General features: G+C 53.3%; 4 protein-coding genes across 4 annotated transcripts in view; 2 read left to right on the top strand and 2 right to left on the bottom strand.

Moving 5' to 3' along the window:
- Positions 1 to 19,768: 19,768 nt before the first annotated feature.
- On the bottom strand, positions 19,769 to 61,798 carry Slc37a1 (solute carrier family 37 member 1). Its single transcript, XM_090349698.1, has 21 exons — positions 61,607 to 61,798; positions 56,920 to 57,112; positions 50,899 to 50,980; positions 47,980 to 48,112; positions 47,607 to 47,685; positions 45,486 to 45,621; positions 43,720 to 43,796; positions 42,813 to 42,979; positions 39,808 to 39,845; positions 36,700 to 36,708; positions 36,519 to 36,590; positions 33,647 to 33,778; positions 30,740 to 30,830; positions 29,286 to 29,348; positions 28,863 to 28,948; positions 27,552 to 27,600; positions 26,994 to 27,067; positions 26,316 to 26,394; positions 22,591 to 22,688; positions 21,032 to 21,096; positions 19,769 to 20,668 (listed from the first exon to the last, which is right to left on the bottom strand). Exons 2-21 carry the CDS (start codon positions 56,973 to 56,975, stop codon positions 20,653 to 20,655), a joined length of 1,602 nt encoding a protein of 533 aa, XP_090205824.1. The 5' UTR covers positions 56,976 to 57,112; positions 61,607 to 61,798; the 3' UTR covers positions 19,769 to 20,652.
- A 12,547-nt stretch (positions 61,799 to 74,345) lies between these two features.
- Rsph1 (radial spoke head component 1) lies at positions 74,346 to 92,142 on the top strand. Its single transcript, XM_090349683.1, has 9 exons — positions 74,346 to 74,453; positions 78,121 to 78,234; positions 78,313 to 78,418; positions 80,805 to 80,895; positions 81,652 to 81,787; positions 85,877 to 85,948; positions 88,922 to 89,081; positions 89,894 to 90,028; positions 91,959 to 92,142. The coding sequence occupies exons 1-9, from the start codon at positions 74,400 to 74,402 to the stop codon at positions 92,006 to 92,008; spliced, it is 918 nt and encodes a 305-aa protein (XP_090205809.1). The 5' UTR covers positions 74,346 to 74,399; the 3' UTR covers positions 92,009 to 92,142.
- A 612-nt stretch (positions 92,143 to 92,754) lies between these two features.
- Ubash3a (ubiquitin associated and SH3 domain containing A) lies at positions 92,755 to 115,113 on the bottom strand. Its single transcript, XM_090349671.1, has 14 exons — positions 114,945 to 115,113; positions 113,007 to 113,060; positions 112,118 to 112,304; positions 110,960 to 111,158; positions 108,869 to 109,038; positions 107,821 to 108,029; positions 104,014 to 104,134; positions 102,409 to 102,508; positions 101,214 to 101,336; positions 99,563 to 99,655; positions 96,380 to 96,524; positions 94,945 to 95,051; positions 94,116 to 94,225; positions 92,755 to 93,363 (listed from the first exon to the last, which is right to left on the bottom strand). The coding sequence occupies exons 1-14, from the start codon at positions 115,055 to 115,057 to the stop codon at positions 93,226 to 93,228; spliced, it is 1,869 nt and encodes a 622-aa protein (XP_090205797.1). The 5' UTR covers positions 115,058 to 115,113; the 3' UTR covers positions 92,755 to 93,225.
- A 3,733-nt stretch (positions 115,114 to 118,846) lies between these two features.
- Positions 118,847 to 120,514, top strand: part of Tmprss3 (transmembrane serine protease 3) — a 15,296-nt gene continuing 13,628 nt past the window's right edge. The window contains exon 1 of the mRNA XM_090333804.1: positions 118,847 to 118,940. Within this exon, the coding sequence (XP_090189930.1) occupies positions 118,847 to 118,940 (94 nt within the window). The remainder of the gene's footprint in view (positions 118,941 to 120,514) is intronic.

The raw sequence follows: 120,514 nt of genomic DNA, 5'->3' as shown, positions 1-120,514 counted from the left end.
AGGCTTCCTCCGGTCTCTCCCTCCCCGTCCCTCCCCCCCCCTCCCTCTCGGGGCTTTCTGTTCCGTCTTCCCCCTCCTCCCCTTCGCCTCCCCTCCTTCCCTCCGAGGCCTCGCCTTCACAGCGGGAGGTGGGCCGCCTGTCTCTGCTGCCCTCCGCACAGACGTCTGCTGCGCCCCTGCAGCCTGGACTCCCAGCTGCCATGTGGTCGGACCCTGGTCAGCACCCTGGGGCCGAGGCCTCCCGTCCTCCCCGTCCCGGGAGCCTGGAGCTCGGTCCAGGCGGCCCCCGCCCCCGCCGGGAACCGGAAGCGCGGAAAGTTTCTCCTCTTGCGGGCCTCGGGCCCCAGGGCTGTGGGCCTGCCTCCTCCCGGCACCTGCAGCCCCAGTCTGCCCGGCGTGGAAGCTGTCTGCTGGGCTGGCGGGCAGGGCTGCTGGGAAAGCAGGAGGCGGTGGAGAGGGGGCTGGTGAGGGCTGTGCTGGCTTGTCCAGCGTGTGGCTTTTGGAAGCCGGTGTCTGACAGGCTGAGGATGCATTTCTGTGTGTTCTCAGGGATTCCCAGCCATGCTTTCCATCTGCTGAGTGTCTGGGCTGTGTTGGTGGAGTGCCCCCCTGGGGCTCCCCGGGCTGCCCTCCTCGCTGCCCTCTGTGCCTGCTGGGAGCCATGGATGCAACAGCTGTCATTTCCTCTGCCTTGCCTCCTGGCCTCTCCACCCAACCCGCAGTCTCTGGCCTCCTGGGCAGCTTCAGGGCTCTGTGGCTGCTGGCTGGGTGATGGCGTTAGGTGAAGGAAGTGGTGACCCCCAGCCCCAGATGTCCCAGCCTCCCTGTTAGGGCTGGATGGCTCTGCATCCCCTGTCCACGCCCCCGGGGCAGGGCAGGGGCCCTCGGAGGGAGCAGCCTAGAGGCATCTGAAGCTGGGAGTGACCTGACTGGATGGTTACAGGATATTGTCTGTCTCCCAATCTGGGCTGATCCACAGGCTGCCGTTGGGGCGTCTGTGCTGCCTGGCACAGTGGGGCGGCCACCTGGCAAGGGGGTGCCAGCCGACAGGCGGCTCATTAGCTTGCTGTTATTCTCAGTGCCTCACTGGCATCCGATCATGTCCTCCCTAGAGTCCTCTCTAGCTGTGCGCTTCCAAACCCCAGGAGCGAGTGTGCAGAGCTGGTGTGGGGCTCTGCAAGGCAGCTGCCCAGCAGCTTGGAGAGTGTGTCTATCGCTGACAGGCTGGCCCTTACCTGGCCTGGCTGGTGGGGTGCTCAGTAACAATTGCTCCTGTACTTAGGCTGCGTTTCGTATGTCTCAAGAGATAGACCAGCCTGCAGTAACTGTGGAAGAGCCTTTTCCTGTTCGCAGTTCCCCCATGAAGCCATGGCCTGTCATTCACCAAGAACTTCATGACTGTATATGTAAACTAAGCCAACAGAAGTCACTGGCTGCTGGGGCTGGCACATGGGGTGGAGGAGGTAAGTAATACGGCAGCTAGCATGTTGAGTAGAAGTTAGTGCCAAGGTGAAAACCATGTGGGGGAGGGGGAGGGGTGGAGTTTGGTGGCACAGCCAGACTTAAAGTCACAGGAAAAGCCCAGGTAGACCCTGGGGAAGAAGCTTTAGCCAGGGGAGCAGTTTCACACCAGGGCCCCACACAGGAGGAGACTGGAGGGGCCAGCAGAGGTCAGAAAGGAGGAGGGAGGCAGCCCCAGCAATGTGTGTGTGGGGGGGAGGGGGCAGGTGACTTGAGCCTGCAATGTAGGAAGTGGTCATTGAAGGAAGGTGTGCACGGGAGGGGTGGGGTCTGCTCCTGGTTTACCTGGGGCCCATGCTCAGGGCAGGGCCGGCCCACACAGGGAGGGAAGCACTAGAGGACCCCATCTCTGAAGGGTGACTGGCTGTTTGGAGCTGGGAGCCAGGCAAGGCTGCCCCCCATTCTCAGCCTCTGCTCCTTCTGACTCCTTCCTGGTTCATACCGATTTCACTCTCTATACAGGGCTCACTCTGTTTGCCAAAATGATGGAGCAAAGGTTTATTTCACTTTGAACCATCAGCAAACAGGTGTACAGAGGAGCTGAGCCTGGGGCAGGGCTCTGGACTCTGGCTCCCCTGCCCTATACCAGACAGAGCTCCAGCCAGAGCACCAGGCCCTTGGCAGGGATAACAGAGAGAGAGAGCTTGTCTTCACAGCGTGGGGCTGAGAGGGTGGGAAGGAAGGGCCAAGCATTCTGGAAGGTTCTCTAGGCGGGAGATGGCAATCGCTCCTTGTGGATGAATGGGGCTGGGCAGAGCATCTTCCCCCAGGCCCTCAGGCTCTCAACTCCTGCTCTAGGCTGCCATCCTGGCTGCCAAGACAGTGGGCAGCTTTCTGTCTGTCCTCCCATATTTCTCCTGATGATTCTGAGGAGAATCCAACTGTTTTGATACCACCTCTTCTACACCTGGGGATGGGGTTAGGGGAAACAACAGACTGTGTGCTGCCCCTGTTTCATGGGGACACGTCCTCTGTGAAGCCTTGGGAAGGGACAGGATCCCCTGGACACAGAAACACTGGAGGGGGTGGGGCACGCTGAGTGCTCAGCTCTAACTGTCCTCTGGCTTGCACACTTGCACTTGAACACTAGACCCAGGATGCACAGAAACAGAGGAGAGCTGTGCTCTTTGGCCCAGTCCGCCCTGCACAGGCTGAAGAGGGAAGAGCCGGTCATAGAAGCACACTGGCATTTGATTCACACTCCATCATCCGGCTTTTACAGCTTCCGGAACTACAAATCATTCTCAGCTATAAATTTTCAACAGAAAGGCAGTGTCCTATCCAGGTCAGAGGATGACCCAGCCATGCCTGTCACTGTCTGTGGTGGTACCTGACCCTTGGGCTCCTGACTCCTCTGTCCTGAGCCAGGAGGGGCTAGGCATTTAGCTTGCTGTAAACAGCGCTCACACCCCCATTTATAGTCGGCTGTGGCTGTGTTGCTTGATACAGGTTGGCCTCAGACGCCCCACCCTCCTGCATCAACCTCCTGAGTGGGGAGACAACAGAGTTGTACCACCACACCCAGCTGGGTCACTCACTATTCTGTTTGGATTATTTGTGTGTGGTTGTTTGGTGGTGATACTGATTGTTGAACTCAGGGCTTTGACTTGATAGGGAGGAGCTCTAGCATTTGAACCACAGCCTCAGCCTTTCTTTCCATGGTTATCTTTGAGGTAGGATCTCATGTTTTTACCTGGGCTAACCTGGACCTTGATCCTCCTATTTATGTTTCCCAGAAATCTGGGGCCATAGTTTCATACTACCATACTTAGTTGAGATCAGGTCTCCCTAACTTTTTTTGCCCAGGCGCTCAATCCTACTGATACTTTCAACTTCAGAAAGGGAAAGCCTTGTTTTGGTTTTTGATCTCCATCCACAAATGAGAAAGTATTTGCCTCCTGTTTCTTGGCCATTCGTGTCTGTGCAGTGGATTTATGAACTTGGCCAGTGATTCTATTTGAAAATCTTTTTCTTATTGATTTTTACAAAGGTTTTTTTTTCATAGAAAAGCTAGCAACCTTTTGACTTTTATGTGCTTTGCACATATTTCCTGGCTGTTGTCTTTTAACTCTTTGCCTGTTTTGCTCCCAAAGTGGCTTTGCAAGTTTAACTCATCCAAACTGCCCCACTTTTCCTGTAGCTGGACTGGATTTCTTGTCAGCTTAGAAAGGAGCTGTCACTTATAATAGAAAATTAACATAAAAGAAGCGACCTACATTTTCAAAGACCAAGCTTGGCTAGTGACCCTGGCACCTATGCTAAAGGGAAGGTCAAGATCAAGGATGGCAATTAGATTGAGGAGAAGCAGAGGGAGAGGTGGGTGCAGTCTGTGACACAGCTTCACCACAGGTATGTACCCTCTGGCCGCCCATTCTCACTCTGCCCACTCGGCAGGGTGACCTCTGTCAGGCTGCTCTCATGGACAGAGCCAGCCCCTGCTCCCCAGTCCTCGCTGAGCCTGATGGAGTGGAACTGATGGGATGGGAGTACAAAATGGTGGCTCTTACGGAGGCAGGCTTCTACATTACGTTTGTCCCCCAGGTTGTCATAAGAAAGAATATGGTGGGGGGGGGTGAGTGAGAAGTAGCTTGGACAGACAACGTGATCTTCCTCAGGAGTGACGGATGGAACAGACAGATTGGTGCTGATGCAGGGCTGGGTGCCCTGTGGGGATGAAGATTCCGTCATGTGCTGGCGTCATGTGGAGTTAGCATGCTTGTGGGGTCATCCTAAGATAGACACGCTTCCTGTAGACAGTGCCAGGCACAGCCAGGTCGGGAGCTCTTCCCTCCCTCTCTCCCTCCCTCCCTCCCGTCCTCCCTCCCTTTGGAAGCTTCCCTTCCAAGCAGTCCACCTTAGTGCCACCTCTGAAGACTTGCCCTGCCCCATCTCTGCTTGTTGCCACTAGGGTGACACAGCTAAACTCTGTCCTTCTCCCCGTTAACCCCAGCATGGCACATTACTTCCAGCCACCTCCCATGGTGGTGCCTGGCCTCCACTGCTCGATCTCCTTGCCTTGTGGAAACATCAGATTTCTGTGGTCGGTTCCCTCACTTATTATCATTATTTATCCATCAGCGCCCCCCCCCCACTCCGCATCCGACTCTTCCCTAAGATGCACTGGTGTCATTTACATGCTTAGATATCCCCTGAGTCTCTGGAGGGTGTTGAGGAACTCCCACCCCCCAAGCCCCCGGCACTCCTGTGTTGTATGGCGCTTGCACTGTGGCCCTGGGCACCCACGCTTGTATCAGGTCCCTGGGTTTTGCCTGCTGGAGGGGTGATGAGCAATCCTGAGTGTGGTGGTGCTGGGGAGGTAGGTGAGCCCAGGCGGGCATCACAGGCCCAGGACCCTGGGCCTGGATCCATGACTAACAAAGAGCTCAAACTCCTGACTGGCAAAGTGACCCTAACTCTACCTAAGCACTGAACCTATGGCTGTGTTCTGCCATGTGGCATGGTTGCCACTGTGAAGGGAAGGACAAGGAGGGGGAGAACGGGAGGTTCTAAATGTGCGCATGTAGGAGAGAGAGAGGGCTTGGATCTTGGCGTGGAATCAGCTGGAGAATGACAGACCTGCCTGCCAAAAACTCAGCTTACCAGCAGCCACCTCTGCGACGGTCTCCATCTCATCTCCTCAGGGTCCCGTCAGAAACCCAGCCGCCAGCTGTGGTCCCTCGGTGTGGGCTTCTCAATGTGTGGGCCTCTCGTGTGGGAGCCGGGGAGTGGGAGTGCCTGTCGGATGCTGCGTTCTCAGTGTCCCCTGCATCCCATTCTGGCAGACGACTGCCGGAGGAGCTGCTGGATTCTGAGTCAGTGTTGAAGCTGACCCAAGATGCAAATGTCCCCTTGCCTGATGTCCTCAGCGTTGGGCCTGCCATCACCACGCGCGGATGAGTGCACAGAGTGAGCTCATTTCCTGAAGGAGCCTCGAGTCCTAATTCTTATGCAGATGCACACCACACTGCACAGACAGATCTCTGGTCCCGTCATTCAACCCAGCTGCAAGCGCCTCCGCTTATCTTGGGTGACTTCCCTACTTTAAAAATGTTCTGAATGCAATCCAGTGCTGGTGGCTCACACCTGGAATCCTAGCTAGAGGCTTAGATCCAAGGACTGAGATTCCAAAGAAATCCAGCCAGAAATGCCTACAAGATTCTATCTCCAGTTGACCAGCAAAAGGCTGGACTGGAGGCATGTCTTAAGTGGTAGAGCACTAGCCATGAGCAAGAAAGCTGAGCAAGACCATGAGGCCATGAGTTCAAGCCCTGATGTGAGAGCTGGTGGCTAGTTTTAGGGCCACGGGTTGTGTGTTTCTGAGTGGAAGAAGTTCTGAGCATGCTTCTCGTAGTTTGGGATTCTACCCAAGTGGGAAGCCCCAGTGACCTCAGCCAGGACTAAGCTTTTGAGCTCATTGCTTCATTCTAGGCAGGTGCTGTGTCACCTGAGCCACATTTTCATGTGGTCAGGGAGGTGACTTCCTGTGGAAAAGGGGATGGAAAGTGGCAGGGAAGGAGCTGAGGAATGAGGCAGCCAGCAGCCAGGGGGCAGCGGGGCGGGCTTGCAGCATTTGGGGTTCTGTGCTGAGGGTAAGGAAGCCACCACAGATGGTAAGCTGGATGGGGCCTGACCGACGTGGAGGTAGGGGGCACGTGCACAGGCTGAGATCCGCTGGGATCTGGCCTGCTGAGCACTGAATCCAGTGCCCACGGGCCGGGGAAGCTGAGTGAATGGCTTCACCTTCCTGCGCCGTGGTTTTCTCCTCTGTAAACTGGGGCCTACGGCTGGCAGCGCAGGTGTGCCCACGGTGATGGTTTTGTGCACACGCCGCCTCTTCCTCTGCCTGTCCTCTGCTTGAACACAACCCTAGACCGGAGTGGAAGTCAGAGCTGTGTGTGGCAGCCCCGGTGCCGTGCTGTGCCAGGATCCAGTGTGCGCCCATCTCCGTTGCCACGGCACCCGCACATGTGCCCCTTGGGAGCGTAGGCTTGAGGGTTGCTGAAGAGGCCCCTTGAGAGCAAGTGAGCTGGCAAAGAAAATGTCTGCTCCCGGGTCGGGAGTGTTGTAATGGTTTTCTCCCTTCAGAGAGAATTCCTAGAAATGGTCTCCAGCTGCGGGGGGAGGGGAGGGCTGCCCTGGGCAGCTTTGCTGGTCAAGGAGATTGCCCAGGCACAAGCACCGGGTCCCCCCCCCCCGCACCCCCCATCCAGAGGGGAGGGGCCTCTGTTAACCACAGGCAAAGTCCTTTCAAGAGCCGTCTCCCTGGTGACCAGCGCCCACACTTCCTTGACATTTGTACGCGAGTGGCTCAGCCACTATGCTTATGCAACATATGGGGGGCATCCCTGTTGCTTTTTTAAAATGTAAGCGACCCGCCCCTTGAGCACATGGTAGGAGCACATCTGTGACCAGCCAAGGGGATTTGAGATGACCGTCTTAGGGCTCCCCTGCTCTCAGCCACATAATGAACGGGGTATACAGAATCAGGACACGTGGCTGCTGCTGGTAGGAGAGTTTGGCTTTTTGGAGGAAAACAGATTTCAGCTATTCTTCTCTCAGGGCAAATTTCAACTAGTTATCAATGATTCCATAAAAGAAATCCCCCAAGATTATTTGGCATATTATACTGCCTTCCATTGCCGGTGGAAGAATCTCAGCTCTGATAAATTCAAGCAAGGCGATGTTTGAACTTATGAATTAGCTCAGAGGTTAATCTGGCTTTAGATGCAAAAAGGTTCAGGGGCCGGGAGTTTGGCCTAGCGGTTAAAGTGCTTGCCTAGCATGCATGAAGACCTGGGTTCGATTCCTCGATACCACATACATAGAAAAAAGCCGGAAGTGGTGCTGAGGCTCAAGTGGTAGAGCTCTAGCCTTAAGAAAGTCCAAGGACAGTGCTCAGGCCCTGAGCTCAAGCCCAGGACTGGCAAAAAAAAAAAAGGTTCAGGGATTCAAGTATGTCTGTCTGTCGTGTGTCTATCCTTCCCCATCTCCTTCACAAATTTACCCCATGTGGCAGCATCTTGGTTAGCTAACTGCCCAGACACAGGTCCTAACAGCCTCTTCAGAAGAAAGGAACTTCCTGAGAATTTAGGGAGAAATGTTTGGGGGAGCTCCGCTGGAGGAGCCCCACGTTGGCTCCCACGTGGGGCATGTCAGCAAGGCAGGGGTACAGACGGTCAGGATGAATCAGCTCCTAATCCAGCATCATCTCCCTGAGCCAGGCTTCCTTGCTAATTATATATTTTATCAAAAACGTTATTTTAAGAACTGTTTTTGCTAAGATAGGGCCCATCCCAGATATCTCCCACCATTTTCCCCTGTGATTCAGTCTTCCAATGGAGGGCTCACTTGTTCTGTTAATGAGCCCATGGCTACGTTATTATTAGCCAGAGTCCTTGTGTTATTCACAGTCCTCGGTGTTCCTGGTCCTTTTCCTGACTGGGACCCCAGGCGACGTTTCTCCTCGTTTCTCCTGTGGCTCTTCTCCACTGTTACAATTTCCCTGCCTTATCTCCTTTTGGATGACCTTGCTGGATTTTAGGGGAAGGGCTAGCTGTGTCCCGGAGTGTCCCTTACTTGGGATTTGCTGGCTGTTTTACTCCTCCGTGGGCCTCTAAGAGTCATGGAGGAAGAGTGGGGGTGAAGGGCCCACCGAAGGTGTGTACCTCAGAGAGGTCCACCACGGAGGACTTGCCCTTGGCCTGAGGCCCAGGTGGTCTGTGTTGGATTTCTCCAGGGCAGAATGGCTCTTTTCCTCCCTCTTGGCATTCTGTCCTCCCTGGAAGGCAGGGACTGCTCGGCCCACAAGAAGGCGGGGCACAGCCACGCTCTGCTTCAAGGCAGTAGGCCTGGGAGGGCGGCTCAGACCTCTGTGTGGGACATTGATCTCTGTCTCGCACATTATCCACTCAACCATTTCCTTTGTCAGCAGACTGCTGGGGATGGATTTTGTGCATCGGTTTTAATCCAGCACCACGTTATTTGTGGCTGAATCCCTTCCACTGTTGGCTCTCAGCTGGGCGTTCTCGCAGCTGGGCTCCCGTGCCTCTCTGATGTGGCTTCATAGTGTGGTTCCTTCTTTCTTCCCTTCTCCTCTTTTCCTTCCTCTCCTCCCTTTTTCTGTTCTCTCCTATTTCCTCCTCTCCCATCCTCTCTGTTTTGAGCATTTATGTTTTGGTACAACAAGATATTCCAGATTGATCATTTAGATTGCTTGCAAACTCTAAAACTTGTCATTTCTCCAAAGACCCCAAGTTCCTTTTATTGCAGAAGGGCAAGAGAACCCTCTGGGGTTGGTGGGCGTGCTGTTGCCCTCTCAGCTGGCAGACAAAAACAAACAACAACAGGCTTCACTTCTAGGCAGGCTCTCACCCCATCCCTGCTCACCCCATCCTGCGGTGACAGCGGCTTGCTGTCTGCCCAGGGCCGGGCTGCATCTGAACCCTGGAACGTGTCACTCCACCCCCCCCCCCACTTTGGTTGTTCCAGACTACAAGGGATGGTTGTGGCCTGAAGCATCGTTGCAGTGCTCTGAGTATTTGTCTTAGAAGTAGCCCAGGCCCAATCATCCACAGACATGAAAGTTCCTGTCCCTGAGTGTCCAGAGCTGGAAGAAACCCGTTGGCCATTTGTGGTCCCGTCCTTCTCTGGAGGTGACTGGAACACTGCACTGCCTCAGCTGGTGGCCCTTCCCCGGGCAAGAGGTGTTGCTTCCGATCAGAATTCAGGAGGAAGAGCAGAGCTCAGTGCTGTGCTGGTTCTGTGAGGGAGGTGTGGGCCACCAGAGACGGCTTCCTTCGTGTGTGTGTGTATGTGTGTGTGTGTGCACATGTGCATGCACTCAAGCTGCAAAATCCCGTTCCTAAGCCTCTTTCACACCTAGGAGAGCTGGAGGGAATCTCTTTTCTGGTGCTGCCCAGTAATCCTCCTACAGAGCACACAGCCTGCGAGGCTTCCTTCAAGGCAATCTGGCAGTGAGCTAGGAAAATCTGCAGTCCTTCCGTGTTGAGAGGGACTCATTTCTCTTCATGTGCACATCATGGGCTCCGCATGATGTGCCAGTCCACGCATGCCTTGTGCGTTATCTCCCCAGGGTGGGGGGTTACCCGTTGTCCCAAACCCATCTTGCTTCTCTGGGTAAGAGCATCTGAAACTCTCGCTCTGGCGGTTCTGTTTATGCCGTCTGTCCTAATCATAAACATGAGTGTAATGTCATTATGTGCACAGTAAAAAATAACATTCGCCACACTCGCAGCAAATGTAATTACTTGTCCTGCCTGCCCGCCTGGCTTGATCTCTAGCCTCCCATTTCCTTTCCAGCTTTAAGAACGAAAGATAAGGATGCAGGAAATGGCATTGTAGTGGGAAATCAGGCAAAGCTTCCTTAGGAAACCCGGTAACTGGTCTTGGTGTGGTGGAGTGAGTGGCTGATTGTGTCAGTGTCACAGAACAGAGACTGTTGGCTTCTGGCGGGTTGCTGGGCTGATCTAGGAATCTGGCTGTGTTTAAACCGACAGACGCATGGTTCTGCGGGCAGAGCGTTATCGAATCATTGTGAAATCTACTTAGGAAAGGAAAGAGCTGTTCAGCCCTTAAATAAACAATATGAAAATCAGGGGGTATGTTCCAAGCTCTCCACAGTCTAATGTTTGCTCTGAGGGGAACTAAGCAATTGGCTCCCGTCACTGCAGACCTCCCTGCCTGACCCACCCTGTGGGTGTAAAAATGTCCTCCATGCTCTCTGTTATTTTGCCTCAGGGACGAGCTGGCTCATGCAATCCCCTGTGAGAGACTGGCATTTTCCTCTCAGCATGGTGCAGTGTGATTCTGCATGCCAGCTCTGAAGAAGCCAGGCAGGGGCTGACGATACAGCTAATGACAGAAGCTAATGACAGGCCAGAGTGTGCCCAAGGCTGGCTTCCAGGCCTCCTCGCTGCTCCCAGTCCTGGGGTCACACACGCCCACATACACAAAAGCTTCCTGCAGCTGGGGTCTGGGTCAGCCAATGGGGGCCCTGGCTGGAGCTGGGCTTCCAGAGGCTGCCTCTAGCTGTGGTCTCCCTGGACTGAAGGCCATCCTTCCACCCCTCGTTCAAGGGCGCCTCTCCCATGGGGCCAGTGGTTTTCATGCCGTAGAAAATTCTCAGCGCTTGAACCCTCGGGTTTCGGTGGCTCCAGCTGCACGATGCATGGCTCTAGCTTGCCATCTCATTTTGGGGACTCTGCTCTAACCCTGCCCACATCTGAGAAGTGTCCTAGCTGCCTGGCACAGCCGTTGGTGTACAAGGGCCCGGAGCTGTCCTCAGCTGGTCCTCTCTGACCAGTGCAGGAGTGACTGCTCTGTTGAATATGGCGCTGGGTGTCCACGGGCACAGTGCATCTCAATGCCGCAGACCCTCCCTGGTGCCAGCAGGGAAGGAGGGACAGGAGGGAGGAGCCCAAGGAGAGGCTGGCCAGCGTTGCCATGGTGACAGGTGATTGACAGGCGATTGTATGCATGGGAAAAGAAAAAATTAAAACCACTGGTGAGCTCCTGAGAGGAAGAGGAGCAGAGGAGCAGGCGGAGGAGCCGCTTAGTTCCCAGGAAGATGCTGCTGAGACCAAGGCTGCGACCATGGATGGCTAAAGGTGAAGCCCTGTGCCAGGGTGCCTGGTGCAGGGGTGGCTTCCTGGCTAGAGTCATGTCAACCAAAGCAGACATGGCAGCTGCTGAAGGACCCAGGGGGTCCTCCAGGTTGTCACAGCTGGAGGGCAGTGCTGGAGCTGGTGGGTAGAGCCAGTCGTTCCGCTCATGTCACACAGGGTGAGGACAGCTCCCCTGCAGAGAACAAGCCAGCTCAATGTCACGGGGGCAGGGAGGGGTCGTTTCCCATGCATAGGTGTTGGGGTGTTGCAGGGAGGAGCTGCAGTGGGCATCCTCCAGCATCCTCTGGGGCTGTGCCCAGGCTCTGTCTATCCACATGTAGTTCACCCTTTCTTAGAGCCCAAAGCTTGGAAGCCATGGGCTTCAAGTCTTCAGTGTCTGGTTACGTGCTGTCTGCCCTGGCATCTGCCCTGCTTTCAACCAGAGGAGCAAACTAAATCCCAATGCTTAGCCCCAGAGTGGGTACGATGAAGAGGAGAGAAGGTGCCAAGTGTTGGCAAGGCACAGGACACACAAGCTCCGGGCAGGCAGGTAGACTGCCAGACCAAACTGGCAAAGCTATGTAGCAGCTTACACTGGGCAGCTGACCATGCTGCAGTCCAGTCATTCTCCTGGCTATGCACTCAACCGGGATACATGTGATACAGTCACTACAGCATCATTTATTTACTTCTGGGCTGCTACTAGGACTTGAACTCAGTCTTGTGAGTTTGCTTGCTCACGACTGGTGCTCTAGTCTTTGAGCCATGCCTCCAGTCTGGCATTATGCTAACTAAGTAGAGATGGAGCCTTGAGGACTTTTTCTGCTGTGGGGCTGGCTATTCCCTTCCTTGGTGTGTTCTCAGACTGAAAATTCATCAAACTGCTGAGCACTGGTGGCTCACAACTGTAATCCTAGCTACTCAGGAGACAGATCTGAGGACTGCAGTTCGAAAGCCAGCCTGGGCAGAAAAGCCTGGGCGACTCTTATCTCCAATTAATCACTGGAGAAGCCAGAAAAGGTACTGTAGCTCAAGTGGTAGAGCACTAGCTTTGAGTGAAAGGAGCTTAGGGACAGTGCCCAGGCCTACATTTCAAGGCCCAGGACCAGCAAATAATAAATAAATAAATAAAAATCATTGAACTGGGTACTTTTGACTTCTCCATTTTAAACTCAATGAAAAATTATAATAGATTCCGGGGAGCTTGGAGTCTGGGAGAGTGGGGCGGCTCAAGCAGCCCGACTGCCACAGCGTCACTGCAAGGTATGGAGAGAGGAGGGCGGGCTTCCTGCACTGCAGGGACTCAGAATCTCTGCACTAATGGTCATGAAATGCCACCTCCTTGAGCTCCTGCCTGCTTCCTTCGCTGAGCCCTGCGATATTTGGATTCCTTCTATCCTCTGAATTCTGCCCCCAGGCTCAACTTCTCCAATCAGTCGTAGGATTGTTTAATACAATCTGAAGCCGTTCAGGATCTGAAGAAGAATCGTGTTGTGTCTGCAGTAGGTAGAGCTTCACTGGAAGGCAGGTCCTGATGGCGCCGTGGCCTAGCCAAAGTGCTGGAGCAGAGTGCATTCCTCCTGTGTGGAACCCCCTCCCCCTCCCCCAAACTTTCAGGACCAGCTTGAGGCCTGTGTGTGCCTGCTCCATGAGGGGCAGAGCGAAGAGAATTAAGATCCTTGGCTACTCCACTCTTGCTCCTCTCAGTTAAGTGGGAGAGTTTGGGCAGATGCATAAAAAGCATAGGTTTACTTTTGGTGGTAAAAAAATCATCTTTATTTTATCAGAGTTGAACATTTGAATAACCAGTTCCTTCTTGTATTTAAGTTCAAAATTAGAAAATTATAGAAATTTCCTTTGCCAGGCTCTTGGTTCCTATAGGTAAATGTTATCCACCTTTAAATATTTTAAGCTGCTTATGCAAATTCAGCAGAGTTGATTTTCTTGCAAAGTATTTCAGGGATTGATTAACAGGCCGAAGCTCCTCCAATATCTAGTTATCTAATTATCTTTACAAACACAGCAGTCTTCAAGTTCACTTAAGCTTCACTTCCAATACCGAAAATGAGTTTAGCAAATGTCTATGTGACATTCAACATCTAAATCAATTACTTAATTTTAGTCAATCAGATGAGAAAAAAAAGCCTAACAAATCAGACAGGCCATTTAATGCTGCAATTATGGACATATACAATATAATAAATATAATGATATGGTATGTGATAAAATATATAAAATAATACAACATATAGTGACATAGATATGTATACTTGAAGATACGAAGACTGTAGGTTTGGTTTCTTTAAAATTTCTGTATTTGATTACAAATATCTTTAGGGTTATGAAGATTGAGGAAAGAAACCCTAAAAGACAGCTAAGGAGACAGTGACATATCCCCAAACTGGGGGTGGAGTAAAGGGTGGAGCTTCGTGCAGCTGCAACTGTATTAGGCAGGGTGCTGAAGAAATTATTTTAGATGCACATTTGGACAGAATTAGCTCTATTTCTAGTTGGTGAAGCTCTCTTTCTGGTCTCTACTTCAAAACAAAAGTCATTCAATGGTTTTCAAGTACTGCCTTAGCTGGGCAAGATGAATTACAGCTAGAGTCCTGGCTACTCAGGAGACAGAGGCCTGGAGCATCATACTTCCAAGCCAGCATAGAGAAGAAGTTCACCAAACTCTATAAATCAGGCGTCTCAACCAAGAAAAAAGCTGAGTGTGGTGACAGGCTCCTGTCATCATGTCTTCGCAGGAAGATTGTGGTCCAGGCTGGTCCAGGCTTAAATTCAAGATCCTATTTGAAAACATAATGAATGCAGAAAGGAGGTGAGTCCAGTGGCAGACTGCTTTCCCACGTCACCTGCAGCAGGCCCGATTGGCTGGTACAGCTACATTCAGGCTGGGCCTTTCCTGTACTTGCTGTCCCACCTTCAGTTCTCTCTGGAAACACCTGCACAGATAGCCCAGGAGCATGCTTCACTAGTCCCAGGCCTCCCTCAATCCAGTCAGTTGATAAGAAAATTCACCATCACACGGCTACCGTGGGGTTAGGAATCTGGGGCGCCCTTCAGCCTCAGAAGGGTGCCATTTCTGACATTTGGAAAGCTTCTGTCACCAAAGCTGAGTTGGAGCTTTGCTTCAGCTTGAGGCCACGTGCATCTCCTGGTAGACACAGGGGGACCAACCCTAGAGCAGGCTTTCTTAGGGCTTCTGGGCGCTTTGATGGTTGATGTTCAGACAGGCTTCTTAGACTCAAGCCACGACCATCCCGGGGCCCCCTATCTGTGGCAAGGTGCTGCATGACATCACCTCAGACATGGGGCCCAGCACCAGTTACAGAAGGACACAGCCGTAAAATGTGGCTGGTTGGAGCATCCATTTTATTGAGAATTTCACTTTGTAACTTGCTGAGCATGGAACACAGCCACTCTACTCTCTCCCTCCTCTTTTTCTTTCTTTTTTTTTTTTTTGGAAAAATAATATCATTCTCATGTGAAGAACTATTTTAAGAACTTCAGGAAAAGTCAGGATTATAATTCAAGCCAAAATGCTTTTATGGATGTACTCCAGACCTGGGTAAGAGCAGAGTCTGTGACAAGAATATTCAGTAGCTCTGCTCCTTCATTTTAGAGTTGTTTTTCCAGTTCAGCATGAGTTCTTATTCTAGAGGCCTCGGGCATTTGCCAGGGAACTTTAAAAATGCTGGGGCCGGGAGTTTGGCCTAGTGGTTTAACTCCTTGGTACTACATACATAGAAAAGCCAGAAATGGTGCTATGGCTCAAGTGGTAGAGCACTAGTCTTGAGGAAAGCCCAAGGACAGTGCCCAGGCCCTGAGTTCAAGCCCCAGGACTGGAACAAAAATGCTGATGCCTGAGCCCAGCCTTGATCAGGGAAGCCTGCCTCTCTCAGAGCAGCTGGGCTCGGCACTTTCAAGGCCATGCCTGGGCCACTGAATGGGTACTGTACATCCTCACTGTTTTGCAGTGAAGAGTTTGTGGCTGGGGGTAGGAGTGGGGACTTGTTGCTGAGGGCTGTAGCTCCCTGGGAGTGGGGGGATCCCAGCCCCCTCAGCAAGCTCTAGGGGGCTCTAATCGCCCTTGCCTCTTGGGCAGGGTCATCCAAGCTGCTGCTGACCCCATGGCCGGCGTGGGTAGCTGCTGTGAGGGGCATTGACCACTCTCAAAGCGACAGCTCATCAGTTGCCCATCAGGACTGACCAGTAGCCCCTACGTTAGCCAGTGCAGAGCCACAGGCGCGTCAGGGAAGTGACCCTGACAGGGGCGGGTTGGGCTGCAGAAGTGGGGTGCAGTGTGGCTACGTGGCTGGGCTCACTCTGTCTCCTCCAGAACAGCAATCTGGGCAACCTGGACTTGTGAACCGCGGGAGCTCAGGGACCGCCTTTCCCCACCCAGGGCCTACCACGAGGCCTCGGTCCGGCCTGTCGGGGAGCCTCATCTCCAGCTAACTACCAACATGCCAAGGTGACCAATGGAGGCCAGCAGAGCAGGCCTTGAGCGCAAAGTCCTGAGTTCAAACCCCAGTGCCAGTGTACACACACACACACACACACACACACACGTGACTCTGTGTTCATGGTGTAGAATCAAACAGCTGCCTGTTGTAGACACCCCCCAGGAGACCCCCCGGTCCCAAGCGTTGGCTCACAGGAGGAGCAGGCTTGCCTGGGCTGTGGTTGAGGACTGGATGGGCATTTTGCAGTCGTCATTGATGCTCGCTACGTCATCTCTTCTTCTGACAAGAGCTCAGCCGATGGCTGACCATGGGCAGTGCTCGCACCCCCCCGCCCCCGTCGTTGTAAGGGCGTCTGCGTCTTCGTGGTGAAGGTTTTCTTTTTTTAGCATGGAGGTAGTTGCCTCGGTCAGCACCACGGCACAAAGGCAGGCCGGCCGGCCAGCGCCGCTCATGCTGCTCTTGCAGATGGAGGGTGCTGTGGCCGGAAGCAGATGTTTACATTGCCTTCTGCAATCTGCTCTTTCTGCAGCTGGAGCCAGGGCTTTAATAGCATCCTGAAGCAACAACAAAGGCCAGCTTCTCATTTTAAAGAGACAAAGAGCCGGGTGCCTTGTCTCATGCCTGTCATCCTGGCTACTCAGATGAGGCTGAGATCTGAGATTGTGGTTCAAAGCCAGCCCGGGCAGGAAAGGCCACAAGACTCCTATCTCCAATTAACCACCTAAAACTGAAGAGGTGCTGTGCCTCCAAAAGGCAGAGTGCCAGCCTTGAGCAAAAGAGCTCAGGGATCACTGTCCAAGCCCTGAGCTCAAGTCCCACGATCAAAATAAATAAATAAAAGATTCTAAAGAAAGAAAGAAAAAGAAAAACGAATCTGACTCGCAGGGCTGGGCTGCACAGAGAGCTGTGTATGGGGAGCGTGGCGGGCCTGTTATTGAGAGCCCTGGCCCAACCCAGGTGTGCCCTGGCTGCTCCCGGAGAGGGGAGCAGTCTAGGGGCTCCCCTGGGAGTGCCTCATTCCCAGTGGGCGTGCAGGAGGCCGGCGTGGAGGGACATCAGCCCGTGGGTTTGGGATGACTGAGGGGCTTGCTCTTCCCACTGCTGTGGAACAGATCCCCCTGTCCCAGAAGAGCCCAAGAGAGTAAAGAAGCCGCTGGAGATGTCGCTTACATACGTTCTCATGCAATCACGGCAAGGTCCTGTCTGGTTAGAGGCCATGTTGATTTGAAGACCGCAACTTAGAACTCTGAGTCTGCTTGCCTGAGTACCCTGCAGAGTGAGTGTGCAGGCTCCCCGAGGGAGGGGCTGAAGCCCTTGGAGTTCGTTCAAATAGACCCAGGGAGTCTATAGAACGCAACGCTCACTCTACACGGCCACTTAAGTCTTCAGTCTGCTTTGCAAAAGTTTTTCAGTAGCTAATGCTTTGTGGAAACAATGCAGGCATTGCACTCAGCCCTGCTGAGCCCTTCTGGATCTTTGGTGCATGGGGTATGAATCCCTGCAGGGGAGAATGACAAGTGGAGGCCCCTGGGTGAGACAGGAAGTGACATCAATACTTCGTGTGCAGGTGGGGCCCCCCAATTCTAACAGGTGGATCTTTCTTCCCTAAACTCTTAAAGACAGACTTATTTCAAGTACTATTAAAAGTTTACACAGGCAGCATCTTGCTGCTAAGCTACTCTGGTAAGAAAAGTAGCTTTGACTTACAGCTTACATCAGGCATTTCTCCCAATAGCTCAGAAAGGAAACAATCCCCTGATACAAGTAAGCCAGGCTGGTGTGTGGAAAGCTTGACTGCCAGCTGCTGGTGGGCCTTTCCTGAGCCATTCCTGGGTCTTGGGTCCTCTTCTGACCTGGGGCTTCAGCCTGAGGCCTGCTCTGCCTCTTCTACTATGGCTTGCAGCAGTTTGAACACACGGATGCCTAGACAGATTGTTGAAAGGTTAGCAATGGAAAATTCAGATTCTCTTCCACTACCTCTCCACTTACCCAGGATCGCTTCTGGACACATCTGGTGCAGCATTAAATGAGACAAGGGAAGCCCCTGGGCCTGTGACACAGACCTAAGGCCTCTCCAGGAGGGCCCGTGGTATGAAGTGGGCTTCTAGGCCAGGCAGTTCTTGCAGCCCTGCAGCTTGGCCAGGACAGGGCAGGTGGCGCCAGGCTGTTGCAGGAGCAGGTCCTCGGTCGCCCCCTGGTGCATCTCGGTGTGTACTGCTTTCAAGGGGCAGCTGGCAAGCTACCTGAGCCGCTGGCCCCCAGGTGGGGAGCTCCGACGTGGTGCTTCCAGGAAGCCTGCACTGCCATCTGTGATCAGACACTGTGCCCACAGTCCACAGTCCTCCCTCTGGTCTGCAGAGACAGCTGTGCTCCATCCTAGAACGGGGATGGCACCAGGGGCTGGCCCACCAGCCCTGCGTGCCGGGGGAAGTGTGGGAAGAGCCCTGTCCTGGGCCCCTGGTGGGCAGAGCCAGGGTCAGCACATGCTGAGTTCAAGCCACAGCTGTCTCTGGGGCTCGAACACAGGGTCTGCGTGCTGTTCCTCAGCTATTTCACTCAAGGCTGGCACTCCTGTACTTGAGCCTCAGTTGCACTTCCAGCTTTTATGGTGTTTAATTGGAGATAAGAGTCTCACAGCTTCAAACTCTGGTCCTCAGACACCAGCTTCCTGAGTAGCTAGGATTATAGGCATGAGCGACGGTGCCCGGCTGCTGGCAAACGCTAATGAGAATGTCTTGGGGACATACACCCATTTCCCTACGGATGCAGCCTGGACCTCCAGTGATGTCAGCTGGATGAAAGGAAGGCCTATTTTTATACCAAAGTCATATACTTTTCTTTTTCTCTTAAAAGTCATGATGACTCTTCATTCGTGAACTGTATTTCTGTTAACTGCTTTTAAAAATAGCTGCATGTACAGCTCCTTTTCAAAAAGCATCAATGATCCCTTTCCGAAGGCATTCGTTTAGGGTTCCGCCGGAAGCTGCAGGAATTGGAAATGGATCTTTCTCTGTGGGCGTTAAGATCCCCCTACTAGGTTGTTCATGTGGTTGGGGAGACACAGCTGTCACCTCTCACAGCTTCCTCTGCTGAGCAGGTTGGTGGAAGCAGCTGGCAGGGGCAGCCTGGGCCCTCCGTGCCCACCCGAGGCCTCCTTCTGTGAAGGAAGGCCCCGAGGGGTGGAAAGATTCCATCGGTGTTTCTCTGTCATTGCTAAATGGCCTCTTCCTTGGTTCACCCAATTTAAGATCAAAGCTGGACATCTGGAAGGACAGGGCATGTCTGTCTCCAAGGTGCCCTGTGCCTGCTAGGGAGGTGTGGGAATCTCAGCCCGGAGGCAGGAAGAGAACCCAGGAGGGAGCAGGGAGCCCGGACTGCGGGGTGACGGGTGTGTGGAGGAGACTGACCATTTAGCTTGTTTATGCAAGTTTCCCTTTCAGTAAAAAAAAAAAAAATTGTAACTGTAAATAAGGCACCAGAAGCAAGGAGAAGTAGAACTGTGCCATGAGGGCACATGGCTTGCAGAAGGACTAAGGTCTGGGCCTCCTGTCAGCATCTGAAGACCTCAGGGAAGCCCTTTCCGCAGTGACTCTGCAGCCTACTGCTTGGGGGGGGGGGCACAAATCTGCCCTTCAGCAGACAGCACCGTCTGTGAAGATGACACAGAACTTGCTCCAACTCGGTTCCCACGGTTGGAGAGCCTGACCCCTTCCTGCCACCCCCAAGTTCACCCTCGCGTGCATGCCATCTCACAGGCAAGGACAGATGCTGGGGTGCCCTGTGACTGCCTGATTTACCAGAGAGCCAGCCACCACGCTTGCTGGGGCTTCAGCTTGGCCCTGCGTGTAGGGCAGGGACTTCAGCAGGTGTCCCTCTGCTTTTCTTTTTTCTTTTTCTGGAGTTGGGTCTCTCTTCATGGTTCAAGGCTGTTCTCAAACTCTTGCTCCTCTCACCTCTGCCTCCTGAGCACTGGATTACAGGTGTCAGTAAGGGAGAATTTGGGGAGAAACGTCTCAGTTTCCAGCTCACCTGCGAGGTCAGCTAGGCTTCCAGTCCTAAGAAAACCCACACACACCAGGTCTGTTCGGAAGCCGTTTGCTCAGAGCAATGAGCATGAGCAGAAGTGAGGTTCAGAGCATTCTGCTTGAATTTTCTTAAAAATTCATTTTATTTCAAAGGACAAATAAAGTATGTTGCCAGATAGAACCCAGAAAACAAATGGCCAGAGAACTGCAGTTTGTCTTAATAAATAACAAAATGCCATTTCTGTCTCTTACATATATATTTTAAATAAATAATCTCCTGCTGCTACGGATCTAGAAATAGGCCGGTGTAGAGTTAATCAAGCAGTCAGGTGAGACCACCGCCCACCTGGACCTCCATCCCAGCTCTTCTCCACTCCCAGAGCCCCACAGCCTGCCCAGCGCAGGGGTCCAGGCGCTCTGGGCTCCTCCTGCCCAGGGCGTAGAAGCTGGGGCAGGCCGCAGATGCTTCTTCTGGGGACTGTGGGTCTTGGCTCTGTCCCGGTTTCTCATGTCACACAAAGGCTGGAGTGTGGCTCTGGGAAGCCCTGGAGGGTTCCATCGCCTCTCCTTTCACTGGGCACATTCGGGGTGTTGGGGAATGACAGCAGGAAGTAGCCTGAGCTCCGGCCACCGTGGGGCTCTCACACGATAACATTCTACTACGTGGGGATACCTGAGAGGGAAGGGCTGCTGGGCGCCACAGGCCAGACCCCACGCTGTCTCTGTGACACATGCACACAGCCACGCACACAGGATTCAAATGTGTGCTGCCAGAGCCAGCTGTGCGGCTGGCCTCTGGCTCAGCTAGGGCGGTGGACAGCAGCCACGCCGACGTCCAGGCTGTCCCGAGCCCCCCCGTCGCAGCTGTTGTAGGAGGCCTCAGTGTCCTGCTTCATTTCCAGGAGTGTGTAAAAGGCAAGGGCAGGGCACTCTTTCCCCACAGGATCCTTTATTTCAGCTTCTTCTTGAACGTGGACGGTGGCTTGGCTCCTCCACAGAACTCGGTGGTCAGTGCTCCTTCAGCCTGAAAGAAAAGGGTTGAGACCGTGGGGGCCCAGATGCTGAACACACAAATGGACCGAGCCCAGCAGGGCTTTGCCTCCCTGGGGGAGCCTTGCTGCAGGGATCTGGGGGGGAGGGTGCCGCCTGCACATCCTCCTGAGGCCTGGGAGGGAGGGCCCAGGGCGGCTGAGGAGAGGACAGCGGCAGGAGGGCCCTCCTGGCTGGGAGGCTGCAGCTTGTCAAGCTCCCCACAGAAGGCCATGCCCCACGGACTGTGAGGAGTGATGCCACGACCCTATCACCACGAGGCATGTAGTAGATGCACAGGGAGGAGGGGAGGCAAGGGCAGAGGTGGCAGCCCAAGCTGGGGGCGCCGCGCACTTACATAGCTTGGTCCCCTGCCGCTGGGCCGGGGCAGCTCAGCTCCTTGTGGATCAGGCGAAGCAGGAACTGGGTCCAAAACAAAGGACATGGCACTGTGAAGCCTGCGCAGAGGCGGCGGAGCCTCCCCACACCACCCGGGCTTGGTCCTGCGCACCAGCTGGCCTCCCTCCCTCCGTCCCCGGCAGAACCCGGTGCCTCCTGAAAACAAGGCCTCCGTGAGAGACTTCGGCCTCAATGGCCTCTGGGTTCAAGTCATGTTTAAAACCCAGGTAGTAGCTGGTGCTGGTGGCTCACGCCTGTAATCCTACCGACTCAGGAGGCTGAGATCTAAGGATGACAGCTCAAAGCCATTGATGGACAGAAAAGTCCAAGAGACTCTTGTCTCCAATTAATCAGCAAAAGCCCAAGTAGAGGCGTGTAAAAAGTAAGTGAGGGCTGGGGCTCTGGGTTCAAGGCCCTAGTGCTGCACACACAAACACGCAGACACACAGACACACACAACACATGCTTTGCTGGAGGCAGAGAGAGGCTTAGTAACTACCCAGTCACAAACAGTCTAGCGGGATCTAAAGGCTCAGAGCTCACCACTCTGACTCTTATGCATCCTACTAAAACCATAGAACAAGACTCCCTGGATTCTGTTGTTGATCCCTACTGAGAGAGAGAGAGAGAGAGAGAGAGAGAGAGAGAGAGAGAGAGAGAGAGAGAGAGAGAGAGAGAGAGAGAGAGAGAGAGAGAGAGAGAACATGCCTCAGCTCCCATGTATTCTGTAGTGGTGAGGGCTGGGGGAGGCCACAGGGGGGAGTTTTCATGTCGGCCTCCAGCCATAGGGAAGCTTCCATGGATGAAAGCAAGACAACTATCATAGAGACACCTGCACATCCATGTTCACTGCTGCACTATTCCCAAGAGCCAAGTGATAGAAACAGCCCAGGAGCCCTGTAACAGATGAGTGGATCCAAAACACGTGGTACCACACACAGCTATTAGAAAGAACACGATGTCATGTGCAGGGAAATGCGGGACCTAGTACAAGCCACGCTCCGTGAGGTAAGCCAGGCTCAGAGAGACCAACAGCACATGTTTTCTCTCATGTATGGAAGCCAGATCTAAAATACAGCAGGACACGGTAAATTACACAGGACTCGAGGCATTCATACACAGTGGCTCTTATGAGGGGAACACAAAGGCCGCTGTGCCTCTGATCATATAAATAATATTTGATGAGAGGAACTCTGGAAATGAAAACTAAAATTTTTTTTTCCCTTTTCATCTCATTTGCCCTTTATCTGTCTTTGGGGGGTGTAAGGAGGGCACAGAAATGAAGGGACAAAGGGTAAACGATTATAGCTGGGGTCTTGCTACCCACTCTGTTAACAATGAGCTATATGACTTGTGGGTGGGGAATGGAAGGGAAAACTGGGAGAGGGCGAGGGAAGGGGGTGACGCTACTCAGAAAGGAATGTACTCTTTGCCTGACTTATGCAGTGGTCACCCCTCTGCAATCACCTCTATAACAGCAACAAAAGGATGGCAGAAAAACAAACGGAGAAGACTCACCAGTAAGGCACAGGCGTCGGCAAACATCAGCATGTAGAACACGTTACTCCATCCCGACGGGGAGATGAGCCCGGCCAGCAGGGGGCCCAGCGCCGCTCCTGGAGAAGGACACAGGCCACACCGGCTGACCTAGGAAGAGGCCCTGCCCACGGCCGTCCGAGGGGATCTGCTCCTCTCACGGGAGCAGAGCAGAACCACGCTCTCCCCTGCAGCCCGAGGCGATCGGCTCTAAAATTCTTCCAGGGCCAGTTCGGGAAGTGTGCCATGGCGTTTGATACCTGATACCGTGATCACTGTTGAATTTGTGTGATGAACTCCGAATCCAGTGGAGACTCTAGATTTCCTCATGCTATGTGTGTGTGTGTGTGTACAAGTGGCACATCTGTAGGAGCATGTGCATGTGTGTACATGGGTGTGTGTGCATGTGTGCAAACAGGAGGGATCAGGGTAACACAAATGTACCGTGATGTCTGTGAACTCTTTCCACGAAAGGTAAATCTTCAACGACATGGACGACAGAAGGCAAGCACCACTCCCAATGCCTGAACCCACGGTCCCCTGCGGCCATGTGCCCCCCTCCCGTCACACTCGGTCAGTTCTGGTGCATGAGTCGCTTGTTTTGGTTGGAAGTATAAAGGACTCTCCGCAAGTTCTTGGCTGAGATGAATTATTTCCCGGAAGAGACCAGTGCCTTATTTAGAGTTTATATGCACTGATTTTGTTCTAAGTGTTTACAAAACATACTACTCTCTAATTTGAGAAGTGGTTATGAGAAATCACAGAACTTCAGATAAACATGGCTGGCTGCTTCTGGACGTTTCTCTCTACACTGCCCAGATACCATGCAGTGGAGTGGTGGGCAGATGAGGGGAGGCCTGCATTCCTGGGGCTGGCCGGGGAGTTGTGTCCCTTGCTTCCTGGAGGCTCGTGGCCTAGGACTCCTCACCAATGAGCAATGTCAGGCTCATCAAAGCACAGGGTGCAGGGAGAAAGCACCCCGCCAGACCCTCCCACAGAAGGGGAACCCTAACCTTGGGGGCAGTGGCAGGACACTGACTGAGAACAGGGGTCCAGGCACAGTCTGCTCTGACGTGAATGCCAGCACCGAGCCCCCAGAGTGGACCTGTGAGTGAAGACCCCGTGCAACAGGCTTTGCACACAAAAGCTGCTGGTGGCTCAGTCTTAAATAGGAAGACACAAGGAGGGCCAGGACTCGCCCCAAGGTGGAGGAAGCCCTGAGCCACTGGAAGAGAAAGCAAAGGGAATTCAGAAGAAACCACAAGGAGAAGAAAATTCCCAGAAACAATAAGGCCCCAGATAGCTATCAGGAAGCTAAACCCAACACATGACCTCATGTTAGTAGTTGAAGGTCAGTTAATTACAGCAATTTCACCTGATTCCGTCTAATATGCCCACTGCCTCTGTGAAATACACGGAAAGGCAGAAAGACTTCAACAAATACTGAAACGTAATAGGTGCTAAAAGCAGAAAGACGATATTGGCTGTAAATCCCAGCTACTCCAGAAGTGGAGACAGGGAAGCTCAAAGCTGAGGCCAGTCCAGGCAAAGGGTTCTTGTGACTTATCTCAGACAATCAAAGCTGAGTGGTGGCAGTGTGTACCTGTCATCCTAGTTACAGAAGCCATAGGAGGATTAGAACTGGCAGGAGCATAGATGCCATATTAAAAAAACAAAAACAAAAACAAAAAAACTACAGCCAAAAGGTCTGGAGATAAGACTCACAGAAGAGTGCCTGCTCAGCAAGTGCAAACTGTTGAATTCAAACCCAAGTATTACAAACAAAAACAAAAACAAAAACCACCAAAAAACCTGAAAAAAGAGCATGAAGAAGAACAAGGAGATAGGCAGGAAGGGAAAAGTAGAAAGTAGAAACAAGGATTCATTCAGGAAGTCTAACATTTCACTAATAGGTGACAGAAAGAAAGAAAAAACTGGCAAAGAAAAAATAATAAATAATAAAAAAATAATAGTAGAGCCTAATTTGTGGGAACAAAGGTGAGGCTGGACCAGCAGGCCAGCAGAGGGTACAAGGGGCTCTGGGACTGGGGGGGGGTCCCCAATGGTTGCAGGAGGGACCAGGCCTATGGGAAGGGCCCCAAGGGAAGTTGGAAGAATTTAGGGTTCCTGGGGACAGGGTGCTGTGAGCCTGGAAGCCTGGCACCACTGCTGGGCCAGCCCTCAGTGTTTTCCTCCAGAGCCCAGGGAGGGACCAGAAGCCATCTGGAACAGATGCAGGGACAGGGGCCGAGAAAACAGGGCTCTACCCAAGGGGGTGCAAGGATGGGGAGGAAGGACAGCCCTTCTGCTCCGGGAGGCAGCTCTCTCCTGAAGAGCTGGAGGATGCCTGCAGCATAGCTAGAGCTGGCGGGGTGCTGGGCGAGCTGGTGGGGTACGGGCCAGCTGGTGGGTTAAGGAGCAGGAGTACTGTAAGCTCCTTAGGTTGTCTGGCTGCTATGGGTGCGTGGTTTCCCTGCATTGTTTCAATGCTTTGTTCTGCGCTGAGCTTAGGGAAATGACAGCCTTGCCTGTGTCCCACGGGACTGTAGTTCTAAAACTCCTGTGGCTGGAGCAGTACCTGTGCCCTGCATCCACCTGCACCTGTGCCCACCAGGCACCCTAACACAACACCAGTGCCCTGGGCGAGCTCTGAGAGGGGCATTCTGCCGGAATAGTGTCACCTCCAACGCCCAGTACTCGAGTCTGTCTCCAGGACCACCGCTACTGAGGGGAGGACAAGTCTGTGTGCCGTTGCCATGGTGACCAGTTACCCAGTCCCTGAGCTGGCAGAGCAGCTCAGAGGCCCCACCACACCCTCCTCGTTGCTGCAGAACCCCGCGAGGTGTGTGGCCTGTGCAAGGCAGAACCTAGGTCAGCTTGACCAGACTCCGTCCCCAGCCCCTTCTGCTGAGCAAAGGCCGGCCTGGAGCGCAGGGGTGGCTGCTGCTCCCCCCCCCCACTTCCTTCCACTTCCCCTCATTTACAGAAGAGTACAAATTACAATGTGCTTTTCAACCTAATTTGCAAGTTCCCCGGTCCTCTAGTGCCAGCAGAGGACCCCTGAAGGGCTACCCCAGGGGGACCCTAAGATCATCTAATAAATCAGTCATTTCTGGATCCAACAAAATCTCAGAAAAGACGCTGAGGACAGGGATGGGTGTCTGGAGACGAGCCAGCACCAAAGCCTGGCCTGCCGAGGGGCTTAGAACAGGCCGGACGCTTGGGAATGGCGCCCAGGGCACGGCAGGGGCTCTGTGACCTGGGCCCTTGGAGAGCTGACCCACATGGAGAAGGCCATGCCTGTTTCCACCTTTTGTGACGAACATGCCGCCAGGACCTCAAGCTCCTTCCTCATCAGGGGGCCATGGTCAGAAGCATGTGTGTGTGAGGGTTGGCTAGATCTCTAGAAACGTAACGAGAATTAAGATTCTGTGCTTCTGGAGGATGCTCATAGAGAGTCAGTGAAGGAGACAAAGCCTGTTTGCAGCTGCTGGCTCACATGAGAACCTGAAGGCATGCGCGCCCACCCTCAGCTACGCCAGCGCGGCCAGGCGCTTGTCTATCTGCCTCCAATCTGCCAGCCTCCGCCCATGCCGCCACCCCACCCTGCTCTCGCAGCACAGCCATTGTGGGCACTGGCGTTAGGAGCTCGCAGCTGCTAATTAGGACAAGAACCACCGCCCCGCTCCCCGCCATTCTCCACGCACCTACAGAGCCCGTGCCGTCGATGATGGCCGTAACAGTGGACAGGGCGTGGGCGTTTCCTTTCAGACTTTTATGAGTCCCCTGAGGAGAAGGGAGACAGCAGGTGTGGAGCTCCGGCTCCTAGGTGGCACACACAGAGCCAGGAAAGGGGATGCACGCTGGGGCCAGCAGATGGCAAGCCCAGGACCAGAGACCTATAGCTAGAGAATAAACCAGGGCCCAGAAGGCCCAGAAGCAAATACTGCAGGGGGGAGGAGGGGAGGAGGAGCATGGACCATGCAAAAGTCTAGTGAAAGTAGCTGACCGTCTTTCCTCTGCCCCTACCCACACAAACTGACTGTTGTTTGTGGTCTGTTGGGATCCTTCTAGAACTTTCCATGGCACATGGCTGTGTGCCTGCACACATGTTCAGACCCAAGGGCAGGCTCCCTAGGGCAGCTTCAGGAGCACAGGGCATCCAGTGGACAGGGCTGGCCATAGGCTTGGGTGGTGGCACAGGGCGATGAGAAAGGCCCACCCTCTTCCCTGGGCCGGGACCCCCTCTCCCCAGGATGGGTCTGTTGGGCTCTGTCTCCCACCTGGGCTGGAAGGATCTCCTGCATTACTACAGACAGCATGAACCATAGTGACTCTGCCATGATGGATGTGGGGTGCTGGGGGTCATGCCCAGGGTGACTCACCAGGTCTGCGGAGACAGCGGTGGTGATGAGCGCATAGGGCCCGCTGACCAGTGCGCCACTCAGGACCAGCATGGCTGTGGGGAGCAGAGGGGGAGTCAGACCACAGCTTGGAGGAGGCCAGCCTGGAGGCCAGCCTGGAGAGGTCAGCCTGAAGGAGGTCAGCCTGGAGGAGGCCAGACTGGAGGAGGTCAGCCTGGAGAAGGCGCACTGGGTTTGCTTGTCTGGCCTTGCTCAGGTCACAGCGCTGGGTTCCAGGCCCAGGCTGGCTGTCCCTGCAGAGTAGGTCCTAGCTGCAGCAGCCCACCAGCTCCTGGGGCCATGGGCAGGTTGTGGGCTCCTCCCCAGAGCACCACCCACCAGAGGCTGTGCCTCCCTCACCTGCACACATCCAGGAATGTGCCAGGGTCCTGCCAGAGGGGACCAGGGCTTATTTTACCAACCGGAGCCTCCAGTCACCAAGGCATGCTTCTGGGTTACTTTTACTTTTATCCTTCAGGCCACCAAGTAGTTAGGCCAAACCATGCACCACGAGTGGCAGCAGTAAAGTCAGGCACTCACCTATGGTGGCTTCCAGGCCCATTTTGCTGACGGAGGAGAAGACGTAGAGCTGTGGATGAGAGCATTGTGGAGACTGGGACTTACCATGAGCAGACCAGTGTGGCACTGCCTGAGCATGGCACTACCTGGAAAGCCAGGCAGGGGGTTCTCAGGCAGCAGGGGAGGAAGCCTTAGGAGTGAAGGCCACGCGCCAGCCTGTAGGGGGCACCCCTAAGCCTGGCACTTCCAGAGCTTGAGTCTGATGACAACTCTCAAGACAACTACCAAGACAGCACCAGAAAACAGAGATCTGTACAAGGGGTCACCATTTCCTAAAGGCTCAGTGTGCATTCACGGCACTGGGTGGGAGGGCAGAGCCAGGCAGGGTTCTGGAGACCTCCTCAGATGGGTTGGAAATAGGTGAGTGGGCCTGTCACAGTCAGGTGTGGGGTCCACAAAACACATGAGCGGTGCCACTGTCACTTCCATTTTTCACATGAGGAAACTGAGGCATGGAGAGGAGAAAGTCATCTGCTCAAGGTTATGAGCTACAGATGCTTGAAAGTAGTATGACCATGTCTTACAGGGACCAATGAGCCTGGGAGGTGGGGAAGGTGTAGGAAGATCCATCCATCTATCTGTCTATCTATCCATCCATATATCCATCCACCCATCTATCCATCTATCCATTCATCCATCTATATATCCGTCCATCCATTCATCCATCCATCCATCCATCCATCCATGCATCCATCCATCCATGCATCCATCCATCCATGCATCCATCCATCCATCTATATATCCATCTACCCATCTATCTATCTATCTATCTGTCTGTCTGTCTGTCTGTCTGTCCGTCCCTCCCTCCGTCCCTCCTTTCCTCCCTCCCTCCATCTATCAAACTAATTTGGTGTGCTCAGGGCCTGGACTGTTTTTGTTTTTAGCTCTTTTGCTCAAGACTGGCACTCTATCGCTTGAGCCACAGCTCTACTTCCGGTTTTGCTGCTCAATTGGAGCTGGGTCTCATGGGCTTTTCTATGTTGGTGTTAAACTGCGATCCTTAGATCTCAGCGTCCTGAGTAACTAGGATGACAGGTATGAGCTTCCAGTGTCCAGCTGGGCCTGAGGGTCTTAAGGATGGGCAAGACTGTGTTCTGGGAAAGGGGGCCTGGAACAGAGCCCCAGAGGTACCCCAAAGAAAGGAGCAGCCTGTGGAAAAACACTGGGGGAAGTCGTGGCTGGGCAGGGGAGCTGGGACGCAGCCTGGCCCTGCGTGGGAGCTGGGCATGGGCCCTGGGAGGGGGACGGCAGGAAGGGGGAGCAATGACTGACCGAGGGGGCTGCAAGGAGCAGCATGAGGCCACAGGTGGAGGCCCGCTTCCCCAGGCGGTCGGAGATCACGCCTGCCAGGATTCCACCTGCAACAGAGGGGCTGGCTTCAGGACTGATGCCCGCATGCGCTCTCCAGAGCGTCAGTCACGGCAGCGGGGCCTGGCTCCTCCCGTGCCCGTCCACCCCCGCCTGGGGGCCTGCTCCCAGGGAGCCTCACCTGTGGGGGTCCATGTGAGACCCCGAGGGGACCCCATAAAACCATGGGTGGTCAGGTTTTATGCCAGCACCTGCCCCGAGATGGCAGCTTCTGAGGTGAGAGGAGGGATACTCCCTCCCCATCCCCACCCGTGGCAAGAGCACCCAGGTGGGCAGTCAGTCCCGCCCAGCAGCAAACCAGCTCTGACCAACCGGCTGTGAACTCACCAAAGATCCCGCCCACATCGAACAGGGTGGAGAGCTCGCCTGCCTTTTTGGCATCGAGGTGATCTGTGGAGTGACACAGTGGCAGATGAGGATGCATGCCTCGGGGCAGCCTGGGGCACTCACACCTCGGACTCCATTCCCGGGTGGTTTGCAGGGAAAGAAATGACGGGTCCACTCAGATTTAGGCAGAACAACACAGCCGTGCAGAATGGCAGACGACACTCTTAACTCAAGCCCGGCCTCAGGCTATCCTGACATGGCTGCGCCCAGGGCACAGTGCAGGAGCCACGTAGCTGCCCAGGCTCGTGGGAGTGCCGTGATTCCTGCCATCGGACCCCGGGAGAGCAGACTTGTGTGCCCCAGCGGGGCCAACCAAGGGTCCCAACACACCTAGACTTACTTACTACCGCCCAGTGCAGCCCTGAGCTTCCGGGTCCGGGGAGAACTTGGGAATATCGGCCAGACCCGCTTCCCAGTCCCGAAGGCATATGCGCCCTGGCTCTACCTGAATCATACACTCCCACTCGACAGTACAGTGGCCTCTGAGCAGCCACGGGGTAAAGGAGGTGGAACAGGGCCTCCCACTCAGGACCCATGGTGTTGCTGGACAGAGAAGGAGCCCAAGGAGCGCTCTGCAGACTTCTCGCCTGCCCACTCTCCCACTCCCAGCTCTGTCCTTGCTCGGGTGCCCAGGGCAGCCCTCACCACCTCCTTAGCCTCCCTGGCCCTGGCACCAGTCTCCATCCAGGGCCTTGTCCCTTCTGCATGCTCCACGACACCACCTGGGATCTGGCCTGTTCTGAAATGCCCCATCCCCAGTGTCCCGTGGTCGCTAAGTTGCCATGTCCCCTGGGGACCTGCTGCTCCTCTTTGGCTCCTCCTGGCCTGGCAGCAGAGGCAATGGTGCCCCACAAGCTGCCCACTGACCCCCACGTGTGATGGGAATGCCTCTGTAGCCCCCCCTCCTCCTGAGCTCTGGTTACCTCGGGTCACACCCGGCACCTGAACCTGGGTATTTTACTGGAACATTTTGTCATAATCCACAGCTTCAGCCTCTGCTAGACTCCAGAAACTTCAGACAAACTGTCAGCTGTCCTTCAGATCAGATCACAGCAATCTCCCAGAACAATCTCTGGCTGAGATGGTTAAGGGTTTATTATCGTGATCCCCCGCGGCCATACCTGTGTTCCAAGGTCTAAAATGGCTCCAATTTAAATGCGGATTGTTGTCCAGAACAGGAAGGAGTAAGGGGAGTGGGGGAGACGCGTCACCCTTCCACCCCCAGGAAGGTCATTATCTAGGCCACTCGTGCGCATTCCCCAGGGCTCTCCTGCCTGTGGGGAGCCACGCTGCCCACCTCCTCAAGCCTGCGCTTTCCCAGCTCTCTGGGCCCAGCAGGGGCAAGAGTTTAAGCCCAGAGTGCACCGCAGAGCGCGTGCGTCAGCAGCACTCACCCACGCTGGTGATGTACAGCGGCAGCCAGAAGAGGAAGGTGTAGCTGACCAGCTTGGCGAACAGCAAGCACAGCGAGAACTCGATCACGCCCTGGGGAGAGAGCAGGCTGTGCCACCCGCGGGTACAGGCCAGGCCACTGCACAGGAGCACAGCCCCCAGGCCTGGGGGCCTGGCTGTTCTGACGGGAGCTTTGCCCACGTCGCTGCCTTTTCGTTGGAAACCCAGTGTCCTTCCTGAGACTGGAGTGGTGAAGACTGGCACTGCTGGGAAAACCTGAGTGGGGGAGACCTCACACAGCACAGGCAGAGTGATCCCGGTCCCGTCCCCTTGTCACCAGCTCGTCCTTCTTCCTGAGACAGAAGCCACTGTGGACTCACAGACTCATCAGCCTGGCACGCGTGTCTGAATAGCGCAGACCCAAACCCAGCCAACAACCTGGAGACAAAGGTAGGCAAAACCCAGGAAATCCCGAGAGGAGATTCCGGCTTGGGAGAACCTGTGTGCTGATGGGGCACCGCTGAGTCAGAAATCCAGGACCATTCGGGAAGTGCCAGGGAGAACCACAGTACTGGGGCCCGAGCTCCTTCCCCATCTCCACGCTGTCTGTACCCGTGACAAGGCGCCCATGAAAGCAGGGTGAGAGGCTCAGTCTCCTGTCATTTTACTAGACAGCTGGGCTGGAGGCACAGATTGCTGGTGGAGTGCAGGTCTAGCCCCAGTATCACAAAACAGTAACAACCAGACGCTCCACAGTGGTGCGTCCACAACTGCTGGGCTGGACCAGGTCAGGGTGTCTGGCTTTCTGCATCCCTGCCACGAGCCCACTGTGCCTATCGCATGCTGCAATGAGACCTCTCCCTTCATCTCAGAAGCATGGCACCCCACTCGGAGTTCTCTGCAGTGTAGGGAGCTGTGCTGAGTCCTCCACCCCCGTGGGGTGCTGTGCTGAGTCCTCCACTGTGGGGAGCGGGAGCCTTCAGGCAGTTCTCTGCCCTCAATGACTCCATGACGTAAACAGCAGAGTCTCCATCTATCGGCAGAATGACCTGCACGTTGTTTGTGCAAGCCATTACCCGCTCAGTCCAGCCACCGAACAGACCGGTAAATAACTTATTTAAGCAAATAAAACATTACCTCCTATGACCATATCACATCAGGAATGCACGGACACATGGGCATATCAAAAGTATATCTGGTACCAGGTGCTGGTGGCTCACGCCCAGAATCCTAGCTACTTAGGATGCTGAGATCGGAGGATCTCAGCGCAAAGCCAGCCTGAGTAGAAAAGTCAGTGAGGCCTTTTTTTTGTGTGCCAGTCCTTGGCCTTGAACTCAGGGCCTAGTCATTGTCCTTGGGCTTTTCCTCAAGACTAGAGCTCTACCACTTGAGCCTCAGCACCACTTCTAGCTTTTTTCTATGTATGTGATACCGAGGAATCGATCCTGGGTCTTCGTGCATGCCAGGCAAGCACTCTACCACTAAGCCAAACTCCCAGCCCGGAGTGAGACTTTTATCTCCAAATATCCACTAAAAAGCTGGAAATAGAGCTGTGGCTCACTTGGTACAGTGCTAGCCTTGAGCAGAGGAAATAAAAAAAATCCCTAAAAATCTTATCAAGAAACCCTGGTCCACAAGCATCTAGCCACAACAAACACAGGAATAATGCATCCCCCACTCAAATCACACCAAGGTCTCTGACACTGGACGGGGAGGGGCAGGGCACAAACAAACCCGCCAGGCACGAGCTCCCGTTAGGGGTGGCTCAGAGACCCACTGGAGCTGTCTCCAGTCACCGCTGCACCTTAACGCTCAGTGCTTGCTTGCTTGCTTGCTTCCTTCCTTCTTTTTTTGGGGGGTCATGGGGCTTGAACTGGGCCTGGGTGCTATCCTGAGCTCTTCAGCTCAAGGCTACCACCCTGCCCTTGAGCCAAGCCCCACTTCCCATTTTCTAGAAGTTAACTGGAGATAAGAGTCTCCCGGTCTTTAGTGCCTGGGCTGGCTGTGAACCTTGATCCTCCCATCTCGGCCTCCAGAGCAGCTAGAATTACAGGTGTGAGCCACTGCACCCGGCTTCCAAATATTTCTTTAGGATGCTGGTGGCACTGCTCTGATGTCGCCCTTACCTGCTCAGGGTCCGGGGTGCAGGTGCCCTTCTCTCCCGTGAGTGAGGGTGTGCAGAGCGCACGGTGAGCTGCAGGCTCACCCCTGCCATGGCTGGGCAAGGCTCCCTCCTTTGTGCTGGCCTCTCTGCCTTGGCCCCCTCGAGGCCCGGGGGACACGGCTTGTGTAGATTTGAGAGTCCCTCTCCACTCTGACCGGTGGGCTGGTGGGGCTCACAGCGCCCCCTCCCCTGCCCGGCCTCCTCCTCAAATCTCCTTCCTGTGCCCATTCACACCTTGGCCTGAATGTGCCGGCTGACGGTGAGGACCCAGGCGAGGCACATGGGGACAGAGGCCGGTGTCATGGGGGGCTGTGCCCCTCATGCGGCTACACTGCCCTGATTCAACTGCCCGCTTTGCTCCTGGCCTCCCTGCCGCCCCTGCCTGCAGGGCATGCAGCCTCAGGGCTGCGCTGCTGATGGCGCCTCTGGGAAGAAGAAACAGAGAGGCTCATGGGGGCCACAGAACAGGATGCAGGGCCACTGAGCTGGACGGGGGTTCTCGGGGTGCAGTTAGACTTTGTTTTCTGAGTAGGAAGTCTGAAGGTATTAGTTTTATGACTTGTCTATGAAGTTTCTGAACTAGACAGAGGAAACAATGTCACAAAGTCTGCAACAGTTGCTGTGTGATCAGGGTCACCTCCGCTACATGGGACCTGGAAAGCACAACCACTCTGCCTGGCTCATAGCTTGCAGTTCTGAGTCCACCACCCAGACCCTGACCCCTCCTGGGGCCGAGGGCACTCACCGGGATCCGCAGAGCCCCCGTGAAGCTGATGGCCGCCATGCCACTCCCGCTGTCACCGGGGAGGACAACTACATGGCTGGGGTGGAGGGGGATCTTCCCATCCGACAGCAGCAAACGCTGCATCTCCGGGTCCTGGACAGCAGTCCCACGGAAAGAGAGAAGGAACAGCATTAGCAGGCAGGGCAAGGGGACATTTTCCCGACGTCTTCCAAGTGTCTTGGTGGCCGTTTCTTATGAGGGGAAAGTCTCAGAGACAACCAGGCAGCCCTGCAGCCCTCCCCACCCGCCCCCCCCCCCCGACAGTGCCAGCACTGCCTGGCGCCGATGAGACACGATGGACACGTCAAGTCCCTGGGCTGGACACTCGGGTGAACTCCAGTGAAAAGTAATTTGAAAAGTAAAAAAATAAAAACAAAGACAAAAACTACTTAGGCAGGAGAATGGATGTTGCGCCACTGCGGGGAAAATGCCACATGACAGTCCATCTGGATCAACAAGGCTTATAGCCGCTAACAAAGTCTGCACAAAGCTTAGGGTCTTTCTAATTGATTTACTAATTAGACTATCAAAATTGAATAATCCTTCTGTTATTACATAACATGGCATTCAAAACTGGACTTTCTCAAAGAACATCTAATGTCTGCCTACATACTCAGGCAGCTGCAGGACCTTTTTCTGAAAGTAACCAAAATCTAAGCTAATAGTGGTTTTCATAAACTGCTGGCATTATGTATTCATTATTATAAGCAAGCCAACAGAGAACACTTTTTGGGGGTGCGGGGGTTGGGGAGGCGCTAGGACGAGGGCTTGAACTCAAGGACTCGCATTCTTGCTTGGCTTTTTTCTGCTTGGTTATTGTTTCATCACTTGAGCCTTACCTTCACTTTTGGGTTTTGTTTTTTTTCCTGGTAAACTGGAGATAAGAGCCTCTTGTATTTGTCTGCCTAGATCTCCTAGGATTATAAGCATGAGCTACTAATCCCTGGCCAAGGAAGAATTCTTCATGCTGTTCCGTGCTTTCTAAGCAGGTCACAAGCATGAAATGCATAATCCAATTCTCACTTCTGGTGACCTTTGACCCTACGAGCACCTCTACGGGACACTGCTAAAAGACAAAGTTTGTATTCACAAAACAAAGGGGATGACCTAAAACATAGTCATTCAAGAATTCTTCCTTCCTTCCTTCCTTCTTCTTTCTTTCCTTCCTCCCTCTCTCTTGCCTGAGCTCCTTTTGAACAACAATCCCCGGGTCTCATCCTCCTGAGTAGCTAGCTAGGACTGTACGTATGACCATTCTGGGAGGTCACATTATTTTAAAAGATAAAATAATGTTCTCCACACCCCACCCTTGTTATCCACACAAACAGTGGAGCTGGGAGGCTGGGGGCAGCGGCAATGCCCACAGTCTGGAGGCAGCAGGGCAGGTCTGTGGTCAGCGTCTTCACGTCCAGCCACACAGTCTGGCATCTCACAGAGAGAGTGACAGGGCCAGGTGTGACAGAGCCAGGCGTGCAGCGCCAAGTGTGCAGGGAGGGCACCATCCTGCTGCTGAGTCCAGGATCAAAAATGACCATGACTGAGGTCTCTCGGGATCACACCAGACCAGTTTAGGAGACTGAGCCACTAGTTCCCACAATGCCTGGCGCTGGGCTCTCCTGGGGCCTTGAGACCTGATGGCTGGCCCGGCCCAGCCAAGCCACGATGCCCCTGGGTTCCAGGCTAGTCCAATCAGGTCTGCCTAGCTAGCATTGGGCCCTGAGTTCAGACCCCAGTGCTACAGAATAAAAAACTACCATGAAGTAAGGAAGGTCAGAGCCCAGAGAACCAGAGTGGGGCCATTCTGGGAAATGGAAACTCATGGCCAACTGCAAGCTTGTGGGACCCCTGCCAGCAGAGTGGGGCCTGTTGCAACAGACACTGAAGAGGCAGGGACAGGGCCTGCCTGGGGCCGTCTACACCCAAGACCCCCTGGGCCTCTATGCAGGTCTCTGGCTCTTTGGTAGCAGGTCAGTAAATTGGCATCCACAGAGAAGGGAAGAGTGAAGCAATACCAGAAACCAGGGCCAGTTTCAGTAGTCAACAGCTAGACTAGAACAAAGAGCCTTTAGTCCTCTTCAGAGGTGGAGGTCAGAGGTCAGCCTTTGAAGTCGGGGGGGGGGGGGGGGGGGGGGGAGGGCGGGAGGCGAGGTTCTTTAAAGGATGCACCTTCAGAAGAGAGCAGAATCCAAGAGTCTGATCTAGTCACCAAAGCCCAGGGACCAAAGGGCAGGAGACGCGGACCCCCCTTCCCCAAGGAGTAAAGAAAAAGAAGTTAAAATGTGTTGAAGACATTCATCCTTGGAGTAATCTGATTAAAAAGGAAAGAAAAAAAGAAAATGGCTCAAAATCTCAATGTCTGAGCTAAATAAGGCCCTGTGCAGTCTGTGCTGCAAGAGCAAGACATCTTGAGAAGTTTCTGAGAGGTAAGGATGCTGCTACCCACCAAGCCCAGGAGCTGCCAGGAGCTCCCGAGTCTGCCCCAGGCCTCGCTGCTAGAGAAAGCAGGGCAGGAACATAGCACCCCTGTCTCTCAGACACCACCCACTCCACTCTGCTCCAAGGACAACTGTGAGGGCAGCTCCTAAACTGCCATAGGCCCATCTCCTGCCTCCTGGCCCTGTGGCTCTCCTGTCCCCACCCTCCTAGGTACCTTTCTCATTCAGTTAAAACCAAAGTAAGGATGGCCTACTAGCCAAAGAAAGGCAGCGAGGGAAAACTCAGATTTAACGGGAGAAATGTGAGGCCCTGATGCCTGGCACTGTCACCGTGGTGGCCAGGAGGGTACTTCTGCAGCTCTAAGGACATGGAGGCGTGGCAGCCATGCTTCACTTACCAGAGGTCTGTTCTTTTCGCTGTGTAAGATTTGCTTCTGCAGTCTAAATCTGTTTGTGCCATTCTCACAGCCCTTTGAACGCGGGGAGAGAAAAGCTTAGTTAGAATCATTACTGCATCAACAGCTAGAAATCAAGTCGAAGTCACAGAACAGCTGCCCAGAATCTGCCTGTCAGCTTCACCTCTGGTCTCTAGGCCCTTGGGTAACAGAATGTGAAAAGAAAAGCTTGAGGAACTGGCCAAGAGCACGGTGTTCAGACCCAGGAGAATGCTGACCCAGGCCTGACAGTCTGATGGCACGGAGCATTCTGAAAAGGCCTTAGGGGCAATGTGACTTTGTTTTTCTACTTCTGTAAAGAATGTCCCAGATGGTGAACCACAGATTCCATGCAACCCTCACCAATGACATTCTTCACAGGAGCAGAAAAAAAATCATCAAGTTTACATGGACACACAAAACACCCCAAGTAGCCAAAAACAATCCTGAGCAGAAAGAGCAATGTGGGAGGTAACACAATTTCTGATCTCAGATTATATTGCAGAGCCACAGTAACAAAAACAGCACCAACACAAGGCCAGTGGAATGGTACAGCGGGTCTAGCAATAAGCCGACACAGCTACAGTTGATGGACACTCGAGAACGTGCCCTAGCATTCACTGGAAAGGAGACAGTCTCTTCAGCAGAGGGCTCTGGGTAAACTGGATCTCCACGTGTAGGAGACAGAAACTAGATCTCTGCCTCTCTTTCTGTGCAAAACTCCATTCAAAGCAGACCAAAGATCTGACTGTAAGGCCTGAAACTTTCGTGGAATTACAAAAAACGGGAGAAACCCTTAAAGATACCGGCACAGGCAAGCACTGTCAGGATGGAACTCTATCAGCTCAGGAAATAACCGCAAGAACTGACAAGAGGATTACATCATACTAAAAAGCTTCCACAGGCAAAGGAAGCAAACAGGGGAGTGAGGAGAAAGGGAAGCCTGGGAGCTCTTCACTCCAGGGTGACTCATGGCCACACAAAGAGCTAACAAAACGAAACACCAGCAGAACAAGCAACCTGGCCCTTTACACACAGGTGAAGGAGCAAAACAGAATAGATCTATTTCAAGGGAAATATAGAGGGCCATGTGAAAATACACTCAACTCCCTTACCCATCAGGAAAATCACACTATAACGAGGCTATATGCTGGTGGCTCACGCCCACCATCTTGGGAGGCTGAGATCTAGAGGCTCCATCCGAAGCCAGCCCGAGAACACAAATCCTCAATACTTGCATCCAATCATCCAGCACAAAGCCAGACAAGGAGGAAGCACTCAGGTGGTAGCCTGTCAGCCTTGAGCAAAGAAGCTAAGGGACAGCTTAACAACAACAAAAGCTAAGGGACAACACTGACCCCGAGTTCAAGCCTCAGTGTTGGCACGTACATATACACAATTGAATTTTATTCAGCCAACAGGAAGAACGAAATTATGTCATTTACAGGGATGGTTCTGAAACAACAACGACAACAACAAAAAACAACCCGTACAGGCACAGAAGGACAAAGGGCACGTGCCTTCTCTCATCTGTGGATCTCAGACTCGAACTAGCTCCCATGTGCGCATACATGGGAGACGTGTGTACACACGGCCAAGGCCCCATGTGCATGCGTGAAGCAGAGGTGGTGTCAGCTCTGGAGGGGAGGGGGTGGGATTGACTGAGGAGCGATTGCATTAAGATGGACTAGATTACATTACATGCATGGACATCTTAATAGCTTACCCTTGTACAAACATGGGAAGGTTAAGTAAAAAAAAGTTACTGTGCTTGACCTAGAATGCAGTAATTGTCTTTTCTTTTCTTTTTTTTTTTTTTTTTGGTGGGTCATGGGGCTTGAACTCTGGGCCTGGGTGTTGTCCCTGAGCTCCTCAGCTCAAGGCTACTGCCTTATACCTGGAGTCACAGCCCTACTTCCCATTTTCTAGAAGTTAACTGGAGATAAGAGTCTCAGGTCCTTTTGTGCCCGGGCTGGCTTTGAACCTTGGTCCTCAGATGTCAGCCACCTGAGTAGCTAGGATGACAGGCCTGAGCCACCGCGCCTGGCAAATTTTCTTATCTTTATTTAATAAAATGTCTGAATCCACAGAGGAGTTGGGCTGGGAAGCCCCCAGGCTACTGAGGAGCATGCAGAAGGGCTGTGGCGCCCTCTGCTGCGCGGGGCAGGCACTGCTCAGGGCGGCTCTATCAGACCCCTGGGGGGCACAGGGAGACAGGCACAGTGGAGGCAGTGCCATGGTTCCTGGAGGGAAGAAACGGGGTTGGGGAGAGGGTGGCGACGGGGTAGAGGTGGTGAGAGGGGTCTATCCACACAGCCTCACCCCTGCACAGGAGCACTAGCAGGGCTGGCAGATGGTGGGCGGGTGGAGGGAGACAAGCTGGGGATCCTGGGGGGTCTGTCCTGCTCACAGGAGGACAGGGGCCCCTGGCCAACTTGGGGCCTTCGGGGAAGTCGGGGTCCACTCTAGTTTGCCAAGTCGGCAGGCCTTCCTTCTAGGAGGGTCAAGCTGCTGCATGGTGGCCCTGGGGCCCGGGCAGTGTTGGACATTACCGTCATGAACACACAGGTGCCCAGCTGTGGCCAGGCCAGTGAAGGACAGAGGGGACAGAGGTGGCCTGGAAGCAGCCGGCGCTCTCACGGGTGCCTAGGCATGATGAGCACATAGGAGGAACAGGATGGCTGGCAACCAGGCCGGGCCTCTGCGCTCCATGAGGGAGAGACAGCTGGAGCCCAGCCACACCACATGGCCAGTCAGTGCCGTGGGAGAGTGAGGCGGGAGGGGGAGGGGGAGGAGGAGAGGGAAGGGGGGAGGAGGGGAGGCAATGCAGCCAGGAATTCTGGGCAGGCCATGGGGCTCAGGCCTGCAGTGCCACTGAAGAGGGGTAGGAGAGGCCACTGCAACCAGCCCCAGGTCATCAGAAGGAGGGAGCAAGTGCCAAGGGGGCCATCCAGGGCAGGGCGGGGACTCAGGAGGGCAGGGCAATCACCTTCGCTCACAGCTGAGTGGGGACACAGGCTGGAGAGGGGACTCTGATCTCTCAGTCTGGCCAGGGAGGGCGGGCAGCACGCCAGGCACACCTGAAGGCCAAGGTCACCTGAGGTGTGAGGCCACCAGTTTGAAGTGAAGTGTGCCTCGCCCTGCATAGTTCCTCCCTGTCCCCCTGAGGCGGCAGAGACAGCAGCAGGGCGGCAGGGGAGGCCGGGCTGTGGGTGGGCGCCCTGCTCCAGCTTGGGACCAGGGGAGTCCTTACCGAGGGCAGCGTGGAGGAGCAACGGATGTCCTTGGGATCTGAAAGAGGAAACAGGAGAGCAGGGCTGGATGCAGCAGCCTGGGCAGTGAGGTGCCAGGGCTGCCTTCCCCCGTGGGCACAAGTGCACACACACGTGTGAGTACATGCACACAGACACACAGAGACAGACACAGAGTCAGAGACACAGACACACACAGACACACAGACACAGACACACAGACACACAGACAGAGACAGAGTCAGAGACAGAGACCCAGACCCACACACAGACACACACAGACACACGCACGCGCGCGCGCGCGCAAACCCCCCCCCCCCCCCACACACGGCAGAATCACTGCTTTGCAATCTGCTGAGGAATTTCAGCTGCATTTCCCTCCCTCAAGGCAAAACCAGGTGGGGAAGTGAGGTGATGGGGTGTTACGGTAACTTGCTTTACTGTGTAAAATCGTTCTATCCACAGGGCCTCCCACACCACGGTGTGGTCCCCCTTAAATACACACCTAAAAGAAAGATGCCATCTGAGTTGTTGTCTCTGTGCCTGACCTGGACTTGATCTCAGGGCCTGGACACCACTTTAGAGCCTTTTTGTTCAACGTTATCACAAAGTTGAGTGATTAATTGGTGATGAATTGGAATTTTAGCCTCCTGAGATGCCTTGGTGGCTCTCAAGGCCCCAGCAGCTCTTCTGCCCATAGCTCTGCTCCTTTCTCTCAACTTCCTGGAGTCCCTCCTTCTTAGAAGCTTGGATAAGTTTACTAGAAGCTTCTGGAGCTGAGTTGCTTCCCTACTGCAAGGTGGCACTATGGTGAAAGCGGCGGGGGGGGGGGGGGACACAGGCTCGCTGACCTTGAGTCCTGCATGTTGCAAAGCGGGGTGAGCTGGCACTGCACACACTGCACCTTGCTCTGGGGGGCATAGCCTCAGTGCCCAGGCCCCGACCAGGGACACGTAGTTCTGGCTGGACAGTCTCATGGCCCACGTCCACAACGAGCATTCACCCACTTAAGGTGAAGTGGGGAAACCCCCGGGGGTGTCCATCACACAGTGACCCCCAGACAAGGCCATGTGGCCCCTGGGCTTGGCTGGGTCTGTGGCATGGCTCTTCCTGGTTGTCCCAGGAGACCCATGGGAGTCAAGGGTGGGGCAGGGCAGGAAGGACTGGGAAATGTTTTTGGCAGTGTCAGGAGAAGCAGAACTAGCGAGGTTTAAATAGATCTCAGAACATTTTCACGGTAATTTAGTCACGAGGGCTGAGGCTAATATTACGTGCACGAAAATCCCCAGGAACTGCTGGAGAGAGGAGGAAGGAGGGGCTCTTGGCAGCACCCCGTCCCCGTCCCCTCCAGTGCAGAGGGGACAGGAGGCACAGATGAGCTGAGGGGAAACCCCCCAGGGGAATCTGCACCGCAGTGAGCTGCCTTCCAGTCCAGCTCCGTGGGGCTTTAGGACCTGGCTGGTGAGTTCCAGGCCTGGCACCTGGCCGGGCTGCTTTCCTGACCAGTGTAGCCCAGGAAGAACAGTGCCCCATGCCCAGTGGCGGCCCAGAGACCAGTCCCGCAGCACACCGGCCCAGCCTCCTGCCAGCCGCAGGGGAGCCTCCTGGGAAGGAGACTGGTTTGATCATGAAAAGACCAAATGAGCATTTCACTGTCTTGGGCAATCCTGCCCTGAGGGGGCCACCACCCCATCCAGGAGGACTGAGTGGAACCCGTGCCAGCGAGCCCCAGCCTGTGGTCCCACTGCACCGCAGCTCCTCCTGTCCCAGGACTCGCTCCCTTTATCACTGAGGAGGAGAGCCACAGGCCTGGTGGACACAGGGCCTGGGGCAGCTCGCCCCAGTGGCCCCCGGGCCTGGTATACTATCGCGGTGCCTCTCCCCCCACTCACAGAGTTGTGTCTGTAAATCTGGCATCTGAGGGATTCCATGTCCACCCACCCAGAAACACAGCTGGGCCAGCAAGGTGGGGCTCGGCACGGCAGAGGGGCAGGGCTCCTGGTGGCGGTGTCCTGCCGCATCAGGGTCAGGGGACTGAATTTTGCTTCAAGCCAAATCAAAAGCCCCAACACCAGGAATGCAGTGGTCCAGATTCTCTACCAGAGCCCATCCTGCCAGATCACTTTTTAAAAACTTATTTTCAAAATCTATTGAAAGTTAGGGGCTGGGAGTGTGACCTAGTGGTGGAGTGCTTGTCTAGCAGGCACAGAGACCCAGGTTCGATTCCTTGGTAGCACATACATAGAAAAAGCTGGAAGTCGAAGGGAGTGTGGCTCAGTGGTAGAGTGCATGTTTAGCAGGCATGAGGCCCTGGGTTCTGGCCTCAACGCCTCCACTTGCTCTTCAACATGTTATCCTTTGTGGTGCTATGGCTCAAGGGTAGGGCGGTGGCCTTGAGCTCTGAAGAGCTCAGGGACAGCACCTAGGCCCAGAGTTCAAGCCCCACAACCAACAAAAAAACAAACAAACAAGAATTTGAAAAGGCTGGAAGTGGTACTGTAGCCCAAGTGGTAGAGCGCTAGCCTGGAGAAAAAGCCTAAGGACTGGCAAAATAACTAACTAAATAAATAAATGAATGTTGGGTAATAACTTTGGAATGGAACAAGGAACTTGATTTTCCAGTAGACGTGCTACACCAATTAAGATATATGGCCCTAAGTCACGGCATGGTTTTATAATATTGCCTAGGTGCTGGCTTATCAGAAAGCAAACAAGCTGGCCAGGCCTGCCTGGGTTTGTGGGGTGGACCGGGGTGAGCAGGTCCAGCCACGTAGGCAGGGCTGGTGCCCTGGCCCAGGCGACGTGTAGCTCCCAACACAAGTGCCTGATGCGGACAGAAGGGACAGAAGGGGCTGACAATTTCCTACGAATGGGACATCTGTGCAGGAAAGGGAAGTCCTGGGAAAGCCAGAGTAACGGGGTGCAGGTATAGCACCACGCAGGAGCTCCTGTCCTGGCTCCCGGGGCCTCTGGCCCCCCTCCCCCCCCCCCGGAGCCCTGTACTCACGTTCGATGAGAAAGAGGAAGCACACAATCCCCATGGCCGCCACGATGGCCCCGGGCACAACGAAGGACAGCCCCCAGCAGGTGGACACCCAGTGACCCGCAATCAAGGAGCCCAGGATGTTGCCCACAGAGGTGTGAGAATTCCAGGCCCCCATAATGAGGCCACGCCTGCAACACACGGGGGCGGGGGGCACTCGTGGGTAAGGCCTGCTTCTGGGAGGCAGGGAAATACAGGGGTTTACCAGAGGACTGTGTTTATGTTGCCTCAGGCTGTATAATTACATATTCAATTTCTTGCTCAGAGTTTATTTTGTATAATTGAAAAGAGGAAAGAAGAGTTTTTTCTTTTCTGGAATTCTTGGAAAGCTCGGGATTGAAATTTGTACCTCTTCAACCTCAACCCAGGCATGTGATTAACTGTTGTACCAGATGACCAGGAATGCTTCTAAATGGGGCTCAGAAGCCCACGTCCTGTTTCAATAGCTGCCCTCCCCTCGGAGTGGTGACCTGCAGCCCATCGGCCTTCAGCTTGCCTGGGCAGTGGCTCCTGCTCAGGCTGCAGTCAAGCCTCTGCTGCCATGCCCAGGCCTGGTGTGGCCCCTGGGATCCCTGGAGGCCAGGAGGAGTCCAGCAGCTGTCAGGTGTGCCTTCTGAAAGCCACCAGGCATTCAGGCCACCCCAGGGTGCAGCCCTGTTTGAACCTTCAGACAGAGATTTCACCATCTTTCTTCTAAGAGGAGCCTAATTAGAGAATCTTTCTGAAATTAGTTGAAAGGAAAACAAAAGAGTATAGTCTGGTTTTCATCAGAATCTTAAAAAAACAAACGAACAAACAACCCCCCCCCCCCAAATATCTAACAACAACAGAAAAACCAAATGGAGTTGGAGGCAAGGTTGCCTTCTCTCACCTTCCTTTTCCAAACCAGTTTCCCAGGCAGGCGACGACACTGGGCCAGCCCGTGGTCTGCACCAGTCCGTTGATGACCTGCCAGTGGGGAGAGCAGAGGCTCACCAATGACCCTGCGTGGACCCCGGGCTGCTTCCTATTTGCCCCCAGGAGTCCCCAGAAACACCATTCTGTGAGCCTCGGCAGACAGGATGTATTTAGATGTAGTTTGCATACATAAAAACAAGCCTAAGCATAGTTTACCACACACATAAACGGGGCACAGGGTCCTACACTCCCAGCTACTCAGGAAGCTCAGGCTCAAAGGTCACCAGGGCCAAGGAGTTGGAGACCATCCTGAGTAACATAATGAGATTTCATCTAAAAAAGATAACAAAATTTAACAAGACTCTCTGTGTGTATGTATTACGCTTAGTTGAAAAACAAAAACAAGCTAGTCAATACCCACAGCCAGGAGTGCGTTACCATGAACAGATCTGGCTGGACTTTTCTAGGCTCTTTCAAATGTGAGTATTCCATAAAAAGACGTGTTTCTTCTCCTTTTGTAGAATGGTTTAGAAATGTCACAAAACAGGCCTGGAAGTGGCACGACTTCCCTGCCTGCACATGAAGAAGGGTCTGTGGTTCTGCTGATCCTGCTCCCAAAACAGAGAGGCCTCAGCCCAGTGCCCGGGTGTCTCTGCACCCCCATGTGCCCAGTGGAGCTTCTTGCAGGGCCAGGGCCTGCACTGCCGGGAGGGGCCGGGTCCCCGTGGGGGCTGGGAAGTGGGACTGCTCTGAGAGGCCACAGGAGACAGCCCGCCACTCCTGCTGGGCTTAGGGTTCTCCAGTAGGTGAAGCAGACGGCAGGTCCGCTTGCTGCTGGCCCTGAGCTGGCCTCGAGTTGGCCTCAGGCTTGGCCTGCACTCTGGGAGCTGCTTTTCCTTCCCTCTAACTTTCCACAGCCTGAGGCGTCTGCAACCTGACTGTCCAACAACCACAACCACACTGCAGGCCTGCTATGGCTGTCCACACCAAACACCATGGACGTCGCTCCTGGTTCTCCTCTGGTCCCTAAACAAGCAACACCGCGAATGTGCATGGCATGCCTTGTGTTAGCTCTGACAGGTCCTCTAGAGATGACGTACTGCATAGGTCCCCCCACACCCTGTGCCATGTGCCACAGGGGATGCGATAGCCACGGATTCTGTACCCAGAAGTCCTGGAACCCACCCCCGTGGATGCTGAGAAGTACCTGCTTGCAGGTACAAGCCAGGCACCTGTGGTTCACAACTCTAACCCTAGCTACCAAGAGGCTAAGATCTGAGGATCTCGGTCTGAAGCCAAACCAGACAGGAAAGTCTGTGAGACTCTTACCTCTAATTGACTAAAAAGTCAGAAGTAGAGCTATTGCTCAACTGGGAGAAAACCAGCCTTGAGTGCAAAAGCTACAGGACAGTGCCCAGGCCCCAATACCAGTCCAAAAAAAAAATGTAGCAAAACCAGAAAAACAGGATTAAATATGCAATTTGCTTTGGTTTTGTTGTTGATTATTTGGAGAGGTTCAAAAGCATTACACATGCTGTACTGGGCAGTGTTATTTCTGTTACTAGGGCTGCTGGAAGGACGGAAACAGAGATTGCAGGAGCCGGGCCAGAGATAGGTGGGGCTTGGCCTTCGGGGTCTCCCACCCCACCCCACCCCACCCGGGCCCCCTATCCTTAGGCTTCCCTTTCTTTACAACCCACTGCCTCAGCTCCTGTCCTGGCCCCGGGCCCAGACCCTCACCTGAGCCACCACGTAGAAGGCCAGGCTGTGGATGTCATAGAAGTAGCCGAGCCCGAACAGGGCGGTGCACGCTCCGCTGGCCAGCATCCCGAAGGTCAGGTAGTACCGAATCGGCAGCCGCTCCCCGATGATACCGCTGGGGTGGAGGGGGGAAGAGGAGGAAGCAAGCATGTCAGCCTGGCCATGACGCCCGCCCGTGCTACGAGCTTCCACAGCTCCAAAGCACTTCCAGGAAGCTAGAACACGACTGCTCCCCTCCCCCCGACGGCCATGGCGGCATCCTGGACCCCTGATTTCTAAAGAAGTCACTGAGAGTCAGAGGACAAAATGTACCCACTGAGACGTACCCATGATGGCTGCTATTAAAGAGAGAAAATCTTGTCCTGCTAGTTAATCCTGCTTTTGTACAAACAGTACCCAGTCAATATCCATATAGTCTTTGAAAGTTCCAACTATGAAACCACAGAGGGGTGTTCTGACGGGGTCAGGGTGACCCTAGGCGAGTGCCCCCAACCTGTGTGTGCTCCCCACCTGCTCTAGGAGCCGGGCCAGTGGGCAGTGGCACAGAGGCCCCCCCCCTGCCAGTCTCCTCCCGGTGTGGGCATGACCACGGAGCGGCACACAAAGCACCTTCCTGGTACTGAAAAATGGCTCAGTGGTAGAGTGCTCGCCTAAGCATGCACGAAGCCCTGGGTTTGATTCCACAGTACCACATGCACAGAAAAAGCAGAAGTGGCTCAAGTGGTAGAATGCTAGCCTTGAACAAAAAGCAGCTCAGGGACGGTGTCCAGGCCCTGAGTTCAAGCCAGAAGACCAGCAAAAAAATAAAAAATAAAAAATGTTGTTAAGCAATACACAAGCAAACATAACCTCACTTCCTGTACTTAGGTTTCTGACCTCAGCACTGTCAAAACTTCTTTGGGGTGGGGTGCCTCTGTGCTGTAGGGTACTCTGTGCTTCCATCTGTGCCCGTTAGGTGACAGAGGCTGTCCTCCCGAGCTGTGACAGACAAGATGTCTCCAGGCATTCCTAAATGTTCTTTAGGGGACAAAATGGCCCTCAGATGGCAGCCAGGTTTAAACATTGCTTTCTAGTGACAGAAAGCGTAGTTTGTGTCCGTTGGGCCTTTTATTCTGGAGATGACGTGTGTCCAGGGAGACTGCAGCCACTGGAAGCCAACACTGGACCTTGGAGGGGCCCCAGGCAGCAGGCTGGTTGAGACTTGGTCCTGCGTGGCCCAGGCTGTGCTGCTCTTTAGCTGGGCTCCTGTTCCATGGTGCCCCTGCCTGGAGCTTCCATGGCTCTCCCTGCCTGTCCATTCACTCACACAGGCTCCCCAGGCCCAGGCAGCAGAACACCTGTCATGGGCTGCCCTCCATCTGCAGGAACCACTTCCCAGGCCACCTACGGGGCGGGGTGGAGTAGTGAGGGTCCTAGCCTAGGTCCCTGGGCCCCTCAGGGAAGCCCTTACGGCAATCCCTGAGACCCTCAAAGCCTCCGTGATCTGCCTCTGAGCAAAAGGCTCTTGAGATTAAAGCCTGAGTCCCTGTAATGCTTAACACTTAAAACCAACCAAATGTTAAAATCTGGCTAGACCAGTTTTGAATCAGCCAACCGCTGTCCTCTTACTCCAGAACACTGGTTAGCCATCCAGGGCCATCCAATCGTCCAGTCACAGGCTCAGGAATGGCCGGGTGCCTGTCCAGCTTCTGCTCTGAGTTCCCACAAGTGTTCACTCATTCAGCCCGCACAGCTACGTAATGCAACAACTATTATTTCCCACATCTCTCAAAGGGGACACCGAGGCCCAGGGAGTCACAATCAAGTTCCCTGGTCACACTTGGCACAATAAGCCAGGCTCCGATGTGTAAATGAATGGCACCACAGCGAGGAGGCCCTGAGAAGCAGGGCAGGGGGTCCGCAGGCCCATGTGACCATGGCTCTAGCATCGCCAAGTTGACCAGCTGGCCAGGAAAGCTTCGTGCCCTTGCCTGCTCCAGAGACCAGGATGGAAGTAGTCTCTGCCTGCTACACACTGCTGAGCGTCTCAGTGACTCTGGACTGTCTTCTGTGCAGTGGGCCTAAGGGCAGGGAAGGGTCTGGAAACTCAAGCAGACATACCTCAGATACATCCCGATGGCGTAGGCACACAGGAAGGCATAGTCCAAAGCCCCGAGCAGCTGCTGGTAATTGTGCTTATCTACAAGGGATCAGAAGATCAAAGCAGAGGCTCAGGCTTGTTTAGTTTAGGTCTGAAGCTGAGCTATTACACGCAAAACACCTGTCTTTCCATCCGGCTGGGAAAGCGGCTCTGACTACAGAGCATGGAACCACCGTGTCTTCAGATGGGATCCCGAGGCTCGCATGTGACTGCACGTCTGCGTGTTCCCCACCAGCCTTGGTACGGCCTTCTTTCCCCCAATCTCAGCTTTATACTCCGCAAGCTCTCCCTTCCATCTCTGACGAACACACGCTGCAGGTTTTCCACACTCACCAAAGGGGGCCCAGCCACAGTCCGTCTCGTTGTCCAGGAGCCGTCCAGGAGGCCCGAGGGCCTCACGGTGGCTTTGGCCACTGAATCCGGGTTCAGCCTCCGCCTCAGACGCGCACTGCTTATGGAGCTCACCCTAAAGGAGGTGAAGATGGGGCAGAAAGCGTGTCCTTGAGGAGGATCCAACCGGGGACACATTTTACAAATTCAAAGTAATTATCTCCCAGCGTCCACGTTCCTTGGAGTGCCAGGCACCCCCCCCCCCATTCTGCTCCATCCCTACCCCTGGGGTCAGTGAGATGGGGCGGACGCCTTTCCCATTCCTAGCCACCCCGCTTCATATTCTGGGCTCCCTGAGAATCCAGCAGGTCTGCTGTCCTTCCCTTCTGCTTCTCGTGGGGTCCAGTACTGGAGGCGGCCAGGGCAGGACTGGCCTGGCCTGTGCAGAGGACATCATCTGTAGGTCTAACCTGGGTTCCAATGTTGGCCACAAAAGCAAGCAAGAGAAAGGAAATTCTGCAGACCACTGCCTGAAACAACGCTCACTTCCTCCATGACCACGCACAGAGGGCCATCCATGGAAGAGAACAGGTTAGAGATAGTCACTCCTCTTCCTCCTCCACTTCCTTCTCCTCCTCCATTGTCCCCCCCCCCCGTGTGTGTGTGTGTGTGTGTGTGTGTGTGTGTGTGTACTGGCGGCCTTGTGTTCTTCCTTTTCCTCCTCCATTGTACCCCCCCCCCGTGTGTGTGTGTGTGTGTGTGTGTACTGGCGGCCTTGTGTTCTTGCTCAAGGCTGCACACATCTACCTCCACCTTTTTGGTGGTTAAATGAAGGTGGGAGTCCCTTGGATTTGTCTGCTCGGGCTGACTGATCAGCAGTCTTTTGAGCCGCCTCTGTGGCTAGGGTTACAGGTGTGCCTGACTTTTTTTTTTTTTTTTGGTGGGTCATAGGGGCTTGAACTCGGCCTGGGCGCTGTCCCTGAGCTCTTCAGCTCAAGGCTACCGCCCTACCCTTGAGCCAAGCCCCACTTTCCATTCTCTAGAGGTTAATTAAGAGTCTCAGGTCCTTTTGTGCCCAGGGCTGGCTCTGAACCTTGATTACAGGAGTGAGCCACCACCACGCCCCGCTTGCCTCTTTTACCCATTATATTACAAGGCAAAGAAGCCCACTGGATTCAGCACAGGGTAATCTATAACCAGGCATAGCCAAGAGCCAAGTTGAAAATTCTGGGTGTTAATGAAAACCTCATAAAATGCTGCCTGTTCAAGGACGATCGGGTCATGTCGATTAAGGCTGTCACCTTAATTTACTTAGTAATGAGCGTGCTAAGGCTACCACCACTTTGCTAACTCTATCTGTTCTGAAAATAGCATTCATGTTGCAAATTGTTATTAGAAAAGTGAAGTTCAGAGGCATTACACTTACATAAGTCAAGGGAAGAGTACACTTCTTTTTGGATAGCGTCACCTCTTCCTCGCATGCTTCTAGTTTTTCCCTCCCATATCTACCCCCACTTGTATAATTCATTTTCAATGTAGTGTCTAATGAGTGCCACTGCTGTATTTGTTCATTCTTCTTCCCTCCATTTCTGTGCCCCCCCACCCTCCCAAAAGCAAATAAACAAACAAGACAAAAGGTAAAGAAAAGAAGAACAGCAACAAATAAAATGCTTGTTTCCACCTCCAGGAGCTCACTTTGACAAATGTTATTTATTTATATTTTAGTTATTTTGTCCTGGGGCTTGAACTCTGGGCCTAGGAGTTGTCCCTGAGCTTTTCAGCTCAAGGCTACCACCCTACCCTTGAGCCAAGCCCCACTTCCCCTTTCCTAGAGTCTCAGGTCCTTTTGTGCCCACGGCTGGCTTTGAACTTTGCTCCTTAGATCTCAGCCTCCTGAGTAGCCAGGATTACAGATGTGAGCCACTGGGCCCAGCTTGATAAATGTTACTTTATATGTGCCTTTGTGTTGCTCTCCTAAGAGTGTCCCCCTTCAGTCTCCCTGTGTGTGTGTCTAGTGTCCTATATAGTTTTTCATGCCCCAGGTTATTTTAGATCTAGCTTCCACAAATGAGAGAAAACATACATGGGAAAACATCATTCTAAAATGACCACAAACCTTTCTACAGCCAGTAACTTGAAGGCTACTGGCATCTAAGAAGGAAATGCTTCATATAGGCTGAGGGGGGGGGTGGTCCTTCCTCCTCCTCTCCTGGATAGCAGCCCCTAAATTGTTTCTGCTGCCTGGAGGGCTGGGAGGGCAGCTGTGTATGCTAAGCCTCACGGTCACAGGACAGTGGGCCTGGCCCTGGCCCCTGCCAGCTGCTGCCAGGGAAGTGAGGGACAGGCCAGCTAGAATGGGCTGTTGTTGGCATGGGGCAGTTTCCTTGTTCTTAGTATGATTGCCAAAGGCCATTCAGGCCTGCTGCCAGCCCGCAGGTAAGATGGATGCCAGCCCATCTTTCTACAGGCAAGGTAAGAAAAATGTCCCCCTTTTTTCTCTAGCTATGATTGGGCATTATGGAGGACTGTCTACTTTGGTCTTCCCTTTTCCTGTCCCACTCATCTCCGCAGCACTCAGTGTCTGTGACCCCAGAGCCCATCTCCACAGCCACCCATACCAAGAGCTCAAGCATGATGGAGAGTGGTTGCAGACACAACCAGAAAATTCCCACATGACATAAGAAGGAACCATCAAAAAATGGAAGTAGACCACCTCTAAAACTATGAAGCCTAAGACATTTTAAAGATTTCAATTTATGGAAAGGGAAACTTAAAAAAAAAACCAATAAAGTAATTTGTAACAGTTTCTCTTCTCTACCTACTTTTAACATCCCACCTCCTCCCCAGAGCGTCTTAGAATAGCTGGCTTCTTACAATGAGGGCAGAAAGGATAGAACATGGAGTGGTTTTAGGATTCCTTACCTTAACTATGCTGATAGGCTTCCTAGATAAGTGAAAGCTTGCATACAGCAGAAATGTCAGGGTGAAAATGAAGGCTCTGTACCTGAAACACAAGCCAGGCAAAGATGTAAGGGTGGAGCAGGTCAGTGGTCCCAGGAGCTGGGCTATTTATGCTGTGCCATTTCCCCTACCAGCCACCCCTCCCCGTACAATATTCCAGCATTAACAGAAATGCCACACCCCCTGTGTGTGTGTGTACACGTACGTATGCTGGCGCTGGTTTTAAACTCAAGGCCTTGGGCTCTCACTTGCCTTTTCCAACTCAAGGCTGACACTGTACCTCTTTGGCCACACCTCCACTTCCGGCTTTTGCTGAGTACCTGGAGATAAGTGTCTCAGTCTTTTCTGTGACCCTCCCGAGGAGCTAGGATTGGAGGCCTGAGCCACCAGCACTTGTTCAAACTAAAATTCCTAAGATGGAGTAGGAGACAGGAGCCTGGCCTTTTCCTGCCCTGCACTCACAAACCATGCCTCTGACACTGACGTGTGGGGTTACCACTCTGCCTTACGATTCGGGTCAGCCATAAGCTGGAGGTCACTCCCCCCAGCCCCCACCGTTCAACTGCACTGACCCACTGACTATTAATACTATTAAGGACCCAGAAGAGACCTCTGGTGGAGGTGAGGGTGGTGCTGTGCGGGAAGGACGAAGGCCTTCCACACCCACACGGATACTTTCATGTGTTCATCAACGGAGAAGCTCCTGAACCTGGCCTCTGGGTTTCCCAGAGCAGCAGTGACAGGCATATCATTGGTCACTCTGGCCCCTCCTCTCAGGGAGCAGAGCTGTGGTTAGAACCAACCCTGTATGCACAGGCTGGTTCCCCAGGTACCCGTCCCATACTGAGGGGGCCAGGAACCCTCCCCCCCCACCTCCGGTCCTCTCAGCTGTACAGAAAGACCTACAGGACCGCACAGATTCCAAGGGTTTGGAGAGCTGTATGCCAGGGACTGGAGCAGAGACCAAACCTCCATGCATGAACTGTTATACCACCAGATCACGAACGTCCACTCGGAGGGTGGACTCCAAGGAGAAAATCGGCTGTATAAGTGCATGCTTGGTCACAAAGCAGCCAGGAGAGATGATGGTTTAGTTTATAGCGCAAGAACATTTCTGTGTAGACTCTAACCTGCACAGTTGAGATGATGTTTATTTTGGCGATGAGAAATCATATTTATTTCACTTCTGTGCAGCTCATTCAGAAGCTCACAAGCAGACAACAACTGCACTGGGCCCACGGGACAAAGGCAGGTTGCTGGAAAGCTTGGCTGGTGATGTGGAGGCCCCGCGCCCAGCCCTGCTGCCCCACACACTCTAGAGCAGGAGGACGGAGGAAGAAGGGGCCTCAGGGAGAAGACGGATGGTGGTCCCCATGGAACAGCCAGGACCTAGCTGGCACAGCTGGATCACACCTGCAATCCTCACTGCTCAGGATGAGGCCTGAGGACCATGATTCTAAGCCAGCCACGACAGGAAACACCGTGAGCCTCTCTTCTCCAAGGACCCACCTACTAACCGGAAGTAAGGGCTGGGGCTCCATGTAGCAGAATGCCAGACTTGTGCAAAACAAGCTCAGGTCCTGAGTTCAAGCCCCAGTGACTGTCAATAAATAAATAAATAAATACAAAATACAAGAGGAACAGGAGAGCCAGGGAGCCACAGGCCACCCTGAGAAGCCTGGCCTGTTTCTGGCCCGAGGAGGTTATGACCCAAGTTACTCAAGGCGGAGACGAGGAAGGAATGGCTTTACTTGCAAAGGGCCACCGGCCAGCCCAGGGACTGCTTCCTCCTGTCACATGTTCCCAGGTTCATGGCCACTTGCTCCTCTCAGGAAGCTTTCTGTGACTGACACCCAGAACCCTGCAATTTTAGGGCTACCTGCCTCTCTGACCACCAGCAAGAGTAGAGACTGCGAGTTCTGACTTTACTAGACTTCAGGTAGGGAGAAAGGATTGATAGCGCCTTGCTCCACTCAAACAGCCTCTGCAGCACCAGCCTGAGAGGAAGAAAATGCCAACAGAGCAGCAGGGCTGGCGGGGAGGTTTCCTGGTACTCTCCATCCCAGGAGGCCAATGGGCAGAGAGAAGACAGCAAGCTCGGAGAAGTGCGGGCAGAGCTGACCATGGCCCAGATGACAGAGGCTGGGCCTGTGCACAGGCCTTGCTACAGAGCCCAGGTTCTTGTCATGTCCTGTATCTCTGACTTCCTTCCTTCCGAGGTGGGGCGGGAGTGACTCCATCTGGGTAGGGCTGCCGGGTACACACTGCTCTGGGTTAGTGGCGGGAAGGTTCTGCCTACCACCGCTTGATCGGCCCCAAGACCCAAGTTTCCAGCCACAGCTAAGTGGACAGACCATGTAGCCTGTGAATGGCCCTTTGGCCTCTCTGGCCACAGGAAGCATGAACAATGCCAGGTCCCTCATCATCCCTGAGGGCGGCCTCTGCTGCAGAGCTGGCTGTTTCTGCCTAGCTCACTGCTGACTCAGTGGGCCTTAGGCTCTACTCTCCAGCCTCTCCTCCAGCACCCAGAAATGGCAGGCTGTCTCATTAGGACAGGACAAGGGCTGTGGAAGGTCCAGGGCCTGATGAGCTGCATTCCTCAAAGGCCAATTGCCTGGGGGACAAGAGGTGACAGCTTCCTCTGGGCCCAGCCCACCTCTGCCTGGCCCTTCTGCAGATGGTACTGTGCCTGCAGGCTGAGTGGCCCCCAGATGGCCTTCCCTGGCCAGCCCCATCCCACCAAGTCCCTTCCATACAGGGAGGGCAGGGCTGGGCATCTCAGGTTGCTCTGTGTGGACCTGGGGCACCGAAGGAACCTGCAAGGCTGAATGACCCACAGGTCACAGGGCTTTCCAGAGAAGCCTTTCCAGGGGTCAGGGTCTAGGGTCAGCACACACCCAGGCTGGAGTCCCTACAGACTAACAGGAAACCTTATCTTCACCTAGCTGGTTTCAGGCTCAATCTACTTCCTCCATGCCAAATGTGTCCTTCCTTTCTCCACTCTTCAGGATATGGGGAGAAGGAGGAGCTAGTACTAGAGCTTGGTGTCCTTCCCACCCCCTAGCCCCATCCTGGCCTCCAGCAAGGGTGACTGAAGTGGCTGCTGTCAGCCATTCTTTCCTACACCCTAGGGCAGACAAATGCTCTACTCCTGTGGGACTCACATCCAGGCACTCTTGTGGAGCCCTTTTATCCCGGCCCTTATCCTTGTTCATTGTGAAATGAGAGTTTGAGGCAGTTTCTTCCTTTCGTCCTTCCTTCTTTCTTTCTCCTCCCCCTCTCCCCCTCTCTCCTCCCCCCCCTTTCTTTCTTTCCCAGCCCTGGGGCTTGAACTCAGAACCTGGACACTGTCCCTGTACTCAAGGCTAGCACTCTACCACTTGAGTCACAGTGTCACTTCCAGCCTTTTCTGGGTATGTGGGTGCTGAACCCAGGGCCTCATGCATGCCAGGCCAGCACTCTACCACTAAGTTACCTTCCCAGCCAGAGTTGTTTTCTTTCGTCCCAGCCCTGAATTGAACCGAGTCCTCCAGAAGCTCCTCTCTACCACAATTTCAGAACGCAGCCTCGCTGGGACATAGTCTCTTTAAGATACGGTTGATGACGGGGGAGGTGCTAGCTTAGGGCAGTGCGTGTGTCATCAGAGGAAGAAGGACAGGCAGTGACGGGGAGAGGCCTGGAGACTGCACTGCAGAGGCAGGCCCATGCTGGGGTGCTGACCAGAGACAAGGGGCTCTGCCAGTAGCACCAGGGCCTGAAAAAGGAACCACAGCCCCAAGGTCACTTTGATTTTATTCTTCTTGAACTTTGCAAGGATCCATGTCTGTTAGAGACACACAGGCAATTCTGGGGGAACTAACCCACTTCCAATCTTTTTACTTTCCCTTGATGCACTATATCCTTAAGACTGAAGCAGATACGAGGAGACGTGTTCTAATCACGGGCAGAGGAGATACCCTACAGCACGTCCACACAAGGATGCATGTAAGGGCTGGGACACGGCTCAAGTGGCAGATCATCCCCCTAGCAAGCACAAGGCTGGAGTTTAAACCACCGTGAAGGACCATTTTTTCTAATGGATCCAAAGTTTCTAGCAAAAATCCAAGTCCCAGTGATGTGACCCCAGGGCAGGGCTGCACCTGCAGGGCTTTCAAAGGTGCCCTTGAGTGCCCTGCAGTCTCAGAGGCCAGAGGCGGCCACTTCCCCATCAGTCCCCACAGCCACACACACAGACACACACACGAATCTACCAGTGCTTTGGAGCCTGCCTCAGCAATGGGATGGACACACAAAGTAGTCATGGAAACCAAGTGTGGACGTGGTGACACGTATCCTCTTTCTTGTGCTCACTCGGGTGACTGAGGTGCTGGGACACTGGCAGAGGCCATGGGTGAAGATGCAGCCAGCCTCAGCGCGGCTCCTGCTGTGGCACTGGGGAACCCAGGCTCTGAGGTGATGTGGATGCCCTGTCCTCACGCTGCCCCTCATGTGGTCCTGAGATGCCCAGATCTGCACCCTCGCCAGACCCCAGCCTCTGAGAGCAAGCCTCCTCTGGGAAGGAAGCCAACCACTTAGTCTCATCAGCTACAGATCCAGGTTCTTTCTGCATTCCGTGGGCCACAAATCCTCTTCCCAGAAACAACTGTTGTCGAGACATTCTCCTCCTCCCTGAATTCTTAGCATAAGAATGTGCCTGCATAGTTCCTTGCCCTAAGGTCACTAAGCAACCCTTGCCTGCTTGTATTGATATGCAAACATCCTACCACCTGACCTCCTACTCTGAGCAGTACCCCAACCCCCTCCTGCCTCTCCTGAAGAGGCATATAAGCCCCTGTGTGAAAAATAAAATTCGCAGCTTGATCAGAATGCTTGTCTTGCTGCCTTCTTCGTGTCTCCTGTCCCTTTCATTCCTCCCTCTAGGTTCTTGGCCCTAGTTGACGTCCCGCCGGATGGGACAAACTGTATTAACTCTGATCACAGGAGAGATAAGCCTGGTCACCTCTCTCTCTCTCTCTCTCTCTCTCTCTCTCTCTCTCTCTCTCTCTCTCTCTCTCTCTCTCTTTCTCTCTCTCTCTTTTGTGAGTCATGGGACTTGAACTTGGCCTGGGCTGTCCAAGAGCTCTTCAGCTCAAGGCTACCACCATTCCCTTAAGCCAAGCCCTACTTCTCATTTTCTAGAGGTTAACTGGAGATAAGAGTCTCAGGTCCTTTTGTGCCCAGGGCTGGTTTTGAACCTTGATCCTCAGATCTCAGCCTCCTGAGTAGTTAGGATTACAGGTGTGAGCCACTGCACCGACGAATACTTTACTTTTCTCCTTCCTTCTTTACTGGCCCTTTATCCTCCCACTCTCCCTCTCTCCCTCTCTCCCTTCCTCTACTAAAGATGACAAAGAGTCCTCAATTGGAAACATCCTGGAGTCGAACTTCTTTCAGATGTTTCATCTATATGTGATTAAATCTTGTCTCTTATGCATCTATCTTTTGTCAGTTAAACCCACAAGCTCCTAAAACACCTGACGATAAGACCAGGAGGAAAGTTTTCTTCCCTGGCAGAGTTGAGGAGGGTATAGTGGAGGTCAGAAAGCTCAGGCCTCTGCCTGGCCATTGTTCCCTTCAAGGGGTGGAAGACTGGACCCCAAGCGTGGAGTCTTGGAGTGATAGGCTGAGAGGGATGCTCTGAACATAGAGCAGGGCTCTGGTTTCATGGAACTGGGTCATATTCTTGTTCCCTGGTAAGATCCCTTATCAGGGTTTACTTATTTGTGCCAATAACCACTTTATATCCTTGCCTATAGTCCTTGGCCATTTTTTCTGCAGCCACCATGATGATTTCGGCACCCACTAAGGACCATCCAGGAGTCCACACCCATGTTGGCATGACCACACCAAATGAGAGACATTCAGGCCTAGTTTCCACCCTGGTCAGAGAATTCTATCGTCACCCAACAGCACCACGCCAGAGATGGGACCCCCCAGACTCACCACTGATCTCGTGAGAAAGAGATAAGGAAGCGGATGCCAGCAGGGAGTCCAGCCATTTACGGTGCCACCAACTTGGGAGCTTCAGTCACAAAATCAGATGCTCTGTACACAGGTTACGCCAAGCTGACACACGCTGGGAAGGCAGGGTGTTCGGGGGGTCGTGCTCCCAGTTTCTCCGGCAGGGGGCAACACTCTAGGAGAGAAGGAGAAGCATTGGAAAGGCTGCCAAGCCATCTTCTGAGACCCCAGCACGAGAAGTAACTGCACAGCCATGAAGTACTGCCATCCAGTCCAGAGCAAAGCTGCGCTGCCTGGGCCTATTTGTTCCAAGTTCACTGAAGTGAATTTCAAATAAAACTCTGATGATACACAAGGAAGTGGCTCTCACCTTCATCTGGAAGGTTTCTAGAGACCAGATGAGCACTTGCCACACCAGTGGTGGATGCTTAAATGGACCTAAGTGTGCCTTCCAGTTACACCAGATGCCCAAGTGTCAGAGCATGCCGGGGCACTGTTCTACTCACTGTCCATGAGGCCACGCCTAAGGGCTTAGCTGAGGCTTTGCAAGTTCACTATGAAGTGGGGAGATTGGAACCACACGGTCACGTGGTAGATTGTAGGGTCTGGCATCTTGTCTTCAAGGTAGGGAAAGGTGAGGCCTCCCCCTGCCCCCCTGTCATAGGCATGCCTGGGTCCCTGGAGGCAGGGCAGGGACTCTGATAGGTGACTAAAATCTGTCCCAGTGCCTGGTACTCCAATTTCCCGTGACCCAGCTCCCTTCCCCTCACACTGTTTAGTGGAGACCAGCTCAGATGTCATTACATCCTGCCAGGTGTCTCCATGTTCCTGTCCTGTCTCTATCTCTTCTCCAGTCATCATGGTGAGCCACTCCAGCTCTCCACTAGAGCTGCATTGGTTTGGTTTGTTTTTTTTCTTTTTTTTGTTCTTGCTTTCCTCTCTGGCTTTCATGGCACAATTTCAGTGTACATCTGCTGGCTGCTGTCATTGAGACAGGAATCAACCATTCAGTCACCAGTCCTTTAATAAAGACTCCAAATTTGACCCTCTCTGTTTTCTGGTGACTCCATTTATATCTGATTTACAGTACACCAAACAGCCATGCTTTAGGATGAACTTCCATATCTGTCTCTGTCTCTTTCATCTCTCGTGGGTGCGTCAAGTGCCAAGGAAAATGAGCTCATTATAAAGTCTGAGCTGAAGGAAAGCAGTATAGGAAGGAAAAGAGCAAGGCCCGTGAGCTGATAAAGGGACTAACCACCCAGATGCTGACTCCTATCCCAAGCCAAGGCTGATATTTCTGAGTCACTGTGTCTCCTGGGCTGGACTAGGGCTATTAGTTCAGTGGTGGAGTGTTGCTTAGCAAGCCAAAGCATGTGGGAGGAGCCTGCACTGTAACAGCCACCTCCCAGAGGACTCAGGCTCCTCTTAGCCCCTCTCCACCTGGATGGGAGGTTTCAGACTTTCTTTCTGGGGCTTTCCTTTCACTTTCAAATAAACTTACTAGTTACCTTAAATATTTCCTGTATTTTAATGCTTTGAAAAAATAAATACGACTCAGGGGACATCATGATGGGCACATGACATCAACACTGTTACAGAAACAGGATCCCTGAAAAGCCCCTGGCACCAAGCCTTGCAGAGTACAGATGCTCAGTCAGTACTAGCCGGGTTGGGTTGTCTGTTGACCTAGAAACTGGACAGGAGGCAGGGCTGGAGTTGATGGCCTCCCAGTCCAGAGCAAACATGAAAAACTTGATTGATTCTAAATCATCATCAATCTCCACAATTATTTTGGCTCAAATCTTTACCTTTAATGACATTTTGCTAAACGTATGCTCAAAATGGAACAATTCAGTGACAATGACTTTGGTTGAAGGGTTTGGATTTAATTGTGTAAAGCCTGAAAAAAAAATCCCAAATATGCAGAGTCAAATTGCTTTGTCTGACAAAGCTGCAATGTAATGGTGGCACTTCTCAGTAAAATGGATGGCGGAAGGGTGCTATGAATTCTCAGGGAAGGTAAAGATGGACACACTGCCCTTTGCTGGTGGTTCATACCTATAATCCTAGCTACTTAGGAGGCTGCAATCTGAGGGTTGTAGTTCAAAGCCAGCCAGAGCAGGAAAGAGTGTGGGACTCTTAACCTCAATTAACTAATCAGAAAGAGCTGGAAGTGGCACTGTGGTTCAAGTGAAAGAGCATTAGCCTTGAGCACAAACAGGCTCAGGGATAGTGTCCAGGCCCAGAATTCAAGCTCCAGGGTCTCTCTCTCTCTATATATAAAAACAAACACAAAGATGCACACCTGCTTTTACAAGGCAATCTGCAGAGCTCGGAACACCAAGGCCTTGCCTTCAGGCCTAGCAGCATCACTGAGCCCAGGTGAGAGATGGTGCTGGGCCAGCCTTGCCAGATCCTGAGCTACCAGGAGGAACTGGCTCAACCTTCAGTACCCAGGGAGTCGTACAAGGAAAAGAAGAGACCTTCCAGGAGGTCAGCAGGACTCCACCAAGGAGCAAATTCCAGGTCCTGCTGCAGGCCTCCTCCCTCCACCACACTTCCTCTGCCTGGGGACAAGGACCTCAGGAGCCTGAGTGACACCCAGGTTTGGCACAGAGCCTAAACTCAAACTGAGGAGTTGTTAAATGGCTCCCTGGAAACAGTTCCCCTTTAGGGAAAAGAATCCAAAAGTAGTGTTCTGGGAGTTACCACCAGCAGCTCAGGAATGGCCCAGCAGCTACCAGGACTAACCCCTTGGGGGTGGGGGTGGGGGTGGCCCTGAGGGCCCCAGACTATAGCTAAGGGAACCACACTGGGATGAGCCCCTCCCCACCCTAGTGGGGGCTCTGTGCCCCCAGGACACTGCTCTCCTGGTAGCTCCTCAGTTAATGAGGGTGGCAGACAGACAGCAGCAAGGAAGCACCATTGCACACAAAGCCTCTCAGATACTTCAGTTTACTTCCTGACAGAAACTTTTAACTGGATTACATTTGGTTTGTGTGTGTGAGAGAGAGAAAGAGAATCCTGAGGTTTAATCCAGGGCCTGTGGGCTGTCCCTTAGCTATTTTGCTCAAGGCTGGGACTCTACGTTGGCCATAACTCTTATGTTGAGCATTTGGGGTAAATAATCAGCATTAAGAATCTATGACTACCCTTCCCTGGGTGGCTTTGAACTGACCCTGAGATCTCAAAGCCTCCTCCCATAGCTAGAATTACAGGCATGGGTCACCATCTCGGAGCCTGAACTGGATTACATTTTAAGCTCAAAGATGAGCAGAGCAATAGATGCTTCCCCAAAGGTTCAAGCTCGCTCTTTCTTTCTCCTTTTTTACTCTTTCTTTCTTTCTTTCTTTCTTTCTTTCTTTTTTTTTTTTTTGGTGGGTCATGGAGTTTGAACTCTGCCTGGGTCCTGTCCCTGAGCTCTTCAGCTCAAGGCTACCACTCTACCCTTGAGCCAAGCCCCACCTCCCATTTTCTAGAGGTTAATTGGAGAGTCTCAGCCCCACGCTGGCTTTGAACCTTGATCCTCAGATCTCAGCCTCTTGAGTAGCTAGGGTTACAGGCGTGAGCCACTGCGCCTTTCTTTCTTTTCTTTCTTTCTTTCTTTCTTTCTTTCTTTCTTTCTTTCTGTCTGTCTGTCTGTCTGTCTGTCTGTCTGTCTTGCTGGCTGGCTTTCTGTCGGGAGTGGGACTTGAACTCTGGCCTGGGTGCTGTGCGTGAACTCTTCCGCTCACAGCTGGCCCTCCACCACCTGAGCCCCAGCACCGCTTAGCCATTTCTAACTTCCTCTTACAGTGAAGCACGTTCTTGAGTGTCTGGCTCTCGCCTACGGCCAAGACGAATGAGAGCGGCCCCTCCTCGGGTTCGGCTTCTGTCCAGAGCCGGCTTCCCCGCGGCCAGGCCCGGCGCAGGTGGGCGGGGTGGCCCAGGGCCTCTCACGGACACCGTGGAGGAATCCCGACGCCGGCGACCCGCGCTGGCTTGGCGAGCTAAGGCCAGGGGGCTCAGGAAGGCGGGCGCCGTCCCGGGCCGGGCCGCGGCGGCTTCGGGGTCCAGCCCGGGAGGGGGCGCGCCTCGCGGGCACGGGCTTACCTCGCTCTCCCGGGGTCCGGGCAGGGCCGGGGGGCAGGGGGTGGAGGGCGTCCCGGCCTCTAGGGTAGCCAGAGGCGGCTGCGCCTCGCGCCGGCCCGGGAAGCATGGAGAGCCGGGGTCAGTGACGAGCCTCCCGGGCTGGCGGAAGGAGCCCGGCTCCTCCCCGATCCACGGGCGCGGAGATCGGGGGGGAGCCGGACGGGCCACGTCCCCGCCCGCCGCGCACGACCCGCGCGAGCGCCGCCGGCTGTCACCGCGGCCGGGAGGCGGGGTCGAGGCGGGGCTCCGCTGGGGAGGCGGGCGGGCGACCCCGGGACCGCGGCGACCCCGGCCCCGCTCCACCCCGCGCGCTCGGTCCTCGCTCTCCCGGGCCCGGAGTCTCCGGCCGCACCGCCCGGGGCGCGGTCGACCCTTCCCCGGGGCCTCGCCGCGGAGCCGGGGCCGCCCCGCCCGCCGAAGGAACCAAAGCAAAGAAAGAGGAGGCCGGGGCGGCCCGGGGCGCGGGGCGGCCGCCCGCAGGTGCGGCGGGAGGGGGACCCCGCCCCGGCCTCCGCCGGCCTCGCCCGCGTCTCACCTGCCCGCCCCCCGGGCCCGGCCCGGCGCCCCGGACGCTGCCTGCCCGCTCCTTCCTGGCGCCGCGCTCTCGCTCGCCCCGGCCGCGGGCGCCGGGCCCCGGAGGCGGCGGGGACCCCGGTGGGGCGCCCCCGCGCGGAGGCCCGGGGTCCTCTCCCGCCCCGGCCCGGCCACGACCTCGCGCGGCCCCGGCTCCCGCAGCCCCGCAGAGGCCCGCGGACCTGCGCGCGCCGCCCAGCGGCGGCCGGGCCCGGGAGCAGGGGCGCGGCGACCATCGCCCCAACCCCCAGAGCCTTCCTGCCGGTCTCCCGGGCCGCCCGAGGAGGGCCGAGGCACCTGCTCCAGGGCGAGGACGCCCCGCGCGGGGAGCCCCGGCGGGGAGGAGGAGGGAACGCGCACCGGCCGGGCCAACGGCGGCCGCCGAGCCCGCTGCAGGAGGTGGCGGAGGCGCGGTGGGGCCGGCGCCGGCCCGCGGCCCTGTCGGGCTTGCGGGGAGGAAGCCTGGACGCCGTCCCTTACCGTGTCCAGTCGAGGTTTGTGCTCTGCCACCGGAGCCACAGCTCCGCTTCTGGCTTTTTGGCGATGAACTGGAGGTAGGAGACTCCCGGACTGCCCTGTCCTGGCCGGCTTTGAACCAGGATCCTCAGGTCTCAGTCTCCTGAGCAGCTAGGATCACAGGAGGGAGCCAGCAGCGCCAGGCTCGTCTGCCCTCTTAGCGCTCTCCTCTGTCCTGTCTGCCTGCCTGCCTGCCTGTCCGTCTGTCTGTCTGTCTGTCTGCCTGCCTGCCTGTCCGTCTGTCCGTCCGTCCGTGCGTCTGTCTCTGCCTGCCTGTCCGTCTGTCCGTCCGTCTGTGCGTCTGTCTGTCTGTCTGCCTGCCTGCCACCGGAGCTGCCCAGTCTTCCCCCTGCACTTCCTACCTGGCATCTTGGTGGCTGGCACATCTCCCTGAGTCTGTAGCCTGTTCAGAGCTCTCCCTCCCCTGAGCCACCCTTGAGCTGCCTGGCACTGCCTCCTAAAGAGAACCCTGACCCTGTCAACCTGGCAGCCTGTGGGGTCTCCCCATCACCTATGAGAATGAGGCAGCAGCCTCCAGGCCTGGGGCTCAGAGCCTGTCCCAGCCTCCAAACAGCAATAGGGTTCCCAGGAAGGTGGGTGGGCTTTTTAGACTCTGATGTGTCTTCCTTGGTCCCCTCTCCCTCTAGCCCTGTGCTGCCTCCCAAGTGAGCGCAGACTCTTGGGACCTTGGAGCCATATGTCACTGCCTATCTGGGATGCTGTATAAAAGCTCAGGGCTTTGAGTCCCAGGGATTCCTCCTGGCCCCCAGAGGGCGCTGGAGACTCTTGGCATCTGGCCTGGACCATGCACACTGGCATTTGCCAAGTGCATGACAAACAAAGGCGATAGAGGGTGGGGCCATCTCGATATTTTCACAGCATTTTTTTTCTCATTAAATATGTCAGCATTTGGACGTCATGCTGGAATAAACCAGAGGGGATCTGGTTGTTGACATACAATATTTGCCGAACATACTGGTCTTACAACTTCGTAAAGATTTAAAACGTTTTATCAAACGTCAATATTTTCATATTAATTTTGAGAGGTATTGGTCTTCAGCACTCGCTGGCAGAGTTTCTTCTGTTTCCGTCATACTCTGAGCTTTTAATGCTCTGGTTCTTTTTAAGATAGAGCCTTACTTTCTGTCCAGGTTGTTCTAGACCATGGTCCTTCTCGTTTGTTTCTCCCATAACTGGGATAACAGAAGCAGCATGCCAGCCTGCCTACTGAGAGGAGGCCTTGAAAACCATTTTTGTTTTTGTTTTTTGGCCTGAGCTAGTCTTGAAATACAGTCCTCTGAACCTCAGTCTCCCAAATAGCTAAGATTACAGGCTTGAACCACTGTCTGAAATTTTGACATGATTCTGAAATTTTTTCATTAATGTATATTAGTTATCCTTGGGAAAAATTCATTGTTACATAGGATACATGTATGAAACCTCTAAATAAAATATCACATATTTTGAAATAGAAGTTTGTGATTGCTTCCTGAAATGTATAGAATGTAATACAAGCTCAAGAAAACTGAGATACCTTGAAAATCACCATCACTGAGACAGTTAACAAAATTATTGAGATAAAACTGACCAGTAAAATTATATATATATATATATATATAATTGTGATTTAGAAGATGTTTTCATAATTGTATAAAATGGTTGCCACAGTCAGGCTAATGAATATGTCTATTGCTGCCTCATTACTGCTTTTCTTTTCCCTTCTGTGAGCAAACACAAGAAAAGGGTAAAAGAATGGTTAGGAAATGAGATGGAAGAGTGGAAGAGCGAAACCAGGCTGGGCTGTTTCTTGATTATATGTCTTTTACTGCCATTTGATTTAAAAATTTTAGTTTGAGGGTTTTTGGTTTGTTTGTTTTTTTTTTTTTTTTGCCAGACCTGGGCCTTGAACTCAGGGCCTCTTTGTGCTCAAGGCTAGCCCTCTACCACTTGAGCTACAGTGCTGCTTCTGGCCTTTTCTGAGTAGTTTATTAGCTATAAGCCCGGGCTGGCTTTGAACTGTGATCTTCAGATCTCAGCCTCCTGAGTAGCTAGGATCACAGGTGTGAGCCACGGGCATCTGGCTGGAACTTCCATTTTCCCAGTGTGCTAATGGGCTGGGAGTGGGGGTTCCACAGGCCCTCTCCCAAGTGGTCTTACAGGGATTCTGTTCTGCCCTGGCTGAGCCGAGTCTGGACAGGATGGATGTGGGTGGGTGAGACCAGGAGCTCACGGAGCCCATCCACACGCTGCCCGTACTCCCCTCTCCTGTCCCTGGGCCCGTACTCCCCACTTCTGTGTTCCAGTGCTCCCATTGCCACAGTGGGACTTGTGTGTGGATACGTGGGTGAGTGGTCACTCGACAGACTGCTGCCTGTGCTCCTCATCCAGGCACATCAGTCTCTAGGACCTCCAATTGTCCTAGGCACCCAGGAAACTACTATGAAGTAGAACCACACAGTTGCCATGGGAACCATGCATTCGGTACAATGCTGTGGCAGCTCAGCAGGCCAGCGAGGAGAAGTCACGGCAGTGCATTGGGAAGCAGGGGAGCTGTGGTATTGATCTGCCATTTCCCCTACAAAGGTTTGTCACGCCTACGAGGTCCCCGGATGGCTTTCTCTTGATCCTGCAGAGGCAAACGAGGGAACCTCTGGAAGAGCCACCTTACCTTGAGAGTCCACATGGAGCCCCACCTGGAATCCCAGCGTCCACATCCACCCCCAGATGCAGTGGACTCTGGTTCCGCTCTCCGCCACGCAGGGCCCACACTAGCACTTTCTATGCAGGTCACACCGGGACACAGCTTCATCTGTGCCTCAGCTTCTCCTCTGATGCAGGCTCACAGTTTTCTGCAAGACACTGTCACGCAGGTGAATAGGAGGTGTCTTCGCTCCCCAGAACCCCCCAAATGACAGTGAGCCTCAAAAGCCACACTTTAAAAATGCCCCCAACTCCTTAACATGACACAAAATGGTCTAGTTTTAAAACATTTAAAGCTCTTTTACATGAAAAAAAATCTAAATTTAAAATTGTAACTTTATGAGTTAACATTTTTGCACATACGAAGGAAACCAAATACTCAAAGGAAATCATGTTCTAAATTAAATAATCTTCCTATTTTAGAAGTGTATACCTTTAACATTTCCATTCTTGCTCAAGGAGAAACTGTTACAGTTTGTCTTCAATGAGAATCTGCCCCTAACACCATAAATAGCCCGAAGTTGTTCCTGTCTCACCCGGATGTGGTGCAGAAGGAAGCAGATGCCTGATTCTTTTTTCAGTAGAGGACCACAGAGCCCCAGTGGTACAAAGCAGTCCTGGGAAACCTAACCCCACCAGCTGGACATAATACCTTCTCTCAGAATGATGGTTAGCCCTCCTGAAAGTGTTTTTCGTCTACAGCTGCTTATGGGCTTATGGGTGTTGGTTGTTATGAATGGGCTTACGAGACAAGAACTCACATTTACACAAGCAGGTGAGCTGAGCTTCCAGAAGAGGAAAGCAGCTCCAGTCAAAGCTGGGAAGCACGTTGGGTGGTCATGCAAGATATGTGAACCAATGAGAATCTGATAAGACTCCTGAAATCCTTATAGAATACAATTTCCCTAATTAAATGCATCCCACCTCCTTCAAACTTCTATTAAACATCTTCACTAATTCTTTCATGTTTGAGTCAAAATAATCCTAGTATATATCTTTTTTCTTTCTTCTTTTTTGGTCGGTCGTGAGGCTTGAACTCTGAACCTGGGCACTGTCCCTGAGCTCTTCAGCTGAAGTCTAGTGCTGTACTACTTGAGCCACAGTGCCACTTCTGGTTTTCTGGTGGTTAATTAGAGGTACAAGTGTCACAAACTTTTTGTGCCTGGGCTTGCTTTGAACTGTGATCCTCAGATCTCAGCCTCCTGAGTAGCTAGGATTAGAGGAGTGAGCCACCAGTATATCTTTAATGTGCAACCCTGTCTTTTAAAATGTTGCTGATAGGAGCTGGGAGTTTGGCCTAGTGGTTAAAGTGCTTGCCTAGCATGCACAAAGACCTGGGTTCAATTCCTCGGTACCACATACGTAGAAAAAAGCCGGAACTGGTGCTGAGGCTCAAGTGGCAGAGCTCTAGCCTTGAGAAAGTCCGAGGACAGTGCTCAGGCCCTGAGCTCAAGCCCAGGACTGGCAAAAAAAAAATAAATAAAATAAAATGTTGCTGATAACCTGTTGATTGTGCCATATACCAGTAGTTGATAGTAAACCATAAATGGAATTCACCTCCCCAGTGAGGTGAAAATGTACTAAAAACCCGAGAGGGATTCATGCCGCAGTGCCAATATGAAGTGGCTAGCTTGGGGGTGAAGTTGCTGGTCGTTTTTACTGTTTTGTGCTTGTTTTTTGTTTTTGTTTTTTGTCTACCATAGGGCTTAAACTCAGGGCGTGGGCGCTGACCCCAAGCCTTATCGCTCAAGGCTAGCACTTCCAGTTTTCTGGCTTGGAACTGCAAGACTCACATGTCAGCCTTCTCATAGCTAGGTGTGAGCCACCGGTGCCTGGTATCTGTACTGTCTTCTCTCCTTCTTTCTGCACTGCCAGCTTCCTGAGGACACAGTGATTTTTAGTGCCTTAAGTGTCTGCTATTTGTCTGGCTCTGTGTGAAGTGGGGTGCAGAGTTAGAGGGCTGAGGGAAGCTGGCCTGGAAACCGTCACAGCCAAGTGGCACGGCAGACACATAGGCAAAGGATGGAGAGAGGTGTGAGTGGGGTTTGGGGAGCTTACATCCAGGGAGGGTGGTGCAGTAAACTCTTCTCTGGTAGAGAAACGTAGTGGTGGCATGGCAAGCCAAGGGAATAACAGGTGTTAATGTTTCAGGTGAGCTGTTGAAAACTGACCTACATAATTCCCTGCAGGGAACAACAGACGAAGAACCAGTGTTGCGGAGAATGCTGATCACAAAAATCAAGGAACAACCAGCAAGTGTCACTATGTGATGCTCTTTTACCCACTGGGTAGCGGAGGAGACAAGCGTTGAGAGCTGGCTCTGGACCAAGGAGCCTTGTGCTCCTGTGCTGGTGGGGGGGGGCACCATCTCAGGATGCCCACTTGGTAACAAGTAGGCATCCCTGCAGCTCTTCCTCCTGGCCTAGGGGTCCTCAGTTCTATAAACTTGAATTCTGGGGAGCTAAACTTGAGCCATGGGCCCATCTCACCATGGCAGGTGCTTGCAGGAATTTCCCTGGGCCATGAATCTGTTGGGGGCAGTGTGTTCACAGCTGTCCACTGTGTCACTCACCACGTATGTGGCATATTGAACATATATATGTTCTTTTGTCTGCAGCCAATAAAATAAGAGTTTTAAACATGAGCTAAAGGCCCGGGGTTAAATTTCTATAGACCCACATTAAGTTTCTATAGAACTCTAGAGCATTCTTAGGCCCCACGTGTCTAGTTTGGTCCTCATGATCTTCCTCAAAGCTGGGTGGGGTGATCCTGATTCTGGGAGAATATGGACAGGTCATTCAGCTTGTCACGTCCTCCCTGTCCCTTTCTCAAGGAACACGATGTATTCCTAGGCCTTGGACAGGTGCAGCCCATGTATTAGGAGATTGCTCAACACTGCTGCTGACAAGACTCAGAGTGGTGGAGCACTTGTCTAGCCTGCATGTGGCTCGATGTGGAGCACCACAAAAAGCAGAAACACAGCGAACCCCCCTTAAATGACCAAGGGAGCGAGGAGTGGTACCCATTTGAAAGCACTTTGTTGAGTGACACGTGTAAGAGTTTAGGCTAAGTGTTAAGCGCTGTGGATGGATGTAGATTTTTGCTGTGAATGAATCCATAATTTTCCTATTTCCTCATAAACCCCTGGCATATAACTCATCAGATACTCAAATGCAGTTTAATAACTGACAGGGGGGAAGAGAGCTCCTGGAAAATGGGAGTCTAAGAGGAAAAAAAAAGCAAAGAACTTAATGAGCCTGAAGGTAAAAGAAGACAAACTTAATACGTTTAACTTTCCTCTGTTTCAAGTGCTATACATAGTTGTTGCAAAAATAGTATCTCAGTTTGATAGTGTGTTGATTTAGGAATTATTCAGTGCAAGGCACACTGTACCATTGCATTTCCCGAGTTGCTGTCCAGTGTGAAACTCAAGAATGCCTAATCTGCCAGCTCTTTTCTCCACCCTAGCTGACTTCCTCTGCAATTGTGTATGCCATGGGTTGAATGATCCTACTTCCCGGGTGGAAAGTAATTTATATTTCCCAATAACTGTGCTCCAGTATCCTCAAAACTTCAGAGAAGTAGTGTGTGTGTGTGTGTGTGTGTGTGTGTGTGTGTGTCCATGTACCCAGTTATTTTTTTCTTGTTGGTTGTCAGTTCTAGCAGAGATACAATTCCCAAACAGAAAAAATACCTTACACTCAAGCTACATGTCTAAGCTCTAGAAACGTCAATCTACCACTTTTACGAACATGGAGGTAGATGAATGCCAGTATGAAAAATGATCTCACATACCAACTGCTGATAGCAACAGTTCTCTGGCTTGATCATCTTTGGAAGTTTGAGCCGCTGCATGGAAGAAACATGACTGAAAACAAAGAAGAGAAACTCATTTTCTCTTCATCAGATCTCCTAAATGTCATACAATTCCCAAGGTTGCCGTGAAAGGAACAGTTAAGCTGCGGTGGCGTGCTAGCACTTGCTAGAATGTGTGAGAATCTAGGTTCAACCCCTCCCAACCCCCACTAAAATAGCGTAACAAGTGTAATGGATAGCAGCTAAAATTGAGTCAGTACTTTACTGTTCACTAGGCACTGCTATACTCATTATAAACCTCCCATTTCAGATCTCACAGATGCCTCATGAGTAGTTACACGACAGTACAGATTCCTAAACAGACTTCAGAGAGGCTCTAATCTTGGCTCTTTTACCTATTAAATGCCAATGTGGGCATTGAACCCAGGCTTCTGGGTATGCCGAATAGGTGACTACTGCTCCCAGCTCCCAAACTGAGTTTTTTAAGAAGAAAATTTCAAATTCAATTCTATAAAGTTTCTCTCTCCACGAGTATAGTTACATACAACAAATGGCAAGGGCTTCATGTTTGCCAGTCAGGCACTCTTAACACGTGAGCTACACTCAACTACGTCTACAACTCCGTAAACTTAATAAGAACACAACGTTTAAAGACCCTCATCTACAGTGACACTCTATGAATCTGAATTTACTTAGGTGGAAGTTCCTGCAGCTGCTACCAACCCCAGGCACACCCCTGTTTGCATTTTTCTGACCCTCTGGTTTCTGGGGCCTTTTGGCCATGTGGCCTTGGACAGCCCAGCGAGGGCCTGCTCAGGGCCGGTCAGTCCCTGGCGATGCCAGGCCAGCCTCCCTGGGAAGCGGGCCCAGGCCTTGAGGTCCCACCTAGAGCACCGTGGTTTCCTGGCCCTGGAGGGGAAGCAGCTCCTGGTGGAGATGTGTCTTCAGGCCCAGGGGTGCCCTGCCGCCTGCGGCTCTCCCTGCCTTCCTGGCCTGTGGCTAAAAACTGCAGTGTGGGGAAGTTCCCAGCGCGAGGTCCCCATGGCCTGGGACTGAGTAAGTTGATACAGGAAAGCTGGGTGCAGTGGCTCACGCCTGTCATCCTAGCTCCTCGGGAGGCTGAGATCTGAGGATCGTGGTTCAAGACCAGCCCTGGCATGAGAGTGATGAGACTCATCTCCAGTTCACTCCCAGAAAACCACAAGTGGGGCTGTGGCTCCAAGTGCTGGAGCACTAGCCTTGAGCTGAAGAGCCCAGGGCCATCGCCCAAGCCCAGAGTTCAAAATAAAACAAACCTAAAACGTTTAACACACCACGTTGACACATTGGCAGAATTCACCCAACAGCTCCCATTGTGAGAACCAATTGAAAAGTTGAAATTCTGACATTTATTTATTTATTTTGGTGGGTCACGGGGCTTGAACGCTGGGCATGGGTGCTGTCCGGGAGCAATTTCGCTCAAGGCTACCACCTTATCCCTGAGCCATAGCACCACTTCCTCTTTTCTAGTGACTAATTGGGTTTAAGAGTCTCATGTCCTTTAGTGCCCTGGCTGGCTTTGAACTTTGCTCCTCAGATTTCAGCCTCCTGAGTAGGATTATGGGCGTGAGCTACTGTGCCCACCTCTGACTTTTATTTATTTAGATTTTATTAACATTTATCTTTTAGATCATATTTCAAATGTCAAGTTTAACAATTAAGTGTTCAAAAATGGAATCTCTATATGCAAATTGCTGGCACATAAATTTAAGAACAAAGTTAAAATGAAGCTGAGAGTTTGTCATAGATACATACCAATCTACATAATGTAACATGTCTATAGTTTATATATCCCATCATAGATTTTTATGTGTATGTAGTTATATTTATATCTCCAAGACTGTGTCAATGGCCTTCAGTACTCAAATATTGAGTCATTGCCCTTGTACTGTTAGAATCTAATATCCACACATCAAGAAGACCATGCGCCTTTTGTTTCTTTGGTCTTGACTTATCTCAACATATTTTGCTCTAGTTCCATCTACTTCCCAGCAAATACCGTTATTTTATCTCATCTGTTGGCTATGTAGAACCCCATTGTATATATGTATCACATTTTCTGTATCCATTCATCTACAGTAGGGCATCTGGGTTGTATCCATCCCTTGTCTATTGTGAATAGTGCAGAGCTGAACATGGCTGAGCAGGTGTCCTTATCATATCCTGGGTTGTGATGGTCAGGGTAGATGCCCAGGAGTGGTATGGCTGGGTGGTAGGGAAACCACCAAAATTCTTTCTACAGTGGTTGTACTAAGTTTCCATTCCCTCCAGCAGTGCAGTGGGGCTCCTCTTTCTCCACCTCCCCACCAGCATTTGTCATTGTATGTTTTTATTGTAATTAATAGAAGGGTTTCAGATAGAAGGTGCATGACTTGACACACATTGATATCCTTTGTCTGACATTTTTATATGTCAAGAGGCTAACATTTATTTCCATATACCTTTGTTTCTTTGTGTTTGTCTTCATCTTCGCTTTCGTCTTCTCCTTCTTTTGGTTGGTCATGGGGCTTGAACCCTGGGCCTGGATGCTGTCCCTGAGCTCTTCAGCTCAAGGCTAGCACTTTACAAGTTGAGCCGCAGTGCCACTTTCAGTTTTCTGGTGGTTAACTGGAGATAAGATTCTCATGGACTTCCTTGCTGGGCTCACTTTGGACCACATTTCTTAGATCTCAGCCTCCTGTGTAGCTAGGGTTACAGGCATGAGCCACTGGTGCCAGGCTTCCGTATATCTTCTTATTACCAGTCTAGATGTTTTAACTTTAAAACACTTTTTGACATTTTTTTTTTGCCAGTCCTGGGCTTGGGTTCAGGGCCTGAGCACTGTCCTTGGACTTTCTCAAGGCTAGAGCTCTACCACTTGAGCCACAACACCACTTCTGACTTTTTTCTACCTATGTGGTACCAAGGAATCGAACCCGGGTCTTGGTGCATGCTAGGCAAGCACTCTACCAGTAGGCCAAACTCCCAGCCCACTTTTCGACATTTTATTGTGAGATGTGATGCTCAATTGTAGCTAATGTGGAAACTGCTAACAGTATTGGAAAACATCACATTATCCCTAATTTCCCCAGGAAAGCTGTTAAATTTGGGTGTTTATAATCTTTTTCCTCTTGCAACTAAAAACTAATACCAATCTTAGGGTCTTGTGTATGTTGAGCTGCTTGTATCTTATTTATTAGACAAGCTGTATATTTTAATCAAATCAGTCCTCCTATGGCAGTGCATTTGAGAGAAAGGACTTGGTGTGTAGTCTTGGAGGGTTATGGGTTATTTTTCATGAGCTTAGCACTTGTGATGCTGTCCGGCAAGATCAAAGCTCGTATTTACTTAGCCATTATGCCCCAGTCCTGTGGCTGACGACTCTAACCACAGTGGGCGGTTATGAGAGGAACGTTCTATGCTGATAGGAAATTCTTTTTAATATGTGTTCCTTGTTAACATCTTAGTTATAACAATAAGTAACAGTGCATGAAGAAAATATTACCTTTGATCTTCTCAGCAGCCCTTTGAGTCTATGGAAGACAAAATTGAGGCTGGAAGGCAGGTGAATTGCTAGAGTTCACTAAAAGTGAAAATGCAGTGGGAATCCAGACTTAGAGCTTAGTCTTTCTGGCTTGTCTGGAAGCAATGTTTTCACCAAACAGTGGGCCTTAAGATCAGTTGTTATTTTTCATTTTAGGTTAAGTACATTAAAGTGCTTGTTTTACTGTTGCAGGAGTAGGGAATGTCCAGTGCATGTATGTGTAAGGTGTGCACAATCACTTGACACATGGCAGGAGACATGTATGTGTTTCAAATGCTTCATATTCACTGCCCACAGCCATCTGCCTTTACTGAAAAGTTTAACTTTTTTTATTGGTCATGGGGTGTGAACTGGGCCTGGGCGCTGTCCCTGAGCTCTTCAGCTCAAGGCTACAGTCCTACCGTTGAACCAAAACCCACTTTCCATTTTCTGGAGGTTAGCTGGAAATAAGAGTCTCAGGTGCCTGCGCTGGTTTTGAACCTTGATCCTCAGAGCTTAGTCTCTTGAGTAGCAGGATTACAGGCGGGAGCCACCACACCCGGTTTACTGATAATTTTGTATGGCCTGTGAATGATGTTATAAATATCCAAATGGCTCTTGACAGAAAAAATGTTCTCTACACCTGGAAGGTATTAAATTTTAAAAGCAAAGGAGAGTGCCATATATTTAAATTTAAACTAAAACAGTTACTTGTATATTTGCAGAAATACATGAGAGGTTGATTATGCAACTAGGAAATGGCTAGATCATGTGTTACTACAGAGCAGTGATATACACCTGCAACAATCTGCCGAGAAACCCAATAAAACCCCATCTCCATATTATCTAGCTGGCTCTCAGAGACAGGGGCATGGGAAGCCAGCCGTCTCAGAAATCCAGGAGGCACAGCTGGTCCTGTTGGTGTATATCTGTAATCTCAGCTTTCACAAGGCTAAGGCAAGAGGCTGGCCTAAGATACCCAGTGAAACTGGTCAAAAGCAAAAAAGAAAAAAAAATCAGGAAGCCAAACCAGAATCCAAAATGGCTACCGCTTGAGTAAGGCACTTTTCTTCATTTTTGTCCACATTTTCAACTTAGGACCAAAAAGAGCCAAATATTTCCTCTGTATGAGACCTTGCTTCTAGTTAGCCTACCTGCAGCATCTCCAGATCAACAGACCTCAACCAGGGCATACCTGAAGCCATCCCTTCTTTTCATGAAAAGTTCTCTCCCTCTCCCTCCCTCCCCCCTCTCTGTCTCTGTCTCTTTCTCTGTCTGTCTCCCTGTCTCTCTCCCCCCCCCCCCTCTTTCTTTCTTTTTGCCAGTCCTGGGCTTGAGCTCAGGGCCTGAGCACTGTCCTGACTTTCTTAAGGCTAGAGCTCTACCACTTGAGCCTCAGCACTTCTTCCAGCTTTTTTCTAAGTATGGGGTACTGAGGAGTTGAACCCAGGTCTTGGTGCATGCTAGGCACCACTAGACCAAACTCCCAGCCCCGATTCTCCTCTCTTTTGTCAATCATGGGGCTTGAACTCTGGGCCTGGGCACTGCCACTAAGCTCTTCAGCTGAAGCCACAGTGCCACTTCAACTTTTCTGATGGTTAGAGGACTTTTGTGCCCTGACTGGCTTTGAACATGGATCCTCAGATCTCAGCCTCCTGAGCAGCTACGATTACGAGTGTGAGGTGCCAGTGGCTGGCGTGGCAAGCGCTCTGATTCCTCTGTCAAAGACCAAAGACCACCACCCAGGTGCCTACCACAGGAAGCCAGAACCTGGTAGCCGTGAGGAAGATGGGTGGAGGCGTACGGGTTAGCAGACAGCGACTGCATCCAAGTCAAATAGTTAGAATGAAGCGGAGGAACTGCGCGGGGCCGCAGGGGAGGAGGACCCCACGCGGGGAGGGCCACAGCAAACGCACCCACGCCAGCGGCCTGTGGGCTGGCGAGGTGGGGAGGGAGAGGGTGGGGAGGGAGCTCCTCCGGCCCAGCCCGCCTCCGGACACGCCCCCCCTCGTCCCGGGAGGCTATTGGTCCGGGGCCCTTCCTGTTGCTAGGGGCGTCTCCAGGCTGCCGCCGGCCCCGCCCCTCGGCCGCCCGGTCTCCATGGCGACCGCGGACGCGCCAGGGCAGGCGGCGGGTACCTGCTGCTGCTTGGCGAGGCTGCGGCCCGCGTCGAGGGGAGAGCATGTCGGACCTGGGCTCGGAGGAGCTGGAGGAGGAGGGAGAGAATGATCTCGGGGTGAGGGCTCCTGCACGCCAGGACGGGGCGACACCGGGCGGCCGTGCGGAGGCCCGGCTCCCGGCCTGCCGGCCGCGCAGGCGCAGGCGCAGCTTCGAGTCCGCGTCCCTGCTGTGACCTGGGGGGGGGTGGGGGGGAGGGGGAAGGGGGGAGCCCCCCCATGTCCGTGCCATCGAAGGCCAAGTGTGTGTGTGTGTGTGTGTGTATACACAGTCCAGATGGGGTGTGTGTATGTGTACACAGTCCAGATGTGGGGTGTGTGTGTGTGTACAGTCCAGATGGTGTGTGTGTGTGTGTGTACACAGTCCAGATGTGGGGTGTGTATACACAGTCCAGATGTGGGGTGTGTGTGTGTGTACAGTCCAGATGGGGTGTGTGTGTACAGACCACATGTGGGGTGTGTGTGTACACAGTCCAGATGGTGTGTGTGTGTACAGTCCAGATGTGGGGTGTGTGTGTACACAGTCCAGATGGTGTGTGTGTGTGTACACAGTCCAGATAGTGTGTGTGTGTGTGTGTGTGTACACAGTCCAGATTGTGTGTGTGTGTGTGTACACAGTCCAGATGGGGTGTGTGTGTGTCTGTGTGTCTGTGTGTGTGTGTGTGCGTGTGCACAGTCCAGCTCGTTTCAGAAGCACATGAACAGCCTCGCACCTCTTCTGTGCGGCTGTGTGGTCTGCTCAGATCTTTGTGCTAGCTCTGGGCACCTGTCTCCCAGTCTCCACCTCGTTTGCTTCTCAAGACCAGCAGTTCTCTGTGCTGGAACCACCCAGGCAGTGTGAGGAGCCAGAAGTGCCTGTCACCCCCCCCCCCCCCACAGACACCCAAGCACTGGTTAGACTAAAATCCTGACAAGCCTTTGGCCTTCGGTATAACTCAGCCTCTAGAATCCCCCGGGTGAGTCATCCAAAGCCAGAACTTTGCCTGGATTGAAAATTACATCTTAGTCACCTCCACTTTGCTCTCTGAAACACTGTTCTTTGTTTTTAAGAAGTCACCTATTCAAGGATATTGGAGAATCCAAGCCTCCTTCCTCACCCAGCAAACCTAGCTTGCCTCCTCCCTCACATGGCTCTACTGGTTTGTAACTTTTTTTTTTTTTTGCCAGTCCTGGGCTTGAGCTCAGGGCCTGAGCACTGTCCTTGGACTTTCTCAAGGCTAGAGCTCTACCACTTGAGCCTCAGCATAACTTCTGGCTTTTTTCTATGTATGTGGTACCAAGGAATCGATCCCAGGTCTTCGTGCATGCTAGGCAAGAACTCAACCACTAGGCCAAACTCCCGGTCAGCATTTTTTTTTAAGAATTTATTAACGTTGATTTTTACATCATATTTTAAATGACAAGTTTAACAAACAAGTGTTCAAGGACGGAATCTCTACTTACAATCACTGGGACTTAGTCTTTAGAACTTAATCACGATTAGGCTAAGAGTTTGTATGTCATGGAAACATATTAATTTATGAAATAAAACATTATGTCTATAGAGTCATAGGTTTTTATGTCTATATAGTTATGTTTGTATTTCCATTACCATGTCCATAGCTTTGGGTATGCAGTTATTGAGTCCTCGCTCTTGTACTGTGTGGATCTAATAGCCATGTATTAAGGATACCATGCACCTTTTGTTCCTTTGATCTTGACTTGTCTCACTCAACATGATTCGCTCTAGATTCATCCACTTCCCTGCGAATGCCATTGTTTTATCTTGTCTGTTGGCTATGTAGAATTCCATTGCATATATATATATATATATATATATATATCACATTTTCTGTATCCATTCATCTGCTGTAGGGCATCTGGATTGTTTCCATCGCCTGGCTATTGTGAATAGTGCAGAGATGAACATAGCTGAGCAGGTGCCCTTATCATATCTTGGGTTATGATGTTCAGGATAGATGCCCAGAAGTGGTATGCCTGGTCGTAGGGAAGGTCAATTTTCAGTTCTTTAAGAAACCTCCACACTGCTTTCCAGAGTGGCTCAACTAGTCTACATTCCCACCAGCAGTGCAGTAGGGTTCCTTTTTCTCCACAACCCCGCCAGCATCTGTCATTGTCTGAGTTCAAAATCTTGGCCATTCTTGTTGGGGTGAGGTGGTATCTTAGGGTTGTTTTATTTGCATTTCCTTTATGACCATGGATGATGAGCATTTTCTCAGGTTTGTAACATTTTAATGGCCCTACCAGTTCATATCTGAGTCACTTTAAAGCATTTTTCACTGAGGTGTGGATCAAGGGGTAGAGTGTTTGCCTAGCAAGTATATGGCCGGGAGGTCAACCCTCTGTGCTACCAACTATAAACACATTGACAAAGGCTCTCTTTCATCTTTGTCACCCCCATGCTGACTACTGGGAAGATCAGGAGAACTCTACGTTTGGAGGAGGGGCCTTTGGTACAACTTGATTTAGATTAAGCCTGGAACAAATCTGTAAGATCATAATATTTACCTTACATTCTAGAGCTCCTAGTCTGATCAGTGTTAGAAAAGGGACAGGAGCCAGGCACGGTGGCTCACACCTATGATCCTAGCTACTCAGGAGGCCGAGCTCTAGGATTACAGTTGAAAGGCAGCCCAGACACTGAAGTCTGTGAGACTCTTTATCTCCAATTCACCACCAGAAAGCTGGAGGTGGTGCTGTGGCTCAAGGGGTCGGGTGGTGGCCTTGAGCTGAAGAGCTCGTGAACAATGCCCAGGCCCAGAGTTCAAACCCCACAACCAAGAAAAAAAAAAAAAAGGAAAGGGACAGGATTGTGCAGCTGTTTGAGCTTTTCCTTCAATATAATGTGCTTTACTAGTAATAAATCTAAACCCATTCAATTCCACTCTAATTTGTTTTCTTTTTGTTCAGTACTGGGGCTTGACGTCAGGGCCTTGCTTGGCTCTTGTGCTCAAGGCTGGAGTTTGAAGATAAGACAAATTAAGCTGAATTAGTAGTCTGTGGTACCCCACTGCTCCCAGCCCCCACCCATTCCTCTTCCTATGACTAGAACATTCTCACAGAGCCAAAGGCCTTCACAGGCCACAGTATTCCAAGGGTCATTGAAGGAAAAGTTACCTTGTTCAGGGGATTTTTGTTTTTGGTCAGTCATGGGGCTTGGACTCCGGGTCTGGGCAGTGGTCCTGAGCTCTTCAGCTCAAGGCTAGGGCTCTACCCCTTGAGCCACAGCGCCACTTCTGGTTTTCTAGTGATGAATTGCAGAAAGAGTCTCACAGTCTTTAGTGTCTGGGCTGGCTTTGAACCTTGATCCTCAGTCTCCTGAGTGCTAGGGTGACAGGCGTGAGTCTGTAATGAGTGTTTGGAGAAAGTGAACGGGGCTGTATTTGGGCAGGCTGGGGACCTGTTCTGCAAATTCCTCTGAAGAGCACAGCATCCCTAGCACTTTTCACGCCCTGGCTGGTTTTGTTTACCGTGTGGGAGTCACATGAAGACCTGCAAGCTCAGGTGCTGAAGGAAGTGGGCTCCACGGGGGACACGCGCGCCGCCTGCGTGACCTTAGACCAGTGTTTCACCTCCCTAGATTTGGTGGTCGATGGCACCTGCACAATGCCATCACTGACTGTCCTGAGAATTGGGGGGTCAGAGGTACAGTACTTGTGGTAACCTCATCGTGGGGTCAGCACTTCCTGAGGGGTAGCCATCGCTACCTTAATCTCTTTGACCCAGGAATACGAAGGGGATCGGAACGAAGCCGGGGAGCGGCACGGGCACGGGAGAGCTAGACTGCCCAACGGGGACACCTACGAAGGAAACTACGAATTTGGTAGAAGACACGGCCAGGTCAGAAGGGGCGCCTTATTTGGGTGGGCTTCTGTGTGTAATATTCTGTTAGCAAATATGAAATTTCATGTATTTCAGGGGATCTACATATTTAAAAACGGGGCCCGGTACATTGGAGAATATGTTAAAAATAAAAAGCACGGTCAAGGCACTTTCATCTACCCAGATGGATCCAGATACGAAGGTAAACGGTTCTCACAGAGCAGAGCTTCCTGTCCTGGAAGTTCTTCTGTGTGTTTGTTTTTTGTCCTTGAGCTGCCTGTGGCTAGTGAAGTATACAGAAAAAATTAAAGTTCTCCAGGTCCCTGTCATGCAGGAGGCAGAAGTTACATTCCTATATCCCCATGGTTGACAAAGCTAGAGACCAACAAACTAACCAGCCTATAGTGGAAGTGTGACTGTCCCCGGGGGTGCTACATGTCCTCCTGTGGGCCTGGGGCCTGGAAGCGGTGAATGGCAGCTGCCAGTGAGTGCAGGCCTCCAACATTGTACTGTGGCCTGAGCCCCTCTGTCTCCAGGGCCCTGCAGCCGTCCTCTTCCTGAAGTGCTCTTTGCTGTTTCTGTTTCTGACCATCCCCTCTTCTAATGCGCATGACGTTTCTTTAGACCTGGTGTTCGTTCAGTGAGAGATCGGTCTGGTAGGTATGCTGCCTTGTGAAGCTAGCTGGCTTCTTCCATCTCCGCGAAGATTCCTTCCTGCCAATGAGCATCGTGCTTATTTTCGAGAACCTTGCTAGTTGGGTATAAAATTAATTTGGAGGATATGGCAAACTTGTTCCTTTGGACAGACTCAGTTTTTTTTTAATGTGAGCTTTTAAAATTATCTTTTTTTTTTGGCCGATTGTGGGGTTTGAACTCTGAGCCTGGGTGCTGTCCCTGAGCTCCTCAGCCTCAAGGCTACCACCCTACCCTTGATCCAAGTCCTACTTCCTGTTTTCTAGATGTTAATTGGGGACAAGAGTCTCATGGACTTTAGTGCCCAGGCTGGCTTTGAACTGTGATCCTTAGATCTCAGCCTCCTGAGTAGCTAGGATGACAGGCGCAAGCCACCGTTCCAGGCCAAGATTATCTTTAAGTGACTGTTTCAACTCAACCTATAAGCACAGTGACTATCATGACCAATGCCGCTCCTTTCACCACGTTCTCCAGCTACTCTCTGATCCCTTCAGGTTTTCCTGATGGGGCTTGAACTCTGGGCCAGGGTGCTGTCCTTAAGCTCCTTTTGCTCAAGGCTGGCACTTTACCACTCGAGCCCTAGCTAACTCCACTTCCAGCTTTTTCTGTGATTTTAATTGAAGGGAAGGGTCTCATGGACTTTCCTGCTTGGGCTGGCTTTGAACCTTGATCCTTAGATCCAGATACACAGAAAGACAGACAGACAGACAGACACACACACACACACCCCATTCACTTCAATGGAGGACCTTGAACCCAGCCCCTGAAGAGCAGCCCAGAAGGCAACCTTCTCTGAGTCACCTCCTGTCGTTGCGCAAGATCTGCTATGCGGGGTGAAGTCTCTAAAACCTCTTTAAAATCGAGTGAGACTTTTAAAACGTGTTTACCAGTCCTTGCTGGCCTGAAGTTTAGGTGTGTTTCGTAATTTAATTGGCCTTTCATTTTGTTTTACAAGTTTTTGCACAATACATAATGGTCTCCTTGTAACACTGCCCAGAGACCAGCTCGTGTGGTCAGAGAAGAAGGGTTAGTACTTTTGTTATAGCTTTTTGGGGAAGAAACTAAATAATATAACTGTTGGCTGAGGTCTCTGTCCCATGGGTGTGCTGGAACGGGCTCAGAACCACTCACAAAAGCCAATGTTGGACAAATTTCTCCCACTCCATATGTAGCTTGGAATTCATGGCAGAGAGACTATGTCCATCAAATAAATTAGCAGGTGTTACAAATCCAGGCATTTTGCCCCAGCTTAAGATCCAGAATATCGCTGCAGCCTCTGTGCGTGCTCTGGGCCTGCTGTGGAGGCCCCAGGCCACACCTCAGTGTGGCAGTGAACGTCCACCTTCCTTGTCATGGCAGCCCTGTCCCTCATCTCTCCACGGGGTCTAGAAGTCAGTGCTGCCCTCATGCAAAGGCTTTTCTGGCTGGTCAAGTGTATAAGATGTCACAGATGCTGAGTAAATATGGAGTGACTGAAGAAACAGGTAGACATTCATTTTGTAGATAAATGTTGTTTGTTTGTTCATAGAAACACACACTGCTTGGGTAGTTAACGTGTGTGTGTGTGTGTGTGTGTGTGTGTGTGTGTGTGTGTGTGTGTGTTCATACTGAGGCTTGAGCTTGGCCTGGGCACTGTCCCTTAGCTTTTTCCACTCAAGAAGAGCCACAGACCCCTTCCAGCTTTTGAGAAGTTAACTGGAGATATCAGTCTTTGGGCTTTGAGCCATGACCCCAGATCTCAGCCCTCTGAGTTGCCAGGGTTATAGTGGGAGCCGTGGACACCAGCTCTTGGGCAGATTTTGCAAGCCCAGGGCCAGGGTCTGTCTGGGAGCCTGGAAGGCGTCGTGTGTGGCTCTCCCCCCTCACCTGGCTTGCTTCTGTGTTGTGCCTTTCAGGCGAGTGGGCAGATGACCAGCGACACGGCCATGGCGTGTACTACTACATCAACAACGACACCTACACGGGGGACTGGTTCGGCCACCAGAGGTTCGGCTCCAGCCGTAGCTGTGCAGGCTTCTTGTGGGTGATGTCTAGGTTGTCTGCACGGACACAAGCCCATTTGCCAGCTCTGCCGGGCACTGCCCATCCGTCTCTGGGTGTAAGGCAGTGCTGGGAGGCCTCTGTCTCCCCCTAGTGGGGGACTTGCGCTCTTCTCATGGAGCGGGACCTGTGGGCCCTTCACCCTGGAGCCCCAGGGGGTGTGGACGCTGAGGATGGGTCTGTGGACAGGATGGAGTCTCCCCCCCCCCCTGGCTCCCAGTGCTCTGCCCGCTTCTGGGCACTGGGCTCTGTGATGCCTGCGCAGGGGTTGATGTCCCAAGTGCAGGGGTAAACATCATGTGTTTGTGCGTGTGTGTGAGTGTGTGCGTGCGTGTATCCTGGGGCTTGAATGCAGGAGCCTGAGCGCTGTCCTTTAGCCTTTAGGATCAAAGCTGGCACTCTACCACTCGAACCACAGCTCTGAAACATTTTGATGGTTAATTGGAAACGAGAATCTCTTGAATTTAGCTGCTTTGTTTTGAACCACAATTCTCAGACCTCAGCCTCCTGAGTAGCTAGGATTGTAGGTGTTAATTAGCAGCTCTTGGCTTGCACACATCTTTTGTATGGACACAGATATAGAAACCAGATGGCTCTTGAGCTGGCTTTTACCTGGGACCTGTGGTCCCCATATCTGGGCTGTAAACCTGGGAGGCTTCTGGAATGGCAGGACAGAACATAACATGTTCCCTGTCTTTGCAGGCACGGGCAAGGCACCTACTTCTATGCAGAGACGGGCAGTAAATATGTGGGCACCTGGGTGAACGGACAGCAGGAGGGTGCAGCCGAGCTCATCCATCTGAACCACAGGTACCAGGGCAAGTTCCTGAACAAAAACGTAAGTCCGTGGGAAAGAGTGCTGGCAATGAAACGTGCAGCCATCCCTCTTCTAGTTGGTGCACCTGTGCTAGTGGGAAAAGAAACATCAGAGCGGTCTCTCTTCCCCCAGGGTGGGCAGGCAGCTTTCCTGAGCCTCTGCTGCCCACAGAGGACAGAGCGGGCGGGGTGCAGAGGGAGGCGAAACGGTTGCCAGCATCAGCAGCGCTCTGCTGCGGTGCTGAGTTACAGGGCATCCTAGCCCCCTGCGTTCCTGCGCACAGGTAAATCAGGCCCCCAGTCTGCACTTCCTGCAGCTCTGAGTAGAGAGGTATTTGGCTTGGTGTCCCCACGGAGGAGGTGCTGGCGCCCTCTGCATGCACCAGGCCGCCTATGCCACTGTTCCTGGAGGGATTCAAGGGTCCAGAGTGCCCTCCCTGGTCTGGAAGCCCCCCCCACCCCGTGCTGTGCTGGCCACTGGCCATTTGTGATTGGGAGACCCTGGCTTTACTCCTGGATGCTGAGACATTGGGCATTTGTGGGCTTTGAGTGGGGTTCTAGTGGAAACTCCCTGAAGAGAGGTTTGTCCGTGTTAGGTTATCACATGGGAGCATGCAATTTAATGATGCTGCTCAGATTCCTGGAAAACCCAGCTTTCACTACATAAAGCTCACACTCTAATCGTTCATATGGAAGCCATATTAACTGAAACGGGAGGCTTCATCTTGCTAGTTAGGAAATGATTTACAATTCTACAAGCAGCATTCAGATTGTGAAGTCCAAGAGCACTAGAATGCTCCCTCCCTCCTCCCTCCTCCCTCCTCTCCTCCTCTCCTCCCTTCTTCCCTCCTTCCCATTCCTCTAAGCCCCTCCTCCTTCTCTCTTACATGTGTATCCTCTTCCTCCTTGAGTATGTGAGCACACACGCACGCACGCACGCACGCACACACAGAGCTGTGCAGCGTGGTCAGGTTGAGTGAACACAGGGTGTTTCCTTTCGCAGGATTGAGGCTGCTGCAGAAGCTGGAGCCACGCTCCTTCATCTCTTCCCCAGGCCAAACAAGAGCTCCCTTGGGCTCGGTGCCACCTCACCCGGCAGAGCTGGGGCACTTAATCTGCCCCTCTGAGAATTCAGGAGAGATGATAGCCGATCCCAACAGGCCAGTGCAGGCTGGGTGGAGAGGAGGCACGCCTGGAATGGGTCTTGAAACAACTGTGTCGCCTCCCCTTCTGCTTCTGTTCAGCCCCGCTGGGGGGACACCATCCGCCTCAGCGCAGCTCCTCACAACACACCTTCTGCTTTGCAGCGTGAGGTGTCACCCAGTGCCAGGTTTATAAGATAAGCCAGTGAGATACTTAAACAGATCTTTCAGTAGTTACCATTTCATCCTGTCAGTTCCCGGGGACAGCACATCTTTATACCATCTTTCCGTCATGATCTACCTTTTTCTTTTTCCTTTTCTTTTGGTGAGGTTTGAACTCAAGGCCCGTGCGCTTTTGCTTGGCTTTTTCACTCTCCTAGTTGATCTACAACTCCTGTTCTTTTGTCCGTCTGACAAGCACATTCCTGCAGGCTGGGGAACAGAGGCTGATGTAGAAGTACTGTGCTAAATCACAAGACAGTACCTGGGGTCCCACAAAGCTGCTCCCCACCTCCGCCCCCCCAAGGTGGGCAGCGCCAGCTGTTGGCCCCGTGGTCGGCTCCGATGGCTCAGAGCCTCCCCACCCTGCCAGTGCGCAGTGAGGCCGGCAGGTTTCACACTCACACTCGGCAGGTTTCTTTTCCTTCTTAGAGTGCAGAGCAGGGCGGAGATGCAGCGAGGAGGGAAGACGATTAGGAAGAAGTGCAAGTGTGCACTGGGGCAGGGCACTGACGCCGCACGTTTGTAATCCTCATCAGTCACAGTGTTGAGATCTGAGGAGCCCAGTGAGAATCTTATCTCCAATTAACCACCAAAAAGCTGGGAATGGAGCCACCGCTTTGGGTGAAAAAAAGCCAAAGGAGAGTGACAGGCCCTGAGTTCAGGCTCCAGAACCAGTACACACACACACACACACACACACACACACACACACACACACACACACACACACACGAGAATTGAATACTTGGGAGCTGTCATTTTGGCTGAAGAAAGTAGCAATGGCTGGCTAGAAAGTATGTCCTGGGGCTCTAGGGAGCCAGGGCAGAGGGGATAAAACAAGTTTGTCCTTGAGCACATAGACGAAGGAACTTTCTAGAAGATAGAACAACTTAAAAGTAACCAAGAAAATCACCTGTGGGAAAAACAGGTGAATATTTTCTAACTTTAAAAGGGGGAGAGAGTACCTTCTAAACAGATAAACATGCCAATTGACTTAGTTTCTCAAGAACTCTTTATAGGATAGAAAACACTATAAACACTATAAAAATGCATGAGACGACAGCTAGAAACGAGGATATTTGGCATATAAAGCCGTATGTAAAGCACTTATAGTCACCAATGAGATTTAATGATCCCCGGGAAGATGCGTACATTCTTATGTTAATCTAAAAATTTTACGGTTTAAGGGATATAAATGGTTACTACTCTGATTTCACTATGAGGCAATACATATCTGTATGAAATTATCACACAGGAACTCAGAAATTGTTCAATTAAAGTAATTATTTAAAACTCTTAAAAGAAATTCAGCCTTGGGGCCGGGAGTTTGGCCTAGTGGTTAAAGCCTAGCATGCACGAAGACCCGGGTTCGATTCCTCGGTACCACATACATAGAAAAAGCTGGAAGTGGTGCTGAGGCTCAAGTGGTAGAGCTCTAGCCTTGAGAAAGTCCAAGGACAGTGCTCAGGCCCTGAGCTCAAGCCAGGACTGGAGAAAAAAAAAATTCAGGCTTGATTTAAAATGAGGAGTCCCTGTTTAAATATAAAACCATGTAAAAACAGAACAAGCCGGTGTGGTGTTTCGTACTGTAATCCTAGCTACTCAGGAGGCTGAGATCTGCGGGACTCCAATTAACCACTAGAAAATTGGAAGTGGCGTGGTGGCTCAAGGGGTAGGGAGGTAGCCCTCAGCTGAAGAGCTCAGGAACAGCGCCTAGGCCCAGACTTCAAGCCCCGTGACCAACAGAAACAAAAATAAACAAAAAAAACCAGAACAAAAAGTTAATGTCCAAGAAAAACTGCAGTTTGAAGTTTTGAGGCTCATAAACATTGTCATGAGAATGAAAGTTGTTAAAGCCTTGTTCTGGTCAGAGTGCATAGGTATATTTTGTGCAAAGACTGCACTTGTGTGTTTCCGTGTATAATTAATTTCTTATAATTTCTCATCAAGGGCATACAGAAAGATTTAACTGTAACCAAAACATGCTTTTACTGTAGCATTCTTAGTCAAAGACGAACACCAAGATTGCAAATAACAGTGGAGAATGAGGAAAGATTGCAATTCTTAGATGAAAGAAAATACCAGACTGACACCGGGCCTTGTGTAGGAATTTTTATAAATGTAGACAGCCAGTTATGCCTGCTTCTAAGTAAAAATAGAATCTATATGTGCAATTACGATAGTTTTTGTTTTTCTTGAAAACCTCTATGTTCTAGAAGCAGAGCTGCAAAGAATACCTTAATAGTCCTGCCTCTAGCTTGCTGTATATGAGTTCTGCCCTACTAAAACTTTATAACGACTACATTTTACCTTAGCTTAAGCAGGAAAATGTGGTCAAGGACATGTAGTTTGTGACTCCTGAGCTCTCAGTTCACAAAGCATGTTTGGTCCCTGTTGATCTGTGTGTGTGTGTGTGTGTGTGTGTGTGTGTGTGTGTACAGATACTGTAATTTGAACTCAGGACTTGGGCGGTGGCACTCTACCACTTGACCCTCACCTCCACTTCCAGCTTTTTGCTGGTTAATTGGAGATAGGATTCTCTATTGGCTTAGAACCCTGATCCTCAGATCTCAGCCTCCTGGGTAGTTAGGATGGCAGCTAACCAGTGTCTGGCTGTCCCTGTTTGCTTTCCCCAGTGATGGGGGCTGGGTTGAGCATCTTGGTGGAGCCGTTGGGCAGGCAGGCATGTATTCTCTTGGGTCTTGAACCTTTGGAGTGACCTGCTTTTCGGCTTTCTCTGCCCACAGCCGGTCGGCCCTGGAAAGTATGTGTTTGACATTGGGTGTGAGCAGCATGGAGAATACCGCCTGACGGACGTGGTAAGCTGAGTGACATGGAGAGCCGCATTCACAGCCGGGGAGCTGCTCGGGCACCCTGGCCCCCGGGGAAGGTGATGGGAACCTCCCCACGCTCACGTCCCCCATGGGCTTGAACGCAGGCTAGTCAGGGGATAGCCCTTCCTACGCAGACGCAGTGACTGCGGAGGAGTAGACCTAGACTCTGGGGCTCGGAGCCAGCTCATCATGGGCAGAGAGCTCCCGAGCTGCAGCTGCGATCGCCAGAGTTGTTCTCAAAGGCCAGAGCCAGGGCTCCCTCAGCGCTGTGCCGCTCTGCGTCTGATGGAGGACTGGACGTTTGCACTGGAGCCATGGTTTCCAAAGGGTGCTTTGAAGTCCATTGGTGTGCCATAGAAACAGCGTAGCCGAGGATGATAGGCAATGAAATGGGAAATAGCATAAAAATCCCAAGGGCGTTTTGTTGGTGAGACGAGTGCCTGGATTCTGTTTGTGGCCTGTGTGTGTTGTGGGTTACTGGCATGGCTGTCAGGCAGAAGGGCCCACATATCTTCAGCAGCCCTTGTTGGGAACTGGTTATGTACGTTGAAGTTTGGATTATTTTTCATGGCTGCTACTACGGGACACACTATAACCCTGTACTTGAGGGGCCTGCCTAAATGACAAGCCTTCTCTTCTTACATGAAATGATCTGTGTCGCCCAGGTTCCAGGGCTGGCACGCTATTGTACAAACCCAGCAGCTTAAGCCACAGAAACGGTTCTTCACACTGGCTCTGGAAGTCCACGCCCATGGGTCAGCAGGGCTGTTTCTCCTGCAGCTGCATGAGCAGATCTTCCTCTCTCCTTGTTTTGTAGATGGCTGTTCCCTTGGCTGTCTATGTGAAAAAAAAAAAAAACAAACCACCCGAGAAAAGCAATGTAAAGGGAAGAAAGATGTGTTTTAGTTATAATTGCAGAGATTTCAGCTCATAGTCACTTGGCCCTATTGTTTTGGGGCCTACGATGAGGTCTATGAAGCTATTTCAAAAGAAGTGTGTGATAGAATAATGCTGCTCACCCCAAGGCAGTCAAGAACCAGGGAAAGAGAAAGAGGAAGACAGACAGAGACAAAGACAGACAGACAGAGAAAGACAGGGGGGAAGACAGACAGAGACAAAGACAGGCAGAGGAAGAGAGGAAGGAAGACAGATAAGAGACAAAGACAGATGAGAAAGAGGAAGACAGAAAGAGGGAGAAAAACCGAGGCCAGGCATGGTGGCTCACACCTGTAATCCTAGCTACTCTGGAGGATGAGATCTGAGGATCACGGTTCAAAGCCACCCCGGGCACAAAAGGACCAGTGACGCTTATTTCCAATTAACCTCTAGAAAATGGGAAATGGGGCTCGGCTCAAGGGTAGGGCGGTAGCCTTGAGCTAAAGAGCTCAGGGACAATGCCCAGGTCGAGTTCAAGCCCCATGACCCTCAAAAAAAAAAAAAAAGACAAAGACAGAGAAAGAGAGGAAGACAGACAGGATACAAAGACAGGAAGACAGAGAAAGAGAGAGGGAAGAAGACAGAGGGAGGAAGACAGAGAAAGAGAGAGAGCGGGGAAGACAGAAAAAGGGAGAGAGAAGGACAGAGAGACAGAGAGGCTGATTAGTAGTTGAAAGGGAGGGGCAGGAGAAGAGGAGGTCCCAAGCCCAGGCCCTCAGATTCAGGTGCAGATCTGGGCCTCGGTGACTGCTTCTCCACGGAGCTCCTGCAGCTTCTGTCACCTTCCCATAGTGCCATTAGTGGGGAGCCAAGTCTTTAATGCATGAACTTTGGGGGACACTTCCCATCTGAGCTATAGTGGGCTACCACTGGCCCCCCAAGATTCATGGCCATTTCACCACGCTAAAGGCATCCAGCCCCCCTCCAAGAGCTCCCCCTGTGTACACTAACAGCACTGTCCACAAATCAGGTCATGTTCTGGGTTTTGGAGGTTAACCCTCCACCATATCTTTCTTTTGTGGGTGGGGGTAGGGGTGGGGGCAGAGGGTTTGGGTCAGTGGCTGTGAGGGAGGGAGGAGAACACTGGGCTTGGGAGGACTGGACAGAAGCAGCAGTCAGCTCGAGTGATGTGGTCAGCCCGTTTCAGGATGAGGATCGGTGAGGCACTCAGCCCTGGGCAGGGCCCATGGCTGCGGGGAAGAGCAGGGGTCCTGCTCGAGCAGGGGCAGCGTCATTTGGGAATTGAGTAGAACTGAATCATCATCAGCCATGTCCAGGCCTGGATGACGAGTCAGAAACTCTGTAAGGGGACCAGCAGTGTGTATGGAAGGCGCCTTCCCAGGAATTCAGAAGTCCCTCACGTTTGAGCACGGCTGTCCCAGAGAAGGGGTGTCACCTTTGTGGGGGACAAAAACCCAGGAAGAGTAAGGCCAGCTAGAGTGGTTTATTTCCCAGTGACTCCAGGATGCAGCAGGCAGGCCCGTGCCACTGTTCCACGGGGCCAGGCGTGGCCACGGGAATTTTCCATCTGCTTACCTCGTTGGAATTTTGGGATAGTTGCAGAAGAGTAGAAAACTGTGCCTGACAAGCATTGATGGAATCAGATGTAACATTTAGGGATGACCTCTATTTTGCTCTGCAATCCTTGATGCTGGCACCTTCACGTGTGTAAGCTCAGTGACATTCTGGGGACAGTTAGGCGTCCTGCCGTCCTTTGGGGGTTAGATACATGACCAGGGAGCTGGAGGGGTGGCTGAGTCCTCGGAACGGCCACAGCCCCTGCTGGGGCCTGCTGATCCCAGAGCCCCTCGCTATTCTGCCCTGCAGCCTTGTTCTCCCAGCCCTCGCGGGGTCTGTGCTCAGCCCTCAGATGATGCTGTGGATGTGGGGTGGATGTCTAAGCACCGAAGAGGGTCACAAAATGCCCCAGCAGCCCAGAGCGCTTCTTCTCTCTCTTGGCGTTTCGTATTCCAGACCAAGATCAACCATCTACGGTAAATTCATGTTTATTTTTGCCCTTAGGAAAGAGGAGAAGAGGAGGAGGAAGAGGAGGCATCAGTAACTGTTATTCCAAAATGGAAAGCTATAAAAATCACAGAATTGGCCCTGTGGACGCCAACCCTCCCAGAGGAAAAGCCTGCTGTGGTGAGACCTGTCGCGGAGGAGGCACCGGGAACCGAGGGTATGGACACTGGCTCGGGGCACAGAGGACCGGCGCCTGGGGTATGGAAACCCAAGTCCTGTGCTGTGCGCAGCCTGTCCTCAGGCACGCCTGTCGGGGAGTGAGGCGGGCAGGGTGTCATGACCGCGGGCTTTGGGCTCAGGTTCGGGGGAGTGGACAGGAGGGACATGACACAGGACTGGACATGGGAGAATTTGCTGTGGACACCCCGGGGAAGCAGAGCACCTCTGGTCAGAGCCTGGGCACGGTGGGATTCCATGGGGGGGCGGACGGCAGCCAAAGCGATGGGGTCTTTGTAGAAGAATCCCAGTCCCTCTGCATGTGCAGACGGGTGATGTTCCTGCCGTGGCAAGTGGTCAGAAGCCAGCTGCCGGCTGGCCTAGGAGCGTGCTGCTGCCATAACGGGAAGGTTCGGAGACAGAGCGCGCTCTCTGTTCTCTCATGGCACCTTCTTCCCTTGGGACAGCCAGTCCAAGAACCCCAGGGCCAGAGGGTGGTTCTCCACGTCCTGTGAGACCGTGCAGGCCACAGACCCATGGCTTCTCTACCTGACGGGCCTGGGAGAGGGAGGCTGAGTCGGGTGCCTGGAGGGAAAAGGGAGTGCAGAAGTGTGAGGGGTGCTACCAAGGTCCAGGATGGCTGCCTGGCCACAGGTCAGAACCGCCTGGCCACAGGTCAGAACCGCCTGGCCACAGGTCCATACCACCTGGCCACAGGTCCATACCACCTGACCACAGGTCCATACCGCCTAGCCACAGGTCAGAACCGCCTGGCTCATCATTCTCACGCTGCCTTCCCTTGCTCTGTGCCAGGCTCTGGGGAGCTCGTGGAGGAAAGTATGCCGGTACCTGAAGGCTTCGAGGGCGAGTTAGACTTGAGGTCTGCAGACGATGAAGGAGACATCTTCAGACAGGAGAGCCGGGAGTACAACTACGACATAGACCAGGGTGAGGACACGCACCCTGCAGGATGGGGCGGGGGGGGGGGAAGCGGATGCCCACAGGGCTCCGTGCCTCTCCTCCCTCCAGCAGGCCATCCCTGGGCCAGGCCCCGAGACCTCCACCATGGGACGCTGTTCTTACTCATCCCCCATTGTGGCACGTTGGGGGTTGGCCTGCACTGGTGGCCCTAGACTTGAGGTGGGGCCTTATCTTATCGTGTGATCTGTACCGAGCTGTGATGGGAGGAGGGCACAGGGTAGCCGTGCTGGGCACTAACCAGCACGTTATTCCAGCAGTTTCTACCCTCGCAAGCCCTTGGTTACAGTGTGCCCGGGACCTGAGATCCTTAGGTCCCCTGTGCTGGCTGGCACGGTGAGAGCGTGCAGGAAGGCTGCTGTCCCCTCACCCCCCTGGGACTGACGGAGGCAGATGCCATGGTGTGTGTAGGGCACTACCTGCCTTCTCTCGCCCTGATCCAGAGCTGCTTCTGGTTTGGTCTCTTGTAAATTACAAGTGAATGAGCTGGGAACTGGATGTTCACACCTGCAATCCTAGCTCCTTCGGAGACCGAGATCTGGAAGATGACGGTTCCGTGCCAGCCCAGGCAGAAAAGCCCATCAGATGCTAGAATGAAAAAAAAATGTCCATGTAAAATAAGGCTGTGTGTTCAAATATTGGTACTGAAAAAGCAAGTCAATTTATTTCCCATTCTGTCAAATGTGTCTGGAATATGAGAGTTGGACCAAACAGTCTCCTGTGTAAACACACTTAGAAAAGCTAGACTGAAAGATTACAGTGATGCACTACAGAGGCCTTTTTTGGCTGGGTGGAATGCTGAAATTATCCTGTCCACTTCCTGCGCTCAGTGGATATCCTGGCCACCCCCGGTGGATGCCACAGGGTTCCGTGTCCAGGTGGGTGCCGTGCCCGTGGGGTTCTGTGCTCCGGTGGACGCCCACAGGGTTCTGTTCCATGGGACCTAAGAACGGAGCGTGGCTGCCCTGCTAGGGCTCCTTTTCTTCCATCTGCCGGGTGCCGGTCCTCGGCTTGACGGGCATGGCCATCTCCTCCACCCCCTCCCGGGGATAAAACCAGGAAGAAAATCCCAGGCCAGTGCTGAGATTGCTGCCCGGGGCATGGGGGGGCAGCCCCTCTGCCATGGCCCTTTTGAGGACAGACTTTGGATGGGGTCCCCCAGCCCCGTGGGGGAGGGGCTGAGGGACCTGTGGGGGATGCCTGCCCCAAATACCCTGGGGGGCCAGGAGGGGGGGAGGGGGTCAAAATGAGGGCAGAGGGACTCAGATCTGGGGGAGGATGGCTGAGTCCCTGCTGGCCTCTGAGACCAAAGGAACAGGGCCTCAGCACAGGGCTTGTCTCGGGACACGTGCGGGCCTATGGAGCCAGGTGTGCGGGTGCATGTACCCACCTGGGCAGGGAGGGGGCAGGGCACTGCTGAGCAGCCCGCACGGTGGAGGCTGGGGCGACCTTCCGTCACCAGATCAAGAAGAGGCACGCGGCAACACCAGACAACATGCGATTGCAATAACTATGCCGTTTTTACCAAAATGAAAGCCATTCAAGATCTGTTTATCACGATTCCCACAAGACAGCTGTCGACACACCAGTTTTTCATCAGTGAGCGCTATAGACCCTACTTAAAAGATTTTGAATTTCATGAAACAAAATATACAAGCAAAGCAATGACAATGTTTATCCATAAAGTGGTTGTTTTGATTGATAGCACACTCAGATGTTCTTGGCTTAGGGTTTACCCTGAGTAAAATGGCCTTTTGCTGATTGTTTTTCACTGGTTCCAAAAGAGGAGCCTGTGTGAGTTTAACTTTCCAGTTTTTCCTGTTAAGTTCCATCGTTGTAAGAATCTATTAGTGGGTGGAGAACCTTAGAATCAGTCATGGTGTTTCTGCTTTCTACTCAGGCAACATGAGCTTTGAGGACGAAGGTAGATTCTCAGACCTGCAAGACTGAGAGTGGCACGCCTGGTGGCACATGCGGGGACAGCCCCCGCCAGCGGCACGCCTGCGGCAGACAGATGCTGGCCAGATGTTCAGCTGTTTGTGACATTTGTTTATGGTTGTAAATAAATCTTCCATTGTCCTTTGGTTCTGGGCACCCTCTGCTGCTCCTTCTTGGGGTTTCCGCCCACCCCTTGGCCTGGGTTTTGTGCAGTGCCAGGGACAGGGTGGCTCTGGAGGAGGGGTATGGGATATGGGCTGTAAGATCTCCCCCCACCAAGCACACACAATGAGGAGACACCGGGAAGACAGGTGGCACAGTGTGCCCTGCTCATGGACCAGAGCTGGGGCATGTGCCTCAGGCCGCAGGAGCCCCGGCTGGCACCGCAGGGCTCTGCCCTCCACCCTCTCTACGGACTTCAGGATCCCCCTTGGACTCCTGCCACTTGCCGAGGGGCCGGGCTGCCCCCAGGCCAGCTCCGGCTCGTGGACTGGGCTTCAGGCTCCGTCGTGGTCCCAGCCGGTTACATGTCCTGCTGTCTGCCCATACCTTGCCTCTGCTTTCTCTCCCAGAGCCATGTCCACCCCTGTCATTCCAGGGATGTGTGTCAAGCCAAAATCTCCCAGAGAAGCAGCCCTGCAGAGTGTCGCCTGTCCTGCCCTCCCCACCCCTCCCCTGCCCCTTGGCTGCTCTGCTGGTGTGAGCCTCCCCTCCCCCAGGACAGCCCTGGAGGGGGCCATGCTGAGGTTACACTGTGGGTTACGTTCCTAGACACGGGCTGCCATCAGCACGGTGAGCTGTGGATATGGGCCAAATCACCCAGCGTCATAGATAGAAATGAGAAGCCTCACGCCCTGGCTTCGGGCCGGCTGTGGCCCCTTGAACACTTTATTGACTCTTAGCTGGTGTGGACATGCTTAGAGTGCCCAAAATAGAAAAAGGGAGCGTGTCCTGGATGTGTCTCACGAAGCACTGCGTCTGGGAAGGAGCATCCAGGTCCTGCCCAGGTGTGCTGCGTGGTGAGCTGGGTTGGCGTGGCGTGCTGGCCTCTGCCGTGCACTCCTGCAGCTCAGCCGTGGATGACCAAAGCAGGAGCCAGGGTCGGGGGTGATCCAGAGGGCTTCATGTTTCTCCAGGTCTCGGTCACTGGCACACCAGCGGTGGGCACCGTGGCCCTGCCCGTGGTTGCCACCTCTTCACCACCAGGGGATGAGGAGGGTCAGGTTGGCTCAGTGGCCTGAGATCCAGTTCCTCCAGTTGAAGGCCGAGTTGGCCCCGTGTGTCAGCGTCTTCACCGGGGGGTTCACCAGCTCCCACCGGCCCTGCTCCTGGTTTTCTTCGCAGAAGCACATTCCCAGAGAGGGGATCTGGAATGGAGTGTGAAAGCCGTCCTAGACCAAGCCAATCAACTTCGGAGTAGCTCTACACTGCTCGCAGGCATTTGTATGCCCAAGAGGACCATCAGGGAATCATGCCACCAACTGCCACGGAGTTGTCAACTCTGGGCCAGGACTGCCACACTGGGGGCCGAGGGCAGGTCAGGTGGGACTACTGGTTGTAGAATGCACGGGACAGTCCTCAGCACAGAGAATGACCGGCTCGTGCCCATGCTCTGCCACCACCTACCGAGGGGCTTCACATGTGGTACCCTCCTGAGTTCTTAGACCCCAGAAAAAGTGCAGCTTGGGCCTTTAGGATCCCATTTCTCCTTCTGTGAAATGGATGGGCTGGAATGGATTCCCGTGGAGACTTTTTGTTGCTGCTGCTGCTGTTTAACAGCTTGCTTTATTTTACCTTTCCCCCTTTTTTTTGAGGGGTGATAGGGTTTGAACCCAGGGCCTCTGACCAGGGTCACTCTTTACTGGACCATTTGTGTTGCTACTAGAGTTGTAAGAAATTGGTAAACTGATGTTAAAATGCCCTGCATCTTATTCTTCACACTGACGGCAGCAGAGGGCACAGGTGGGGCCAAGCCACCTGACCAGAAGCCCTCACACAGGGCCCGGCATCCTGTGCGCCAGGGTGCCAGTGTGTCCTGTCATCCCTGGGGGGGCAGCACAGGTGAGTCTGTGCCTGGAGGTGCCTGACCATGGCCCAAAGAGGCGTGAAAGACACGTACCTTTCTTACCAGCTGGGCAAAATCCCCGTACTCCCGGGGCGGCAGCCCGAGGAGCGGCCTGGTGCAGGAGTCCAGCGAGGAGCCATGACTGACGATGAGGGTGACGCCCGCTGGAGTAAAGAGACACCCCATTATCACAGCAAATCTAGCAAGACCCCAGGGGCAGGAAGCAGGCATGGCTGGTAGAGGCTCAAGAGCAACTTAGCCTCCTATTTGTGCAAGAAAGCGGAATGCATTACTTCTGCATACTCGGCCTGGGGGTGGCACTCGCCTGGGAGCTTCCGGAATGGTGTAGGGGGGAGTCTGAGCCACCGTGCTCTGTTGCTGGATGCACTTCACAGGGGTGGCCGCTGCCTTGCGGGCTGACCTAACTGCTCTGGATGTGTCTGCTGGCTTACCACAATAGCCGAGATGCCTCCTGCTTTAGGTAAGGGTGCTCAGAGAACTTGTGTCCACAGGGGACACAAGTGCCCCGGCCAGCTGGGAGGGGTGCTTCATTCTGGACAAAGCGAAGCCGGGAAAGTTGGTTGAGTAGCCGGTAGGCCACGCTATCTCTTCCTGTCCTGCTTTGTTCCAAGCTGACGTGAGGCATTTGGAAGGAGTGGTTTGTGTGGATCTAGCCATTGTGGGTTTCTGAATGGCACACATCTAGAATTGGAGTCTCACATACGCACTTACTCATTGGCAGAGCCAGGACGCTCTGCTGTGTGCACCTCGGGGCTGGGGAGGTGGGGTCCTTAGTCGGTTTGGAACTTGGGTGGCTTCCATGCTACAGGCAAGGCCCTGGCGCCCAGCTGCTCCCGGTGCAGGCATCCAGGGAGGGACATACCATCCGGAGGGCAGACAGCCAAGATCCTCCCCACGCTCACGGCGCATCTGTCCACATACGCCTCATAGCTCTCAGCTGGCATGAGGGCACTGCAGGGGACCGCGGGCCTGGAAGGGGGAGAGACGGTGTGGCCGATGCCCTGGTGCCTCTGGGAGACCAGAAGTGCAGGTTGAAATGTCTGGGAGGGGGCTGGTCTTCCAACTGACACGGCCCACGCCCGGTCAGTAGGGACAGCCAGTGGTGGGGTCCACGCTGGGACAGGGCTTGCTGGGGGGTGAGTCTCCAGCACCACTCTTCCTCACACTGCAGCTGCACAACTTGGCCACTGTGGAAGAGGGTAACGACTCCCCCCCACCCCACAGGCCTGGCCACGCCTTCTAGACCTTCTTCCCCGGGTGGAGGGCTGGACGGTGGGTTGAAGCCAGCCAAGGCAGGAGTCTGTGAGACTGTGAAAGAGAAAAGCTGGACGCAGTGTTGTGGCTCAAGTGAGAGAAAGCTAGCCTTGAGCAACAGAAGCTCAGGGACAGTACCTGGGCCCTGAGTTCAAACCCTAGGACTGGCACAAAACATGAATAAACACTATTAATAATAAACGCTATTTAAATGAATAGCTTGATTGAGGGTACATGCTTTTCTCTTTCTAGCTTAAGGTAGAAAAGCTACACTTCTACTCTGCCTCTCTGAAGAAATGCACCTAAGAAATGCCCGGAGGACACTTAGTAAAATGATTTCTTGGATCACAGAAATATTTTTGAGAGAAAAAGAAGCCAGATAACCAATGCCACAATAACCTGGACTGAAGATCTGATCGAGGCTTGCTGTCTGAAGGCCACTGATAGCATTGAAATACTGTGATTGAAACATGCCACACGCTCAAACCAAAGAGCACTAACGACACTCCCTGCCCTGATTTTCAGCATAAGCACCCCCGATGTTGGAAAGCAGGGTGCTCTCTTCTTAATGCCCCACGGCCTTAAGTTGGTGTCTTCCTTTCTCTTTCACTTTGCCAAATAATTCTCTGTCAGTCTCTCATCTTTCCTCATGCCTCAGCCTGAATTTATTTTGTATTAAAAAGACAAAAACTGTGGGGCCACAAGTTGAGGTCCATCTTGTTTGGGGACATCCTTGGCCATCTCACCTCCTTTGCACCAGACCAGGGTGACATTTTGACCAGGAATCCTGTTAGACTGGCTTAGCAGGACTTCCCCTACCTGCTGAATACCCACCACCCATGCCTGTTCTCACCCATGGGGCTGAATGTTGAGTTTGCTTCCCTCTTCCCCTCCTCCTCCTCCTCCTCCTCTTCCTCCTCCTCCTCCTCCTCTTCCTCCTCCTCCTCCTCCTCCTCCTCTTCCTCCTCCCCCCTGAAAGGGACTCTTGAACAAAGTCCCCTTGCCATGTTCCACAAGACCCAGCAAAGCCCAGTGGCGTGTACCTGTAGTCAGTATCCACGTTGAAGTTTGCCTCTCTCAGCTCCTCCAGGGTCATGAAGGTCGGGATGGTTTTGCTGGCCTCCCACTTTGTCCACTCAAAGATCCCGGGCTCCACTCGGATCTTCAGTTTTGTCTCCAGTTTGAGTTCTAGGTTTAACATAACACAGTGTCAGTCACAGATGGCAGCTTCTTAGATTTTATGTAACTGAGCTCATGCCAGCCAGCCCTGACTGTCCGTGAGTCTGGCGAAGATCTTCCAACGCTGAGTTTTCTTCTTGGCAAATATTATTCTGGGATTAAGCACGGCCATGCTATTTCTGAGGCCCACGCTGCCAACTGTAGGTATTCGAGGAGAACACGGTGTGTCAGGAGGAAAAGGCTTCCTGCCAGAGCTGGGGAGGCGATGCAGGCAGCAGGCCGTCTCAAGAGGTATCCTGATCCTCAACACAGCTCTACAGCCAAACCAACATGGCAGCTTCACCCTTGGGGCAAGAGTAAGGACGCACCTGGAGGGCGTGGACAGTCTAGCCATTCACGAGAAGGATGTGGATGACGCGAGAGATCAACTACAAAAGGGTGACGGGAGAGTCCAAGAGGCTCTGCTGAGAGGCGGTAGCAGGAGGAGGGTTCGTAAGGATGAGCATGGTGGTTTTCTACCACCGTGGCATGAGAACACAGCAGTACACCTCTTGCAATTGTTTTAGGAAAGGAGAGGATAAGGGAGATAAAGGGGTGAAGTTGGTGGGGACCCGGGTGTATGCGTTGGAAATGCTTCTATGGCCCTCTCTCCCCTAAGGCCATGGGATGCCCTCTCCCTCCCCCATCGAGTGCCTTTAGAAACAGCAATAGACTCAGCTGAGGGGCTCCTGCCTTTCCTCCAGGCTGTGACCATGATATGAAACGTGGGTTCGAGTGTTTCCTGGGGTTGGACTCTCTGCAAGCCACAGTTCTATGGGACACACTTGAGCAGATCTATCCTGATAGCCACCAACGTTGAAGTTCCACAAAACTTTATGTGTTGGCATCTCATGATTATCTGAGAAACAGGCTGACCAGATTGGAAGACTCAGGAGGAAACCTGAGCAATCTTTGTATATCTGAGTCAACACAGGATTCATACCCTGTGTCCTGTGGACCGGTTTTATCATCATCATCATCATCATCATCATCATCATCATCATCATCATCAGTGTTATCTGTATGTGGAGAAGAGCTGGTAAGAGATGGTGTTAGAAACACTAACATTAGCATTGTTCAAAATGTTTTTGGGGTACTCTTTGTGTGCAAGAGATCAAAGTAACAAAAATGGTTAAAAAATTCCAAAAAAATTGGAACATGTGAAGAATGAAAAGCCAGCAACAATGACAAACACAGATAAAAATTATAAAAATGTTTTTCAAGGTTCTTTGCCATATCCCTGATCTTTCTATTTGGCACCACGTAAGAAAGGCCAGCAGGTAATGGAGGGTTAGAGTCCTTACTGAAAAAGAGCTTGGCACTGGGATGACGGCCTCTGAGGAGACGGTGGCGGCGTGTTCCAGTGAACACAGCCCACCTGTGGTAATCTGGGCCAGCTGGCCATGGACAGCCTGCTGGGGACGGAAACCAAACTGGTTCTGAGGGATAAAGGAAAACCACAGCGCGTGTGGCTTAGAACAAAATGTGCCCGACAGATGTGCTGCCTTTTCTGTGTGTGCTTCTCGACTAGTTTACATCTACTGAATTACTGATAAATACAGCTATCTTAAACAACCAGGAACAAAATGACGTTGTGTTCTGATGACTGCCTTCATAGTCAGTGAAGTTATCCTCAAACTGAAGAGCTCAGGACAAACAGCCCGAAAGAGTTTGTCCTTTCCTTCTTTATCTCTCTAACTCGCTAGCTCTATCTCTCTAATGGCTGCACCTCTCTAACTCCACCCCAGGCTCTCCTTCCTTTCTGCATGGGCCAGGTCCGTGGTCTGTGGCCCACAGAAGCTGGGAGAACCTGGGCTGAGGTCACTACTCTGAGGAAGTAACTTGTCCAGCCACGGCTCGCAGTCTGTCCTACTACAGTGGAATGAACTTCCAACACTTGTGTCTGTGCGTGTGCACGGGTGCACGCTCATGCATGTGTGCATGCGTGTGTGTCTTGATGAGGAGTGTTGCTGGAAAGCTTTCGTTCATCTCCAGGTTAGTCCACATCTGCCATCAAATAACATCTGCACGTGGGGATTACTGGACCCCAGCTGAGGTTTTTAAAAAATGGTCATTAATCTTGATGGGACTCATCTAATCGAGACCCAGAGAGGAAGGGCAGGTGACTGATACCCAAGCTTCCGCTTCAGGAGGTAAGACGATGGGCCTCTGTCTTACCGATGCTACCATAATGGCTCAGGGACGACGAAGCCTCAGGATGCAGGAGGGAAGAAACCAGTGCACGGGTTCAATGCGTGCAGGGTGAATTAGTGACAGAACAGATTTTGTTCCTTATAGTTAGACTCTGGCTAAAGAAACTGAGTTCTGACAATACAAGGGAATGGCTGGTGACAGTGTCCGGGCAGGTCTTGTGACTGAGCCCTGTCCCTGGCCAGGTTTCTGCCCCTGTCTGCCTCTGGAAGGCTCTTGGACTCCTTCCCTGCATGGGCTTGGGCCGCAGCTGGGCCTGGGCCAGAGCTGGGCCTGATGCCTGTGTTGGTCCTTCTCCTCATCGTCCCAGGAGCGCCTTCTGTGAAGACCCACTGCCCCTGTTTCTGATGCTTATTCCATGTAGGAGCTGTGGAATAATACGAGTGCAGCCTCTCATACCACGGGGACAGGTGACAGGCTGGTGGCAGGCCCAGGTCACCTTCCACACCACAGCCTGTGGGCGGGGACTTTCTTCCTGGGATGGAAGCTGCTGAAGGGCTGGCAGGCTTCCTGACCCAACCAGCCTGGGAGATGCTGCAGAGTTCCCACGGGCCTTGCCAGGGAAGAGGCCTACATTTTGGACTTAGGAGGGACCTTGGTTCCCAGCTCTGGCAGAGAGAGGGTAAGGTGGACAGTGTGACAGCGGTCCTGGCACTCAGTCAGCGCTGGTGCCGTGGAGAGGTCGGAGGGCTGGTGGTTCTGCGGGCTTTGTAGCCACGGCTCTCCCTCCTGGCTGTCCTTAGAGAGCCGCCTCCAAGTCAAGCCAGTTGGTGGACCCCACAGAGTTTCTCACCCACCTTCCAGGATGTGTTTGGCCGTCTGCACACAACGAAGGGCTGGGGAAGCGAAGACAGCCACGACCCTGAGACTGCTGTCCAGCAGAGCGTCCCCTGGGAAACGGCAGGTGGACAGTAAGCTTTGTCCTAAATCATTAGCAGCACTGCAGGCCTGGGACAGGCTCCTGAGTACCCCCCCGCTGTCCCCACCACTGCCCATCCCGTCAGGACGCCTGCGTGTATGCGGGCCTGTGACCACCACATTCTGGTCATTGTTGCTACATGATATTAAGGGACAAAAGAGATGGCCTCGTCAAGCCCCACAACCAACAACAACAAAATGAATTTAGTGGCCCTATGGATCAAGGGGTAGAGCACTAGCCTTGAGGAAAAGGCCCCAGGGACAGCCCCCGGCCCTGAGCTCGAGCCCAAAACCAGATGACCCAGGGACTGACGGAGCCAAAGCACAGCAGCTGGAGGGATCCGAAGGCAGAACAGATTGGCAGGTGAGACGTTCTCTACTGCTATTCTGACCCATGGAGGAGCCCGTGTGACAAGGAGTGCGGGCAGAGGAGGGCTCAGTTTGGCACCTCTCCAGTGGCCAGTGACAGGCCTTCAGCCAGGAAGATCTGAGTCTGGCCAGAGGGAGAGTGTCACAGTCAGAGTGGCCCCGCTCACCAAGACGTTGAACTTTGAACAGGGAAGCCAGTGTGCTATTGCACTGAAATCAATAGCAGGATTTAGTTTTGAAGTTTTAAAATGACGTGCTTGGTACACACAGTGGTTGATATTTTTCCTCCTCTCCCTTCTCCGGATCTGCCTTTCATTCCTCCCGACTTCCCCATTCATTTTCAGGTTCGTATCTCTGTGATTCCACTTATTGGCTGTGTGACCTTGAGTGAGTCACCTAACCTTTCTGCGCACCACCTTTCACAGCTGGCAGTGAGGAGGATGTGAACATTAACCTCAAAGGATATGAGGCATTAAAGGAGGGGAAACGTCTCCTAATCTTAGGAGGATTCTTATTAAGAAACATTGCCTTAAGAAAAAAGAAAAGGGTATGAGGCAAGGGCCGCTATCCTCCTCCTCCTCTTCTTCCTCCTCCTCTTCCTCCTTACCTCCTCCTGGTCCTGCTCCTGCTCCTCCTCCTTCTCCTCTTCACCTCCTCCTCCCCCTCCTCCTTCTCCTCTTCACCTCCTCCTCCCCCTCCTCCTCCTTCTCCTATTCACTTCCTCCTCCCCTCCTCCTCTTCACCTCCTCCTCCTCCTCCTCCTCCTTTTCCTCCTCCTCCTTCTCCACCTCCTCTTCACCTCCTCCTCCTCCTCCTCCTCCTCCTCCTCCTCCTCCTCCTCCTCCTCCCCTCCTCCTGGTCCTGCTCCTGCTCCTCCTCTTCCTCCCCATCCTCTTCCTCCTGCTCCTCCTGCTCCTCCTCCTCCTCCTTACCTCCTCCTGGTCCTACTCCTGCTCCTCCTCCTCCTCTTCCTCCTCCTCCTCTTCCTCCTGCTCCTCCCCCTCCTCTTCCTCCCCCTCCTCTTCCTCCTGCTCCTCCTCCTCCTTCTCCTCTTCACCTCCTCCCCCTCCTCCTCTTCTTCCTCCTGCTCCTCCTCCTCCCCACTGCCGCCACCATTACCACCACTCTCCTGCTGGAGCGTAGCAGGGCCTGCCAACATACCTGCAAGTCTGGCCTGGAAAATACCACAAGAGGATAATGGTGGGTCATTTTCAAAGTCTCTGGCCCCATTGCTTCTCCGGGGCAGGCTCCGAGGGAAGTTCAGATCTGGCCTGTGGTACCTTCCTAAAGCAGAGACGGTGTCAGAAGTGCATGCTCACCCCGTCAGCACACGTGTGTCCCCAACCGCAGGAACAAGGCCCAGGTTAGCTACGCTGTGGGGTTCATGTTGTTTCTGCAGTGCTCTGCGGCGTGGCTTCCACTTGAGCAGCAAACATGGCTTTCCACCAACACAGGGCGGGGCGGGGGGCCAGTCCAGGATCGGGGCCCGGGAAGATCCATTCATATGGTGGAGGGCCACGTGCCTCCATGGCTGACCTCGCTCAGCTGGGGGCACTCAGGCTGGCAGCAGCTATGAAATCTCATGCCCCTTGGGGCTTGCATTCAGGGCCTGGGTGCTGTCCCTGAGCTCTTGGTGCTCTCGGCTTCTGCCTTTACCATTTGAAGCCACAGTGCCACTTCCTGTTTTTGAGTGGTTAATTGGAGATGAGTCTCCTGGGGACTTCCACGCCCAGGTTGACTTTGAACTGCGATCCTCAGCGCTCAGCCCCGTGAAGGTGTGTGCCTGCGGTGCCCGCTCTTTCTCCTAGCTTTAAGTGCAGCTTGCTGCTGGCAGGGGCAGTGGGGACCTCACAGCAAGATTCTCTTCAGGCATTGTTTGGCTAATGGGTCGAAGGCTGAGTGTGTTTCTGAGGCCTTCTCCCAGCAATGCCGCCCAGCACTTGGGCCCACTCGAGTTTGACCTTGACTTCTAAGCTCTTACCAGTCCGGTGTAAATCCTACCATCCTACCTGCCCTACCATATGCCTGCTGGGGGACCAGAGACCAGTGACAACCTTTCACCAGAGAGAGGGGAGATGGGGGAGTTGTGGTGGAAACGGTGGAGAGGTGTTGTCCAGAGCTCAGCGCCAGGCTCTGAGGCAGAGCCAGTGAGCGCCCAGTGGGGTGCCCTTCTGCCACGCCCTCCATGCCCCGCCTTCCCAGCTTCTTCCTGGAGCTGGCATTACCTTCCAGCAGCCCCATGAGGGCCAGGCTAGGGTGTCACCGTTGAGATGTGGTGCCACCTGAGGGCATGGAGGGGGAGTTCTACTGTGTTGGATGCACACACTCCCGTCGGGACCCCAGGGAGACCACCTACCATCCAGTGCAGAGCACTGCTGGAGCCAGGACTTCCCGAAGATCTGGTCGACCCGCTCCCCATGGCGAACCACCAGCACACTCCTCCTCAAGACGGCGGCCTGCGGACACGGGCCAGGGCCCGGGAGACAGAACTGTTACTCTTCCCCTAGCAGCTGCCCGTCCAGTGCCCACAGCTGGCCTGTAGCTGGCCTGCCCGCTACGGGAAGCAGGTGCAGCCTTGGTGGCCAAAGCTTTGCTGGGAACCAGGTTGAGCATGCCTTGGTTTCTTCCAACCCCAAATTTCCTGGGTACTGTGCCAACATGGAGAAATGAAGAGGGAGGACTGGTGCATCCCACAGCCTGCCAACTGCTCCTCTCTGTTTCTTCCAAGTCCTCATCACTCCACAGAGACAGGGGAATCTCCTTCTGTCTCTCTCCCGCTCTCTAGCTCTCCCTGACTCCCACTCCTATACTATATTATTACTATATGATCTAGTCATCCATCCAATCATCCACGCATCCATCCTTCCATCCTCTTTTCCTCTAGCACACCGTGGCCTGGCTCATCCAGGTGCTTAGATAAATGAGCTGCCTCTGAGCCCTCCATCCTCTTTGCTGTCTATCCATAAGCTGGCTGATCCCAGCGCTAAGGAGAGGAGGTGGAGTGGCCTGTCACTCTTGCGGTAGGTGGGGTGGGTCCCAGGACCCTCCAGGAGCGCAAAGGTCATGGAGGTCAAGTCCCTCACACACATGCCTCATGTCTGTTTAGACTCTGCACACCTTCCTGGTTTAACTCGTCTCTAGATGACTTGTCTGCCCAATACCATGGAAATGTGTGGGATTAGGGGGACAGTACCAGGAGGAAAACAGAGCTGCTCCTGTTCACTACAGTGTGCTCTAGATTGAATTGTGAATGTCAACCCTCAAGACTGTGGGTTGATGCCTGGGTGGTGAAACCTTTAGAAAGTGGGGCCTAGTGAGAGGAAGTTGGGGGTGGGCCTTTTACAGTGCAGTAAGACCGGGCCCCTTCCTCTCTCCTTGGCTTTCCAGTCCCCAGTGGCTCTTGTTATGACACACAGAGCTGCCCCTGGCCCAAGCTTTTGGGGCCAAGTGATGGAGGGCTGAGGACCTGAAACCATGGCCCAAATGAACCTTTCCTGGTTTAAGTTGATCAACTCCTGCTCCTATCATAGTGATGAGAGCTGAAAGAAGCACGATGCTGACTTTGAGTTCTTTCCTCCAAAGCCGGTTGGATGGTTAGGCACCAAACCTCTGGATAGGAGGAGCTGGAGGATGGGGTTCTGCTGTTTCTTTTGGGTCTGAGGGAGGCTGTGGCGGTTGGCAGCACCCCTGGACCATGTCCTCCTCTTGGGGCCACACACAGTCTGGCCTCCAGGCCACACAGTTACGGGGTGCGTGTCTGCCCCCATTCTTTGGTGAAGTACAGGAACAGCGCTCTCAGCTGTGGGAGGACAGACCTGACCTGGCCAGCACGCTGGCCTCCCGGAAAGTCCCGCAGGCCCACTCACTGCCTCAGGGCCGCAGGGAAGGCTGAGTACAGAGCAAAAGCTGACCCCGTGACTGGGGTTTTGCTTGGTGTACTTGTAAAGCGGGGCTCTGTTACCTGCAAAGCCTGCGCACCGCCAATGCTCCTGGGCATGGCTGGAGTGTGGAAGTCTCCACTTCGCCTGCCACTGGCTTCCCCGTCCTTCCTGGAGTTCAGGTCCAGACTAAAGGTGTATGTCCTGTGGAGGGGAGGAGAGACAAGGCTGGGAACAAAGGGGCTGTGCCGTGGCCCCGGAAGCACACGGGCTGCGGATGTGTGCACCAGGACAGATCCTCTGCAGGTGGGCTCGGGGCTGGGGGCAGGGGCTCTGGAGCAGCTAGCGTGAGTGGCGGTGGCCTTGTCCATCTAACTCTTCCCCCAGCTGATTTCATTTATCAGCCCGGCCAGGACACCACACCCAGCTAGTCGACCACATGTTATTTCATACTACAGGGCCTTGGCTAGGGGCTTGGGGCATCATTGTGTTGTCCAGTGGAGAGCACGAGGGAGGAGGAGGCTGCTTCCAAGGTGATGGAACATTGTTGACTCACTTCCTAGAAAGGCTTTCTGCCAGCGTGGCAGGAAGGAATCTAGTTTGCTAGCGATATGCTCACCTGGGTTAATATTGTTAGTAAATGACTAAACCCTAAAATCGGAAACCCCTCTGTCCCTGGAGAGGCTCCTTAATCACAGGAACAGGAACTTGGTCCCGCTCTGACTTATCTCCATCTTTACAGTTATTCTCTTTCCCTTCAGGGCCTGGGTACCTTTTTCCTAGTGATTCTAGAATGAAACCTTTGTATTTGAGGATCATGGTAGCTGGCTTCCAGTGACTCACACCTGTAACGCTAGCTGCTCAGGAGGCTGAGACCTGGGGGGGGGGGGTCACAGATCAAAACCAGCTCGTGTAGAAAAGTTCTTGAAACTCTATCTCCAATGAACCAGCAAAAAAGCCAGAGGGGAGACATGGCTCAAAGTGGTAGAGTTCCAGCAGTGAGCAAGAAATCTAAGAGTGCAAGGCCCTACGTTCAAGCCATGTTAGAGGCAAAAAGAAAAAAAGAACAGAAAAATAAAGCCTTTTGGTGAGTGGAGTGAAGTCAGACTCCAGTACAGGCTCTGGGGCTCTGGGGCCAGAGCTGGTGCATTCCAAGGGCTGGGTGATGTGGAGCAGGCCATCTGCTCAGCTGGGCGGCCCTCGAGGGAATGGCGACTCATTATTGTCTTCAGAAAAGCGTTTCGTGGCTTGGCTCTTCGCATTGTTGCGTTCGTTATGAGTTAACACACACAGACTCCTTGCATTTCAAGCCCGTCTCAGTCATTGTTGAAGACAGACGGCTGAACCCAGCTTTTGAAACTCTTCCCATGGCCTCTGAGCCTTCAGAGCTGACGAGCCCAGAGTTCAGACACAAAATGAGTGTTACACGCCTGCTGTTTGGAAACCGATTTCATTCTGTTAACTTCTTTACTGGGAAGTTATTTGGGTGAATGATGTGGGATATCACGTACCCTTTATTTTCTTCCCGTCCTCGTGAGAGGTGTTTCTTGCCTAGAATGCTGGATGAGTTCCTCTGCCTGGCCCAGTCACTTCTCTGTTTTCTATTTCCTTCAAACCAGGACCCTACTCCATGTTCTGTGCACGTACCATCTTGTGGGATTAATACCGCCTACCATTGTTTCTATTTTCCAGTGTCTTCTCAGCACTTTGGTTTATTCTTGCAGCTACACTTTCCATTCATCCAATGACACGAGTGGCCCCACTGATGTTTTCCTTGGACTTGCATCAAACTTGAGATCCATTCTGAGGAGCGATTACTCCTGTGGGTGGCTTTTCTCAGTCAGGGAGATGGTGTGTTTCGTTTATCCAGCTCATGTGTGACTATTTGCTGGGGGGGCCTCCCCTCAAGCCCCAGGTTCTCCTACATCTGGCAGCAGCTCCTAGCACGCCTCCTGGGACCTGCTCCGAGCTGGACACCACCCTCTGTACTGTACCCCAGTGGTCTCCCTGACACCATACCGACAAGCTGGCAGGATCGGCTGTCTGTGGGGTGTTTGGATTTAGTTCATGCTCCGCTCCTTTGTCTGCAGAGTCCTGGGTCTCTGTCTACTTCCTTGTGGCCTACCATTTCTTGTAAACTTGTTGAAGGGAGGGGTACAGGTCCCACAGTTCCATTTTTATGAATTCTCCTATTGTCAGTGCAGCAGGTAGGGAATGCAGGCTTTGGTGGCTGCTGAGACCCACTCGGGAACCGCCCGTGGTCACACGGTAAGCAGAGGACACGGTGCTGAGCTCTCTTTTAACACAGGAAATGGCAGTCGGTTTCTTTCTGCAGGCAAGGCTGGGCTCCCCCTCCCCATGTGTGGCTTGATCTCAAGACAGTAGAACCTGTGATCTACAAAACCATCTGTGAGCTTCACACTCTGAAAGTGGAAGGGTACTTTTTGTGTTTTCTTGCCTGTCTTTCCCGTGAAGTTGAGTTGCGGGAGGGGGGGTGGGGGGGGGGGAGCTGTCGGCCATGGCGGATGGCAAGGGCACAGCAGTTTGGTATTTGGTTTTCACTGAGTGGTTGTGTTCTTCCAGGGCCCAGCTGCAGTCTATGGAATTTCATACACAAGGTCACTGTCCTGATGCTCCAGACACACAGTGGCAGACCTTTGTTTCCCAGACCTGGAGGCCGGGAGTCCAGGGAGAAGGTGTGGCAGGGGGGCGCCTCCTAAGGACTGTCTCCTGGCCTGCAGACGGGACCTTCTTCCTGCGCCCCCATGACAACTCTTTGATTCTGAACCTCTCCAATAAAGCACCATTCATGTCAGAGCGACCCACCTTGGGGGCCTCATAAAAACATCTCATAAAACATGTCCAGACTGACCTCATTGGACCTCAATTGACTAATTTAAAGGCCAGTCTCTTAAAAGGGTCAGAAGCTCAGCATAGGACTTGAGCGACACAGGCCATAATAGTTCCTCCGTTGTGTCTCATGAATTGCTGAGGATTTGCTCTGTGGTTTCAGAACATCTTGGGTGTTGGCAATGCTCTCGTGTGGGCTGGCAGCTGGCAGCGGGCTCTCCTCAGCTGTGACCTGGGGCCCGGCCTTCTGGCCCCTGGTGGGGCTGCACCTGTCCCCTCACTGCCCTCCGCAGAGACACGGAGTGGCTCCTCCTCTGCAGTCACCCCCGGATAACTCCTGGCCTTCTGCTAGGAGCACCTAACAAGGCCAGGGGATTGCAGCACCACCAGCATAGAGGGCCAGAGGGCTGGTTTAGGTGAGTGTCCAGTGCCCCGAATGACCAGTGAACTGCCATGTGCAATTCCTCTCTCTGCCACAAGGGGGCCCAGCCGGAGCGCATGCCTGCAGTTCCCCACTTGTGTGGCTGGTGGCCATGCTGAGAACTTCGAGGAGGTACAATGAATGAAGCGGCTTTGGGTCAACACTCCCGGGGACAGAAAGGTGGCCTTGCCGGGGTGTTCCCAGGCCTGTCCCTGCCTCCCAGGTCTGATGGCTCCGGGCACCAAGTACCACATGGGCTTCGCTGCCTTTCCCTCTCCTCACCAGTGCTCCAATCACTGGTCTCGTGGGAGCCCTCTGCAGGGAGCAGGGTACACACTGGCAGAGGCATAAAGAAGCCGGGGAGTCACTCAGGATGCCCACGAGGAGGAAGTAGTTTACATTTGACGTCACCACGTCCAAACAGTAGTGGAAAACAGTCTGTGTTCCTGAACATCGTCCACAAACCAGCCAGGAAGGCCTGACAATGTGCCCTGGGTACCTGCGTAGACTGCAAGTGATGGCACGGTCAAGCAGCACATCATCGACGTGCCCGCGGATGGCGGGTGGTAGCCGACCGGAGCTAGCTGTGGTCTGTGGGGTGTGGCGAGGCAGCACTCACCTGTGCCTAATCCAGGTGTCGGCCTCGCTGGCTCTCTCGGTGTAGTTTTCCGGCAGGAAGCCTCTGCAGCCTGTCCGCGCCGAGGTCCCCAGGGCCCAGCCCTCGCTGGCCTCCCCTTGCTGTGTGGGGTCCACGAAGATGTAGTCGCCCGGGCTGAGTGCCAGCTCGTCCTCGTTCTGGGGCTGGTACTGGAACTGGGCCCTCAGGGTCTGGAAGGGAGGTGCAGGGTTTCAGTCTGCAGCCCAGGCTGGGAAGCACCGAGAGGCCGGTCTGTCTGCACCTGGTTTTCTGGCAAGGCTGATGCGTTCCAAGACCCCACCATACTCTTACTGACTGACGCTCAGCATAAAATATAGTCAAGTGCAGCAGGGTGGAACCCTGGGTGGGTTTAGAAATAAGTGTTAGTGTGTCTCCCACCCTTCCATCTACTCTGCCACTGACCCATTTCCTTCCTTCCTTCTTTTTTTGGGGGGTGGCTTGCTAGTCCTGGGCTTGCGCTCAGGAACTGAGTACTGTCCTTGGACTTTCTCAAGGCTAGAGCTCTACCACTTGAACCTCAGCACCACTTCCGGCTTTTTTCTATGTATGTGGTACTGAGGAATCGAACCAGGGTCTTCGTGCATGCAAGGCAAGCACTTTAACCACTAGGCCAAACTCCCGGCCCCTCACTTTCTTCTTTCTTATGTAGAAGTCCTTAACCTGCCTGCTTGCTTGACACGTGGCTGCTCTGAACTTGTGGATCTGCCCCCTGGGTCTGGAAGGACTGCCACACCACATGCTTGCCTCTGAGCCTGTCAGTTCCCAGGGGAGGGAGCCCCGCAATGCGGCTCCCCACAGTCACGATGCCTTCATCATCCATCACAGTGCCTCCTCCTCGCAGGAACTCGGTTAACACCATTTGTGGTGAAATTTCTGTCTAAGTACAACTCATGTGCAAAAGAGCTCTGGTTCCAAATTGCACAAGGAAAGGGCACAGCCCCCTCCTCTAGTGCAGAGACGGTGCCCAGGGCTGTTGTCACCCCCCTGGGGTGGGGCCAGATTGTCTCACCTGGTAGTGCACAAAGCGCATGTCTCGGGAGTACAAGGCGGCTGTCCACTGGCCACTGTGGTCAGGCTCGATGGCTCTGGCCAGCTGCTCCAGGGTCCTCTGGTGGTGAGGGTAGAATTTGTGGGCCAGCGTCAGATGCAGCTGCTTGGTGCAGGGCTTCACTGTGCAGTCTGGATCAGCAAGCACAGGGGTACTGGGTACTAGAACCTGAATGTCAGGTGACTATAGGGGTAGGAGACATTTATCCCTAATGCCAGGTACTGAGTACTAGCACCTGAATGGTAGGTGCGTAGAGGAGTACTGAACACCAGCACCAGAATGTCTGCTCCCAGTCTGGAATAAGCTGAGACACCTTCACATTAGCTCCTCCCTGTCCCCTCAACCATTCCCGTTTGCCCTGCGGCCTGCTCTCCTGGCAGAGGCCTGGGCCCTCCGTCCCCAGTCTCCAGCCACGAAGGAAATGGTTGGATCATTGCAGGCTTTTCAGGTAGAGGAGGGGGGGTGCTCTGTGCCAAGGCTGTGGGCCTTCCTCTCTCGCCGCCCTCAGGTTTGCAGCAGCCTGGTCCGTGGCACCCCAGGCCCGGGCTGGGGTAAAGGGCTTTTGGCTGAGGAGTCTCAGGAGAGAATTCCTCAAGGAGCAGACTGTAAGTGTGCCACAGGGCCAATACTGTCATCAAGAGGCTGAGCCCTTCTCAGGCGGCCTCTGCAGGGGAGACCCTGGCTGTTCTGGGCCCCTGCAGCTCAGTGAACACAGCAACTGGTCACCAGAATGACTGGTCACTGGGGCCGGGCTGCAAATAGCCCAGATTCTGTGGAGAGACCCAACTTTAGGCTGCTTCTGCCCCTTTCAGCCAACTGTTGGTCCAAACTTAGCTGGGGTGGGGGGAAGAATGGCCAAAAGCCACGGGCTTCTACAGATTCTCAGGACGGCATGGCTGTGGCTGCCCCACACAATTACTTACAAGAGAACAGGCCCTATTGTTTCCCTAAAAGCAGCCCAAAGAGGTGAGCCCTGATGCTGGGTCCGGCCACAGGCCCAGTCTCAGAACTGGTCACAGGACCGGCCACAGGGCCAGCCTTTAGCAGCATTCTCAGCACTCAGCCCTGAGCTGGGGCGGAGGCGGCCTTGGCAGGTGCATGTGGGAGGTGGGAAATCCCTTCCCTGACGCCTGGCTGTGGTGGGGGCAGCTTGCCTTGTGAGTCAGCATGGCCCGGGAGGCCTGGCCGCCCTCCAGCCATCCAGGGCTGAGGGGGCGAGGCACCGGTGTCTGAACGGGTCCCTGTCTTCTCACTGCCACCGGCACCTGGAATCATGTCCATGTCCACGCAGGACTGGCGTGAACTGGATGACGCAACAGTCCTCCAAAACTGCCATGGGCTAAATGGTACATGGCCTGGGGCAGTCCTGCCTGGCCCGGGAGGCCAGGAGAGGGCTTGGGCTGAGCCTTCTTGGTTTCGGGGTGGGTGTGAGCCCTGAGCTGGCTCTTCAGGAAGGCTGGGTGGAGTGCGGTGAGACAGAGAGCCAGGACTGGCCATTGTGTTCCTATAACATTTTCTGGGTGACTCAGTAAGAATTGATTGTCTTCTGGGGGTCAGAAGTTCAAGGTCAAAGGTGTGGACAGGGGACCATCCAGCCTCTGGTGCCCTCGGCTTCTCTGGGCTGTGGCCTACGTCAGGTGAGCCTCTGCTGGTGTGGCTGCCCTGAGTCTGGCGTGGCGCGTCCCCCTCGGTATGTCCCTTTTGCCGTGTCCCCTCAGCGTGTCCCTTTGATCCTTGGTCTAGATACACCACTGGATTTAGAGACATCTACTCCGGTGGCCCCCTCTCAACTCTCTGTATCTGCCAACAGCCACTGCCAAATACAATCCCCCTGGGCTTCCTGCTGCGTGTGGATTTGGACTACGTCTCCACACTCTGTCCCCGCCTTCTGTGAGACCCACCAGGGGCCACAAATGGCAGATGAGGGCCCCAGCCTGTGTGAGGACAGCGACTGTCCAGGACAGTGAGAACCTGCTGTCCCTGAGAAGCCAGCTCACCAAGCCTGCCAGGACCCACAGAGTCATCTGTGGCAACCGCTGGCCGGCTGCCTACCTGCCAGGACAGAGGCCTCCGTAGCGAAAGCCATGGCGAAGTCCCGGATGACGACGGCGGGGCTGTGGCCGATGAAGAAGCCGAGGTAGCTGATAGAGGAATGGAGAGCCAGAGGGGTGACGGCTGGGAAGGAGCCCAGGACCCTGTCCCCAGCTTTCTTTAGAGCCTCATACAGGAATTCCACCTTCTGGTCTTCACACTGAGAGAGAGGGAGGGAGAGGAGAAGGCTTTCTCAGCTTGCACTTGTCTAAAAAGAGCTGGGCAGGTGGCCGGCACCCTTCTCGCCCTAATCTGCTCAGTTTGCTGTGGGCTGTGGGTTGGGTCCATGTGTCACTTGTGTCCCCCGTCTATAGATCTAGTCCCACACTCCAGCTTTGCTCGGGCTAATCCAGGCAGCCTGAGGGGGGTCCCCCTGCTTCTGGGAAGGCCTGGGGTCAGGGAGCCCCTCTCGGGCCTGAGCTGGCAACCTGGCATCAGCTCTCTCTGGGTCCTGAGAACTCACCGAGTCTCAGGCACACAAGACTGCTGTCAAGGGATTAGAAGGTACGGAAGCTTCTGGAAGCTTCTTCCCTGCATAGCTTTGCTCCCATTCCCTCTTGTACTGGGCTGTAGGAACTAGCCGAGGACTTGGCCCCGCCCCTGTCCCGGCTGCCAGGCTCAGCAGGACGGCTCACTGGCCATCTGGTCCTTCTCCAGCTTCCTCAGGTGGGGGTGCCGAGGATGGGTGTGCCCCCGCCCCCGCTTCTCCACTTCCAGTGCTCTGGGAAGCTGCCTGAGACAGGTCCTGAGCAGCCCTGGCCTCCATGTTCAGCAGATCTGCAGGAGTTAGACACTCTTCTGTTCCAGGCCCTGTTTTGGTCTCGGAGTGGATAAGTCGGCAAGAGCCTCTGCCTCCAGAGAGGAGCAGAGTCTGGGACAGGACGGACACAAGACTGAGGTGGCGCCCACAGGGCTTCCGCTCTTTTTAGTCTTCTGCCGGAGATGTTTACAGAAGAAGACGTAAAGAGGTCAGGTCCGAAAGGGTGAATGGGAATTCACTGGATGAAAGAAAGGACCGCAGAGGAGCCCGCTATGGTTCTGGACCATCTGGTGAAAACAAGCTGGTAGGCCCTCCTGGCCACAGAAGGTCAATGTCAGCCCTGGGCCCACGCCACTCACCGTGAAGAACTCACAGAGGGTCACGTGAGGAAAGACCTCGTGAGCTCTGTTCCTGGCACACTGGCGCTGGCTGTCTTTCCAGAACTCCTGAAGTTTCTCCAGCAGGGGCCCCGTGGGGCAGAGGAAGAGGGCGTACTCCTGGGGAATGGGGTCGTCCAGGGAAGGGTCGTGGCGGTGGGCGTGCAGCCTGGGACAGAGAGCAGACACCTCTACCTGGTGCCCAGAACCAGACGCCCCGAAGCCAACAGCGGGCTGAGCGCACAGTGTGTCTGCATCACACCGAGCAGCCGGCTGGGTGCAGCCCCAGGCCTGGCCAGCGAGCACCTCCTTGAGCCCCAGCTGCTGCCCCCATGGACTCAGAGAGAAATGAAGGCAGATGAACAGTTAGACTCACAGCCCAGCTGCCACACAGCCCCGGAGACCCTGCAGTGTTGGAAATTTCGGGGGGGGGGGGATTTTCCACATTTTATTCATTTCAAAGTTTAGATTAAGTAGGGAACTAAAGACCACAAAAATAACTAGACAAAATGTAGGTGGCTACAGTATTATCTTTTGATTCAGAACAATTCAAAATATGAGTCTGTACCCAATGACAGGTGAGTGCTACCACATCTGGCTTTATTTTGGGGTGTGTGTGTGTGTGTGTGTGTGTGCACTGAGAATGAAACCAGAATGCTGAGCACATGCTCTATCATTCAGCATGCACCGAGCTCTATACCAGATTTGTAGGCGAAGAAATCTGTGTGTGCAGTTTCTGTTCTGTCTCTAAGAAGGGCTCTGGGCCCCGCACGTCCTGCTGGCGGGCGGGCACAGAGGTGGAGAGGGGAGTCAATAAAGCAAGAGCTCCACGGCGAGCTCCCACCCCAGCCTGGCCCAGCTCCACACTCACCACTCTGAGGCCTCATCCACCGTTTTCCTCCCCGTTGCCGCCAACGCCTTCAGCCTGAAGGAACAGAAGCACATGGTCAAACCAACATGGCCAATGCTCTGGGAGAGGGTTGGAGAAGCTGCCCGTGGGCCCTCAGCTCCTCCTGGAGGACCAGGCGCTGGACTCCCTGGTAGGCTGCCCACGCGACCGCCTTCCGTGTCTCCACGCTCTGTGTTTCCACTCAAAACCAAACCCGCTGGCGGATGCTGGAGGTGGCTGGGCCAGGCCGGGCTGGGCCCTGACTCCAAGGGGGCTTTCCTCACCGAGGCAGCCCAGAGTCCAACCTCCTGATGTGCCAGGGGCACAGACAGCCGGTCCCTGGCCCCAGCACCCATGGGGCCCTGGCCACAACTCCCGCTATCATGGGCCTTCCTCAGTGTGCCCCAGGGAGTGAAGACACCGGATAGAGTCCAGCAGAGATGGATGAGGAGAGTCAAGCGGCATGGAGCAGGGAGGCCTCTCCAGTGCACAGGCCCTGTCCTGCTGGGCCCCTGACAACCCAGGCCTGCTGCCCTCCCGGTGAAGAGAATGGGGACATGGCCATCTAAGGCACTGGACAGGAAAGGGAGCCCTGCGCTGAGTGCTCTGGCCCGCCCATGACACATCTAAGACACATTTCTGTCCCCAAGCATGTGCTGACTGTTTAAAAAAGAAGTATCATTGAGTGTCTAGTCTAATGGACAGCTTGAGCAGGGGAAGCCGAGAGGGCTTCAGAAGAGAGAGCCAGGCCTTGCCTCTGGCCTCGGCTCGCTGACCCACAGCTGGGGGGCAGGTGCCAGGGTGAATGCACCCCCCCCCCAGCTTGATTCCATGTACATTCAGCCGACCCTGGATTGACTGAGGGCCATGGTGGTGACAAAGGCCTGCCACATGGTATAGGGGCCTCCTGCCTGATGTGCAGAGGCCTACCAGACCAGGGAAGGAGAAGCAGGCACTTTGACTTCAAGGCCCTTTCCTCCGGTGCGAGCAGGGCTTTGTTCCAGCACCAAACGTGAGCTCCATCCCTGAGCGCCAGGTCTCTAACACATATTGATAACGTATATTTATTGTTTAGCTCAAATGGACCAGAGCTAAGAAGATTTGCTGTGAAAGCTACAGCCAATGTCAGCATGGTTCCATCCCTCACTGAGGGGAGACTCCTAACACTCAAAGTTCCCATGTGAAGAATGGCCCAGAACTTCCTTCCCCTCCCTTCCCTTCCTTTCTCTCTCCCCCTCTCTCTTCCCTTTCCTCTCTTATTTCTTCTTTTTAGCTTTGAGAGAGGGACTTAAACTTGGTATCAGCCACTGTGACTCATTGGCTAGTGCTCTATCAACTGGGCCATGCCTCCAACCCCCATTCCTTCCTTTTTATTAGCCATTTGAATTTTATGTATTATTTATCAAGATTAGTCTCACTTTGCAGTCCGAGCTGATCTTGCTGCCTCAGTTGTGTGTACACGTGCTGAGATTATAATGGGGTGCCACCACCCCGGGGCCTTTCTACAAGGCCTTCACCATCGTGACTGGACATCTCCGTACAAACTGCTCTTCCTGTACTTAGTAGAAATTTGGTCTGATGTGTCTCCCTCCAGCCCTAGCATTAGAGACTCATATCACCGCTTGAGATGACTTTAATGTCACCTTCAGAGTCACTGGGCTACAAAAGAGGTCCAAGTACTTCCAGCCTTCCAGGAGAGGGCAGCCAGAGCTTGGCCCCCAGCGGCCCTGCAGTGGACGTGGTCTTTCCAACATGAGACCATCTCACGCCCTGGAAGCAGATACAGGGCCTGTTTGAGAAGCTATCCTGCACTGTAAGGCAAAGTTAGCAGGATATCACCCCGTGGGGAGGTCCTGCAGTTCTGTCCGAGAGGCCTGGCAGGGTCTGATCTGCCGGAGCTCAGCCAGCCACAGTACTCACGCCGTGTGTGCAGGGAAGCCCATGGCCAGGAGTGGGTCCAGGAGCGAGGCAGGGCTGCGGCCCCTGAGCTTGCTGGTGACCTTGGCATAGAGCTGCGTCTCCCCAGCTGCCATCTCTTCCTGCCTGCCCTGCAAGAGGCACCTGCGAGCTGTGACGAGTGGATGGAGGAGCCGGGGAGGGAGGCTGGGGCTGCGAGGGGAAACCTCAAGTCCTTTCAGGTTTGCCACGAGCTCTTATCCTGTTTGCGCAACTGTTGGTCTGAATTCCCTCCGTGGGTGCTGCCCGCGGCTTCTACAGTGGGTTTTGGGGCCCGCACTCCATGGAGGTCCTCAGACACTGGCACCCATTCCATATCCACACAAATCCATCGGTTCTCCCCGTTGTCCATGGATGTGTGCTTTAACTGGAAACTTAAAAAAAAAATTAACATGCACACACCCAAGGGCACGTGCACAACTTGAGGCGTTTTCAGAGAGTGAGTGTGCGCTCCTACATCTGCCAGCAGTCTGCAGTCTGAGAAGCTCGCTTCCCAGGGGAGACACGTTTGTGTCAGGGGTGTCTGTGGTGGTCGCGGTGTGGGCCGGATGTAGGTGCCACCAAGGCCCAGAGTACAACCTGTACAGCAGAGACCGAGGGTCTCCAGCCCCCATTTCCTGCCTGGGGACAGGAATTGTCCTCTCTCTTCTCTATCTCTCCCCCACTTCATCCTGCTACATTAAAATAAATCCTTGCTAGAACTTAGGAGGGAATTGTGGACCCAGGGGCAGTTCCTAGCTCCTTTGCCCCGAATTGCCTTCCTAAATTTATGCGCACTATTGCATATAGTTCCCTGCCATGTCTGTGCAGCAGTACAGGGAGTAGCTGTGGTGGAAGCTCCTTTATCCTTTTCTTTGTCGATACCTATTTGGACAAATGCAGTCATTTTTCCCCCTCTGCAGCAGTGAGGGAAGAAGCTTCCGGGTGCGTTCCCTCGTTGGTGGGTGTGACGTGGCACGGCATGGTGGCTGTGATTTGCATTTCTCTGAATGACAAGGATGTTGCACACCATTTTCCAAAGTTTTTTGGCCATTTAATACCCTCCAGGGGAAGGGCCAGCCTGGATCTTGGCTCAACTCCCCCCCCCCCAACTCCATTAGGCTGTTTAGCTTTCTGTCTCTCTGTGGGCACTCTGGTTAGGATTTCCTGTACCCTGTTCAAGGAATTGCCCTTTGTCTGCACTAGTGAAGCTGTCTTTTATGTTTCAGAAGCTTAGGGGACCTCTGCCGTTGCTGTGTCATCACAGCTTTGCGATGACTACAAGGCACACGGCTGCGCTTGTGTGGTGTGAGGTAGGGATCACCTTCCAGGAATTTTCCCACCGACAGGATCTTTCCATCTCCCCCGTGGGTTTCAGAGGGTGTGGATTGTATGCCACATATTGAATACATGTTCATTTTTCAGGGCTCTGTTGTGTTCCAAGGTGTGGCCATCTTCGTGCTCATTCTACCCGCGTCGGTTACGAGAGCGTGTTTGCCTTCTTCAACACTGTCTCGGTTTATCTAGGTTCTTTGTTTATTTCTGCCGGGGGTGACTTTGAGCCTCAATTCTCAGATCTCTGCATCCTGAGTAGCTAGGATTACAGGTGTGAGTTATTGGTACCCAGTTAAGAATGTTTAGAAAATTATCTCCAAGTAGTTGCACAAAGGAGTTTCCACGCCACTTGTCAGCTTATGACTACAACATACCTTGGTGGATGTCACCCTCCCCTCCCATCGTTCTCCTCCCATTTCCGAGGGGCTTCACCCTCATCTCACGGGACTAACTCCATCCTGCCACCGGTCTCTCCTTCCTGGAGTCTGTCTTCACCGCCTGTCCCATGGTCCCTCCTACTGTGGCTTCTCGTGATCCGAGGCCCCTTGGGAGAGCACGGCCAGCCCCGCTCTCAGCTGTGTCTCCATGCCTGTCTCCTGGTGGACGCGCAAGTCTATACCAGGTCAACTCAGTAAGGTGTGACTTTGTGTCTATCCCAGGCCTTCCCAGCAGTACGATTTGTCCTGTTCTGTGGAGAAACTTCACTTCTTGGGGACAGAGGCCCCTGTGGAGGCAGCACGAGTGTGAGCAGGCTTCACTGTTTTTGTTTAGGGCAGCTGCTGGGGCTCAGTCACCTGGAGGCATCAAGGACCCAGGGGAAGTGTCCACCTGCCCGTGTGGCTGCCTGCGGAGCCCTCGGCAGGGCCCCAGAGCTCCTCTCTTCTGCAGAGCCCTGCTGGGCTGGCGCTGGCCACCCGCCTGCCCCCCGCCCCACCCCCATCTCTATATCCATTCCACCAGGGCTACTTGATATCCATATCCAGGTTGGGTTACACGGCACCACCATGCCATCACAGCGATGACTGAGACGACAAGGCTGAGTGACCTGGGGAAAATATTTCCCGATTGGACTCACCCTTTGGCCGCCGCTCCCCATCACGCTTGGGTTTAGAATGAAAAAAGGAAATTGCTCCGGCTTTGAATGATGGCCGCTCCAGAAATGGTAAGCGAGGGGAGGGGATGCTGTGCCCTCTCCAGGAAGTTTTCTTCTTTGTATAAACTACAGAGTTTGCCACCTGCTCACAATAGGCAATAATTTGCAAGGACCCACGCCCCCAAACGGGCAAAAAGGTAAACTTGCTCATTTTCTATGATTTTTCTTCAAAGCTACTCCCATGATGAAAATGGAATCAGTATTTTCTAGCTCATCTTTGCTTAGGTTCGACTAAGACCCCGTGAACCAGTTTGGTTTTAAATGGCTGGTAGTTCCACCTTCCGGGAACTTCCAGCTTTATAACAGACAGCAGGAAGGAAATGAAGCTAAATCCAAGGGTCCATGTCGGAAGCTGTGGGGCTCTGATAGCTTTCAGCCGGGAGGGAGCAGTTTCGGGGACTCACGTGGTGTGCCATCCTGGAATTCTCCTGGGAGTGCTCTCTTGTCCTCGTTTCCTCAGCCCCCCTCTGAGTCAGGGGAATGGAGGTGACTGGCTGGACGCCTGGCTCTTTTGATGGGTGTTTTCTCTCTGCACGGAGCCCCTGTGTGGCTTTGGTCAGGGGCTCCTGGCCGCCGTGAGGCCCGGGATACTTTCATCCTTAATTGGGTCACGCCTGCGTGAGCCGAGGGAGGGCTGTGTTTGTGAGAAGCTGATCCCAACTTTGCCTGGTGCACTCTACGTGTTGGGATAGGGACAGCCTGTGAGAGTCATAAGTCGTTATGCTATGGTAGGTGGGTACATCAATAATTGAGCTTATGCGGGACAGGCAAAAACACTCTTGGGACGTACGTTGCAAGTAAGTCGTCTTGTGAAGGAGGGTGATTGGTGACTTCTATGTGTGGAGGGCTGGTCCCTGAAAATGTTTATCCCGTTGATTTAAGATGGGGTCAACAGTACAGTCTGACGACGAATGCTAGGGAGCTGCTACTGTGGTGTTTGTGAGGGCCGGGAGGTGGGCAAGTGAAGAGAGGAAGTGGGGAGAGTTTAGCCATAATAGTCAATGCATATCCTACGAAAGTAGTAAAATGGAGGGGAGAAGGAAGCTGGGAGGGAGGGGAGAGTGAGGGAAGGTCGACATCCACGAAGATGCAGTGTAGCTCCCTGTACAACTATTAAAACCTCACAAGTTTTGTTAAAGTGGGTTAAACAAATGAAGAGACAGTTATGCTTTGCCTGGAATTACGTGCATGCTCCTCGGTTCACTCTAGAAGCCGATCTTACCGACAGGTGGCTGTGGGGAATCACTTCTGGGTGAGCTTGCTTCAGAGGCCAAGGCTTTGAGACACCGCAGAAGCTCACCTGTGCTGTCCCCAAGCAAAGACTGTTTTCTGCTTTTCTGGGGCCCAGGAGGTGGAGGTGGAGGTGGAGCCAGGCCTGAGAGGTCCTGAAATAGTCACCATGGGGGAGAACGACCCGCCTGCAGCCGAGACCCCCTTCTCCTTCCGATCGCTGTTTGGCCTTGATGATTTGAAAATAAGTCCTGTCGTGCCAGGTAGGTAGGCCCCGTGGAACATGGGGCCCAGAATGAGATGTCCCCTCCACGGCGGGGGAAGGTGTGGCTGAGTGTGCAGGAGGGAGGAGACCCAGTCCTGGCCAGGAAATCCCAGAGCCCTCTAGGAAGTCCTGAACGTGACGGCTACCTGTCCTTCCTCTCGTGAGGAAAATGTCAAACAAGCAGGAGGGCAGCAGAGGTGTCCGGTGCCTCCATTAAAGCCCAGCAGCAGATGACAAACCTAGTCTCAGCAGCTATAAGGTGCAAGCTGGTGTGATGACCAGGGCACCACGCCTGGTGAAAGCTGGGGCTGGCTAGCAGCGAGGGTCTGAGGCTGGCCGGTCCCACGTGGAGGGGGGGAACCAGAAAGTCGTTGGATTCTGACTCCCAGAGCTGGGAGGGGACAGGATGGAGGCTCTGGCTGAGACTTCAGAAGCCTGGAGCAGGGCTGTTTTAACAGCTCCTTATAGCCAGCTGGACAATTGAGAAAGGAATGGACAGAGGATGGGTGAGGAAGTAGCAGGTTCATGTAAGTGAAAAGATATGCCATTTAAAAAATTGGCACAAGTTAACATTAATATAAATGAAGAAAAGTGCCTTGCAAGCCTCTTGAGGTTTGCCCGGGGCTGGCCTGAGACCTCGGTCCCACCGGTGACCTCCTGCACAGCTGGCACACCAATGCCGCTGCTCCTGGCTTATTGGTTGAGACGAGGTCTTTTGCCTGAGGTGGCTTCAAACTGCAAGTTTCCTGACTTAAACCTCCTGAGTAGTTGAGAATGACAGAGTCCCATGCCTGGCTAAGTCTATCCCTTTTAAAGTGGTCTGGTGTATCTTTACAGTTTCACACAATGGGGGAGTCAGCCTGATTCACCCCTTACTGACTGTCTCCCTGTCTCCTTGAACAGCAGTGGACCCAGTGATGTGATCATTCCGACACTGATTTCTAGTTACGTCTGTTTGTATTTTCATTCCCAGAGGGGCTGAACGTTTTCCTTTGTGTTTGTCCTTCGTCTGTCATGATGCAGCTTTCTCTATTGCCAGCATGTCCAGCGGGGCAGGGTGAATGCTGAGCGCCACATGGCAGCTCACAAGATAACTGTGTCCTGCTTTGGACACTGGCAGCAGACCCAGGATCCTGGGACAGAGACGAGGGGTTTGTTACTTCCAGGCCAGAAGGCAGTTTGAGCCGTGGTCCTGCCCTCCCCAGAGCCCAGGAATGGCTGATGGCACTGTCCACATGTGGCTGCATTTGGGAGCTGCAGAAACCCCTGCAGAGACATTAGATTTACCCTGTTCGGCTCCCTTATCAAGGGCGGGCACAGCGTCCCTCTTCTGTCTCTCCTGAGATCTCTGCCTATCCCTGGGGAGACAACTGGAACAAAATCTGTCCATGTCTGTGGGCTGAAGGATCTGCCCATATCCTGTCCTTGGACTCTCCAGGAGACCCAGCACCCTCTCTGCCCACAAGGACCCCGTCCAGTATTTCTACACCGCATCCCGGGGGCTGAGTTGGTGTCCCTGTTGCTGAAATAGGAGTTTGCTGTCCCGGTTCTGGGGCAGAAGTCAGGTCCAGG

Source organism: Megascapheus bottae, chromosome 1 (genome assembly GCF_031878675.1).
Source record: "Megascapheus bottae isolate mThoBot1 chromosome 1, mThoBot2.hap1, whole genome shotgun sequence".
In the NCBI taxonomy this organism is placed as follows: Eukaryota; Metazoa; Chordata; class Mammalia; order Rodentia; family Geomyidae; genus Megascapheus; species Megascapheus bottae.
Note: the sequence above shows the minus strand (reverse complement) of the source record. Positions and strands in the feature narration are given on the sequence as shown.

Coding starts and splice junctions, on each gene's coding strand:
- Rsph1 (XM_090349683.1), top strand. CDS start 74,400: ATGTCGGACCTGGGCTCGGAGGAGCTGGAGGAGGAGGGAGAGAATGAT. Junction 78,419..80,804: donor AGATGGATCCAGATACGAAG/GTAAACGGTTCT, acceptor TGTGCCTTTCAG/GCGAGTGGGCAGATGACCAG. Junction 90,029..91,958: donor CAACTACGACATAGACCAGG/GTGAGGACACGC, acceptor CTTTCTACTCAG/GCAACATGAGCTTTGAGGAC.
- Ubash3a (XM_090349671.1), bottom strand. CDS start 115,057: ATGGCAGCTGGGGAGACGCAGCTCTATGCCAAGGTCACCAGCAAGCTC. Junction 99,656..101,213: donor TTTCCAGGCCAGACTTGCAG/GTATGTTGGCAG, acceptor GCCGTTTCCCAG/GGGACGCTCTGCTGGACAGC. Junction 93,364..94,115: donor TTGCCCAGCTGGTAAGAAAG/GTACGTGTCTTT, acceptor ACTCCATTCCAG/ATCCCCTCTCTGGGAATGTG.
- Slc37a1 (XM_090349698.1), bottom strand. CDS start 56,975: ATGGCTGGACTCCCTGCTGGCATCCGCTTCCTTATCTCTTTCTCACGA. Junction 39,846..42,812: donor CTTCCTCTTTCTCATCGAAC/GTGAGTACAGGG, acceptor TTCCTCTTTCAG/ATCCCAAGGACATCCGTTGC. Junction 27,601..28,862: donor TGCTCCTTGCAGCCCCCTCG/GTCAGTCATTGC, acceptor TCTCATCCACAG/CTCTACGTCTTCTCCTCCGT.